Below are 142,851 nucleotides of genomic sequence, written 5' to 3'. Positions count from 1 at the left end.
AACGGATCTGTGCTGCGGGGGAGGTGTTTGTAAAAATGGTCTTTGTTCTCTGCCGTCCTGTGTCTGTGCTTCTCACAGTGTGTTTGCTGCCTTGTATAAAGAGGGGGAGTCTATAGCCTTACGTGTGGGCCGTTCCTACCACGGGAGATGGTGAGCAGTGAGGCCCGGGCACCTGCTGCCCCACGGAGGGTGCTGAGTGCGGGGAGCCTCCCCACACGGCCTCCCACAGTATGGTTCCCTTTGTGTGACGCATCTGGAGTAAGTAAATCCCCAGAGACAGAAAGGACATGAGCGGTCGCCCAGGGGATAGCAAGTGAAGGGGTTGAGGCAGAGAGGGGGACGCGTTTCTCCGGGGAGTAACGCGGCCGTGCTAGAACGGATAGCCGTGACATCAGTGTAAGAACAGATACCCTAGAAGCCACGGACGCGTGCACTCTAATGAGCGAATCGGACGGCATCTGAATGACAGCTTCGCAGGGCCCCTAAAAGGGAGGCTGTGGGTTCGATTCAGGGCTAATTTCATAATTGAAGGAGCAGAGATGAGGCCCTCTCAGGTCCAAGTCCAAGGCCTCCAGGAGCCTCACACATGTCGGGTGCCTCGTGCTGAAGCACTGCCCCGCACCACGGGAGACGGGCACGGTCCGGTCACCCCCTCGCCCAGCGGACAGCAAGGCAGCCAGCAGACGGGTGAGTGAGGCCAGCTGGGTCCGCAGCCCTGAGCCACCTTTCCGGCCAACCGCAGACCCCCAGCTGAGATCAGCCGAACCTCCCGCCGGGCACGCACTCAGAATCCGTGACGAGCAGTTGCCACGCGGCCTCTTCCCGGGCAGCGTATAGCTCCACAGTAACGCGCGGCCACCGTCCTAATTTTCCTGTGATGAGCTTCATCGGGCCACAGTGCACTTGCACGGCCACTCACCCTTTTTAAGGTGTACAACTCAGTGGCACTGGGTACGTTCACAGACTCGTGCGTCCGTTGGCACCGTTGAGGTTAGGACATTTCGTCATCGAAGAATGAAACTGGGCATCGCTAGCAGGGACCCTGCCGCTCAGCCCGTCTCCCCTCCCCGTCCGCTGGCACCCACCGGTCTGCTTCTGTCTCTGTCGCTCTGCCTCTCTGGGACATTTCATATCAATGGAATCATTCAGGATGTGGCCTCTTGCCACGGGCTTCTTTGAGTTGGCGTAACGTTTCCACGTTCTCCCAGCATCATGACCCTTTATTAAAAATCCTCCTAGTTTGCCTCCTTATCAGCGATCGGTCTTCTCCGGTCGACGGTAAGCCCTGCGAGTGCGGGGAGGCAGCTGTCTGGTTAGCTGCTGGCCCTTCACTGCCTGGCACCGAGCTTTGCGCGCAGGGCACCCCTTGAACGAATGAGGGGGTTAGCGGGAGATTCAGAGACACGGCGGGTGGATATTTAACAACCCTGAACAGGCCCTGGGTTACAAGCCTGCCTGTGCCAGGGTGCGTCTCAGGAGGCCACGGTCACACGGCGACCCCCGCCACGTGTGCCACCAAACTAAGGTGCCAGCTCCTCCCTCCTCAAGCCGCGGACATTTCGGTTCCAGTCCTTTGCCAAACAGCCCTCTTCCCATGGTTGAGTAACAACCACAGAACCTTTCTCCCTTTGCTTCTGGCAACATCCACAAACTGGCAGTGGAGGATGAGGGAAATCTTACCTGGTAACGGGACTAGTGTAGCCTCGGATGCAAAACATTCCCAGGCTGCCCTCGCCTCCGGCCGTGCAGTAGGACTCTCACTGAGCACCGGGCACCGGGCTCCTCATGGTCTTGTGTGTGCATTTGCCGTAATGCCAGGGCCCCGGGTGGGAAGGAGTTACAAGGTTATTTAGACCTGCTTTGCCATAAACCTTGACAAAGTCTTCTGTTTAAAGAAAAAAAATGTCCTTCATTTTGGAAACTCGCTATCGGCGGTGGTGGGGCCAAGCCCTCGAACGGTTTCCGCTGCTACCTCGTCTGTTCTCCCCGCCGTGTGATTGGGCACGTCTTTATTGGCGTTGCTTTATCAAGCTGGGGAAGACAGATCCAGCTGCAAATTACCTGGATAAAACCCTCGTTGCAGGATGTAATCACGTCTGAACCAACATCGGGGCCCCGGGGTTGGTGTCAGCTGGCGGAACATTCCGGACTCTTCCCAGCTCTAAGGGAACCTGTGAAGGTCGGAGCCTGTCTGCTAGGAGTGTGTGTCTGTTGAAGGGCAGACACGTGGAGGAGAGTAATAATTTTCAGGCCTCTGGAGAACCATCCTCATGCCTATAAAAGCCTGTTAGGACCTAGGGCGAAAAGGACATGTCACAAAGAAGAAAGGTGTGGTATTTGGGTGAAGAGAGTCGCACCCAGGACCGACCCTCTGGGGAGGTGGGGAGGGGGTAGTAGGAGACGGGCTGGCCCCTCAGGTGTGTGACTTCCTTTGAACCTCACAGTCGCTGGGCAAGGGGGCTCGGAGGCGGGCGACAAGAGCTGGCCTCCTCCCTCCGACCTCTTACTGGTGGCCGACCAGTACTAGCTCTACTTACTGGTGAGAAGTGGCTCTTGAATGAGTCCGTACATAGCACCTCGGTCACAGTGGACTGTGTTCCACAGATAATCAATGGCACCCTAAAAGCCTGGGTCCCCCTTAGGGAGCGTATCTGTTCCTCATTGCTGCTGCCACAAATCAGCCCAAATGTAAGTGGTTCAAAACAACACACATTCATTATTTTCGAGTTCTGTGGGTCTAAGTCTGAAATGAGATTCCCCGGCTGGAAATCAAGGTGTCAGCCTGGCTGTGTTCTTTTAGGAGGCCCCTGGGTGGGATCTTCTTCTTGTCTTTCCCAGCCTCCCCAGGCTGCTGGCTGTCCTTGGCCCACAAGGTCAACCAGGATGATATCTTCATCAGCGGGTCCTCGATCACATCTGCAAGGTTCCCTTTTGTCATGAACGTTAATATATTTGCCAGTTCCCGAGTCTGGGACAAGGATGTTGTTACTCTGCTCATCTCAGGGGAATTCTCCCATTGTGGGCCTCGTTTTCCAGTTTTAGGAGGCAGAGCCCAAGTCCCCAAGCTTTCCACCTCCCGTTTTGCTGCCAGGATGCTGCTGCTCAGGGAGGAAGGGCAGTCTCCTAGAAGGGTGGGGAGAACCGAGACTCAGGCGGACGATGAAGGAGGCAAGCTGCTCGCGTTGCTACACTTGTAGGATTGCTAAAGTAGACAGCCAGACCCGAGGGGCCAGAGCCCAGCATTTACCTCTCATGACCCAGGAAACGATGTCGGTGTCTGCATCAGCGTGCCCATTCTCCTGCCCCAGGTCCCATGAGGCTGGCAGCCATGCACACGCGCATATGCACGCACACACACACACACAGACACACACGCACACACCACAGTCAGGAAACACAGGCCAAGACCCACAGCCATTGGCAGAATGTGTGGGGAGCCAGCAGGGAGCGAACAGAGAGAGAGCGTTCTTGGGGAGTGAGTACGCAAGTTCCCTCCACGGGCACCTTGACCTTCTCCATTGCCGATATGATTAGCTCCTGAGAGTATTGGGATGGTGAACTTGCAGCAAGGACACACAGAGGTGCTCCAGGACCAGGGCAGCGCCTCTCCCAGCACAGGCCTGGGCTCCACCTGATCCAGGGAGAGCCACCTGGATACGACTTGAGTCCCAAAGCGAGCCACGGGGAGTAGCTCAGCCCCTCGGCTGCCATCTTCGTCGGCCCTGGTGGCTGGAGTGCGGGTCAGCTGTTGGTGGCGGGGTGGCCCCGCTCCGTGATGCAGGGCAAGTTCCTGGGGCGGACGTGGAATCACTGAGGGGAGCGGACGTTTGCACCTGCGAGGGGGCCCTCCTCCGGGGCTCAGAGGGTCAGTGACAACACTGCCGGTCTCTCCAGCCGGCTGGCTCTGCTGCGGGGTGTTAGGCGAGCTTCCCGGAAAGTTAGCTTCTGTGTCGGTTCTCCAGCCCTGCAAGGGTTTTACGAGTTCCCAACAGCCTTGAAAGAAACTTTTTTTGAGCTCGGTGGTTAGAGTCGGCTTCTGATAATTTGCCTAAGAAACTTGATCTTCATGAAACATATTCTTTTTTTTTTTTTATAATTTTATTTCTTATAAACATATATATATATATATTTTTCCCCCAGGGGTACAGGTCTGTGAATCTCCACGTTTACACACTTCACAGCACTCACCATAGCACATACCCTACCCAATGTCCATAACCTCCCCCTCTCTCCCAACCCCCCTCTGCCCAGCAGCCCTCAGTTTGTTTTGTGAGATTAAGAGTCACTTATGGTTTGTCTCCCTCCCAATCCCAACTTGTTTCATTTACTCTTCTCCTACCACATTAACCCCCCATGTTGCATCTCCTCTCCCTCATATCAGGGAGATCATATGATAGTTGTCTTTCTCTGATCATGAAACATATTCTTAAAATACAACGATTTCTCTTGTCTGTTACTGTGCGGCACTCTAGAGGCTGAGCTCTCTGGGACCCTGGGACTGACACGTGTGCGTGCATGCGTGTGTGTGTGCTTGCCGTGCGTGTGTAAACTTAGGGAGGGAGTATCCTCAGAAGTTAGCCAAGTTGTCTACCATCTTGATCCCCGCAAACGCAGTGTAAAATGTGTCTCAACGTCCTGCTGATTCAGTAAATGAAAATATCTTTCCGAATACACTCGTCTCCCTGGGGTGGATGGACTCTTCTCCCAAAAGCACCATTTCCTCTGCGAACTCTTCCAAACCCATGACTCCAGAGACGCCAAAGGGAATCAGAGAGGAGAACATTATTAACATTTTCTGCCTCTGAACCGGGAAAATCCAGCCGTCAACCGCTATTGATTTACTATCTGTTTGGAGAAGTTGTTATTTGCTCTGATGAAGGCTGAACACAGCTGTATAAGCGATGTCCGCACTGCCGGGCTGAACACACACAAATTCCTCTTGACCAGCCTGACAGCGTCCCAGAGCTGTCCACCTCAGAACCCCATATATTTATATAATGTCCGGAATCTTGTTATCTTTCCCAAGCACCTGGGCTGGCTTAGGGGTGGGGGTGAGAGAAAGGAAGTAGAAAGAGAGATTTGCTGTTTTCTTAAAGACAAGATGTCAAAACCACAAAAATAGGAGCTAGGGCAGGAGGCAAGGGCAAAGCTTGGGCTCCATTGTGTTCGGCAGCCCCTGGGTCCTTTCTAAGGATGCACCGCATTTGGCTAGAGCCCATGCTTGGCGTCTAGCGTCTGAAATCGTTTCTGCCCTCTCCATGGCTGCGTGGGCAGAGGAATGGAACAGATCGGGGTCATGCATGAACCCCCGGGCTCGCGGGGGAGCGCTGTCCCCGCCTCGGAAAGGCTGATTCTCTGCGTGCTGGCTTGTTTGGTAAGTCACGCCGTTTTCAGCTCTTCTCTGCTCAGGCCTGCATTCATGCTCCCTTCTTCTGGTGACAAAACTGTGTAACGTGGGGGGGAGAGGGCACCTGCTTTTGGTCTCTGCATTTTCATTGGCTCTGGTGGGAGGCCTTGGACGAGGCAACCAGGACATCGAATGCCTGGAGACTGGCCGCTTGATCAGTAGACATGTCGTGCAATGGTCTAGAGAGACCCGATTCTGAGAATTTTGTTTGAATGGTTAGCGAAATGAACAGTTCTTTTCCCTGGAGGCACTGGAGGCCTGACTGACGCTCCTGATGGCCACCTTTCTGCCTGCCTGGCCACGGGGTTAACACAGATGAAGGGCAGAACAGAGAGCCCAAGAGAATCACAACAATCCTCTGAGGACCTCATAAGAGCACCTGGATCCAGCTCTGCCTGAAGCTTCCTGGACTTTTAATGTCAGCCAGGCACCCCTATCCCTTTCTTCCTTAAACAATTTTGAGTTAGATTTCTTACTTCTTGGAACCCAGCATCCTGCCTTCTCCAGAAACCATGTAACATTTCTCATTCTTTCTTTCCCCTCCATTGTCTCCCTTTCTGCCTTGTGTTGCCCTCCCATCTTCACATTCTGTTGTTCTTTCCTGTTTCTCTTTCCATCTTGTTTTCCAGCCATCTGCTAGGAGATTCCTAGTGTGGCCTTTGGGGCCATGGCAAATGCGTCAGGTGTTGGTGCCATATCCCAGGTGTTCTCGGAGCTGACCCCGCACACACAGCTGTCCCCGGTCCCAAGTCAGGGTTCACTTTCCAAGCTCAGACATCTCTTTCAAACGCTGATTTCCCACATATGGGGGGATGGACTGAGGGAACTCTGTAAGGGTTGGGGAATTGTTAACTTTCCAAATTCCCCCAAATTTAATATTTGTCCTCGAGTTCATACTTCCAAGGGACAGGGCATAGTTTCCACTCTCTCCGTTTCCAGGATTCTTACAAAACTGAATTATCGGTATAGGGTCTCGAAGCCTGAACTTAGGAGTGAACAGATTCTATGACTGTTCCTGGCGTCTGTACGATAAATATCCCACTGCAACAGAAATGTTTAGTTGGTCATGTCTCCTCCTTTCCGCAGAAGAAAACCCCTACGGAAGCCCGCAGAAGCTGGCCTTATTCCAGGCACCCGCTGGACAACACCCAGCTCCTCTTCTTATTCCCAGAAGAAGAGGAAAGAGAGGAATTCGGACCTTCTGTTCTGGGTCCATGCCTATGAACATGGCCATGAACTGTTCCCAAGCAAGGCCCAGTTTCGCTTTGAACTAGAAGGGCTGAGGGATGTGCCTTTTTATGGGGACATCAATGATGGAGGGAGCAGCTTCGGAATCATTAGAACACATTACAATTTTTATAAAATAAAAACCTGGACACCGTGGATGACAAGAACCTGAGTACGGGCCCGCACAGCCTGAAAGGGGTTTCCATGGTAACCCCGCCCGGCTGCGGCTAACCGCAGACAACCGCAGACTGGAGGCCAGATCTTTACGACTAGACCCACCAGCCTGGCCGTCCAGCCGCTTTTGTGCAGTGCTCCACTGGGCCCGACTCACATTTTTTTCCAAGCACGCCTTCAGCAAGTACCATTCAGCAAGAACCGGGTGTGTTTGGCTGACGTTTCTATTAAAGTGGCTAGAAAAGGCAGCCTGAGAGGGTCCACAGACCGTATCCCCGCCCCGCTCCCCATCAGGATGGGAAAGATGAAAGGCGGCCACCCGAGGGCCCGCGTCGGTCAGCTGCTGTTGGCCTCATCCCCAGCACGTGTGGTGTCCCAGCACAGAAGCATTAATGGAGGCCCACGTGCTGTGTGCAAAGGCACAAACGTTACTAATCAGGCTGACTATGAAACGAAATGTCTCCCATCCCTTGCCTGGACACTCTGTCTTCATGACAGACCAGATGGCCAGGCTTGACTTGCAAGTCCTTTGGCTCTTTTCGAGTTGCATGCAGAAAATTCTGGAACAGGGAAAGCAGCCTCTGATGCTTGGCCCCTTGTCCTCCAAACTCTTCTCCCTTCCCATGCCTTTCTCCCACTCTTGCACACATGGGGACACCTGTCTTGCAGAGGCAGGCCCTGTAAACAGCTGTCCCCGGGCGCCTCTCTGAGTCAGAGCTGGGCACACAGGCTTCAGGTCCTCCCTCAGGAGGCTGGCCTCATGGGAGAGGTCCTTGCTGGCCTGGAAGTGGGCCTGGGGCTGGTGTGCCGGTGATCCTGGGATCCAGGTACCAGGAGCATGGTCAGAAAGGAGGCCCTGAGCTCCCAGCGGGCACATCCCATGGGCCTCAGTATTAATTTCCAGCCCAAGGTCAAGGTGTCTGCAGGCGTTTCTTCTGAGGCCCCTGTTCCTGGCTTGCAGAGGGCCGCCCTCTCCCTGTGTCCTCATCTGGTCATCCCTCTGTGGGTGTGCACCCCCAGTGTCCCTGTGTGTCCACATTTCTTCTTGTAAGGGCATCAGGATGCAGACACATGGCTGACTTGTCAGTCTGGCCAGCCAGGAGCCCTTGTCTAATAGATCCCTCAGGAGTCCCGACCCTCCGGTCTTACCTCCCAAGAACAAAGAGAAAACGATGGGATCTGCTGAACGTGGGTCCTCAAAGACAATCCCTCAAAGACATGGATCCTCAGAGACAGTCCCCAGCCTGCGTGTCCAAGGCCGACCTTGGAGGTTTCCGACCCACTCTCAACACAGTCACAAAGAGCCAGGGAGTGTTTCCTCACTGTAGCAATTCGGAGACCGACTGGTGTGACCACCCTCTGTTGAGCACTTCCCAAGAGCAGGCACTGGGCTTTCTCACCGACTATAAAAATGAGAGCATCTCCCCAGGGATGCGGGAGGTGGACATTATCCTCATTTTGCAGCAGAGCAAACTTGAGGAGGAAAGTCACCAGGTCATTTGCGGAAGGCCGTTCAGTTCGTGAATGCCCGAGGGAGCGAGGCTTGTTGAAGCGTTAGGATTCAGTGGTTTCCAGCATCTGTCTGGGGTCGTGCACCCATCAGCAACATCCTAAAGCTTCCTCCCACCCCGTTCCCACGACGACGACCGCTGCTGCTGCTCATGGCAAAAACACTGAAGATGTACTTGCTTAGAGAATTTTATTTTCAATGCTGTATTGTTGGCCACAGGTGTGATACTGTGTGGTAGATCTCCAAAACCTTATCCTGCTTTGCTGAAGCTTTGTACCGCTTCGACTATCACCCCCATTTCCTGTGAGCCCCAGCCCCCCGCCATCACCCTTCTCTGCTTCGGTCAGTTTTGACTATTTTAGATTGCGTGCAGGAGGGAGATCACTACGGGATTTGTCTTTCTGGGTCTGGCTTATTTCCCTTAGTAGAATGCCCTCCGGGTCCATCCATGCGGTTGCAAACGATCAGGTTGCCTCCTTTTTAAAAAGCGGAATCCTACTGTCTTGAAGGCACAGACCACATTTTCTTTATTCATTTATCTGTCAATGGACATTGAGGTCATCTCCGTGTCTTGCCTGTTGTGACTGAGACGGTAACAAACATGGGGACACAGATAGCTCTTCACGTAGTGATTTCACGGTCTTTGAATACATACCCAGAAGTGGGATTGCCGGGTCACAGGGTAGCTTGCTGTGTTAACTTGCTGGGGAGCCTCCGTACTGTCTTCCACAGTGGCCGCACCAGTTTGCACACCCACCAATGGTGGAAGAGGCCTCCCCTCTCTCCACATCCTCTCTAGCACTTGTTTCTCGTCTTGATGAGAGCCATCCTAACAGGTGTGAGACGATAGCTCAGTTTTTGTTTTTGTTTTTTTAAATGTGCCATTCCTTGATGCTTAGTGATGTTGAACACCTTTTCTTATACCTGGTGGCCATTTGTCTGTCTTCTTTGGAGAAACGTCTCTGTGGGTCTTCTGCATGTGATTGTCCAGTTCTCCCAACATTGTTAATTGGAGACCATCCTTCCCCCATTTCTTCATCGTGGTGCACTTGTCAAAGATTAGCTGGCTCTTTTCGTGTGCGGTGAGACCACCTGTGCTCTGTTCTCTTGGGTGTACACCCAGGAGCGGACTCTGAGCCAGGGTTTGAGCAGCTCTGTCTATCTGGATGCCTGCTGAGTCTGTGTTTCCAACCAACGACCCTGCTGATACATCGGCAACTGACCATCAATCCATGATCCACGGGTCCAAACCCGCAGAACTATTAACGAAAAGCACTGTTGGTTCGTACCCACCCCAACCATTGTTTGGTCTTCCTCCCCAAGGTGCTGACTTCTACCCATTCCCAATGTGAGCTGTCGGTGAGGATCCCCGTGGTCCCCCATTGTACCCCGTGATTTCTTGTTTTCCCAACTTCAGACATTCCCTAGACGCTCCCGGCGATTTGAGATCCCCCTTTCCTTATTGCATACCACCCTTCCCACCTTCCCGCTCAGGTTGTTGATGGCTCTGTAGTATTTTTCATTCTTGAGTTGGTTCTCTTTGTAACATGAATAATATACAGCCATCTCTACCTCTTGATACAGCCACGTCAAATTTTATATTGTTGTGTCTCCATGATGGGATGGGATGCCCGGGTCAGCTCTGCAACTTTGCAGGGCCCCCAGCCTCCTTACGGTTCCCATCACTGTCCCCACCACAGGTCACATCTTCAGAAATGGGTGCGGCTTGCGGGGGGGGCGCTTTCCGCATGAGGAAATGGCTTCATTTTTCACTCATCCGTGCATGGCTGTTTGCCTCAGCTTGAATGTCAACATCCAAAAAAATTTCCACGTAGACCTTTGAAATAATTATTCCACATTTTTGTGGCATTGAGCATTGCTAATGAGCCATTTGCTGCAAACCTGATTCTTAATTCATTTACAGACTTTTTTTTTTCTCTTTTGGAGCTTCAAGGATTTTCTTTTTGTCTGTCAAGTTCTTTAAATTTCCAAGCATGTCCTACATGTGGGCGTCTTAAAAATGTGCTGTGTCTGCTTGAGGTGAACTCTTTTGTTCTAAAGATTCCTATCTCTCTACTGGGCTGGCAACTTTTCTTTTATTATTTCTCTGATATTTTTCTTCCCTCCATTGTCTGGAGTGTCTCTCGAGTGTCTCTTGAGTTCTCTGTAGCTGTTGACTCGCTCTGTAGCCTACAAAAATCCCTGTGGCGCGTCTTCGAGCCATTAAACTTAATTTGTAACTTCAGCAAGGCTACTTTTAAATCTCCAAGAGCACTTTTTTCGGGGCAGGGGTGGTCATTATTGGTTTCTGATGGTTTCTTCACCTTATTCTTGTGCTCCGGGTATGGCTGGTCTGAAAATGTTCCGGCGGGATTCTGGATTTGATCTTCTGTTCCCTGAAATACTTGTTTCCCACACGGCCAGGTGCCTGCTTGCTAGCGGAGCTCGCTTCTCTTGGGCAATCCATTCCCATTTTGAAACAGGTTATCCACGTTTGCAAAATTCGCCAGTTGCTCTGCAGATGGTTCTAACATTTCAACCCCCGTCAGCCTGTGGGGTTTTGCTGATCTGGTCCACGCCCCTCCAGCCCCCGGCTTGGAGCCGCTTCCGTGAGACAATTCAGCAAAAATCGTTGCCGCTCCAGAGGAGCGGCCAGATGATGGACTGTTCTCATTTGCAATCATGTGGCCATTTTTTAGATGCTCATCGATTCTTTGTGTTTCTTCTTTTGCCAGTTAGGAACCGGTCAATACACGAAAATGACATCCACATAGGGAAGAGGTCACTGAGAAGCTGAGAAGAGAAGAAATTCCCCCAACACCTCTGAGTCCGCATTAAATACCGTCCTCTCTCCGCACCCCCAAGCCTGAACGGGCTGTGGCCCCCTTTTCTCCCTTCCTTCCCCGATAAGTAGCCGTCCACGGTGGGGAGTAACTGTTCATCCGGGGAGGGAGACACATTAGACCAGCCCAACTGTGACTTCCGCGGAGTTGCAAAACATGCTCGGCTAACGGGAAAGGAGACCTTGCGGTGGCTCTTCTCATTCGTGTTCTCTGCTCCATCCGGCCGTTGCTTCAGGAATTTCTACCTTTTCCATTAAAGTGCTCCAAATGAAGGCAATTCACCAAGCCACGGAGTGCCTCTTTGGAAGCCACAAAGCACGCAGGCACAGGCTGAATCAGACGAAAAGCCCCCATTACCTGGGCGTGCTTAAGACGGTCAGACCCGAGTGCGTGGATTGCGGTCAGCAGCAAACGCGGCGTGTCTGCAGACGCCCCATCCGGGGGCCCCGCAACTCCGCAGGGGGAAGGCAGATTAATGAGAGAAAAACAACCGAAGTTTATTAACACGTGCGTCCTCCCGATGCACGGGAGAACTCAGTGATGAATAACTCAACGGGGCGGTTAGAACTTGACCATAAAGTGTCTTAACAGAAAGATGACAGTTTTGTGCAAAAGGGACAAGACAAAGAGCGGGGACTGTGAGCTTCTGGGGGGCCTGTTGTGGGAAGGCAACTAAGTAAAGGAAAGTGAGGGGGGAGATGAGAGTATCTGGGGGACGTGTGCTGGCTCCCCTCGGTGCCATTGCTCGGCTGGCGAGAGTCCAAAGCTGTGTCCCATGAGGAAGATCGCCCGGCCTCCCACTGGAGGAGATGGCAGAGTTGTTCTTGCGATGGCTTCTTTCCATGTGCCTTCAGCTCAGAGTAATCAGGGGTGCCGTACTCTGAGCCCCTTTGCATGCAACTGAGCGCTTGGAATGTGGCGAGTGCAAACCCAGGTGTGCTCTCAGTACTTTCTATGGATTTACTGTATTTCTACAGTATTTACTGGATTTTGAAGACTCGGTATAAAAACAGAAAATCTCCATTAGTAGATGTTTTTACTGATTGCATTCTAACAGGATACCATTTTAGGTAAACTCGGTTAAATAAAACATACCACAACTAAGTTTTTTTTTTTTTTTTTTTTTTTTTAAATAAGATGTGGCTCCTAGAAAACTGAACATTGCTCGTACAAACTGCATTATGTTTTCATTGGGCAGTGCTGGTCTAAGATCGACATGGAGTATCTTCTCTGTTCACACATTGGACACATTATCGAGACGCTACTGTGTGCAAAGCACAGGAGACCCAAGAGGCAATAAGAGCAGAGAGAATGACCCTCTCGCCGGCGAGGACCGTCTAGGGAGCACGCCGGAGCAGGAAGCCGGCGCGGGCCGGTCTGTGTTTCCGTGCGCTCCAGGGCGGCGTGCCCACGTGTGTTCCGTCCAACCCCAAACGTGAGGAAGGAGCAGCCTGGAACCCAGAGCCATCAGCCTCCCCAGCCCTCTCCCAGCTCAGGCCGCAGCAGCCCGGGGCCCCTCACGACGCTGCGGGCAGGCACGGTTGTCTGACTGTCTCGTCAGTCAGTCCAGGAGAAGCTGAGCTCTCCTGAAAGTCCACCTGTCTTTAAGTAACCAGAGAAAACAGGGGCCCAGCCAGGGCACGGCTGTCTGTGCACAGTGGAATGGGACGCAGGAGAGAGGCCAGCAGCAGGGGCGTACCAGGTGCCAGAGATGGGCACCATCGTCGGGTTCAGCCCCCACTCTTGGCTCTGGGGTTTTCTCAGCGGCAAAGCGGGGCTGTTCCCTGCAGCACTGGAGCAGGAGCCCACCCTGAAGGACCTGCCAGGCCGGGAGAGTGCAGGAAGGCACGGCCCACCAGGGTGGACAGCACCTTCCCCCGAGAGATGCACTTGTGCTCCACGGGGAGGAGAAGTCCGTGACCGGCTGCCTCCTGTCTCTCCCTGATTCAGGAGATCAGAGCAAACGCACAGGGAGCCCACACTTCTGGAACATTCGTCAGGCACCCGGAGCTCAGGACGTAACTTGGAGACTGTTTCTGCGTGAGGGGCAGGGAGTGCTGTGGCCAGGACGGACGCCAGCTCGGGGCACAGAGGGGTGACCATCCCTAATCGGCATGGCCCCTCCGGACTCGTTCTCCTCCCTTGCGAAACTGCGTCTGCAGTCACACTGGGACGTTTTGGCCTCTGCTCCCATCATCACATCTTCTCCTGTGTCCCTCGTTCCCTTACCGGGACCCTTGTGAGGCCAGGAACGGTGAGATATTCACAGAGTCTGGGAATGAAATGCAGACCCCCCTGGGAAGGTGTTACCACAGACGATCAGAGGTATACAGTGTCACTCCAGTTACCCCGGGCCGTCCTTCTGTCTTCCTTAACCGTCCCCGGGAAGGCTTGTGTGGCCCGCAGCCCACCGAGGGGACTGCCCGCGGTCCGACACAGCCGTGCTGCTGCAGAGTTGGTTCAGAGTGGTCCTTCCTTCCAGGACGGGGATGTATATCCTAACCCATTCGAGTGGCTGAATCGCGGTTTTTACCAGGTCTGTCTGGTTCCTGAATCCACGCCTTCACCCCCATTCAGGTGGAGAAGGGGTTTTTAGGGTCACATGAATGCGAACCAAAAAATTAACCGAGGGCCAGTGACTCACCTGGACTCATTCTCATTTTCTTTTGAAGATTTTGTTTATTTATTTGACAGACAGAGATCACAAGTAGGCAGAGAGGCAGGCAGAGAGAGAGGAGGAAGCAGGCTCCCCGCTGAGCAGAGAGCCCGATGCGGGGCTCAATCCCAGGACCCTGAGATCATGACCTGAGTCGAAGGCAGAGGCTTAACCCACTGAGCCACCCAGCGCCCCATTGCCATGTGCTCATTTTTTAAAAATAAAAAAAATTTTAAATGTTGTTCCCTGGAGGCATTTTAGGTACCGAGTGTCGTGCTGAGAGTATAAATGCCACATTCGTTGGTAGAATCTGTCTTGTCCTTCTACCCATCCCCTCTAACCCTGAGTATTTTGCTCTATAAACAAATGTGCTCCGGTATCTTGCGTGCCCAGTAAATCACATTTCAAACACAGCCTCTGTGCCCTTACTTTTTACAGACTCTTCTCGTGGGTCCTTTTGCAAGGCAAAGCTCTGGGGAAGGTGACCAGCCCTGTGCCTTGTTAAAAAATTAAACGGAGCAAATACAAATTTTCATACTTACACTGGAGCCTGTGCGACACATGTCTTAGTTTGTATTCGATAAGTTTGATTTCTGCTGGGGTGGACGTCCCTACAAGCCTACATCGGCGAGTCCCCTTACGCTTGAAGTGGTTTGGTCCTAATGGGTGATGCATGCAGAAGTAGCATGGGGGTGGGGAGCGGTTTTAAGCAGCCTCCAGAGGTCTCCTCCAGGCCCCACAGGGGTTGGGAACCCTAGAATGCTCCTGTGAATTCTAGAGCAGCCTGGGAGCAAGTCCTGAGGGTGTTGTGCTGGGTTTAGGAATGGCCCAGCAAGTGCCTGTGTGGATAGACAGGGAGCCTCCCAGATAGGCCCTCCCCTCACATCCTCAGCCCGTTAGACCTTAGGTGCATCCCTGGGGAGCAAGGAAGAAGATATGAATTGTCGAAATTCTTGTTCCTAAAGGTAAAAGACTTCATAAGAAAAATTAATTTCAGTTCTAGCAAAAAAAAAGAAAAAAAAGAAAAAGGAAATTTATTTTTTTTACATACCTGAATTTGTGGCTGGAAATAAGTTTTCCTATCTTGAGGTCGTTGAAATTGGAGGCCCGTTTTCTTTTGCTATATTAAGTCATTTATATATCGTGTTGGTTATTTGTTAAAAATCAGAGGATTCTGGGGCGCCTGGGTGGCTCCGTGGGTTAAGCCTCTGCCTCCGGCTCAGGTCACGATCTCAGGGTCCTGGGATCGAGCCCCGCATCGGGCTCTCTGCTCAGCAGGGAGCCTGCTTCCTCCTCTCTCTCTGCCTGCCGCTCTGCCTACTTGTGATCTCTGTCTGTCGAATAAATAAATAAAAATTTAAAAAGAAAATCAGAGGACCCTGGAGCCTTCCACGTCTGCCTGAGGCCGTGAGCATCCTTCATGCCAACAGCGGGCCGTCCTCAGAGCAGGGGTGAGGAACACTCTCTTAGGTGCTACTTCCGAACTTGACTCTGGGTCATTATAGCTTTTCTCGCTCGTGGAATCGATCACCTTCGTTGGAAAGAGCCCGACACGTGTTCGGACACCCCTGTGCATCTCAGTCCTGTCTGTCTCGAAATGTTTTTGCCCCTGGGGGGTCTGCCGCGATTGCATCTCTTCTCCTGGGTGGGAACCTGCTAGCGGGATCCCCTGGAATAAGGACTTCGTCTGCCCCCAGTCGACAAGGTCACAGGGAGAGCGCAGAGAGGAGAGTCGTTCTTAGGCAAAACCAGACAAAGCTCCCAACGCAAACACGGCCGCGCTGCTGGATGGAGGCTGCTTACCCTGCTCCCACACGGGACTGGCGTCCTGCTACGGTCTGGGCGAGGGCCCTTCCCAGAGGCGTTTCTGCAGATGTCACTTGTTGGGGTTGCACTCATTTTCATCATTCTGTCATGATCTTAGTGCATGGATGGACCGCCTGCCCGTCGGCCCACGTCAAAATCCCAGGCTCTTTGCTTTCTCTTGGCCCTAAGTGTGATGTGTTAGCAAGTCCCGACGGTCTTCTGTCGTAGGATCAGTGCCCGTGGGAGCAGCGCGTGGGACAGAGCTGGCCTCGGATGACGAAGTTTGTATGTTCTGGGTTGAATTGTGTCCCTCCGAACTCCAGATGGGGTCTCACGCGGAAAATGGGTCTTTGCAGATGTGACTGACTAAGAAGAAACCAGACTGGTTGAGGACGGGTGCTGGGTCCAAGGACTGGGTCCCGTATCATAAGAAGAGCAGACACGCATACAGGGGCATGCAGAGAGCAGACAACGTGAAGACAGAGTTAGAGACTGGGATGATGCCACAGTCAGGGAAAGCCTGGAGCCTTCCAGAAGCCAGAAGAGGCAAGAGAGGACCTTACCTGGAACCTCCAGAATGATTTTGGTCCTGCTGACACCTTGATATCCCATTTCTGGCTCTCTGACCCATTGATATCCCGTTTCTGGCTCTCTGACCCATAAGACTGTAAATTTCTGGGATTTTCTCCCTCGTGTAGTTAACATATGGTGTTATCTTGGTTTCAGGTGTACAATATAGTGAGTCAACAAATTCTATGTTGCTCATGGCAAGTGCATTCCTTAATCCACATCATCTAGTTCTCGCTTCCTCCCACACCATCCACTGGTGACCATCAGTGCAGCTAACATAGTTAACCATAGTTAACTATACAGAATGCTTTCGGTTTGTCTCTTTTCCTTTGTTCCTTTGTTTCGTTTCTTTAAATTCCACAGATGAGTGAGATCATACGGTGTTTGTCTTTCTTTGACTGACTTATTTCACTTACCATTATACTCTCTACTTCCATACCTGTCATTGCAAATGGTGATTTCATTCTTTTTCATGGCTGAGTAGTATTCCATTGTATAGATACACAACATCTTCTTTATCCATTCATCCATCAATGGATATCTGGGCTCTTTCCACAGTCTGGCTATTGTGAACATTGCTACTATGAACATTGGGATGCATGTCTCCCTTTAATTTAGTGTTTTCATATTTTCAGGGTGAATCCCAGTAGTGTGATTACTGGATCGTGGGGTAGCTCTATTTTTAACTTCCTGAGGAACCTCCATACTGTTTTCCAGATTGGCTGCACCAGCTTGCATTCCCACCAACAGTGTGGAAGGGTTTCCCTTTCTCCACACCCTCCCCGACACCTGTCATTTCCTGACTTGTTCATTCTAGCCACTCTGACTGGTGTGAGGTGGTATCTCACTGTGGTTTTGATTTGCATTTCCCTGAGTGATGTGTATTTCCCAACTGATGTTGGGCACCTTCTCATGTGTCTGTTCTCATGATGTCATCTTTGGAGAAATGTCTGTTCACGTCTTCTGCCCATTTCTTAACAGGATTATTTCCTGTTGAGTTGTGTGTGTTGAGTTGTGTCAGTTCTTTATATATCTTGGGTACTAATCCTTACCAGATATGGATAGGTTCCTTGCAGACATCTTCTCCCTTTCCCTAGGTTCTCTTTGTGAGAGAGTATGTTTCTGTTGTTTTAAGCCACCCAGTTCATTACAGAACCCCAGGACTCTGACACATGCCGTGTTTCCCCATCTTCATGACATAAACATTGCTGTGATGGCTGATTTCCAGGTACCAACAAGATATCCCCAAATGAGGACTTGGGACGAGAATCCCACAATCAGATTTTGTGAGCTGGTGAAAGTTGGCTGCAGGGCATCCCCAGATGGTGCTCAAAATGCCTCAGAGTCATCCTACCCCAAGCACACAGGTGCAACGTTTGGTTATCTCTGGCTGCATGATAGATCACCCTAGCACTCAGTGGCTTACATGGCAGACATGGTCTTACTGGTCCTATGGGTGAAAGATCCATGAGCAGTAGAGCCGGGTGTCTCTGGCTTGGGGTCGGGTTGTGCAAGAAGCACTGACAAGGTCTGCAGTGTCCACACTGCAAAATGCATGCCTTTTCCTCCACCTCCCCTGCCACTGCCTCAGGCTAACACCCCACAGTCTTTCCCCAGGACAGGGGCAAAAAGCCTCTGGATCCACTGCCTTCCTGATGCTCTCTCACAGGGGCATCCCCTGACCTTTTGGACGATTCAGAGACTATCACCTCCTGCCCCAAGCCTCTGGGGACCTCCCACTCGTGCCCCCCTTACCACACTCTGTGCTTTCACCCTTGCCATCTCCCGTAGGGCTCATGGTTTTCCAGCCACACTGGCAATTTCTCCAAGGCAACATCAGCTCGTTCCTGCTACAGGGCCTTTGTACCTACCCTTCTCTGTCTTGAACCTATTATCCAGTTTAACCCTGTCCTGTGACTACAGCATGTGAAGCAGTCCCTTCTGTGAGTGGTGTCCAGTTATCCTTCACCACATCTGCTTGTGTCCTCCATGGTGCTATTTTTTTCACAAGCCGATAAAATTGTTGGTTTTGTTAATGCTTGTGTTATGTTCCCCCCATGAGAATCCAAGTTCCAAGTGCAACTTACGGAGTTGCGTTTGGGAGCACAGAGATGCTAGTGCTCCTGTCTCCGGTCATATCCTGGGACAGAGGCTGGCGTCTCCTCCATGGACCGGTCTCTGCACGTGTTTGTTGATGGGTCAGGTCAATGTACTTTCTCCTGTGTCTGGGGCCCCTTTCTCTGTCCTGTCCCAGTCTAACCCCGTACCGTCCCACCGAACATGACGACGCTCTCTCTCCAGGGCTGATGCCGTGGTCTGAAGGCCAAGCGCTCAGACAGTCCTCCCAGATCACGACAGCCTGGCCTCCCCACCATGCCCTCATGCAGAGGACAGAGAAAATCAGAGAAAATGTAAATCTTGACCCTGAACTTAACCTGCATTTTTAAGATCAATGAAATTTCACAGTCTGGTAATTTCTTTCCACCCAAATGCCCTTTCTGACAGGAAAAAAAGGTTTTCGGACATTCTAGTCGGCGGAATATAAATTGAGAAAAAATGTCCTGATTTGCTTCATTCTTTGAAACATTATCTAATGTTCTCCCTGAAAGAGAAACGGTAATAAGATAACCCGACTTTCTCCTTCTTCTCAGTTCTACTTTATAAACTGGCTCAATCCAAATTTTCAAATGCGTCTCAAAGAACTCTGACATCAGAGCCCCCTGGGGTTTCCTTTAGTTTGTCTGTGGCGCAAAGGAGTGCATGAGCCTGTCCCAAAAGGCAGACTCGTAGGAAACCCACCCGGGGCCGCCTTTTCCAGCCGCAAATGTCCAGAAAAGCAATGCAAAACCTCAGTATTTGGTCAAAGGTTCGACTGCCTTGGGCTGCTCTGAAGGCCGTGGCTCAGATGCGCATTTGGGACGCTGCTGTGTCTTGTGCACGTGGCCTGTGGTCCCAGCAGCGCCTTGTGGGAGGAGACTGGCTTTTACCGGTGTGAGCCGGGCCCCGTGCTGGTCATGCCTGGCTCTTTCCTGCCCTGTGGCTCCTGGGACTTTGTCCACGTGAGCCAGCACCTCGAACGCACGTCGTGTCCCCAGAGCGGCTTCACTGAGCTCCGTGGCCACCAGAGTGCCCCTGTCAGAGGTTGTCTGGCACCTGCCTCTGTGGACAGGTGTCCCAGGGAATGGTCGGTGTTGGTGATGGATGGCTGGCACGCCCGCCCAACTCCAGAGCTCTGGGTCTCACCCAGGGGCATCCCTCCTCCCCCACCCACCACTCTCTGCTCCCCGGTCCCTGCTCTGTCTTAGGGGAACCCCTGCTGCCTACCTGCGTGGAGGCCAAACAGTGTCTGGGGATGTCCATCCTCCCGGGCAGCCCACCACCAGAAACGTGACTTGTCGCTGAGACTTCCACTCTTCTGTGTCTTCAGTTTTGCTTAATTTCTTAGTCATCACTGCGTGCATCTCCAGCACAAGGACCTGCAAAGGTCTTAGGACATGTTACATGCTGCATCGAGGGCTCATGTCTCCGTAAGCCCCTTTTCTAGGGCATCTGGGGCCACAGGTACTTGCTGCCTTCCTAGTCCTGGACGTCACATTCGTCTGTGCCGCCTGGGTACCCTGCTCCGAGTTCTGGCTTTGCCTTTTGGTTCAGTCTCTGAGCTCTGCAAGGTGAACCACTAAGGCCCCAAGCAGAAGTGTAGTTGGAGACAGGGACTCAGTACACGCCCCACCTGCCTGGGGTCTTTGCCCTTCAGGGCTGACCCCTGCGTGGCTCTCCGTCACCACGAAAACAGCTGCTTCTCAGCCTTCGTGCAACTCACGCTGTTATTCTCTATGGAGCTGTCAGTCCGATGGAGCGAACCTTTCCTGGGCCACAGAAGCTGAGTCTGGCTGTCACGGTGATCCCTTTCACGTTGCCCCCCAGCACCTGTTCTGCCTCTGGGCGCAGAGTGTGGCCCATAGCCTCCTCTGGGCAGGTGCAGACCACATGCCACACTTGGCAAGCAGATGGTGCTCTTGCCCAAATTAGTGCCATCGGCCTCTCCTCCGGGAAGTTGCTCACTGACCAGCAAAGAGGGGGGCTGGATTTCCATCCCCAGGTCCCCCCCTCCCCGGTGAAGCCCCGCGTTCACCTCCTGGCCTGTGCCACCACCCATGACTTACGTGACCATCCATTTTCCTCGGAAGGCTGCAGAACTTTCCATGTTCATTATGCTTAAAAAATCAATATTTGCACTTTGATCTCCACTAGGGAAGAAAAGAGAAATCCGAGAGCAAAAACCTGTAAAGCCATATCCAAAGCGCCAACACAGGCGAATGCAATCATTTTTATAAATATTTTACTACGCTCGTGGGCTACTAAAATTGAGAAAACAATTTAGAAGTCTGCAATAGTACACTTTCAAATTATAAAGCCAACCATGCACAATTGTATGTGCTGTAAAAAAAAAAAAAAAAACAACAAAAAACCCCCAAAACCCCAAAAAACCAAGGAAGGGTACAGAAGGCAAGTTGCTAATTTTTATTTCTGGGGGAAATGAGGCTAGAGGGCTTTTCCCCCTTTATTTCTTTTGCTTTTCTTTGTTTTCCAGATTTTGTATAATGAGCCCAAATTGCTTCTTAGACAGTTTTATTACATTTTTGATGCCAGAAAATATACATCAAGCTCGTTGGAGTATAATAATTAGGACCACGGTCTTTGGGGATCCGAGCGTGGGTTTGAGGCCCAGCTCAGCTATGCCCCAGCTGTGACCTTGGGAAGGACACACTGAGCCTGTTCCCCCCACCCCGTGACATGGAGGTCACGCACCGGTCTCAGAGGGTGGCTTCGAGGGGACAGACCAGGCCTGACTTGTTTGAGGGAGCGTGTCACCTTTATGATCATAGTTAGGGTTAATATTTAAAAAGCATTAATGTTAGTAAAAATAGTATCCATCCAGGATTGCCGATATTAATAAAGATGAATGCTAATACACTCTGATATTCAAGATGTGTCCACACGTGAGCTGGAATAGTTTTGTGTTCTGAGAGGCCGCGTGGGGCGGCTGGGGCACGCAGCAGGGAATGGAAGAGCAGGGGTGGGGAGCCCCGGCCCAGCACGCACCAAATGGGTCACTGCACCTATCCCCCCGTGCCGTGTATGTCCATGTCTCTGCCCTCGGACTGCGAGCGCTTGGAGGTCCCCTTAATCACTCCGTCCTTTGCACGCTGCCCCAGGCCAGGCACAGAGCAGGTGTCCAACAGGTGTGTGCTACGTGAATAATGGGACCAGCACCTGAGAGACGAGCTACTCTTGTTCTCGCTGATCATTTGGGCAGGAAGCATTATGGCTTGGTTGGCTAAACGGCCTCCCTGCAGCCGCCAGCGGCTCTCCAGGCTCTGACGCAGGGCACTGTAAGGAGACGGTGCCTTCCAGGAGACCGTCCTCGCACATCTCGCTGGTGACCTTATTTGCAGGAGGAGCTGACACACAGTCTTGGGGGTACATCAGAGGCCGTGTGTCTACCGACTCGGTCAGTGGGGACGCGGGCTCAACTGTCAGGGGGCGGGTGGGTGGCTTGCAGGGTGGGTGGAGAGCACGGCGCTCAGGAAGCACGGTGGGGAATCCTGGGAATCCTGATGACTGATCCAGTGTGTTTTAGGGTCGGACAGATGGTTTTAAATTACATTTATTTAGCACAGGGACACGTAAAGGAAAAATCGCCCTCTGACCCCGCTCAGCACAAACCTGAGGTCTGTGCACTGGGAAGGGGCTCTGGCTCCAAGGGAGGGGCTGGGATGGTGCGGTCCTGTGTCACCGCCATTCCGGGGGAGGGCAGGACTTATGTCGTGGCTGGTGGCGGCCCCTGCTGACGACACAGAGTTTACACGGGAGTTGGTGTTGCTCCCACAGACCAGGCCGGCCAGCCAGCCCAGCCTCCCCAGAAAGGCTTCATGGGACATGGGTCTTCTGGTTTATTTTTTTAATTAATTAATTTTTTAATTGAAATGTATTTGACATAGAACACTGTAAACTTACGGTGTACAGGATGTTGACTTGGAAAATAAAAAAGGCTCTCCGCTTTTAAAACCAGGCCAGCTCCAGCGGACACGGGAGCAGGCTGCCACCCCAGCCTGGCCCTTTAGAAGCCTACCACCAAGGGCAGGTGTTCCTTGAGCCCCTTGCCTGGGGAAGAAGCCTTCCACTGCCTTCGCTGTCTCAGGAGCCCAGAGCCGGTGCAGCCCAGGGGACTGGAGTGGACCAGGGGGCTGTCTGCCTGGGGCAGGTGGCCACGGGGGGTGGGGGTGGGGGTGGCTGGGATGTGGCTGTTTCTGATCCGTTTGTAATTTTGGGGCAGAGATTAAGCACCCAGCACTGGAGCCAGCCACAACCCTCTTTCCCGTTCTCTGGAGCCTCCGTCTTTTAAAGAAATGTATGAGCTAGCAAGGTCACTAGATTCAGGAGTGGACACAGAAGGTCTTGAAGACTGTGCCGTCTCTCCCCCCACACCTGTCCAGCTGTGTTGAGGCGTGCAGAGATGCCCTGGTGCCTTGATTAGGAAAATGTCACCACGCATGAAACCATCAGCCCCCCACAAGAGCAGCTGTCCCTTGATGATGTTCTGGGGATGACGATCCCATGTGGGGAGTGTTCAGGAGTCTTCCAGGGGGATGAGACAGCAGCACATCTGGGCAAATCCCACGGAGATGGAGAGGAGACTGGTGGCTGCCTGGAGCTGGGGGTTTCCAAGGACTGGGGAGTGATTCTAATGGGTATGGAGTTTCTTCTTGGAACCATGAGAATGTCCTACAATCAGTATTGTGCCCTTGAAATGGGTAAATGTTACAGCCTGTGAACTGTGTCTTGAGTAAAGCTGTTACTTAAAAAACAAAAAACAAACAAAAAAAACCCCAACCCACCACCTTACTTTGTACCTCAAAATGCTCTACCCCCAGCTAACCATCAGCAGCAACAATCCCATGAAAACCTCAAATGACAAGCACAAAGACAATCAAAATCAAAGAAGACCTTTTCCCTGGCTTTCCACCCTCCCCCTCTGGCAGGATCTCAGACCGGTGGCCTCCGTGTGGTCCTGGAACTTGGCAGAAAGGCACACTTTTGGCCCCACGTCAGCAATCTGTGTTTCATTGGCCCTCCTGGCAGTTCTGGGCACGTACAGGTTCGGGAGCTGCGGGTGCCCAGGATGGCGGCCGAGAGATCCCAGGAATTGGGGCGGCTCCATCACGGAACCGAGAGGAAGAGAGAGAGGTCGGCCGCTCGAGCCCAGCAGACAGGAGGTTTCTCCAGCAGGTTGTCCGTTTGGCAGGGGAAGAAGAAATGGGCATCAAGGGAGAAAAGAAACACCCCACGAAATATTTGTCAAGCCATGGAAAAGCATTTTAATGACAATCGGCATCACAGGTATAAATAAATATCTTCTTTTTTCCGTCTATAACATGTGCTAGAAATATCTCTTTAAAAGGTCCAGCTAAGGTTATGAGGCTTTCAAGGACCCTTTCTTAGCTACTGATTTTAGTAATTAAAAAAATAAAAACAATGAGTGTCCTGGTAGCCGCAAGTGCGGCCTGCCGAGAGCAGGACGAGCGGCCGCGACCCGAGCCTGGCCGTCCCCCGAGGGCCCGACTCACATCACTGCTTTCTTCTCCGCCGCGCACAGTCGACTTTGGATGAACGCGTTTTGCAATGTGCTGCTACACAATTAGGCTGTTAAAAACCACCGTCGATTGACAATCTAACATAGATTTTAATCTCTCCGGTTCATGCTGGTAGGCTCCGCCCAACAAAGTCAGAGAAACAACTCGAAAACCCTCCAGCAGTTTTCATCTGGGTTCCTCGCTCTGTGGTCAGGATGTCCCGTGACAGCTCTACCGTGGGAGGCTGAGCAGATTATTCTGGGGTACGGCCTCTCCCCCATGGAGGGGACCCGACCTTCCCTCATGTGGGGTCTCCTTGCATCCCCACTGATGGTGGCACTGGGGGCCAGGCCAGCTGTGTCCCCTTGGAACAGCCCTGGGCAGCGTCCCGCCCACTGGCTGTGGCCCTGGGGCCCGGCTGGTGGGGGTAGTCGGGGGTGGGGGGGTCAAGGCAGCATCCTCTCCCCCTCTGGTGTTTAGACCCCCGCAAACATCAAGGCTGGAGGGCTACAGAAAAGCATTGAAACTACTACTTCAAGGATGGATTCATTGAGACTGTTGCTAAGAATTCATCTAACATATAGGAATATAATGTACGTTTAATTTAGGAAAAATATACCATTTGACCCTCGGAAATGAACATTAAGTACAAATCAAGTGGACTTGCAGGACACAGAAAGAAATCATGGTGGGGGGTGGGGGAGACAATGTGGGAGCACAGAAGAGTTATGTGAAGATCGAAAACCCTCAGGTTCACCCCGAGAGGTGCTGGGGCTCTGACCCCTCTCCTCCTGTGTCCCCTCCCCCCGGGGCTGACGGATCGAGGCTGTCCTCCCAAGGGGGCATGGAACCAACACGGAAACTGTGCCTCCGCAGGCCCTCGCTGTGCATTTTGCTCCTTTATTAGAAATATAAAGAGATGATTGCTTCTGTCTTTTTATTTTGTGTTTTTGCATTTTTTAACAAATAATTTTTGGTAGCTTGTCTGTGTTCTGTTCTGACTCATAAAATCGCCTTCCCTCGGTGGCCTTGTGCGCAGGCTGGCGTCTCGGTCAGCCACCTGCCCAGAGTTCCTCCGCTGACTCCCGGAGCTCTGCTGTCACCCGCCGCTGAAAACCCTCGCTGTCGGGGACCCAGGGCCCTTCCCGGCTCCGGGACCTCCGCGGTCTGTGGCCCCAGCGCGGCCTGCTCTGGGTCAGGCGTCCCCAGGCCCACTCTGGGACCCAGCGAGGCGCCGGGCGGACGCGGGCACCTACGCCTGGTCTGTGAGCTTCTCTAGGTAGTCTCTGAGGTCCTCGCTGCCGCCCAGGATGGCGTTCACGGCGGGGCAGCCGTCGTCCGGCGGGACAGTGGTGAAGGTGGAGAACTTCACCTTCTTCCTTTTGGAGGTGGGCGAGTGCAGGGGCTCGAGCCTCGGGTCCCTGGCCGGCCTGGCCGCCGCGTCCGGCCGGTGAACCTGCCCTTGCACGTGCTGCTGGACGCCGCCGTTGAGAAGCAGACAGCTGCTCTCCTCGCTGCCGCCCGGCGCGCGGCCCAGGACCGTCGTGTGCTCGTCCTGCGGCGGCGACCCCCCGCCCGTGTGCTCCAGCAGCTCCGCCTCGTTGCCCAGCCACACCCAGTCGTGCGCGTGCGTCACCGAGGCCTGGCCTTCCGGGGGCACCTGCTTGTGCCGGTACCTGAGGGCGAAGGTGGTACAGTTGACGAGGAAGACGAGGATGGCCAAGCAGAAGACTCCCAGCAGCGCGTACATGCCGATCTCCAGGTCGCTCAGGCCCCGTGGCGTCTGCACCAGGTCGCTGGCCCCCAGCCCGCCCCCCGCCCGGGGCAGGTCCACCTGGGCCGGGAAGTTGGTGAAGTCCAGGGGGATGGTCTGCGGCTGGCCCTCCCCCGACGGCCTGCCCGCGTCCGGCCGGCCGCTCTTCACCACCCTGTTGTCCAGCAGCGGCCTGGCCGTGGTGCCGCCTCTCCGGGGGGCCCCTTCCTCGCGCTCCCCGGAGGAGCCGCCGTGGACGGGCCCCTCGGGCTCCTGGCCCTTTGGCCGGCGGTCGCTGGCGTGGTTCTTGATCTCGCCCTCGTCGCTGTCCGCGCCGCCACCTCCGGGGCTGGAGTCAGCGTCGTTCTGGCCAAACTTGACCCGGACGCTGCCCACGCCCACGGCCAGGACGCTCTTGCGTTTGGACTTTTGGCAGGCCTCCGCGATGGTCATGTCCACTCGGACCAGGGGCCCCTGGCCTTCCCCTTCGGCCATCACCACTGGCCACCTGGGAGAGCGGGCCTGGGGGATGGACACGACGGCCTCGTCCAGGGAGGTGGCGGTCAGGGTGAAGTCCCTGGTATCGTAGATGTCCAGCGGCGTCACCGAGCCGTCGCTGAGCTGGAGCCAAGTGCTGAGCACAGCTTCCTGCGGGGACAGAGGCTGTTAGGAGGACACAGCGTGGGGGCCCGAAAGGCCTCTCCAGAACCTGCCTGCTCTCCCAGAACACAACCCAAGGAATCAGGGGCTGGACTCCGGTCCAGACCTGGCGGCTGATGAATCCAGAGAGAAGACATGCAGGTCTTACATCAAGATCAGAGAATCGCTGTAATTTTATAAGAACAAAAGGAGACGTGCTGTGAATGGCCTGCGTCATCCTCACCGGGGACACCCACAGGGTCGCCTGGCCGAGACCCTTCCCAGGCTTTGTTCGCCCAGACGCTCCTGCCTCCTTGTGTCAGGGCTCAGCCCGTTACCATGCCTGGATCATCCGCGATAACCTCCCTAACTCGGGACGTCGCTCCCATCTGCAAAACCCCGTCCCCTGAGCACGGTTGCACACGCCCAGGGTCTGGGAGCTGGGACGCGGCCGCTCGGTGCAAGGCTAGCCGTGCCTCCTGGGAACCCAGCATGGTTCTCAGTGTCGTCTGTGCACGGGCTCCCTTGACCCTCACGGCCACCCCCGAGGCAGATGTTGTGAACATCACCGCTTCCCATTCTGCCGGCGAGGAGACCGGATCACGGGGAGGGGGGGAGCCCGGCCGAGCTCACCCAGGCAGGTGGCAGAGCTGAGGTTTGAGCCCAGCGCTCTGGCCTTGAGTCCGGATGACAGCGGCTGCCCTGTCTCCTGCCAGTGGGGGCTCTGAGGTCACTGCGCGGGCCTGGGGCTGAAGGAGATGATGTCGGTGGGTCTGGAATTCTCCCCTGTTGTCTAAAACCAGGATTTAGTGACGTGTGTTAGAAGCCCGTGCCAGACACCCAGGGGCCTTGGAAAGGCTGCCAGGGCCTGCCGGGGAGAAGGGGCACCCGCAGGTGTGGGCCTTGGCGGGCCGGCAGCCAAGTCTGCGCGGGTCTGAGTGTGCTCACTTGTGCGTGTGATGCGTGGTCGGGGAGCCTTGGCAGGGGAGGAGGGAGGGTGATGGGAGGCCTGGAGGGGCGGTGGCGGGGGGGCACTGGCCATGACAGGGACCCAGGCTGACCTCCGTGGGACAGTCCGCTGGGGGCAACGGGGGAAGATACAAGGAGCAGAGTGGGGAAGGGAACGGGTGAGGTTTGCCAGGCTGGGAAGAGCATATGGAGCCCCAGGGGTCTGTTCTGAGAAAGGATCCAGGGTCTCCTCTGGTCCTGGCTTCTGGGCATGACAATGAAGGGCAGCGGATTCAACTCAAGTTTTGAAATTGATACACAGACCCACTGCTTCTCCTGGTCCAGTTTTTTTTTAAAAACGAGATTTCTGGGCCCACTTCCCTGCCTGAAAGTGGGAATGTGAACACTTTGACCCAGGGTCTGAGATGGACATCTCTGGGGCTTGGCCACTGTCGATCCCTCCTTCCTGGAAGGGACTAGAACACCAGCTTGGGAGAACCCAGTCTTCCCCACTCAGGGCATGTGCTTGTGATGCAGTGGGGTTGGACCGGCCCCTCCAGGCCCGGAGCTGGGCATGTGACCGAGGTCTGGCCCATCGCAACATTCCACCACCCCGTCCGTGGTGACTGCCCTGGGCAGGGGTGGAACCAGCCACCCCTGGTTGGATGGAAACCAGCCAATGGGACGGGATCCCTGGGCTTTGGCTGGAACCACAGAGGAGAAGCTTGCATTCCCTGGGCTGCCGAGTTGGGGTGCAAGCCAGCGGTGCTCGTGGCCTGAGACTTAGGGGTGGGATCTGCTGGAACCGAGGGTCAGCACAGGGAAAGGAAGAGTTATGAGATGGAGAGAGAGAGGGAGGGAGGGAGACTGTCTTAAGAACACGTTCCAACAACAAAGACTGAGGATCAACTATTTAAAAAACTAGGTAAAAATACACAAAAAAAGCAATGCTAATTCCCGAGACTCAGAAACAAAGAGGGAACGCATACCAGAGGGGGGCCTGCAGACCAGTGCTACTGAGGGGGCCTGGCGGCAGGTGTCAGAGCGGCTCAGAAGGCTCGCCAGCCAGTGGAGGGGGGCTGCTGATGGTCACCCAGGGACTGTCAGATGGGGATGCCTAAGGCCAGGACTGCGGAGAGGGGGCCATGAGAGAATTCTACCCCTGGGCCAGAAACAACAACGAAGCTCATCTGTGCTCTGAGCATGGCTGGGGAAATGTGTCCCCTGGAAACCCAAACCCCACTGCTTCCCCACATCTGGGTGTGGGGTCTGGGGTTATGTGACCTGTGTGTGGCATGGGCTCCAGCAAAGAGCGGCCCGTGCAAATGCAGGCCTGCAAAGAATTCCTACCGGGAGAAAAGCAAAGCAGCCACCAGCTCAAAAGGCACTCTGATTAAAAAAGAAAGAAAGAAAGAAAATTATACTCCCTGAGAGGGAGGGCTTTGCCATGAGAGGGGACCACAAACAACTCATGTCGATCAGCACACCAAGGATTTTGGACACTAGAACAACTGAAAAAGATGACAAAGTAAGATAAACCAGCAACAAGAACAAAATGGCCCGTGAAATAAAACCGTTCACGGGACATGGACGGAGAGGAGGGCGGAGCAGAGAAAGAACAGGATGGTGCGGAAAGAACAGCCTAGACCTTCTAAAAACAAAGAAGGGCTCCACTGGAAATTAATTACCCGACGGCTGGTTTGCAAAGTAGAGTGGAGTAGACACATCTGGAGAGAGAGTCAGTGCCCGGCAGACAGAGCCAGGGAACTGACCCAAAACACAATCTCAGGATGAAATATACAAAAGACAACTTGGAAGAAATGAGGGACAGGACGAGAACGGCCAAGAGTTTTCGGTGACAAGTTCCAGAAGAGAACCAATGGGGGAAGTCAGGAGTCCACGAAATAGTGGCTGGACATCTTCCAAACTTGAGAACAATTGTGGGTAAGAAATATGAAGCTTTTGGGGGGCACTGAGCAGCTGGATCCAGCTTGACCTGAAGGTACCAATCCCCGGGCACGAACTGATCAATGCTGATGTCTTGGGCCAGCCTCGGTTGGGTCTCTGTCGCTGGTACCTGAAAGCCCAGACCAATGCCGATGCCGGCGTCCTGAGAGGGGCAAGTGAGACCACACCTGGAATCTGGGGAGGGCGTGGTGCTCAATGTTGGCACCTGCCCACTCCCCCATGGCCGCTGCCTGCTCAGCTTTCAAGGGTCAGCTCTGCAAGATGGTTTTGCCTGAGGACATTCTCTGGCCTCTGGAACCCAGAAGCGGTCATGCCCGTAGCCAGAAGTGCCAAGGAATTAACACCCTGCAAAGGCAGCCGTCGGCCAGCTCCCTTGCCCCTGGTCAACACTGGCTGGCGGTTTCCCCAGCAGCTGCAGGCTCCGGGAGCCACAGTGGTGGCCAAGCGGGAGACACACTCTACTGACTGTCCTCCATCCCCGGGAGCAGTTTCCGATTCCCTCTGGGGGCTCCCTTCACCACTAGAATTGAGTATTTGAGTATGAGTCTTCGTGCCAGGCTCTGCTTCTGGGGGAATCGAAGGTGAGACAGGCAATACGGCTCAGTAATTTTGCTTCCCACCCTCGTCCCCTCTGTCCATGTCTATCGGCAAGACCCCCTTCTAATGCCCAGGACGGATGCATGAGTGCCCAGGGATTCCTCACTCCACTTCTCTGTCCTGGCTTTTCTGTAACAGATGAGGCACAGGGGAGGCATAGGCTGCTGCCCTCATGCTTACGGGTGTAAAAATCTTTCAGCTTTTGTATCTCAGAGTTGAAATGCCAAGAACAAGGTGCCAGCCTTTTGCACCCCAAAGGCTGACATAAAACACGGTTCACATGGTCTGTGGGTTCATCTTGGTGGACTTTCCATCCTGAATTAATTTTTCTTCACAAACTCTAGATAGAGAAAGAACTTCACACAGAGCAAGCCCCCGAAAGGCAGACGATCCAAGTTAAGGCCCCCGAACCCTGCAGGCTTGCGAGCTCTGTCTCCACCAACCCTGCCGTGTGGCTGAGAGTAAGGCCCTCCGTTAGCTCATTACAGTGAAGCCGGGACACGGGAAAGCCAACGCATTTCCCCAAAGATGAGAAGTTCTGAATGACTTAAAATAACGCTTGCCCAGAAATGATTTAGAGCTCCATCCTTTTGAGAATCACGTCTGCAAGTCGAATGAACTACATCCATAAACCCCCCCTCCCCGAGGCCGCGCTGGGACCTCCAATTACCATGAGCCGATGAAGACGGATGGGAGACATTGCCTGGGGACTGGGGCCTGCCCCACGCCAGCGAGGTTGCCGTGCCGCTCCAACCCTAATGAATTACCCCTGCTTTGTCTCCCCACTCTTCTCCGCTCCCCTTACTTTGCTCTTTAGGAAGCAGAAAACACCACGCCCCCAGGAGAGAGGAGAGGGAGGCCAGCCCCAGAGGAGAGGGGGCCGACGTGGATGGAAATGTGTTCCAGGTCCCCTGCTGATGTTCGGGAGCAAAGTCAGCAAGCGGCTGCGTGATTTCTAGAATGACCCTGCTGCCATCTTTGGAGCCTGGGGCTGTAGGCAGATCTCCTACATGATGCTCTGTTACGCGGCACAGTTGACCGAAAGATAGGGACCTCTGCCTGGATGGTCCGGGTGAGCCCAGGGGAGTCCTGTGAGCCTTTAAAAGCAGGAGATTTCTCTGCTGGCAGCAGAGAGGAGGTCAGAGATGAGAAGCATGAAAGGCCTCCGTGCACACTGCCGGCTTTGAAGATAATGTGCGTGTGGGAAGAGAGAGGGAACATGGGTGGCCTTAGGAAGCTCAGCGAGGGCCCCAGGGACAGCCGGCCAAGAAAGAGACACCTGTCACAGAACTGCAGAGAGAAGAACAAGCAGGGAGGCCGATGAGTCCCCAGAACACCCCAAGAAGAAACCCGCTGGCCAACATTGTCCCGCGGACTTCCGCAGCCCCCATCGCTGTGTTCTGGAACATGGTTCGGCTCCTCTGACCCACTCCTCCCTCCTCCCGCCCTCCTTGCCGAGTCCAGCCCAGCAACTTCCCTGCTCCTCTGCACCTCTGGCCTCGAGGACCCTACCTGTTTGGGGGTCCGCAATAGCTCCTCAGCTGTGGCCACAGCGGTGATGGCTTTGCTCTTCTCCGTGCTGGGGTGGAGGGTGACCGACAGCCCGGCCACAAGCTGGATGGCCAAATCCGTCACTGACACCTTGTCATCTAGCACGGTTACCGTCTTCTCTGCCAGGATAGAGTCGGACAGTGGGGACAACACCTGTGGGATTAACAGGACAGAATATTCCTAGATGTGGGAATCTCCCCCAGCAATACTTCCACCTTGCCCTGGGCCTGGGTCCAGGATACAGGGCGAAGGGATCACACACCTTCTTCACTATAGATGCACCAGCCCATGCCATGCCTCTTTGCAAGAATCAGATAAAGCCACCCTTCCCCAAGACACTTTATCTCTGTCTGTTGGAAAATTGCAATAAATATTAAAATCCATTCCGCTTTAAAAGAAGATGTCCCCTCCCATTGAGATGCCGTGCTCTTGTACACTGCACAACTTGGTTAACTGCACATGGCCATCCTGCTGACTGGGCTCATGAGGAGTCACACACAAATTGACTTTGTGCAACCTGAATCACATTCTAAATGAACTGTGGAACTAACTGGTGAGAGCTGAATTATAAATAATCTACTCCCCCCTCCCCAGACCCCCCGCACAATGTATCCTCTGCTGAAACCTTACTTTTGGCTGCGTCTCATAAACCAAATGTCACCCTGGAGATCTCTAGGTGAAATGATGGAAACGCCCCATTGTTCCCACATATGGCTGTGGTCTCAGGATCCAGAATGATATCCCCAGAAGGTGCAGTCAGGGGGGCACAACTTGAGGGCTTTCGGGAAAAACCATCTGACATGATCTGCCATCTGATCCAAGATCCCACCGTACTATGCATTTCCTTGAACAGAAGGTTAGTAGACTCTGAAGAGAGTTTGCTGGATGAGTCCACGACAGAAAGACTAGAAGCTTTAGGGGAAGAGGGATGCAGCTTCCCAGGGCCCCGAGCAGGAGCAGGACAGAGGGAAGAGGGAGGTGGCTTCTGGGACATGTAGGAGGTAGAAATGTGGGTGGCGGGATGAAGTGAGGGGAGTCGGAGGCAGGACGGGGAGTGCTGGAAGGTGTCGGGAGTGGAGGATGCAGGAGGTGGGAGAGGGGACATGCAGGGTGCTAAGGTTGTATGGCCACCTCCTTCTCCATTTGGTTTGCAAGAAGATTGGGACTCCCAGAGCTGACCCAGGCTCACATTCTGGTGTCCCGAGGATGCCACTCTGGGGGCCAGGAATTGGGCACAGTGACCTGCCCTTCCTGCGAGCCTCCCCCAGTGCCTGGCACGGTGTTTGCGGCTGAGCACGCAGAAATCCCGGGCTCCCTACCTGGATGGTGGTCATCCCGACCTCCTGCCCGACCAGGACCCTGCTGTCCTGGAGGGTGGCCACGTGGGGTTCCTCCAGCTTCATGAAGTCTGCCACCAGGTGGGTGACGTCGACCTGCCAGTCAGGGCCCAGCATGTAGCTCAGCTGGCCCCACGGGCCGGCACCCTCGGCCACGAACTGGGTGAGGACGCCCACGGTGGCGTGCTGGTACTGCAGGGCACAGCCGCGGCCCCGCCGCTCCTCCTCGTCTTCATCCTCGCTCTCCCGCGTGGGCCTGCGGGGAGCCAGAAGAAGCTCTCAGGCCCCGGGAATGGATTCAGAGACGCGCCAGAATCCCAAGCCAGACAGGCAGGTGCCTGCCTCCGCCCCAGGGGACAGCACCCCGGGCGGGAGACTCGGGACCCCACCGGAGTGCCAGGTCCATCACAGGCAGCGCGGAGGGTCGGACATCTCTTTCTTGGACATAGTCATTGACGAAAGACTTAAGAGCCAACATTGACGAAGTCTATGCTGTCCAGTGAAGAAGTGGCAAACAGCCATGTGTGCCTGTTTCCAACTTAATTTAAGTGAGTAAGAACAAAATCGGGAAAGTTGAAATTTCCTTGTCACAGAAGCTCTATGGCAAGTGGTTCACAACCACACGTGCTAGTGGCAGCTGACAACGTGGTTCTAGAACATTCCACCACCGCAGCAAGGTCTGGTGAGCAGAGCTGTGCCATGCTCTTGAGATGAGCCCGTCTAGGCTCCCCAGCTATGGGCTCTTCATCTCATAACCCTGTGAGGCAGAACTAGCTGTTGTTATGTTTTGGGGGGTGTGAGGGGGCTTGGGGACCGTGGACAAGCTCACAGAGCTAGGAAGTCTCGGGTCTGCCGTCCCCGGGGACACAGCACCCTCGTTCTCTTGCTCCCTCATGACCACCTATCAGTCTGAAGGACTGCCCCTCCACAGTTGGGTCAGATTCTTTCAAGCTCTCCTTGGGGAGAGGGGGGCAGCTTCTTCCCAAATGCATGTTGGCTTGCCCCTTAAAATGAAGACCTCGCATCTGGGAGACTCCAGGAAACAGCCCCGAGAGTTCAGGACAGAAGATCCCAGGCAAGAGAGACAAGGGATGTGACATCAACTCATTTGCTGACCGGGGACGGGGGGCGGGGCATGGGGCCGAGGAGACCAGACCCCAGATCCTACATGTGGCAATCCAGAGTCACACGGAATAAATTAGAGCCTTGTTTTGTTTGTTTTGGTTTAAGAACAAATAGTAAGACCATGGTCCAGTATAAATGCCATCACATTTTATGCAGGAATCTCTATGCACAGAACTGATCAAGCTTACGGATATTTGTAAAGCACCAAGAAGGAAATCACTGCTTCACTTTGAGAAAAGAACCCCAAACTCAAATCTCCCTGGGGGCTGAGGGGCTAGAAAAATGTATCACTTCTGTCGCTTCCTTCTGGGGGAGTCCTGGTCTACCAGACACCCAAGTGCAGTGTGCAAATGGTCTGGGGTTGATGAAATCATACCCTGTTTAGACTCTTGCCTGGTTACTCTGGGCCTTGGTGAGGCTAGAAAAATGTAGTCTCACGATCATACCAGCGTCTACTATGTGCTGGGCCCTGTCCTGGCTCTGGCACGGGGTCAGTAAACAAAACCATTGAGATCATGGCCCTGGTGCATCTCCCCATCCCAGGCTTACCTCTTACTGGCCACAATGGGGACCCTCCAGCCTTTGATCTGGCTCAGCTCTGTGTCAGAGACCTCAATCTGCAGGGGCAGCCGGGGCACCCACACGGTGATGTGCAGGGAGGCACTCAGATGCTGGTAGGTGAAGTTCACCACCGCATCCACCTTGCCCTTCATCTCCTTGCCATTGACAAAGATGTAATCGCAGCGGTCAGACACCTGTAAAGACAGAAAGGGGGGTGGAGAAGTCCCCGGGCCCTGCAGACCACTCTTCTTCCATTTGTCTTTTTCTCCAGCAAAGCACACATGCTTAATTTAGGGTCCTCCCAAGGCAGAGCCTGAGACAAGGATTCTGTGCACTTGGTCTACTTGGGAGATGGCCCCAAGGAAGAGGGGCTGAGGAGCAGACTGAGAGAGACAGAAAAAGAAGATAAGTCGATATAAAATAGATAAGTCAATAGAAAACTACATCTTTATTTTCTTTTACTTTTATTTTTGTCTTTTTGCTATGGATCAGTTTCTCTGGAACCTCTTGAAAGCCTACAAAATTGTCCCCCTGAAGGATAAGAGGCAGAAACATTATCTACCAGCTCCCATCTCTCAGCACCCCCATGTGTTAACCCCCTGGCACTTCCAGGCTGACACCCGAGCCCATGGCATCTGAGAAGACCCTGGGATAGAAAACTGTAGTAGCTTGAGCTGGAGTGTGGTCCAGTCACAAAGGGAGCTGCAGCCAAGTCTGCCGTCTCAGGGGGCTCCAGAGGTGTCTGTTCCCCAGGCTGATGTCTGCTCATGAAATGAGCCACACCCCAAGCAACCTCCTAGGACCTGAAGGGCTTGTGCTACCTTCTTCTTCTGCAGCATGACCACTGATCTCCTCTGATCATGCACACTCCTGACAGTCTGAGACATCCAGGCCTCTGCATCTGGGGCTCCCTTTGCCTAAGAACACCCTTTCTTCCCTACTGGCCTGGCCAGGAACCTCCCCAGTCTCCAGGATCCTTTATATATTTGTATTATAACTGTTTAGCCTGTGAATAGCCACAGTGCATTAGTGACTACCAACCTAGGTCCCCTCCTCCTGCAGTCCTCCCTTTGCTTTTCCCATTCCTACCACATCATTGCCTCAGGAAAGGGCTGAGACAGAGCACAAAGCAGGATAAACACATAGAAAATAAAATAAAAGTCTGCAAGCATTAAGATTTTGTGTTCCAAAGTCTAAACCTTTAGGGAGATGAATCTGTACACAGCCCCACGGACATTCTCATGTGGGAAAAAAACCACCAACAACAGGAAGACGCCTGTGTCCCCTAGGAGTGGGCTGGAAGAGGCACCACGGACAGGGGTGGGACCATATGTGAGGTAACTCTGGTAACAGATGCCCGTAGGGACTGTAAGCAGAACATCTGGAGACAGGAAGCATCCCCCCCGTCCCAGGGCCTTGGCAATATTTACATCTTTTGAAAATTGGACTGGGATTATGTTCTGTAGCCCTAATGAATTGAAAACTGAGACTAGAAATCAACTAGTGTTTTCAGGAAATGACATGACTGTCTTGCATATTCAAGTTGATAAAATGTGATTTATACTGGCCCCATGTGACCAGATCGACCACCAAACTATGAAATACTTGAAGGAAAGAAGTACATCTTTTTAAATCCTTGATCTCTTGGTTCCACACAGCAGATGCTCATGAAACAGGAGCTTAGCAGAGAGGCTACTGAATGGACAGATGAATGAATGTATGTATGCACAGATGGATGGGTGGGTAGATGGACGGAAGGATGGATGGATGGATAGATGAATCGGTGAAGTATGTATGTTTGGGTGTGTGGATGGGTGGGTGGTGGATAGATGGGTTCATGGATGGATGGATGAGTGGATGGATGGATGGGTGAGTGGGTGGATATATGGATGGGTATATGGATGGATGGATGGATAGATGGGTAGTTGGGTGGGTGGGTGGGTATATGTATGTATGTATGGATGGATGGATGGATGGATGAGTGGATGGGTGGGCTGATGGTTGAGTGGACAGGTAGGTGGATGACCAACAGGACCCCTTCTTCACGGAGATGCCTGCTTTAGGACAACCAAACAAGGATCTTGGGGTGAGGGGAGATGTGGTTAGAAACTGAGATATGACAGAGCCAAGAGCAATGGAAATGCAAGACATTTACTTGAAAGCTTCCAGAAAGTTCTCAAGCAGTGTTTCCTAACCTTTTTGGGGCCACTGACTCCTTCAAGAACACATGTCAAGCTAATTCTTGCTATGGGCATACATATACATACAGTTTTGCATAACATTTTGGAGTTAATAAAGTCACATGTGGAGTCCTCATATAGCACTTACCATACTAAGCTATAATTGCCAACTTGTTCAACTGTCTCTTGTCAGGACTGTGTACTCTAGAAGGAGCAGTGTCTCCTTCCGAGGGTCTGCAGACCCTGTTAAATCACATCAATGCTAAGCAGTGAACTCGTGTGATCACCCTTTCTTTCCTCAGCTTCTGGGAGCCATGGATGGCTACTCTGGGCCCAATTTTCATCTCCCACTCTTGCTTCTGTTTGGAAGGGCAGCTGGTGAGGGCTGGGCTGAGAGAATTTCCCCCATCTGCTGGGGACAGTGGCAGGGGCAGCTGGGAGGGGAACACAGGGATGGATCTTCTCACTCATGGTCAAGAGTGGTTTAAAAATGTTTACCTACTGATTAAGGGCGGAAACCAATTTTAGTTGCTGTCCCAGACTTGCCATTAGCATGTAAACACTGTCCTGGATCTGGGCAGACATTAGCATAATAGCCGAGCAAGAGTTATATCAGTAATCACTTCTTTAATCAATGTTGTAATTTACAGACCATTGACTTCGCTCATTTATTACCTTTCTGAGCTCCGGTGGGAGGGAACCTGACCGCTCCAGAATATATAAATAATTAAGACGAACGCCAAGGGTATGACGTTGTGGTGCATGATAGAGCCATTGTCACTGCTATTCCTGCAGGTGTCATAAGTGTCTGGGGGAAGTCTCGGGGTGCATTAATCATCTCCTAAGTGGCTAGAAGTGAGAACCACAATATCACAAAATGAGTTGGCTTATCTGCAAAATAGGAACCGAAAAACCCCACAGGAATCTCTTCAGTCCCTTGGCTTCGTTTCTCGGACGCTTTCTCATCTTTCGTGGTGGGCGGGCCGCCCACTGGGAAAGCTGCCCGCTGGCCTCTGCCCACTCGGACATTTAAATGCTCCTGTCCAAATGCATGGTGACCACTGACCCCGCCACCAAGTCTGCTCTTAGGACCTGGAGGGGCCAGGGTGGGTCTGGTTGAGTGGCACGTGGTCAGTGGACATCTTCTGTTGTCACTTGGGCCTTGGCGACTTCCTTATGACATAGCCCGCCTCTTGTCCATGGGGAACCGCTTGGGGAGCATTGTCCGCGGGGAGGGCAAAGCCACCTGCTGGCCAACCATTGACATCCAGTACGACTTCTGCCTAAAACAGCAGCCAAGCAGGTTCCAAACTCAACATCCGAGAGGGCAGGTCAATACACAGACGGTTGGACACACCCCCAGCGTCTGCGACCGATAAGGTCTGAGGAGGGGGACCCACGACTGCATTTCTAACGAGGTCCCAGGTGACGCGGATGCTCTAGGTCTGGGGACCGCATGTGGAGACTGGCTCCTTGAAATAATGCAATCCTCCCTCCTCCGTGTCCACGGAATCTTCCGTTTCCAGTCTTAGTGCATTCGGGCTGCTGGAATGGAGTGTGGCAGACTGGGTGCTTCCGGGATGGATGGCGGTTTCTCACACGTCTAGAGGCTGGAAGTCCCAGCAGAGGACACCAACGGATCCCTCATCTGGTGAGGACCCGTCCCACCTCACAGATGCCACCTCCTCGCTCCGTCCTCCCGCAGCGGAAGGGGTGAGCGAGCTCTCTGTGGACTCTGTTCTAAGGTCACTGATCCCACCCCACCCACGAGGGCCCCCACCCTCACGACCCGGTCACCTCCCCAGAGCCCCACCTCCTCACACCATCACATTGCAAGTTAGGGTCTCAACCCAGGAATCGGGGGAGGGCACGGAGACATCCAGTCCATAACACTCTCCTTCCATGACTACAATCGTTCCTTTACAACGCTTCCAACCACCTCTGTGCCAATGACTCCCAGAAGCCGACCTCCAGAACCCAGTGACCCAATGCCTTATTCAGCACCTCCCCCCGGATCTCTAATTAGCATCTCAAACTTGTTATGTTTGGAAATCAAACTCCTAGCATAGTTGTTTTGGTTTTGGTTTTGTTTTTTTGTGGGTTGGTTTTTTGGTTTGTTTCTTTGTTTTTTGCCACTTGGGAGCCTGAGGCTGGAAATAGAAATTAAATTCAGACACAAAAAAGTCAGATTTACATTTCTCGTACTCCTGAGTTTGTGGCCTAGCTCTATTCACACAAAATACCGCTCGATCTTGTGCGGCGGCGATGCCTTCTTCCAGAAGAACGTCGGCAAGGTGCTTTCCTCATTTCAGTCCTTTTCCGGAGCTGCAGGCGGCCATCATTTTCCCATTCTGGAGAAGAGGAAGCTGGGGAGCTGCGCCTCGTGGACGGGGGGCTGGCCAGCCGTGGTGAGACGGTGGAGGCCAGCACCTGCTGATGGCGGCTGCAGATGGCGGATTTGCTGGACGGCTTTGACGGTGTTGTCTTCACAGGCAACAGCCTGAGACTGGGGCCTTGGAAGTCACCCTTGTGCCGCAGGGGGTGTTGGGGTCATCTCCGTTCCTGCCGGCAAGTGAGCGGGGAGAGGAAGGAGCTGAGAGAGGCCGCTGGCCGGCGAGTCTGGGAGGGATCACATCTGCTTCCTCTCCATAGGCTGCCCTTGCCGTCCGACCCTTAGCGCATCCCAAACGAGCCCACTTGGACAGGCTGGATCGGTCCAAATCTGGGCCGGAAACAGACGCTACATGCGACCCGGAGGAGAGGGTGACAGAGGCACTCTGGACAAAGCTGTGGTGCCGACTCTGGGAAATTAGCAGGAGACAGCACCGCACGCCAGGCAGACGGGGGAGGGGGTTCAAGAGCAGCCTCCAAAATCCACGTGCCCCAGAACCTCAGACAGGGAGCTGGTGTGGAAATAGGGTCTTTGCAGGTGTCATCGGCTGAAACGAGGTCATACCAGCTCGGAGGGGGCCAAAAAGGGCTGGTGTCTGCACAGGAAGAGAGGAGGATGTGGAGGCAAGCACCCGGGGGGTGATGTGGGGACACCGGTGGAGACGGAGAGGTGCTGCCATGCACCAGGGAACGGTGAGGACTGCGGCCGCCCGGAGCTGGCAGACCCAAGGCAGAGATCCTCCCCCAGCCCCCTGGAGGCTTCAGAGGGAGCAGGGCCCTGCGCACAGCCTGATTTCAGACGGCTGGCCTCCAGCCCTGGGGGAGAAGAGCATCGCTTTAAGCGTGACCTTGGCGGAGGGTGCAGCTGCTGTCAACCACAGACTTGCGGGAGGGGCCCAGAGGGATGAAAATGTTGACGTCTCTCCCCCTCCCCGAGTCGGCCGGAGCCTCCCACGGCCTCAGCACGCAGGGAAACCAGGGACGGCTGCACCGGGCAAAGTGACCACAAAGGTCAGCCTCCCGGAGCAGGAGGAGGTGGTACAGGGATCCGAAAGGGTGTATAGGAATTTCCAGCACAGAGCCCGCTTCTCCACATTTTCCCATCTTCTTAATCAGGGGCTTTGTGTGAATCACAGAACTCTTTTCAACTCTGACAAAATCACTCGAGGAGTACGAGCTCTTCCCTGAAGCACGCCTAGGATCTCTCTCGAGCATCCTCCATGTACCCCCTCTCGTGCCCTGTGTCCTCGCTGGGCCTCCCGCTGCAGGACCTTTGCATGTGCTGTTCCTGCTCCCTGAAGGCTCCTCCCCCACTTGCCTGAGCGATTTGTTCCTTGCCTCCTTTAGGTCTTCCACAGAGTGGCTCCCAATCAGGGGCCATTGTGTCCCCTAGGAGACATTTGACAATCCTTGGAGATCTGGGTTGTCACCACTAGGGCAGGGGTTGTCATGGCTGGAAGACAGGTGACTGGAATCTAATGGTTGAGGTCAGGGCTTCTGTTCAACATCCTGCACCGTACAGGACAGTTCCCAGCAAAGGTCAGCAGATCCCAAATGTCAGTGTGGCTGAGGCTGAGAAGTGCTGCCTTACCCTCACGTCCACTCCCCAGAGGCCCTGTCTCCAATATCTGCATGCGGATGGCAACTCCAGACCCCTCCCTAGCTTTATTCTTCTAGTTTTTCCTGTATTACTCTCTTATATGCTACGCATTTCAGCCATTTATTGTGGTTATTATTTGTGCTCTATTTCTAGAACATAAACTCTAGGATGACAAAGCTTTTTGATTCCTCTGTTCAATATTTGTGTTTTTTCAGTGCCTAAAATAGTACCTGGTGCTCAGGTATGGGGCTTACCACACCCTTCCTACTGGAGGGGACACTCGGGGCTACCTACACCCCCCACTGTGCACAGGTGCACACACACGCAGGTGCATGCATATACAGGTGCGCACACACACAGGTGCACGCACAGGTGTACACACACAGGTGCAGACAGGTGCACAAACATGTATGCACATGGGACACGCAGGTGCATGCATTATAGGTACACACAGGCACATACACACATGTATGCACATAGGTGTACACACACACACAGGTGCACAGCACAGGTGCACACACAAATGCATACAGGCACAGGTGCACATACAGGCGCCCACACGCACAGGTGCTCACACACACAGGTGCACACACAGGTGCCGGCACCGGTGCCTGCATGCACAGGTGCCCACAAGGAGGCGGGCTTTCACGGGTGATTGCACACTCTGTAACAGCAACAGCAAACATTTGCTGACTGTTTACACTAAGCCAGGAGCCACTCTGACAGGTTCCCATGGATGATGTCACTGAACTCTCGCCATGAACACATGCGACAGAGCTGCCGTATCTTTCGAATCCTATCCATATTTCAAGTGAGGAATCGAAGGCACAGAGAGGTGATGTAACTCGCCCAACATCACACAGCAGGTAGTCAGTGAGCCACACAGGGAGTCGAACCCACACCTCGGCTCTCCATCCTGATGTCCACCAGCTCTGTGACGGTGGACCTGTTCGGTTTTGATCCTCCCCTCTTTCCTACTGTGGGCGGACTCTGTTTCCCTTCCTGCTGATGTGGACCTGGCCCTGTGACGAGCTGGGCCAGGAGAATGTGAACGGAAGGGACAGCGGGCCGGTCCCAGCCAGGCTTTCGGGCGCCGTGAGTGTTTGGGCAGGCCTTGTGCGCTCTGCCACGAGCGGCTTTCCCTGACGTCGCTGTTGTCTCTCTGCCACCCCAGAACGAGACCCGTGGAGCCTGTCCTAGCCCCGCTGCACTGAGGGGTCCACTTGGCTGAGCCCGCAGACTGCTGGACGCCTTCTGTCTCTCCTCGGGAAGCAGAGAGGCTGCTGGAGGGTTGGGAGGAAGAGAAGACGGGGCGCCCTGCTCCCAGGTTTAGGAAGGACACAGTGGATTAGGGAAAACCCCACGGAATGCTTCTCATTCTAGAGCGGTGGCGTTCGTCTGGATCCAGCTTTGGGATTGGACCCCAGTCCTTTCTCAGCGGCCCGTTCCCCACGGCCCTTCTGGTCCGTGGTCTTCTCCCACGGTGCTCATGGGGAAGTGTCATGTTTCCGGGAGGCCGGGTTCCCTTGTCACCGAAGGTGTCCCATGAGCTGTTCCAACTTTTCAAGGAGACAAGGACAGGGGACCGGCAGGGCCTGGGGCCAGCCAGCATTTCCAAGGCGAGGTCTGGGGGCCTCCCTCTTTTCCCTTCCTGTCCCTCACAGTGGAGGCCTAACGGGATTCCCACCGCCGCGGAAATCTGATCACCGATAACCTGCACTGTATCCCGCTGACCTTGAGGAATGCTGCTGAGACCGGGACACACCACGCAGTCTCGGCTCGGGAATCCTGTCCTCTTGGAGGTAGCTGTGCTGGGCCAGGCCTGGCTGGGGGAGGAGGCAGCATTTACACAGTGTCTGCTGTATACTAGATTCCGTGTTGAGTGCGCACAAACACTTTCCAGGCGAGGACACTGGGGCACAGAGAGGTTGAACAACCCGTCCAAGGTGCCACAGCTAGGTGCCCTCGGCGTTGGATGTGGCAACCGTGGTTTTGCCCCAGAAAGTCTCTCTCTCTCTCTCTCTTCTTTTTTAATGGTCTTTCCCAGTGCAATTGGTGAAAAGTTATCTCTGTTCTTTCACTTTGGAATTAAAAAGGACAATGGATTTAAAGACATTGCTTGCAGCCTGTGATAACACGGTCTTCCTTCCCTGACGTCTCGGAGTCAAGGCGCTCGTGGACTAGAGTCTTAGTAAACCCAGTTTCTTCCCTTCTCTTTTCAGAAGTCGGTCTCATGCCATCATGTACAGTAACTCACGTAACTTTGAGAGCAGAGTCACAGCTCCGTTCCCTGAGCATGTGGCCCACCATGGACGTTTAGGAGCAATGTAGTTTTCTGAAGGAAAAGAAAGGCTTCTGTGGTATTCTCTGAGACTTAACAGAGATATTTTTGATGTGTCTCAGTTGTAAGTGTTTAAGACGTCCGCCTCGATGCTTTGTGTATGTCCACAGCGTGAGAAGATCGCCGTGGTCCAGCTACGCAGTGTGCACGGGCCGCTGACACGGTGACACGTCCCATCGCAGGTGTGGACGTGTGTGTGCAGAGAAGGTGGAATTCAGTGTCTATCCTGGAGCAAACGCCCAGAGCTCAGCACGGCCCCTTCTGCTGTGCACAGGCCCCGAGGCGGGGACCGGCCTGTTGCAGAGGAACAGGGCAGCTGGGGGATCTGTGTCCGGGAGCCGGCTGGGGTGTGTGGTACAGGGAGACTACGGCAGCTCAGATCTGCCAGGAAGGTCAAATGAGAAATCCTGCAAATGCAGGAATTAGCCCAGTGCCTGGTACACAGCGGGCGGGCAGGTCACGCCGGGCCGGGGACGAGGCATCTGCGGAGGGTCGGGCAGACGGACCACCTTAGCCCCAGAAGTGTCTTTACAGGGGCTCTGGTTCCTGCCTGGAGGAGGGGCGTGGAAAGAAGTTTCCAGAGTGACAGCTTTGAACAGATCGGGCCTATCTCTCTAGGAGTTCATGCCCAGTCACCGACACCTCGTCCTGGGGAGCCGTCTGCCTCATTTTCCTCCGGTGATGTCACCTGAGATCCCAAAGTGCTGGGAACCAGGACAGAAGGCCCGGAGCAGTCCGGTGATGATGCGGCTGGGTGCCCCATGGCTTCTCTCTGAACTCCAGGCCTGGCAGAGCTACCCAGGGTGGGGGGTAGCCGCTCCCTGAACATGGGGCTGTCTCTCTGTCACTGGGGGTGAGGAGCAGAGGGTGTAATCGCAGGGGTGTCCAGGCAGCGAGCACGGAAACAGTCCAGCCACATGTTGGATGGGGGCATATCGGGAGGGGTGTCCTGGGGCCCGGGACCAGGCCCTCTGGCTGAGACACCCTTGTCTCCCCTCTGGGAGCTCAGGGGCCAGAGGAAGCTGGGTCTCAGTCTCAGGCAAGCCTGCTGTATTTATCTGCGTGTTTTCCTCTTATGATTCAGGATCGCCCCACTCAAGCTGTCCATGCGCCGGGCGTCTGCTTCCTTAGCGATTACCCGCTGGCTTCAACAGCCAAACGCAGGGCCATGTCCTCCTGGGACAACCAGGGACACAGGCTTGCCGGGAGACTCGCAGAGAAGTCAGACTCCTCTGCTTCCTCCTGGCCAGTGGCTCCTCTGGGGCACGTCACTGCTCTGACTAATGTCACCAAGAAAAACCAAGGAAGGAAAGTGATTCACGGACTGGGCTGGAGTGGTGCTTTCTCCCTACCCAGGCCACATTAAGAAATGGGAGGAAGGTCCTGGGACAGGCAAAGGCCAGGTGGCAAGGAGTAAGGGTCTGGGAGGGGAGGAGTCCCATTCCAGGCACCTGTTCTCTCTCCTGGGCCCAGCCCTTTTCAGGGGAGGACCTCGTGTCCGCCCATCAGTGGGAGGAGTGCACGAAGCCCCGCCTCTGGCCTCAAGAATAGGGTCACGTGACCACAACCCGGGCTGCGCATTGCCCTGGCGGCAGTGGCTGACTCGGGGTGACCCCATGGGCTATGCTGGTGCAGAGGGAATCTCGGGAGCTTTCCGGGCTGCACTAAAGGCATTTGTACATTTTTTCTGGGATATTCTACATGTAAAAATAAGGTTTTGTAGCCACTTGCAGCCATCCTGGGACGGGACAACTGGTCTCAGAATTCAATCAGCACAAAAGAGACAGAAAGTCAAACATGAAATACTGATTAGTTCACGTGAGCCCCTGGGTCCAGCCATTGCTCTCGTGCGGGGAGCGTCCTCACTGGGCAGCGGAGACGTCGCCGGAAAGGACCCGGCTGGTGCCCGGCCCCCGGCACCCTGCGGTCCAGGAAGGCTCTGCGCTCCTGGGTCTGCTTTCACTCCGTGGCTCTTGGGGAGGAAGGTGCTTCTCCCAGCGCCCTCGGGCGTGAGTGCGGGGGCTGCTCTTCCCTCCCAGGGAAAGCCTGCCTCCTCTGCCCTGGGGCCCAGGGGCACCACCCACAGCGCCCCGGCCTCACAGGCAGACCCCGGGGGCTGCTGCCCAGAACCCAGCTTCCCAAGGACTCCGAGCTTGTGGATCCAAAGCGCCTCCAGCAGAGAGGAAGTTTCAGGCCCACAGGGGCAGCGCCCAGAGGAAACTGAGGCCCCTCCCCAAGAGAGGGGACAATGCCCCATCGTTGGCTACAGGACACGTCTTTTTTCCAGCGACGCTGGGGTGTGGACAGATGGGGACAGCCAGCACTCCATGGGGGGCACCAGGGCCCTGGGGCTGCTCACTCACGTTCCACATCCCCTTCCTGTTCCTGTTCCTGGAGACTTTGTCCTTGGGAAGCCACTCTTCGTCCTGCTGGACAGACATCCACGCAGATGCTCCCGGAGCGCTCAGCCCGCCCCCCACTCACACTCGATGCCTGCAAACCCACACTCGGGGTGCTGAGCGCAACCCAGACCAGACTCTCGGCACCGGTGGCTTCCCTTCCCCAGACGCCCACCGCTCAAGGGCACACCAGGGGGTGCTGCAGGCGGATGAGGGAACAGGCAGAACCGTGTACATGCCGGGGCCCATCTCGGCACAGGGGGACGGACCGTGCTTCTCTGTGTGCCTGAGCATCCACGGGGAAAAAGGGACAGAAGGAGGGCGGGTAGGTCCACACTGACCCCCGGGGGCTGATGGATACGCAGGGGTGTGTGTGTGTGTGTGTAGATTTGACAGTTACAAAAATTGTGGTGAGGGAAGTTTGTGTTTCGTGATCTCATGTTTCAAAAATTATTTTTCTATATATGGATACGCATCGATGTGTCAAGAGAGATGTGTAAGAAACGCTCTCCGAGCTGCTTTAATAAGAGACCACATACTGTATGATTCCATTTCTATGAAATGTCCAAAAAAGGCAAATCTATAGAGATGGAAAGTAGATTAGTGGTTGCCCAGGGCTAGGGGTGGGGATGGGGATTAACGGCAAATTGGGTGACAAAAGTATTCTAAAACTGGGTCATGACAATGGTTACCCAGCCCAGGAAGCGATACTAAGGTATCGCTGAACTATACCCACGAAGCGAGTTGCAATTCTAATTATTTTAGCAACATTGTGTGTAGCACATGGGCCCACAGCCCTCAGTGTCCCTCCCGGGGCTGTCGAGAAGGTGCCTGAGCAAACCGGGCTCAGAGCTAAGCCCTTTCCATGTGTGGGCTACTAAGTCAAGTCCTTTTTGTGATTGATGAAACTTGATAATCGTCACAGTGGCCTTCTGGACTAGGGACTGTGACGGTCCCCACTTTCCGAAGGAGACCAGGCAGGGGAGAGGATGTACGAATTGCTCAAGACTACAGAGCTCAGGACGGCGAGGTTGTGAAGGCTTTGGAAGATTTCTCCATGGTTCTCTTGCACATCCTACAAGCAAAGCCTCTATTGCCTTTGTCTGAATGCTGTTTTTCAAGGATGTCCAACTAACGAGCAGCCTTGGAAGGCAGAGACAGGATCCCCTTAAAGAGCACAGGGCAGGCATGCTTGTGGCCAAGCAGGACGGAGACACACTCTTTCTCTCTCTCTGGGGTGAAGGACAGGTGGGCTTCTTGCCTCAGTCCATGGGCTGCTCTGACCGGGTGTCTTGGATGTTTCTGGCTCCCACTCTTCTGGAAGGTGGATGTCTTAGATCAAGGGGCCAGCCTGGTCCGGTCTGCAGCCCCCAAAGCCCAGGGCTCTTCTCTCACAACCGAGCCTGCATGCACAGGTGTCCCTGGCGTGGCCCCTGGCATGATCCCGTGGGGAGAAGAACTCAGGCATCTAGGGCAGGAGACACAGAAACACTGGCCGCACTCCGTCCCCGACCAGGGGTCACTTCTTCCAGCAGCAAACTGGGGCAGCTTGTTTTGCCCACTTGTGCCCAGGGAGGATGTCAGAGCCTTTGGCATCGTCTATAGAACTCAGCTCTGTCCAAATCCAGACCCTCCTGCACCTGCCACAGGTTCCCTCCCTGCCTCCTCCCCATGGCACTCTGAGCTGTGTCCCACTACCTCGGTAAGTATGGCTGACATCATCAGACCCCGAGCCACGGGCTGAGTCTGCGTCCTGGGGACGGAGTCCGAGTCCGCCCAGCCCGCTCCCACATCCCCACCCGGCTTCTGCTGACCTGGGATGACCCGCTGCTTAGTCACCCGCGGGGGGGGCAGCGACTCCAAAGTCGTTCCAGGTGGCAATTTTTAGTTTGGATACATTTGTTTCTCTAAAGATACTGATCCCATTCCTGGAAACGCTAGTATATTCCTGGAAATACCAGGAATACTAGCTTTCTCTTTTCCTTCTCTCTAAAAACGGTCGTAAGTAATGACTCCACGACAAACTCATTGAAGACGAGCTAAAGGTAGTTACGCCAACAACTACAGTGAAACTTGTTTCTGGGGATTTTGTCGGCTCACGGACAGACTTTTTAACCCCTGTAGAGAAGTTGTCAGTGTGAACGTGTCCTTTCAAAGGGTCACACTTCCTTACCAGGAGTCCTGACTCTTAGGGGAATTGCAGATCGTTCGTAAAGACAGAGGGTTGCCAAGGATGGGGTGTGTGACTGTGGCTGGGGCAGGGCAGGCTCCGGATTGAACCAACGGGCTCCTCCCCACCTTGGCCTCGCCAGGAATGTGGGGTGATTTGGCCACAAGTGGGGTGACGGTCCAGCCAGAAAGAGAGCAGGCTTTCCTCAGAGCACTGGTTCTCTAACACACAGACAGACCCCCAGCAAAGAATTACCAGGCACAAAATACCAGCAGAGCTGACATTATGAAATCCTGCCCCCGTGTTGAGATCTTTGTGTCCAGTGGAGGAGCCACTGGCCACGGTGGCCGGGGGGCCCTGGAGTAGGGTCGGGTCAGACACGTGCCCTACGTGCGCATACGCGGTGGATTCGAAAGACTGGGTGCCAAAAAGTAACGAAATGTCGCATTCATCATTTTTATATCGATTGCATGGGAAATGATCATGGTTTTCATATGACGGGTTAAATACATGCACTTAGAACAATTAGCTTCACCGTCCTTCCTTTTCTGAGTGGGACCACTGGAGACACTGAAAGCACGTGTGTGCCCCACGTGGCTTCTCTTGGACAGTGTGGCTCAGCACTTCATCCCCTCCCCCTCCTCCCGCAGGCCTCTCAGGTCTTCTGTAAGGCACTGTGGGTTTGGGACTGCCATTACTCATCAGTCACTCTCGGGGGAATTAGGAAAAAGCATCTCTTCCTTGAGATGCTGCCTACAATAGTCAGGAAGCGGTGAGAACATCCTGGTGTTGCTGGGGTCCCTTGCCGCCACCGGGAGGTTGTCACGACCCAGACAGCTTGCATGCCACCCTCTGCCCAATGCTCTGAGAGTGATGGGCGGTCGGAGCCGAGTGGGGTTGCGGTCTGCAGGGAAGGGTCTTTCCACCCTAACCCCCGCACTCAGTGATTTGTTCTCCTTGACGACACGTGCCGCTTTTAACCCCAGAGAAAAGACTCTGATGCTATGTGTCAGACCCCACTTGAGGGAAAAAACCCATTATCCACTTGCTTGCCTTGGATCTTTTATGTTTTCTTCTGGGTGTGTTTCCAGGACTACAAAACACATGGAGAAAGACCAAATGGTTCATTTCGGGCTTGGAACAGCCCTCGTGCTCTCTTATTCCTTGAACAAGCATTGTGGGCACATCACAGCGAATATTGGCGGGAAAGACCAAGAATTAGGGTCATTCCACCAAGAAACTTAGTCTCTAGAGCAGGGCTTTTCTAGGGAAACTCTTCCCTGGAAAGGCGAACGAATAGATGTGTTAGTTTTGTAGGTCATCACGGGACCTTCCTGCAGTCATGCAAAAGCCATCACAGACAATACAGAAATAGGTTTGAACGGCCACATTCCAATAAAACTTTATTTACATAACAGAAGAGGGGGGCCGGATTCGACTCACCGTTCATGATCTGCCCTGTCAGTGGTTCCAACAGCTGCCCATGGGCCGGACTCACATTGCAGATGTATTTTTTGCCCATGAATAAAAATTATAATTGGTTGTCCACGGGGGAACACAAGTGATCTTTACATAAAATCCAAATCTGTAGTTTCTTTTGAGAAGACAGCAATACTGACTCCCGGGTACTCCCAGCCACGACTAGCAGTAGCCAAGGACGGGGCGTCCTTCTAGCCCAGGGCGCGTCTGGCTTACACTGCCCCCAGGGCCGTCACCTGCTTGCTTCCTCTGCGTTTTCAGAGTCTGAACCGCAGCCCAAAGCATACTCGATGAATACCGGGTTGGGAGTGATGCTGATACGGATCATCGAAACGGAAACATTTAGTGGAGCGACTGAAAGTGTGGTGTACGTAAACCCACCAGCTGAACTGCTCATTTCTGGGCAGGGGGCAAACCTTCCCAGCGAATGAGGTGCTCAGCGGAAGTTCCCATCCGTCCAAGCAGGTGATCAGTGGGGCGCTTACCTTGATGACGTTCTCGTCTGTGGACTTGCACTCCACCGACTCCGAGATATCCGTCACGGCACTGTTCTCCTCCACGGAGACCACCCTGATGGGCAGGGATACCATCTTCCCCGTGAGTATGGCGGTGTTCAGGATTTCCGTGTCCTGGCGGAGGAAGCAGACGTACCTGGGTCAAGGGGGCTAGTCAGTGCTCTGGGACACTACCGGGAACCTTCCAAAGTGTTTGCCAGGGGGTCCTTGTCGAGAACGTGATGCCGTAGCCCTCCCCTTGGGCAAAGAAAGGCCGTTCTTGGGGATCATTTTCCAAGAACATTTAACAGTTTGGTTTTACTTGGGATCATCTTCTTAGTGACCCACTGCAGCGGTTATCAGGTATTTTTTTCTTCCTTCGCCGAGACCGACGGGAAGTGACGTTATCAGTCGGGTTTGGGTTGTAGGCAACAGAAAGGAACTCCGTCTAGTCTGAGCAAGGTGTGGCGGTCGTTTGAGTAACGCGCCTCCCCACCCCAAAGCCCGAGCTCTAATCTCTGGAACTGGAGAGTCTGTTCTGTTACGTGATCTAAGGGTCTTTGCAGTTGTGATGAAGGGACGGGTCTTGAGACGGGCAGACTGTCCTGGGCAGCCTGAGGCAGACCCAGTGGAATCATGAGAGTCCTTCATAGGAGGTGACCATGAGGGTCAGAGGAAGAGGGGACAAGGCGGGTAACGAGGCAGGGGTCAGGGGATAAGATCATGACCTGGGAGATGTGGGGGGGGCCCCAGGGTCTAGAAAAGGACCAATCCTTGCCTACGGCCTCCAGAGGGAATCCAGCCCTTCTGACTCCGTGATTTTAGCTTTGTAAGACTCACTTCTGATTTCTGATGCCCAGAACTGTACTATAATAGCTTGGGATTCATCTGGTATGGAAGTAGGGAACTAACACCGGTTCTCATCAGCTGGGTCCTGGGCAGCTCCCAGGGTCACAGGAAAGGCTGCAGCAGGCCTCGGAAAAGCAGGCCCCTGACGTGATTCCAGGACATCGAAAACCGGCAAGTCGGGGCGCGGAGTGAACGGCTTCACCAATTCTCGGAGTCCCTCTGCTGAGGAGCTACATTCTGGGGGTGGGTGGGGGGAGGGCAGTCTGGTTGGTCTCGTGGGGGCTCAGTGCCCATCCCTCGTCCAGGGAAGGATGGCCTCCCTGTGACTCACACTGACCCAGGAGAAAGGCCACTCTGGGAAGAAGAGGGAGTGAAGAGAGTCGTGGCCAGCAAACCAGAGCCGATGTCTGCTCCAAGATCAGTGAGTCGGTCACTTTTATCCCCCGATGCCCAGGATCGCTAGACCTTGGTGACGGACGCTGGACCGCCGGCTGCCGTCTTTCATGCAGACTTTTATGCAAACCAAAGGCTCTCTCTCCACTGCCGGTGGGAGCCCTTTCCATCCCAGCTCTGGGGACTTGAGCTCATTCCGTTCACACCAAGATCGTGCAATACAATTAGCATCGCGTCTCCCACCCAGGCAGGGATGTTCAAAGTGATAAGAGAGTCTCTTTTCTGTCTGGAAGCCCTTTGGTCATTATTCCCTTTAGGGCCAAATGAAGACTAAAAAAAAAAAAAGAAGAAAAGAAAAGTCTGTGGCTTTGGGACGTCTGTCCGCGCCTTTTACCTCTGGGTCGATTCATCCCAAAATCTGGCTCCAGAAACTCCACTCCTCTTTGAAGCCGGAGTTGTAAGGAGAGAGATTTCCTCACTTCTTTCTCCAGGGAGGCAACGGACCCAGAAATGACCCTTTGCATTAAGCAGGTGCACATCTGAAGGAGTCCTCAGTTAGGAGCAGAGTCCCAGCCTCTCTCTGAGGCTGCTGCCCACCCGCCGGTGGTGACACAGCCCTCTGCCGGGGCTTCTCCTGGGTCCGCAGGATTCCCAGCGCCAGGGCTGCAGCCTGGCGGCTCGCACACTGGCCATTCCCGATGCTAAGAATACCGCGGAAATTCCCCAGTCCATTTTCAGGTTCATTACAGGTAATGCGCTCGGAGCTCAGTCTTTACATTTTCTGTCTCAGAATGGTCTTTGGCTAATGGCTTCATTAAGCCAGCAAGCTCCCTCGTGGGTTAATTGTGATTAGGTTCCTAATGGTCATTGCAGGTACACACAAGCACACACACTCCCCGCCCCCACCCGATAACACTTCCTGGCCCTAAACGGAATCGCGTCCAGATTCAGACTGGGTGGACATAGTAGCGGTCTCCCTGGCCACCCCAAATTCCAGGAGCAGAGAATTAACTGTCACGGAGATTCCAAATGGGTAGAGGAAGTGTTGGGGGGTCAGTGGCTCAGACTGAGTTGAGCGTCTCTGTTGGAACTGCGGATGGGGGGCCATAGGCCCGTGGGCTCGGCTGGAGAGGTGCTGGGGACGAGTCACATGCTGAGTGTCCTCTGTGGGTCCCTCCAGATCCACTCTGCTCTGTGCTGTGTCCCACAAGGCTGACCCATGTGGACAAAGCTACAGGCCCCCTGCCTTCTGGATTCTGGCCACCTTTGGAAGGTATATTTCACGCACAGAGTCTGTGCGGCTGGCGGGAGCTGCATGACTAATTCTGGCTGACACGGCGTGGGTCACTGCTGGACAAGGACAGTTACCCACATTCCTCTAGGGACTTTTCCCGAGGCAGAGTGACCCGAAGTATTCCAGACGGCAGCTGCTGCCACAGCCTGGGGCTCTGAGCTATGATCAGGGACCAGCCCTGGGTCTAGAGTCTGAGCAAGAAATAAGAACAGGGCACCTGGGTGGCTCAGTCGGTTGAGTGTCTGACTCTTGGTTTTGGCTCAGGCTGCGATCTCAGGGTCGCTGGGCTCTGTGCTCAGAAGGAAGTCTGTTGGAGGTTCTCTCCCTCTGCTCCTCCCTACTCTACGTGCTCTCTCTGCCTCTCAAATAAATAAATTACACCCCCCCTTTTATTAAAAAAGTAAGAGTAAATCTGGAGAACTTGGGCAAGTTTGTCACTGTCACACATCCTCCTTCCTCCCGACACGAAGGGAGACCATCTGATGAAACAGGAGGCACAGCCGGCGGGAGTAAATTCAGTTGTGAACGTTTTTACGTCAGGCGTCTGGTTACTGCACCTATAACCACATAGCCAGCATGCAAGGGCACGTTTTGATACTGGTTTTTGCCACCCATGCCCCCCACCCTTGATGAGCTGGATGCTTGTTTTAGCAGTCTAGGTTAGACGTGGGATTTCTGGAGGTTGGGATCTGTGTGTGCTGCGGACTGAATCGTGCCTCTGATCCCAAATCCGTATACTGAAGCCCTAATCCTCAGTGTGACTGTATTTAAAAGTAGAAGGTATCTTGAAAGGGGTAATTCAGGTGCTGTGGGGCTGTAGGGTGACCCCAAGCCAGCAGGACTCATGTTCTTATAAGAATAAGAAGTGACACCAGGGACGCAGTTGTCTGCAAGTCAAGGAGAGACCTCGGGAGAAACCAAGCCTGCCAACACCTAGACCTTGGACTTCCAGCCTCCGGAACCATGAACCCTGTTGATGAAGCCCCAGCCTGGGGTCGTGTGTAGCCCTAGAAGCCGGTCCTGTGCCTTAGCACAGCCCTGGACATTGAGTTACAAAGCGGGGCCTAGACTTGTCCTCTCTCGGGACCTTGAGAAGCAGTCTGTGCTATGATGAAGAAAGGGTAGAAATCGTGGGATTACAGAAGGCAACAGCAAACGCTGCGGAAGCAGGGAGAACAGAGAGAAACACAGGCTTGGGCTGGACACATCAGCCAGGTCTGGCAGGAGACGACGTGTGTCTGGCCCCAGCGACCCAGGAGAGGGGGCGTGGGGACGGAGGGAAGCTTTCCTGGAACCAAAGTGTGTGGTATGTGTGTGCATGTGCCTGTGCGCATGTAGGTGTGGTGTGGGTGTGCATGTGTGTGTGCGTGTGCAGTAAGCATATGCACGCCTATACATGAACTGACAGCAGGCACAGAGGGACACATGATGGGTTGTCCTCCCAAGTCCCTTTTCAGTCAAGGCTAATTCAGTGTTTAGATGAGATGCCAAGGACACTATTGAAATGCATATGACTGTCCCATTTTCAGAACCTACCCAAGCCCCCGACCTGGGACTCAGGGGAGTGTCTCCCTGCAGAGCTGGTGTCCCCTGCTTGCTGGCCCTGGCTGCCCTGAAAGCAGGTCCATCGCCCCGTTTCCCAACCACCCCAGGATGACAGAGGCAAGACTCTGGGAAACATTTCCTCTCTCCAGCTCTGGGGTTTCCCCGCCCTCCATCTCCCTCTATCACAGTCCTGTTCTACTGAAAAGAATCAATAAAGTTGGGGACCTTAAATCACTGTCATTTCAAATTTGAAGAAAGCCCGAGGCTTCGGAGAAAACATGCTTTGTTATGTGAGGTGCCCTCATAAATGTTAACTGCTTTGGCTGTTTCCTGTATTTTTACAAATCGTATTTTAAATTTTTAAATAAAGACAGATTCTGGAGTGCGAAACAGATGGAGGGGTGTGCACTGATCACGGTGACGCTCTCGGGAAGGACAAGAGGGAACACATGGATACACCCAGCGGTGGCCAGCAATGGCCCACAGACCCATACCAACCATGTGAGGGGACTGAGTACAAGGAGAGACATGGAAGGCCACACGGTGCTGGGTCCCATCCATGCGAGATGTCCAGGACAGCAAACCTGTGCAGATGGAAGGTTGCCAGCAGCAGTGGGGGAGGGGAAGGCGCAGCAACGGTTCAAAGGGCAGGAGTCCAGTCTGTAGACGATGGAAACCTTCTGGGACTGGGTAGTGGTTGTGGCATCGTTTTGTGAATGTCCTGGGAACCACGCAATCCCGGACCTGCAGATGGCGACTTTGATGGCATGTGATCCGTCTCTCAGCACAGAAGGAGGAAGGAAAGCAGAACCACGGGAAGGCCATGGCCAGGGTCATATCTAGCTTGGCTCCAGGTGAGCCACCAGGCCTCCGAGGAGCACCCGGTCCCAGTCACCCACAGGTCACGCACCCAGAAGTGGGATCTGCAGCTCTGAGGCAGGACGCCTGGCGTTGAAGCCAACAGTGAGGGTTCAGGACCACGGACAGAACCCGCTGATTGGTGAGAACTTTCCAGATGGAGCAGAAACAAGGCCTCTCAAGGCAGATGTCCCTGCAAGCCATGGAGAAGCCTCATTAGTAAAAACCCCAGGTCACTTTTGGGGAGCTCTTGCTATGAGCCAGGGGTTGCTCAACACTGTCATCTCTCCCCGCAACGCACGAAGCCGGTAGTCTCACTAGCCCCGGTCTGCAGATGGGGAAACCGAGACCCAGAGCTGATCGCGCGGCTAGTTTGGGGTGTGCAGCACGAAGGGGACCTCAGCACGTTTGAACCACCTGTTCTAATGGCGTAAGAATCCCAGGAAGGAACGGCCATGGGTCCTGGCTCTGCCCCCTTCCTTACGATCATTTAAATTCTCCAAGCATCTGCTTCTGGGCTGTGAACCTGGGAATAATTAGTATCGTTGTGAAGATTACCTCTGATAATGTTTACGAGCTGCCTGTCCGGGCTCAGAACAGAGTCCGCGTCGACGGGGAGGGGTGCGGGGCAATCAGCCCACAGAGGCGAGCCCAGCCTCTGCGCCGTGTGTGCGCGCTGTGCGCATGTGTGTAAGGATAGAAGATTACAAATAGGACACGTGTGTCGCATGCATCGAACTCACAAAAACATTACCGCGTTTTGTGTTCACTTTGTATTTTTCCTTTTGTAAAAGAGAGAAAACAGGGCTTATGACTTTGAAAGCTCTCATTTCCTCCAATCCGGTTTCCAAATATGCTCCCCAGAGGCACCTGCCATCGGGAACCTGACGTCCATCTTTGATGTCTGTGATTTTGAGCTTTTATCAGATTCCCACATACGTAAAGAAACTACAGCATCTTTCCCTCCATTCACGTTTTTCGCAAACACGTCTTCTATGCCGTTCACGCCAGCGTCTCATATTGGACTTCCCTCTGCTCATTTCTTCATCTCGCTCTTGGCTACGTTTTCCCCATCGACCCGTGTCCACCTGGCCGGACCATAGCTCTAGTCTGAGAGCCACATCTACACGCTGATCTAATTCTGTCTCAGAGAGCAGCTGGATGTCCATCATATGCCTTCTCTCTGTTCTACTTTTCCATCCGCCCACCGATGGGAGTTCAGGAAGTTTCACACTCTGCCATGACAACGAGCTCTCTCTCCTCTACGCACGTGTTTGAGATTCCCCAGCACCTCTTTGTACCCGTGGAATTGCTGGGCTGAGCGGCACACACGCTTCCCCTTTCCCCTGCCATACCGCCGCTCATAGTCCTGTTCTCCGCTAAACTCTGAGCAACAGCACGTGAGAGTGCCTTCTGAAATTCTTGCCGGAACGTGGGTGGTTATGTGTCAACATCACCAGGTGACAGTCCCCAGTATTTCATCAGACACTAGTCTAGGTGCGACTGTGCTGGTAACTTAGCAGACGTGATTCATGCCTGTAATCAGTTGACTATCTGGAAAGCAGATTATGTTAGACAATCTGGGTAGGCCTGGTTTAATCAGTTGAAGACCATTAAATGTAAAGTTGAGCCTCCCGGAGGGAGAAATTCTGCCTGAGGGTTATGGCTTCAGTCTGTGTGCCGGAGAGACATCCTGTGGGTCTATGGATCTCCCTCTCTCCAGATAGAAAGATCTACGTATCGTACATGCCACATGTGTGGTTCCTTCCCTCCGTACTGCACTGATGGTCTAGAAAATGAGTCAGTGGTGGGTTAGCATGGGTGTGATGGACAGGTGGCCGATCTTGCCTTGGACTCCAGAGGACACACTGGATGGGGGCATGAAGATACTTCCCATTTCTACCCAAACCCTGTGCTAGCTTCCAGTAACTCAAACCTAGGCTTCCCTCTTTCTGCCTGTGGCCAGAGAAGCTGTCCACTCCCGTGAAGGGTGGAAGAGGAGCCAGCTGGTCTGAAAGCCACATGTCCCCCTCCTGGCTTTGAGGGAGAAGCCGTGGAGGGGAACCTTCCAGCAACACAGATGCCGACAGACCCAGCATGTCTTGCTGGGATCTCCTCCAACTGCGGACTGGGAGTTTCACCTCTTCCCCAAGGAAGGCGGCTCAGAGGGATCCGGATTAACGGGAAGTCTGCTGTTTACTGATTCATCATCGACGCTGGGGTAGAGATGGCAACCATGTGCTGCTTCTTAGAATGGATTTTTTTTTAATTTATGTAATTAATTTAAACATTTGCAGGAAGGGAAAGTTGCAAATACAACCTCGCACATACATTTCCTAGGATGTTAGATTTTGCAGACCAGTCGACAAGATCAGGGGCCAAACCTCGCCCTCTGTCTGCTTTTATATAGAGTCAAGTGCCAAGAATGGTTATTGAGTTTGTTGAAGCGTTAAGAAAATGTAACAGACACTATATGTGTCCCTATACAGCTTCAACTGCTCGCTGTCTAGCCCTTCCTGGGAAAAAATGATGCCTATCCCTGAACAAAAAGGTCATTTTCCTAAAATGATGAGGCTCTCAATGCATCTCCTGGGGGCCTCTCCGGTTCCCGTCCAGTTCCTCTGGAGGTCAAGTCCTTCTGCTTCACTGGACCGATGGGGCCGGCATCCCTGTGGATGGGAACTCCCGTCATCCTGATGGCTTTACTCTGCCTCAGTTGTAACCTGCTGTCCTGCACTGGGTCCCCAGCCGGACGTCGATAGCCATCCCACAGCTTTACCTGCTCTGGACTTGGTAGGTATGCCGTGCAATTACCAGCACTGGTGCAGGAGTCCTGGGTGCTCTGGACGCAGGAAAGCATTGCACCCAGGGAAGAGCAAGGACTTGTGCTGGGCCCGAAGGACGTTTGAATGACAGCTGTTTTTACAGGTGGATCATAATTCGCGGTAGTGGTTATTTTTGTGATATTTGCTTCCCTGCATGGTTTTGGCTCTTGGGGGGGGTGATATGTTTACCCAAATAATAGGAAGATCCTTCATCTGGCCCTTCCAGACATCAGCATGGAAGACAACATTACAAATGACCGCTCCCAGAGGAAAGATGGAGAAAGAAAGTCAACAATGTCTTTCTCCAGGTCAAATGAAGCGTGGTCCGTTGGCAAAGCATGCCAGGGGGTTACCAGAGGCACCCTCCTGGCAGCCGGATGGCACGCTGGCTCAGGCAGCAGACTCTCGGGAGATCAAAGGTCCAAGTCTGGAAATCAAGAAGAAAGTCCAGCTGCCAGCATTCGGGGGCCGAGACCCTCACTGCTTCCATGAACACAAACTCAGAGCACCCATCTTGCCGTTCACACACTTGCTGTGTGGCGTTCCAGGTCCTGCCTTCTCTGTGCTTTGTCTCCCTCATCTGTGAAATGGAATAATCCCATTTTCCTCCGGGGACCTCTGAGAACTTGAGAAGAAGGTACGCAACCCCTGTGGTTCAGTGCTCGGTACAAAGATGGCCCCTCCATGAACATTAGCTCCATCCGGGAAACAAAGTCCAGGAGCCGTGACTCTGGATTTCAATGTTCTATGTCGCCAGATCAGCCCCGAGCTCTCAGCTGTAAGACAGCATGCATTCAGCTGTGACTGAATTGGGAACTAATTTAGCATTGCTTGCAAGTTGATGGAGGACTCGTTTAACTAAGCTTTCAGTTCGATCCAGACAGATCATCAGCAGGAACCCCAGGAGTGGTGGGAATGGGCTTTGCTTACAGGCTGCAGACCCTTGAAGTTGAACCCCAGGGTGCGAGCAAGGGGGAACCTGCGGGTGCTGATCCCTCAGTGTATTTGGGGTCTAGGACTGACCTTCCAGGGAGTGATAAAGCTCCCCCTTCCTGAAGTAAAGAAAAAGATCTCCCCCCGCCCCGGCCACCCTGCAATCCATCAGCCTAGCAATGGTGAGGCCAGTCGGCAGGATAATATATTGAGAGATTCAAATAGTTGAGACATTTGAGCAGGCAACACGGACTCCCCAGATTCCCAAGACAGCAGAGCGTTCGCAAATATTGACAAAGCATCTTGGCCAAAATCAGAAGAGAAAGGGGGTTCCCCCTTGCCCCATCCCTCTGAAGCAGAATGTTCTCTCTTCTGGTGTTTGGATTGTGGGAGAGGGAGCAAGCACCCGGTCCTGGATGGTCCTTCTGGGACGTGGCAAGATGCTGTCTAGTGTGTCTATGCAGCAACACACACACACACACACACACACACACACACACACACACGCACACACACCACCCTCTGAATCCCAGAAGTGGCCCAGAAAAGACAACAGAGACAATAGAGAAATGAATTGATTTGGTTTGGAGGAAATAAACGCGAATGACATTGTAGCACAAAGGGGCTATTTGCCACTCAGCACCCATTCTCCTCTTTTTCTTTACTAGCGGAGCTACAATGTTTTGGCGAGTGGGGTGGGGGAACAGGACCCCGCTAACACACTGAACTGCTCAGTCTCCCTTGCAGCAAGGGGTGATCTGGTGACCCAGTCTTAGCACAGACCTTCTCAAAGTGTGCTGCCCAGACCAGCAGCGGCAGCATCACCTGGGAACTTTAGAAATGCAGAATCTTGGGTCTCATGCTGCACATACTTAAGTCAAAACTCTTGGGGGCGAAGCCCATTAGCCTGTGTTTTAGCCATCTCTCCAGGTGCTGCTCAAAGCCTGAGAAGACTTTTAGTGTAAACGTAAGTGGAAATATTACATGGCACTATAGGAATCTGCTTTGTGGGAGCTGGACTCCATTCTTTTTGTCCCTTTTCCAGCTACCTGGAATACAGATACAATGGCCGGCACATGAGCAGCCCTTTTGGACCATGAGGCAAACCTGGAAACGACAACCACTCCCTGGGCATGATCGGGTAGAGAGATAGAAGAAGACTCAATGTGCAATAACTAAGGAGTGGCCCTGGTTTAGGTATGTGAGATAAACTTCCTTTTTGTTGTAGCTATTGCTTTTCAGAGTCCGTAAACTCAGGCAAACCTAAGGCCGCCTCGGGTGGATGTTTTTTGCGCGCTTGAGCCAATGCACAAAGACTGCTGTTTGCCATACTGGCAGTGGCATTTCTAGTGGGGGAACCATGAGAAGGCCAGGGTGCTAGCTGATGGCGTGCACTGGGAAAGGCAGAGGATGGCGCTATTGTCATTCCTGTCAGCCAAGCGAGGCTAAAAGCAGGGCGTTCTGAGAGCCGGCCTCTGGCAGAGACCAACAATTCACCCGCATTTGCAATAGCGATAAATAAATAAATAAATAAATAAAAATAAAAGACTCCAAAAGGGTCCTCATTTTCCCAAATCAAGGCATCCTAGTTAAAATGATGCCCCGACCACCTAGGAACCAATTGGTATGCTGATTAGTGAGGGTGCTTGAAAGAAGGTTCTGGATTCAGGGCAGAGGAGTCCAGAGAAGAGCCATCCAATGAACAAACTGACTTTGTTAGGGGCGAGCAGCGATTTACATAATCCTGTGGTTAAGGATATCTTATGTACACACAAGGGCGTTGCGGGCGGGGCGGGGGGGTCTCTCAAATGTGATTTTCCCCTCTCACCAGGCGAGACAGACACTCAGCTCTGCTGCATGGCCGGGTCTCACGAGCTTTCTCATCAGGAAGGGAAGGGGAACTTTATCCCCGGTGGCTTGTAGGCGGCAGGCCTGATGGCACAGGCCCAGCTGGGACCCGCCGCCTCCTCCCTGCCCATTTCCTAACGAACCGCTCCCCGAGTTCCACATGAAGTTCTGGTAAAATGGATTTTAAGAATCCTCTGGGAGACCCCGGTGGGGAGTGCACAGCTGATGGGGACGTGGACGCTAACACGCTTGCAGCCACTCTGAATCCTCTGGGAGCAGCCAGGGCCCGGAGGTGGAGGGGCCTAGAGGGGACCTGGGAGTGTCTCCCCCGGACACAGCAGGACCTCTGCCCCCTGCAACGTGTCAGCCCTTCACGTGCAGTTGTGTTCAGCTACACTTCCTCCTCTGCCTGGCTTCCACCGCGGTTCCTTCCAGAAATCCTAACATGCTGCCATGGGGCCCCAAGGAGGGTCTGCGCCCGAGGGCAGGAAGCCTCCCAGCCACCCGCACCCCCTCCCTGGGCAGAGCGCAGAGAGCATGCTGGGGCTGAGCAGGAAGACCCCGTAAGGCCGCGGATCCTGTCGGACTATTTATGGGGTGCCTGAGAGGTCGGGGGCACACATTCAGCATCCTGAGAGATTGGGTATAGTCTGGGAGGTTTTAGGGCTGCTGTTTCAAGTGCCACACACGGGGCGCCCGGACCGCAGGAAGGTGCTCTCTGACCCCTCCGAGCAGGGGATCCTGCCTCCCCTCCCACGGCTTTTGGTGCCTCCTGCCGTGTAGACGCCCAGCTTCCGACTCTGCCTCCATGGCCACTTGGGCCCTCCCAGTGCGTGTCTGTGACCAGGTTTCCCTTCCACCCTGCGGACATGGGTCATCGTGGACAAGGGTCTCCCAGTGACTTCATCTGGAACTGATGACATCGGCACAGACCCCATTCCAAGGAAGGGCACATTCCAGGGCATCGAGGGTGAGGACCTCCACCATCTCCTTCTGGGGGTATGAATCCCTGGGACACCGCTCCATCCTCTTCGGAGAACATCTGTGTGGATCTTTGCAACATTTGATCTTCATATGGCAGAGTAGAACACATTACTGTTGCCATGGTGGAGGAAACTGAGGCCCAGAGGACTTACACTCAAACTGTCCCGCCTCCTGACAGCCAAGCCCCCTTCTGTGAGCTACTTCCTTTATGCAAACAGCCTCTCTGGACCCACACTGAGCCTGGATGTTAGTACCGTCATCAGTGGTGAAAACACCCCCCGCCCCACGGCCACGTCGTGGCTCGGAGTCTTTCCAGGCTGCTCCTAGCACCTCTGCATGTCCTACTCTAGTCACTCCTCCTGACAACCTGGGGAGGCAAGTACTCCGACGCCCCCGACCTCGGAAGTGGGGCTCCCCGGGGCTGTGGGAAGGGGGGTCTGCTGTCCAAGGCATAGCGGGCAGGTGTGCCTTTGGGGGAGAGGCGGTCCCTACCCCCGCCGACACCTGCTCCCTACAAACACTGCGACGTGACTTCGAGAAAGCAAATGCATACATTAAACCTTTCAGGAAAGTATCTTAGAAAACTCTATGACTCATAATAGTATAAAAAAATAAATATAAATTATACATGGAGATATGATTCAGGCACCTGACACCTCTCAGGCCACAGACAGACCACCAGCTGCATCTAGTTCCCGAACATTTCCCTCCTCCCAGAAGAAACCCTGGGTCCCTTCGACGTCCCTCCCCAGTGCGGGTGGGGTCGTCTGTGACCAGCTACTCTCACTGGCCACCACGTTTTCGAGTGGCATCTGTGTTGTAACGCGTGTCAGCACAACACTCCCTTTCACGCCCATAGTCTCCCAGGGCGCGGACAGAACATGGTTCGTGAATCCCTTTGCCCCCCGACGGACATCAGAGCGGTCACGAGAGGCCACTGCTGGGGACGACTGAAGCACACGGTTTCTGTGGGACGGAGGTTTGCATTTGCACCTGGGGTGGGGGGTGCAAAGCTCCTTCTTAGGACCAGGTGACGGGCCACACTCTTCCCTGGGACTAAGAATCTTTAACTCTTCTGCCCTCAAGGAGCCAGCAGGAGCCGGAGGACTTGTGGCTCCCCGTTCCCCTCAGAACCCTTTCCTGAACGCCATGCGACCCACTTCTCTGGCATCTGAGCAGAGGAAGGTCATTTCAGGGGGTCCCTTGGTCAAGCAGCCGAGGCTGTGGATGGGCCATGCTCTGGGGCCACGGCTGGGAGGGCAGATGCTGACCAGCCGGTGGGGGCTCACCCCGGGGCGCCCCGTCCCCACCCCGACAGGCACGCGGGCGGCAGCTCCCTCTTTCTTCCGTGAATGCAGCTTCTTGTGACTCAGAACGCCGTGTCCCCAGCCCGCACGTTCCTAGACGGTGTGTCATTAATTATAGCCCCCGCCTGGGGCTGCCTTTCCAGCTGCATCTTAACGAGCGACCCCTCCTCGCTGACCCTTTGTCAGCACAGGCGTTCTTTGTTGGCGCCCGCGTCCCTTCCGAGTCTTGAAGCGCGGATCAATGGGGTGTTGTGAAGCGAGCTTGTCTCACTTCCCATCTCGGGGGAACAGGAAAGGGTCCTTGTATGTGATGTGCACAGTCTGCTCCTGGCACAGACCCTACCCCATGGCCAACAAGGGCCCCCTTTGATGTGTGGGGAGGATGGCGCTGGCTTCAAGCATTAGCTAACCTATGTGGCTGGGCCATATTTCAAGACAGCCTAGTCTCCGCACAGCACACGGGGGGAGGCCCTTAAAGCTGAATGAGATCATGTCCGTGCTCTGCTCCAACCTCCCCCTGCTTCCCACCTTCTTCAGAACCAAAGCCAAAGTCCCCGGGACAGATGTGGACCCCTGGCACCTCCTTGCCTCCCTCTTCGTCTTCTCTCCCACCCATGTGCCTTCCAGCCACCACGGCCTCCGCTGTGCCTTGAATGTGACCCAGTCCTCCCATGGGCTGTTCCTTCTGCCCGGCACGCCTTTCCCCCCAGATGTTTGCATGGCTCCATCCTTGCCCTCGCAGGGGTCTTTGTTCAAATGCAACCTCCCCACCCTCCCCCATTCCCTGCTGGGCTCCCCAGGGCTCTGACCAGGAGGGAGTCTGTCTCCCTGAGTCGGCCTCCCAGGGCCCAGGCGTGTGGCTTTTCAACGAGGACAGCTGTGCTAAGCACATCAGTCGCTAAAGCTAACAAGGCTCGTTCCCGAGCTACCGCAGGCCCGTGTCCCCGCCAGCACTTTCCCCGGGGGAGAAACAGACTCACAATAGTAAACCATTTAGCAGATCAATCCTGGGGAGTAGCAACTTGTCTCCAACAGCAGCAGAGAGCAAATTTCCCTCCCTCCCCGAGGATGCACGCTAACAGCTCCATAGGCTGGCGGAAACAGACCAATAATTCTGGGCTCTGTCTCTACAGGGAAGCCCACCTCCCACCTCATTTACTTCCAATTCATTCACGGGGCACCCGGGGATGCTGGCGTCCAACTTCACTTATCCATCAATTTACTTCCAACACGAGATGGAGATTCCATTCCAGAACGCTCATTCAAAACAAGAAAACAATTCAATTTAAGAAGGCACGCGTCTCCGGAAGGTCCAGCTCTGTAACCAAGTTATTAAATGGGACTGTCCTTTGGGATGGCACGTGGACTCTGCGGCATCCACCTCCCTGAGAAAGGTCACATTTTTACAACGTAGTCGAGAATGGAGGCAGTCGAGAAACATGGACTATTTCTCCAAAGCTGGAGCGTCTGTTCTCCGTATGCTTGCATCAGGTCAGCATGTAGAAATGTTACTGCCGTGGGGGGCGAGGGTGTTCTGCCCCAGCAACATGATGGAGGAGGTGGATGTGGCCGGCAGTCCCTGGGCTCCTTCTGCTCCTACGATCCCCTCTCCTACCAGGAGCCCACACACACCCTGTGTACATCCTTCCCTCCAGCCTCTCCCTTTCCTGAGCTCCTGGGAAGAACGTGTGTCCCAGACCCCTTGCAGCCAACACAACGTGAGGGCAAGTGAGGCGTGTGCCTTCTGGGTTGAGCTGGGTAAGAGCGTGCCACTCTTTGCTTTCTCTCTCTCCCTGGTTGGGGTGAGGTAGTGTGGCGGGCAGTGTGGGTGGTGTGGGTCAGATCCCTGAGTCACCAGATAGAGGAGAGCACAGGACGGCCGCAGTGGGATTTAGGGGGCTGTGATCGTCAAACTCAGCCCTGTTGACTTGCTGATGCCAGTGCTGTCTGCTGTGGGAGGTAGTGGGACACACACCGACAGGTCATCCCGAGAAGCCAGGTACGGTGTGCACATGGGGACGAGAGAGCTCGCCAGTGGACCCCCCTACATTCAAGCACAGTGAACAAAGCTAAAGGGTCATCCCCTACCAGCGGTTCTGGGTTTTCAGAAGGAACCACAGACGCAGAAATTTCCTGCATCCCTGTGCCCCGTTCATTCCACCGAAGCTGTTGGCACAGGGGACCGCTTTCCCCTCGAACACGGCCTGGCCACACCCATCACAAACCCACGAGCCCCACGTGGCCATCGTTACGAATCAACCACGGAGCATCTACAAGGAAATTGTGGAGGAAACCACGCCTAGTGGCAGGTTCCGGTGACACACAGTGGCCCAGCATGTGCCGGCGGCTCACGTGGGCACACCGGCCACGGCACACACCGGGCTCCGAGCAGAATGGCGTTTAGTCCCTGGGAAATGTTGATTGCTCCAGGGCCCTGCTGAGATGAAATGCGCCTACTGTAAAATTTAACCATTTTTACCTGTGCAGTTTGAGGACTTTCAGAGACTTTACCTAGTGAAGAGCCATGGCCACAACAAGCATTACCCATTTCCACCCCCCGAAGGTTCCGTGTGACATTTACAACTACCCTCTGTGCCGACATCAGGCCCCAGGCAAACTGCCTTTTTTAGAAAAGCACACAGCTCCTGTCACACGTCGCATTTTGATGCTCATGCCCCCAGTTTGCGGGCGCACTGCTACTTTCCCACTTTTCTGGTGCCCGGCTCTCCCCCCCTGCTCAGTCGTGCTTGGCCCAGCTGAGGGAGGTTTTCATCGACTCCGGTGTCTGGCAGTCACGGATGCCTCTGCATCAGGACACCTGCCTACCGGTCTCCTCGTGGGCATGTGCTTTCCCGTCTGCGGACACCCGGCGTAGAACTGCGGGCTTGTGAGCGTACGAGGGAACTGCCAAGCCGCCCTCCAACAGCCGCTTGTCGTTTCACACCCACATCTCATGCACGCACGCTGCCTCAGTTTCCCCGCATCCATGCCAGCACGGGGCATCCCCCTCGTCTCTGTTTTGGCCGTTTCCCTGAGCGCAAGGCACAATTTCGTCGTGCTTTATATCCCATTTCCCCGTACTGGTAACACCGAGTACTGGAACTCTCCTAAGACTTCAGATTAAAATGAACGACTGCGGTTAAGCCTCAGCTCAAATTCATCGGACCGTTGCTCGCTCCGACATTATTAGATGTAATCTTTAGGATGTGGGAAGAAAACAGGTAACAGGACCACAAGGAGGCATGTTGGCCCATCACACACACACATACAAAAGACAGGAAGGAAGGAAGGAAGGAAGGAAGGAAGAAAGGAAATGAAAATAGTAACTGGGAGCTCGGTGATGCACACCTAAAAACCCCATTTTATGTGGCCAACCATTTCAATTCATTACCGACATATAGATAATTGGAAGTATCCCACAATGTACTATCTCACGTTTTCTTGTAAAACTGGGATTTCACAAAGATACATGACCCTCGTCTACACCCGCGGAGTCAGGGTCTGAATAATGAGATTTTTAGGGCACCGCGGGCGGCGGGCGGGCGGGTGGGCATGGGCATCACCGCGGCGGCTGGGTGGGCTCTCTGCCCCGTGTGAGCGGGCTCCACACTGAGGCTTCATTACCTCCTCCTTAATTGCTCACGAGGGTGTCTGTTCCGGCGTCTGGGGGAGTCCCCGGGAACGTGAGGTCCTCATCAAAAGGGCACACCGAGAGGCTCCCTCGATGCCCCGGGCGGATCTCTCAGACAAATGCAAACCTTTTGCAAATGAGTGGAGGAATTTTCCAGTTTCCTCGGCCTTGGCCCAGCTTTGCAGATGTAATTGCGAGCACACACGCAGTAATCTGGTGGTCAGATCCCTCATCCCACGCCGTGCTCCTGACGCAGCGGACAGATAGGAGGCTGGGGGAAAAAAGAGCATCTTGCCTCTCTTTATGGTGATTAAGGAAAGGAGAAGTAGGTTGTCTCCTGCATGGCTTTTCTGGCAAATTCCAACAAGGAGCCTTCTCCGGGGGTCCGGGAGAGACGATCCCAATACGAAGGACCCTTGGGAGATGGGGGAGCGTGCCGCTCCCTGTTTGTAAAGTGCTCTCCAGGACGCAGGTGGGGCTGTAGGGAGGATCACAGCACAGACCCCCGAGTCAAACCCACCCCTGCCACATACTAGCTGTGTGTCCTTGGCAAATTACTAAACCTCTCTGTGCCTTAGCTTCCTTCTCTTTACACAGGGGAGACACTAGTGTCCGTTGGTTTTCATGTCTGGGTTTCCTGTGGCTGCGGTCACAGAGCCTCACGCCCTGGGGGACAGGAAAGTCCTTGCTCACAGCTCCAGGGGCTGGAAGTCTGACATCAAGGGGTCCGCAGGGCCATGCCCCCTCTAAAGGCCCTCGGGTGGGACCCTTCCTTTCTCTTCCACCTCCAGTGCCAGGTGGTAGCCGCGTGCCTGGAGCTTCTTGGTCTGCGATGGCCTCACGGAATCTCTTCCCGTCTTCACAAGGGTTTCTTCTCTCTGTGCCTCTGCGCCTTCTCCCTTTCGGTCTCTGATGAGGACATCCTCATGGGTTTAGGGCCCTCCGTGCCCACCATGAGCTCATCTTGCCCCTCTTCCCTTAACCCTATGGGCAAAGACCCGAGCCTCACAGGGATGCTCAGAGAATATGTCGGCCATTGTTGGCTGACCATTCCTGAAGGAGCTGCTGGTTTGGATCAGCGAGCACATGATGGGCGGCATGTCTGTGAGGGGACGACGGCTCAAGCAAAGGTCTGGAGGTTGGGGCAGGTCATGTGGGGGCCACCCAGCCCGTCAGCCGGGCTGCTGCCAGAATGTGGGAGTGAGCACACAGGGGCCAGTGTGGTCTGCGTGTGCCGGGGTCAGGACAGGTCTCTACAGCCTGCATTCCCACCAGGGAGTGTTTCAAGCCTCCCCCAGAGAGCCCTCTGGGTGTTTCTTGTCACCTCTTCACTCTTATCTCAGAGAGATGTGATATTTGCAGTATTTGAACTAGGCTTTAACACTCTTTTCAAAACCCCGGCTTTTTTGAGATACAATTCACGTGTCATACCTCTCGTCCACTTAAAATGCATAATCTAGTGATGGCTAGTAGGTCCACAGGGTGGTGCCTCCATGCTCACAATCAATTTTAGACCATTTCCACCACCCCGAAGGAAATCTGGCATCCCCTGGCGGACACCTCCTTATCCTTGCAGCCTCAGGCAGCCACAGCGTCACTTTCTGTCTCTGCCTTCTCCAGTAAATAATCGTTGCTCAGAAATCAACAAAACAGTCTTAAAATAACTGCAGTAGATGACACACACCCTGTTTGTAACCCCAAAGTCAATTTGGGAAGGGAAGTGACCAACTCCTCCTGGTTTACCAGACTACCCCACTTTTAAGACCGAAATTTCTATGTCCTGGGAACGGCCTCCCTCCTAGGCGAACTGGAATGCTTGGCCACCATATTGGACAGCCACAGTCTGTGTTTACGAGGTGCCCGTGTCTGAAATATTGGGGCTTCTCACCCTTGGGAACTACTCTGAGTGGATTTATGGGCACAAGGAAGGAAAGAAATCAATCTCTGTAATTTACTCACACAACTATTTTCTCTTTCCCCAACTTCCTCATTCAGCACATGTGACTTTCAGCTGTTTTCAAAGATGATCTCGTCACTATTACCATGACCATCACCACCACTATAACATGACCACTACCACAATGGCCATCATCACCACCATCATCATCACCACCATGACCATCATCCCAACGACCATTGCCATCATCATCCCCATCCCCATCATCATCATCACCATCATTACCACCAATACCATCATCATGACCACCATGACCATCAACAACATCCTCATCCCCATCACCATCATCACCATAATTATTACCACCATCATCACCACTATCACTATCACCATCAGCAGTAGCACCATCGCCATCATCATCAACATTAATGTCATCTCCATCATCATCATCATCGTCATCGTCAACATCACGGTCATCACCATCACCACCACCATGACCATCATCAGCATCTTCTTCATTGTGAGTGGCCATGATACCCATGTCCCCAGGCCTCAGCCCCTCCCCCATAAAATACAGACATTATCAGTGCAGCCCCTGCCAGAATAGCCAGTGTGAGGATTCAGTGAAATGGTCAATGCAAAGCACTTAGCCCAGAGCCTATCGATGCTAATTATTATCATCATGAAGATGAACCTCAAAGTGATTCAGCAGATTTTGAGGTTCTACATTTGCCGAACCAGGGCAGCTCTGATTTCTGGTGGTTCTTGCTAGTTTTTGCCTCTGACTCTCACCGACTAGGCTCCCCAGGGTGACACAACCACATTTTCAGGCAGGTCCTGATGATGACTGCCTCTAAGGAGGGCGGACGCTGAAAACATAAAACAAGACCAAATACAGGAGAGCATGATAAACTGTCAAGTGCTGAGCGGATGTTGGGGAAGGGGAGTGAGACTCATTGTTTAGGCTCCTGCCACTCCCACAACCAGGAGTGCTGGCCAGTGCCTTGCCCCAACCTCTATGCAGAACTGAGTGCAAAACACCCACAGTCGGGCCTCCCACATGGAACTAGAAGCTTCTAGAGGTTCTGCAGAAAATGAAGGCACTCTCAGGTTTTCCACGGTGTCCCCCTATAGGAAATCCATTTTATAAATAATCTCAATTAAAAGCGTTCCCAACGCTGTAGGTGATATTTTCGCTTGCTGGCTCGGAAGGTCCCAGAGTCCCCACCTAGACACTGAAGCCAGAAGATAAATCAGGTCACAGAGAAGCAAGTAGTCACATTCAACTCGGCTCAGCTCTGTTTCTGGAATTTCCACTGCACCGGGGGTGGGATCCACCGGGGATGTCTGCCTCAGGGGAGGCCCTGTTCTGTTTGCTGCGTTTCCCAGAAGCCGGTGGGGAGAGGTGCCGGGGGTGGGGGGGCAGACGCCCTTTGAAAACGAGGCAGCAAGAATGATGGAGGAAAGGTTGCAGTAAAATAAATATATGTGTGGTTCCACTCCAGCTCGTCTCACAGCCTCCCACGGGTCACTGGGAAGACGAAGGATGTCAAATAGACCGAGCTTCACATCCCACGGCTGTAATTCATAAGCTGCGTGATTTTGGGCAAGTGGCCTCTCCCCTCTGAGCCTCAACTTTGTCATCTGTGAAGTGGGAGCACTGACTCCTACCTTATGGGGTTCTGAAGGGCCTCTCGGAGATCCCACACAGAACAAGCTGAGCGTGTGGGAAACACCCCACAACATCATTTCTACCTGCTGCGGGCGAATGCAGAGCATGTGAGGGCTTTTTTTTTTTTTTTTTTTAAGATTTTATTTATTTATTTGACAGACGGAGATCACAGGTAGGCAGAGAGGAAGGCAGAAAAAGAGGGGGGAGGCAGGGTCCCTGCTGAGCAGAGAGCCTGATGTGGGGCTCGATCCCAGGACCCTGAGACCATGACCTGAGCTGAAGGCAGAGGCTTTAACCCACTGAGCCACCCAAGCACCCCACGTATGAGGGTTTTCTAATGACTCTTTGGCAAGAGCAACCAAGGGAGGGTGACAAGACCTCAAAAAATCAAAAAAATTAAAAAATAAACAGAATTTCTGTAGGGTCCAGTGATCCCAGCTCTAGGTATAGATACAAAATAATTGGAAGTCAGGATTTTGGAGCGGTATCTGCACCCCCCATGTTCACAGCAGCATCGCTCACCACGGCCAAGTTCATGCAAATCCCCAAGTCCATCAACAGATAATGGGTAAGGACATGTGTGCGTGTACAGTGGAACCATATTCTGCCTTAAAAAGGAAGGAAATCCTGCCATTTGCAACAACATGGATGATCTTGGAGGACATGACATGATGCTTGGGCACGTGAGCCGGTCACACTTCTCTGCAAAGTCTGAAATGGTCACCCTTGCTGGAGCCGAGAGTAGGACGGGGGTTGCCAGGGGCTGGGGGAGGAGGAGGGGCAGGTGCAGGTCATGGGCCAGGAAGCTGAAGCCACGGGGGACAAATTCCGTTCAGAGATGTTCTGGATGCTTCAGTGCCTGTGGTTAACTGTAGGCTTTACACTTTGTTAGGAGGGCTGAGCTCATGTTAAGTATTCTTAGGACCAAGGAAACCCAAACCCAAAACTCAGAGACCAGGAAACTTCAGGAGGTGATGGAGATGGTCCTTACCTCAATTGGGGAGGTGGTTTCCCCAGTATATGCCTGTGTTCCAACTCGTGAAATCTTATACATTCAACAGGTCCTGGCTTTTTTTTTTTTTTTCTTTGTGCGTCAATTATATCTCAATAAAGCTGTTATTTTTTTTTAAAGTCCGCTGAAAGGGATCTTGAGTATCCCAAGGGCTTGAATCCCCTGGATGAGTGGGAGGACAGGGCTGAGAGGGGAGGTCAGAGAAGGGTGGGGTGTGCGGGGGCACAGGGTGGCGGCTGGACCACCTGCTGGGGCTCCGTGGATGCACAAAGTGCAGAACTTGGTGTCTTATCCTTGGCGTTGACCCTCGCTACCATGCATGGGGAAAGGGAAAAGAAACTCCCACTCGGGGCAGGATTTGGGGCCAGATGGGGAAGGGGGGGATTGTGTGCTGTGTCAACGGCCCTTGCTTGGTCAGCCATGGCTGCTGGGAAGTTCTTTCTAGATTCAGAAACGGAGCTGTGAGTTGCCAAGGGCTCTCAGCATGTTCAGCTCCAGCAGAGGAAAGATGCTCCCTCCACTGTAGGTCACCTGTAGTTAACGGTGGGTCTGTTTCAGGCATCCGTGTAGCCTGGTGGCAGGTGGCCCCTCAAAGGGAGAGTGAGAATGTTCCTGTATGTGCGTCCAGAAGGCAAAAGAAACATTGCTCCAAAAAATAAATGAATGTGCTGATTTTGACCTTTTTCGACTCCATGGCAAAATCCAGATGGAGGCAAAAAACAAAACAAAACAAACCAAAAAAACCTCATTTCATCTAGCTGTTCTTATATTAATTTATAAAGCAAAATACCCAGATTAATTCTCATTCAAATCTGCACCCACCTAAGGTTCTTGAAAATGAAATCCCATTAACAATTCTCTTTCATTTTTACTTCCAAGAGTTTTCAGTGTGCAGGGACCCGGGCTCTGGTGAATTCCACACAGGCGCTCAGCAGGGATTCTGTAAGTGCTCTGAAAACTTATTTTTCTTCTCTTCCCATTACAGGACACAATGCAGTCTCTTACAAAGTGTGTTTTTTAGACTCTCTTAACATTATGCAATTGTGTATCTGAGATAATATTCTGAGATTAATTTGTAAATGAGTTTTAAATCTGATTCTAGGGAGTGGTTCAAAGTACTTGCCCAGAGTAACTGGGTCGCTGACCATGTTTGTGGGCAACATGCACACTCACAAAGAGCATTTGGCGGCAAGCTGAAGACGTGACTATGACCCCCCGACAGTAGTATTTGGAAGAGGAATTATACACGGCTCATGTACTAGTTTTCTAATAAATCCTGCCTTTTTGAGGCTCCTTCAGAAGGAAAGGAAGCAAAAGGGACACCACAAATCTCAAGCCACTAATGATAGTCACTTAGGACTCTGGCAAAACAAGCAAACAAACAAAAACAAGAACAAGAACAAAAACAAAAACAAAAAAGCAGAAATAATGTCCTTGGTTTGGTGCTGAAATCTAAGACGAGAGGATGGGAAAATAACAAAGAAATGAATATTAGGGAGATGGCATCTCTTCCCCTGCAACTAAGGAAAACAGGTTTTACTTGGTCTGCTGGTAAGTGAAGGCACGACTGTCAAGTACAGTCGGGCAGGCTTTGCACTGCATGAGGGCTCCACACTCAGACTGCAGATAGAGTGAATTTCTGATAGAGGGAAGTCAAGTGCCTTATGGAAGGGCCCCTCTTTCTAATATGCATCGAGACACTGCTTGGGCCAGTGATCCGGACCTTCCCTTGGGACATCATGAAATACAACGAAGCAGCACACAGATATTTCCCGAGCTGTCTTCTAAGACAGAGAAGAACAGTTTCTCAATCTAGCCTTGCCTCTTTACTTTCCAATTTCATTACTGAAGGGCATGTTGATTCATGTAGTGTGTAAGTAGAAACCTTGATTATTTTGTTCATGCCTTAAACTCCAAGACCAGAACGCTCACCTGACACCCTGTGGACACCCAGTAAATGTTTGCTCAGTGAACAAATGAACTGGTAGGTCATCCTCTACCTAAAGCCACTTCTACAGTCAGCTTGACATTCTGCCCTTCACTGTTTTCCCATCACCTTGGGAATACAAGTCATTAATCGCGAATTTTGGGGACAGGGAAGGTAATACGGAGGAGAGAATGATGGGTCCAGCTGGAAGAGGATTCTAGGTGGAAAGCGTTGGTAAAGAACTGTCCGGTTGGGGGACTAGGTTTCTGGGTGAGAATCTGAGACGCAGCACCACCCCCTCTCCCGGACACCTGTTCAGGCCTCCTCCCTAGCCTGGGAGTTCTCAAACATGTTGTCTCAGAGCTGGTCCTCAATTCCTGCCCTTTATTGCTATTGGAAGCCACCACATCCTGGGGTAAATTGTCAAACATCACTAGCTAGCTCCTGTGGTATGATTATGAAAAGGCTCTCAGGGCCCCCCAGGGGTTTCCATATCCCCTCTGAGAACTACGGCCCAAGGGCATGCGGAATTTAAGGAGATGCATTCCATATATGCCTGAGGGCAGGGGGAGCACTGGACTGGAAGACAGGCATGGCTGGACACCAAGGCTGCCCTTGTCCCTTCCAGCTGCTCGGCTGTGCACATGCACCTGAGGAGCAAATGTGCTGGCCACTTCCCTTGGGCTCTCTCGGAGCCCAGCGAGTTCTTCCTACTCTCTTGTCTGCTCATTTTCACAGTCTTGGGTCTTGCGCTCCCCTAGTAATGAAGGACGCAGTTCCAGCAGATGTGTTGGGGCAGAATTTGACATAATATTCATGAACTTGGAGTAGGTACTTAAAAAGAACATTAATAAAGTCTGTATGGATCAACAAACAGCAGGAATTTGCTCCTGTGTAGCAAACAAGGCATTGTCCTGTGAACGTGGAGCAGAAGCTAATTAATTAATGTTACTGTTGCTACTGCTATCATAAATAATAATGACCAGTATTGATGTAGCATTTACTATGCAACAGGCACTCTCCATAGGGCTGTGTATATATTTGCTGTTTTTTTTTTTTTTTTTTCAAGTAGGCTCCACGCCGAGTACTTTCGCTATGCGCCCACCAATTCTTTGATTCCTTTTGGAGCTGGCCTCCTTCTGGGGCACACATGCCATGTCTGGCCAGTCATAGTCAGTGCGGTCAGGAATAGAATGTCAACACAAGCCAGACCCAGGATAAAGCTGGAGACTTTTGCTGCAACTCCTGAAGAAAAGGCAGACTTTCTCTTAAAAATGCTAAATTGCTTGGGTGTGAACCGGGATCTACCTTTGGGAAACCGTGCCTGAAGCCATGTGGACAATCTAATTACTCTCCCTTTGGAGTTAAGCTGGTTGAGTTTGGTTCGTGCCCCCTGCTGGAAAATTGTGCTGATAAGATACAAGGAATTAAAAGACGCTTCATTATGCCCCCCCCTTTTATTTACTGGAACATATCAGATCATAGACAATATGGAAAAAAAGGTAGACATGCCATTGGCAGATCCCACAGGATCCCACAGGAATGACACTGAAGGGTGGACACATGAATAATGATGAGACGAGACTGACTCACAGCAGAGCTGGGGCAGAACCTGGACTGACACTGACATTTCCCACTTAGCCACCTCATTACCGTCACTCTGTTACCATCCCGTCCACGAATGTGGCACTTGGCCATGGATGGCTATTTCCAACAATTAATTAAAATTAGGTGAAGTTAAAAATTAAATTCCTCTGTCGCTCTAGCCAATTTTAAGTGCTAGATGACCTCATGTAGCTAGTGACATACTGAACAGTGGAACATTGTTAGAGAAAGTATAATATAAAGTGTAACAATTGGGTTAGAAGCCTCGAATAGGAATGCTTCCTTCCCAGACCATAATTGAAACTATGTAACACTTAGGAACACATAGAAGCTATACACATTATTTTAACTCAGTGGTTCAATGTGGATATCTGTTGACCATCCGCCAGGTGCCGAGCCCCATTCTAGAAGCTGGGGACACAGCAAGAGGAGCCAGAGCGGTGATGGATGGTGGACAGGTCAACAGAACCACACTTAACATCACGTCTGGTGGCGATGGGGCCGCAAGAGGAAAACCATGCAGGGAAAAGGGGATGATCTGCAGGAGGGCCTCATGGAGGAGGTGGCTTTAAGCAGAGACCTGCATGGAGCAAGGGCACAGCTCAGGAGAAATCCAAGGGTGCCTGCTCTTGATCCTGGATAGGCACCTGAATCACCTGCGGAGTGTTGAAACACAGGGGCCTGACTCTCAAGACCTGGGGGTGGGGGTGGCCAGAAGCCTCCCCCTCCCCCACCGCACCCCCAGCCCAGGGGATTCTAATGGGTGATCCAGGCACCACACCCCTGATCCAGGGAAGGGGTCTCCAAGTGCGCCGACTGCCTCTGTGTCACCTGAACTGGTTAAGGGTTGGTGCAGATTCTTGGCCCAACACACTGAGTAGGGGACCCCGAGTTTGCACTAGCTCTCCAGGGGTCCTGACCTTGCTCAGGTTTGAGAGCCCCGCAAAGAGCCAATTCACTGTCCTCTCTTAGCCACAACTGGCTTTTGAGTTTGCAAGATGATTAATAAAAGAGGAACAAAGGACCCTGTGCGGCCCGTGAACTCTGTTGTCGTCTGAGAAGTGAACGGGTAATGCTGTCAAACGGGGCCAAACACACATAATATTTGTAAGGGAGATCAGGACGACGCCACAGAACCCATTACGTCCACACAGACACACGGTCTCTGTTCCTTCCCCCCAAATATTTCCTTTTCCCTCCTGTTGGACAATTACCTACAGTGAGTTACAAATTCATTCCCAGATCAACACGCTCACATGTTTCCCTCATGGGTGTAGGCAGTCATGTTGGCCTCAGCATCACGAATCACGCACCAGACAGCAAGAATAATGCACCTGGCCTTCGGCTGGATACATGGGAGCAACAGGTGTTTACGGGCAGCTTTTGTGACCAAGTAATGGAGAAGACAACAGTCCTTTGCCTTAAGGGGCTTATACTGCTGGACGGGGAAGACAGACCCGGGTATACATTCACTCACTATCAGCCCCTTATTAAGCGCCTACTGTGTACCAGGCACAGGCATAGATGGTACTGATGGAGTGGCCCCTGTTCTCAAGGCACTGACATCCCCATGGGGAAACTCAGACCAAGTACTTATAAATAAATATACACACGATTTTCATCACGTTGTGAAGGAAAATCAAGAGGGTCGAGGCAGAGAGTGACTGAGTTGTGACTTTAGGTGAGTCAGCCAGAGAAGATTTAAGCGGGGACATGCCTAGTGCAAGGAAGACTGCAGTATGGAATCTGGGGAGAGGCTCCAGGCACAGGAAACAGCGAGTGCAAAGGCCCTGGGGCTGAGGTGCTCAAGAAAGGGAGGCAGAAATCACTAGCTCAGAGAGTAGCCATGGGCCAGACATTGAGGACCATTGAGGCCCTGGTGAGGCCCACGGCACAGAGCAGGACCCCGCATTCCCTGGATGTGGAGGCCTGACTCCCCGGTGGCTGGGCACCAGGACTCAGATATCAGCCCAGCCCCGCAGTGGGAACATGTCCAAACCATCTGGGGTTAGAGGCATAGGAACAGGAGAACCCGGCACACAGGGGACTTCCAAAGGGAACGTCCAGGATGATGTCCAGCAGGCCAGCACACAGGGACGGTGTTTTACACGTGTTCTGTTCTTTCTTTTTCCCCAGCGGGGTGCTCAGCCGGCCTGCAGTGAATAGAGGGCAGAAGGTGGTCGAAGGTAGGGGGGCTCAGGCCACAGAGAAGTGAATTTGAATCCTAGCGGCCACATGGCCCATGTTCTGGGAGGCAGGAGGGCGGTGGAGGCAAGCGGTAAGGAAGAACCAGGGAAGGAGAGTCAGGTAAGGATAAAACTAATTTTGTCAGATGTGATGGACCGGAGACAAGGAGCCTCCACAGATGGGATCCCGGTGGGCAGCTGTGAATATCGTCAGGATCTGGAGGGGCTGAGGAGACCCTCATGCAGTGAGTGAGCTTTGAGCTGAGTGTGGAGTGGTGAGAAGGAGCCTTTCGGGGGGGGTTGTCCAGCAAGGACAAAGATGCCCCGTGGGGCAGGCACAGCAGCCCCCAAAACACTGCCTATACGCGGTGGGTGCTGGGGAAGAAGAGGTTTGTGCTGGTGCCTCCCTTCTGCCCCCGGGCTGGGTGATGTGGGGGCTGAGGCTTCCCCCAACCCCGGGCTGCATGGAAATAGTTGAGGGTCCTGGCAGGTGGGGTGACAGAGGCACTGGGGTGAAGTTACTTCTCCATGGCCCCAACTTTTAGCCCATTTTGGGTCACGGGCTCCTCTCACTGGCCGGTGAGGTCGAAGAAGCCCTTCACAGAATGAAGATTTTCAATGGATACAGTAACAGATAGGCTTACAGAAGGAGCTAATTTCAGATGTAGTAATCCATGTCCTTCTGCGTTACTGCAAGAAGTAATAAGATCTAGGGTCGAGTGTAAAAATGAGCATAATTTCAAATTAGTGGAGAGTATGAATGGGACTTGAAGATATCTTTGTCAGCCGTCCTTTGATGAAAGCCCGGAGAGCTCACTCGGTGGCGGCTGCCGCAGCAGGGTGTTGGAGCGGGGACCGTGTTCCGTGTTCCCTGGGAGGGAGAACTGGGTTTGGGGCCCAGGTTTGGGACAGAAGGTCCAGCTGTCCCCAGGCAGTTTTCTCAGCCTGTCTGAAGTTCTCTGTGGGTCCCTAGGGGACTGAGGTCCCTATGGGGATCCTGGGTCTTCTCTGTAGGGTCCCTCCCACCCCAGACCCGACTTTCTCACCCTCCAGGCGGAGGGCTGGGGTTCAGCCCTCAGGGGAGAGCATCTGGTGGGCGGGTGGCTGCATCTCCTGGGTGTGGGGTCTGGTTCACAGTGGGGGGGGGCAGCAGACCTGCTTCTCCAAGTGTGTACCCTCTGCCCCTGCCTCTAGCCGAGATGATTCTAACTGGTGGGCCTGTGAACATTTCTGTAATAACCGCCATGGGTTTCTTGTAAAGTGAACAGAGGGACAGACAGATTGAGTTCCTCATCCAGGGTCACAGCCACTCAGAGGAGGAGCTAGGATTCACATCTGTCTAGTTGGCTCCCGATCCTGATTCTATTCTGAACTCAGAGACAATACTGAAGGAATGACGGATTCTGGGGTGCTGGGCATGGTGCAAAGGGAGAGTCTGGTGGGCAGAGGGTGTGCAGTCAGCCAACACCGTGGGGCTGGACTCCTGGCCTGGGATCTTCTTTCCACATGTGGGCTCCTGGCGACTGCCCGTGGTCTTCTGCTCATGTTCCTGGGGGGAAGTTGGATGATTTTTCCTTTTTTTTTTTTTTCCTCATTTCTTTGTTGCTTCTTTGTTCCCCAACTCTATGTCTTCTCCCCAGTGAAGTTATAAAATCTTTTTTTAAAGTACTTATTTATTCATTTTAGAGAGTGGGGGTGAGTGCGAGCAGAGGAAGGAGTAGAGGGAGGAGAGAATCTCAAGCAGACTCCCCACTGCATGGGGAGCCCGACTGAGGCTCGATCTCTTGACCCCAGGATCATGAGCTGAGCTGAAATCAACAGCCGGATGCTTACCTGACTGAGCCACCCAGGCACCCCTGAAGTTACAGAATCTTTAACATTAGAATACACATTTTACTTTCTAAGTAAAGTAAGTAAAATAATGCGAGGGGCGCCTGCGGGGCTTAGTCGTTAAGCATCTGCCTCAGGTAATGACCTCAGGGTCCTGGGATCAAGCCCCGCATCGGGCTCTCTGCTCAGCAGGGAGCCTGCTTGTCTCCCTCCCCTTGCTTGTGTGCTCTCTCTCAGTGTCAAATAAATCAATAAAATCTTTAAAAACAAAAGTGAAATAACAGGAGGTCTCAACTTGGACGCGGTCCCAGCATCCCTGCACTCTGCCCCGGGCTTTCCTGCTGGGGAAACCCAGCCGAGCTACTGGCTGTGGCGGCGTGAACACCAACGCCGACCACTCCCTTCGTCTGGGAGTGTCCTTTGTGGTGGATAAGGGATCATTTGTCGGACAATTAGCTGGGAATCCCGAAAACATTCCTCCCAAGTCAGAAGCAGCTTCAGATGCATCACCAACTTGCTTTTTAGACAGAGACTCATACTCAGCTGGAGGGAGGGGTATTTCTAAATTGAATTCCACAGTAAATCTCCAGCTGTGACAAGAAAATACTTCTTCTGCCCGTATAGTTATTTTTCAACGCAGCAAACATTTTTCAATTGCCTGAGAGCATTGAAGCCATCCTTAAAACACTCTCGGGGGAGTCAGGATATATAATTTCCAAGTAGGAAAAGGAACATGAATATCAGGGTAGATGTTTCTGGGAAACAATAAAACATTATTTTTCCATTGTCTCTTTAAAAATAATATTCTCCAATCCCCATCAAAAGAGATGTCTCTCAGTTCTTTGAAATGCCTGCTATTGCCTTCTCGAACCTGGACGATATTGCCAACACTCTTCCCCACGGACCCCCAAGCTGAGCGAAGCCATTCATCACTTGCAGATTGACAAGCGGGTCCAAGAGCATCTCGGCAATGCCCCCTGCCTGCTAATGCCTGTTCTGTCCCCACAGTGGGTTCTGCGAACTTAGCAGGGAAAGAATGTCAAAGAAGAGTTGCCCTGGAATGCTGTCAGGTAGAACAATCCAACCACAGGGTTCAGAGAGCCCAGGAGATCCCATAACCTGCACCTTCAGTGTTAAGTCTCTATGAAGAGAGGATGAACGTGGTCAGGGCCCCTTCCTGACCATGTCTGCTTCTGAAGACCACAGTGCTGGGCTCCCTGGGAAGAACTAGAAGGGAGCATGGAGTCTGCATTCCTTGGGGTCCTGGCTGGAGACAGGAGGCCCCCTCAAAGGGCTGGGTCAGAGGATGGGGAATGAAGGGCTCCTGACAGAGCCATGGGCAGGAGCGAAGGAAGTGGCCAGGGATGATGCAGCTGGGAGCTCCTAGGAGCCCCAGATCCAGGGGCAGGTGGAGGCAGCCAGTTCCTGGAGCCCAGAGGGAGAAGAATCGCGGAAAACAGGGATCACCCCCGCCCCTGTAGGATAGGAGCTATAGGCAGAGAAGACCATGCTTCTGGCAGACTTGCACAAGACAGGGAGGGACGAGGACACCAACATAGCTTTTTGGGGTCATAATTCAACCCACAACAGGAGGGAGGCTCTGTCTCTCTCTGCTGTCTAGTCACCTCTGGCGCCTCCTGCTGTCTGGACCCCACCAGAAGCCAGAGGGCCAGGGAGGCTGGAGGCTGTGGTCCCCAGAGGCCAGCCCTCCCAGGGCCAGGAGCTGGGCAGAGCAGGAGGGCGAAATGCTGCCATCTCCCCCCCCGCCCCCCTCCCACTGCCGGCCATCCTCTCCTGCTGCACAGACTTGGCCCCGGGGCTCCCGGCATTTCTCAAACCTTAATGAATCTTGGGGACGCCCCGGAGAGGTGGGGATTAAGACCATCATTCTGCAGATGTGAGAACAAGTAGCAATCTCTCCTTTAAACAGCCCTGGCGACAGCCACTTCATTTTAAATTTGATTTTATGCGGAGAGATATGGACACGTTCTAGGAATTTTGAAAGCTTTATATAAGGAAAAAAGAAAAAAAAGAACCAAGTTCCCACCATGTTTCAGGGGTCAAGGCAAATGATTTCATCTTAAAGTCTGCAAAGACAAAAAAGGGCCATTGTTCGAAACTCTTCAAAATTCGGGGTCAATCTCACCACCTCGCAGGAAACTCAATCTGGGACTTCGTCAGTCCTGGAGCAAAGGGCCTCTTCCTACACCTGCCTGAATGAGGGATTCCTGCTTACTCCAGAGACTATGCATTAAATTTAGTTTTTTTTTTTTTTAATAAATGCTAGGGAAAAGCACAAAGGCACTAACAGAACGGGAAACACTTACGCTCCACTCCCTTGCCCCACGTTACTTTTCTTCCCAGCAGCACCTTACCAGGTCCTGTCCTGTGAGCTATCTACCAGTCTGCTGTCTGCTGGGATCCCCAGAGTGTCGGCTCCCTAGACCTTCAGCCTCTCCTAGAGTGAGAGCCCCCCAAAGCATCAGCATCCCCAGAGGGTAGGTAATCCCAGACTGTCGGCATCCCCAGAGTATGCATGCAGAGTGGGCAGGAGCCGGGTGGGGACTGGAGGGACGGGTGTTTGAGGCCACAGAGCTGAGATCTGGGTCTTTCCTGCCTCCAAGCAAAGAAAGGGCCCTTTGCCAAGAGAACAGAAAAAGAGGTCAGCAAATGTCAGCTTTGTGGGTCAGGGCTCACCACACAAAGCCATGCAAGGGACCATGTGCCTCAGATACTCCTGCCTCAATGGCTTACTTTACAGGACAGCTGAATCCCTCCCCCTTTCCCATCTCATCTGCTCCCCAGAAGCTGGAGCCTGCAGCTGAGTGGGACCCAAGGCCACTGATGAGTCGCTGGATCCCCTCCTTTCTCACCTGGATTGAGGAAGGCTTTGGAGAAGGCCTGATTTGAAAGTGAGAACCTTCCCAGTGAGGCATATTTCCCAACAAGCAATCCTCTATTTAACCTTTCTGACATTTGTATTTCTATAGAATGAGTGACCATTGTGGGGACTTGACTTAATTTTTCCCAAGACTTGACCACTTGACTCACCAGCCACTAACAGTAACATATGCGTCTACTTTACCTTTTTTTTTTTTTTAATCTTCTCTTCTCCTAGTCAAGCTTCAGATATATTTGCTAGTTGCTTCCAATAAAACTTTACATTATGGCTGCTTAAAACTGTACTAAAGTTCATTCTAGGGGGAAAAAACCCTTTGAAAATACTAAAACTGAGACTAGAAGTTGCTCCAAACTGCCTCACTTACTGGCTGCCTGTCATCAAAGTTCCAAACGTCCCACACCGCTTTGCACAGCTGAGGTCAAACCGTACCTTGCAGGGGACAGAACCTGAGGACACCCCCGGGCCTCAGGCAGCCATGTGAGCCCGTCAGAGGTCGTTCCAAGGAAGCCAGTGCGAATTCACACAGTTACTTGCAAACAATTGGATTCTGGGTACTACCTAAGGAGTTACTCCATTTTACTTTAAAAGCATTACAAAAACACAACAACCGCAATAATCACATCTTGTTTGGAAGACGGCTTTCTTGTGGCCCCTTGAAAAGTACGGCAAGATACTATCTCCTATCCTCACCATGATTTCTCTTTTCATGGTATCTGAAAGCCTTCCCTTTTTATAAACTAAGTAGGACAGGAGCTAAGCACTTCCACCCCAGAAGTGATGTTGATGTTCTGGGTCACAGGCCTGCTAACCTTCTTCCTAAAGGGCCAGATGGAAAGTACAGCCAAGAGGCAACACTGAGCCTACGAAGAAGCTCCTTATGTAACCACTTCCAATGTAGCGGCTCGGAAACATAGAAACCATTCCCGGCTTGCACGGTGGACGAAAACAGACAGACTGAGCCTGCCCCATGGGCTGCAGATTGTTGACGCCTCTTCCTGGGCCTGTAAAGTCAAGAGGAGTCATTGTCCAACCTCAACGCATTAGCAGCTCCCGTTGGTAGGTGATGCCTTCTGCAGTGAGGCTGCGCTGCCTGTGCCCGTCCGGGGAGTTTCCCATCATGCACCACGCCCCCCAGCTCCCAGACTCTGCACCTGCGACAGCGGGGGTGGGGGTGGAGTGGGGAGGCTGGGGGGGCGGGGAGGGGACAAGCTTCCCAGGCTCCGCCAATTAGAGCATCATCACGGTCTTTGACTTCCGGGATTGGCCTCAGGCTGGCCACGTGACACGAGCTGAGCCAATCAGCTTCCATGGTGACATCATCGGGTCCACGCTGCACCTGCAGCCCCGCAGCCCCACGGCATCACTCAGGACTTTAAAAACCTGCTGCTCACACCTCCAGAGTGAGACTCTGCGTGCAAGGAGAATCTCCGGGAGGCTAGCTTGAGAACACTATTCTAGACGTCCCAGTCCCGTGAACCGCTGGAAGTCGGGCTGGGGGTCCGTGGGACCGGGGAGCCCCGATGGGCGCGCTTCGTGGAACCGTCCTGTGATGCCGCCCGCGCTCGGTTAAGGCGCTAACAGCGCTCGGGGACCAGCGGCCTTTGAAGACCCAACCCAAGCTTTCCGCTTCTCCGTGTCCAGCTCTGGCTGCCTCGTGGGACCACCTACGGCTGCCTGCTCCCCACGCCCAGGGATCCTCACCGGATTTGTCCGGGTGCGGCCCCGGCAATCATTTCTAAAGCCTCCCAGGCGATTCACAGGGGCTGGCCAGGCGGGGACAGCACTCTTCCAGGTCTTCTCCAGGAGGACTGGTGTGCTTTCCCCAGAAGGAGCCCTCAGCGCATGCTTCAGCCGCGGTGGACCGTCTGGCACCTGCCACGGCTGCTCCTTCTCTCTGTGGCCAGCGGAAGTGGCTACGGACCACTCAGAGCTGGACGGGAGTGGCTGCGGCCCCAAAAACTTGATTCAGGGAGATAAGCAGAGGCTGGGTGTGGTCCCGAAGCTGTTCGCTTCAGAGACCCGTTTGCAGACGGACCTCGTTATTTGGATAAAAGACATTTCCACTCCTTGCATCCCAGGTATTGGGAGGAGCCCTGTGTCCATTTGCCGCCCGGTGTCTGTTCTCATGTTTTCTGGCGAAACGAGCCCAAGAGCTCTCTGCTCTCAAACTCATGTGGTTTGTGCGGCTGACCTGTGCCTCGGTTTGGGTTTTCCCGGAAGGATTCCATCACAAGTGGTTTATTGTGAGGTGCAGGCCCCATCGGTCAGGGACCACAACAGGTATTACCCCGAAAGCAACCATGGGCTGTGACTGCAGCCTGATGGCTCTGGGGAGGGCGGAGGTGCTGATGTGGAGCTCCCGCCTCAGAGTCAACGCTCAGGTGGGCCTGGGGAGCCGGACTCAGTGTCTGCCCACTCCTGGGAGCCGCGGTGCAGAAAGCGTCCTGGATGGGGGTGTGCTAATCCCTCGGGGCTCGTGTCCTGGACGTGAGACAGAACTCTCAGGTGAAGATGAGCGAGTGCTGGAGGTGGGAGGCAGAAGGCGAGGCGAGGGTATGGAGGGAGGTCCACGGCGTCTGTTGCCACCGGTGCAGACTCTGGGGGTGTAACACCCCCGCCACAGGGACTGCTCAGGGGAGACAGCATGACTGCCAGAGGAGTCCTCGCGGCAGTGAAACCTTTGTTGGGGTTTTGGGAAATGAGCCAAGTACCCTTCCTGGGCTCGAGGCTTGACCTGTTTGGCAGGAACAATGGCTGCGATCATGAGTTGACACGGACGGAAGCCAAGAGGCAGGAAAAAAAACAGTTCTGGAGACGGAGCTGAGTCCCGATCAGGCGGATGGGAGGCCAGGATGGATACTGGACTTGGAGTCACACAAGCGAGCAGATTCTCACTGGGCTTAAGCCAACGGGGTGGTGTTTTGTCACACGAAACCCAAAGAATCCTAATGATATATTTCCCAGCTTGGTATCAATGAAGTCTGCTTATGCCAGAGCTGAGCAGAAATTGGTTTTACAATTTCCATGCCAGGCTCCACGTGAGGGCCGGCGGATTCTGGCAAGGACACTTGTAGCTGAACATCAAAGGACTCTCCATGTGCCTCTGCCATGCATGCCATTCCCTCGGACCTCCTGGCAGGGTGTCTCTGTGGAGCCAGGCAGGTGCAGGTGAGCGACCACAGAGCAGAACTGCCGTGTGGCTTCCCACCATTCTCTCTTCCTTGCTTGTTCTCAAGTGGCCACGGCGTCGAGCCAGAAGTCCTGGCTGGGTTTGTGCGTACCGTATCTGTGTCGTGGTCCATGTGGATCAAGGCCATGGTGACGCACCACAGAATGAGGCACAGACCATGGTGTCCACCCAGCCCTCCCCTTGCACCCTCTGGAGATCTGACGGGGCCACAGGACTCCTTAGGACCAACAGCGTGTGTGTGTGTGTGTGTGAGAGAGAGAGAGAGAGTCACATGTCCCTTCCAGGCCATTGCTTAAGAAAGCACACGACTCTCCAGCTGCTTCTTCCTCTATCACGGAGACCATGAAGGCCACATGTTCCTGACATTGGGGCTACAAGACGGCAAAGGATCCATCCATCAAGGCCCCCGAGACCCTGCGTGGAGCAGAGCCCCCACCACTTCAGCCGTGCAACGTTCAGCCAGAATCACTGAGGTTGTGCGGAGCACCTGAGCCTCTCGGGTGGTTTGCTGTGGCCGCCCTGCCTAGCTTCTTGGACGAATATACAAAGTGGCCTCCAGTCTCCTAAAAAGGGAACAGGAGGTCAAACAGGACTGGCGTAACTAGAGGAGAGGGAGGTCCGTAACAAACTGGGATACAGTTAGAGCGAGTGTTGGGGGGAAGCAGGAAGGTAACCCAGCTTGACAAATGATACGGCGATGCCCTAAGGTTGGGGAGGTGTCGGCGCCCCCTAGGCCCTGGCGGCTGACGTCCTGGGACAGAAGGAAGGCCCCAGGGGCGCCGTTGGGCCCACGCGGGTCTTACCGTGGCTAGGGGAACGATGGCGGCCAGGTCCTTCTGGCTGATGAAGATCTCGGACACGGCGGTGTCGGTGGTCCTCTTCCGCGGGTATTCCACCTGCCAGGCGATGGGCTGCGTCCCCGAGAGGCTGCTGAAGCTGGCTATTTCAAAGTTCATCTGCACGACCTCGCTGAACAAGCTGCTGCTTCTGGAAAAGGAGTGAAGGAGAATCGCGTTGAGCTGACTTTGCCCCGTGGAAAGGCCCTTCTCTCCCCCTCCTGCCACCCCTGCCACAGCGGCACCTAGAGTCCAAGGTAAAGGTCAACACCTTTCCAGGGCAGCACCTGGACAGGGAGTCACCTCCACATGAGGGACGAAGATGCCTGGGACGGAGCAGCACCCACGGGGGAGGAACAGGGCAGAGACTGAGCACCAGGTGTGGAGCGGTGAGACCAATGGGGACCCATCGGCCGCACCCCTGCAGGATGAGCCTGGAGAACTAAATGGACTCTTTGTCAGCTCCGTTCCACGGCTGTGCCTGACGCTGCAGGCCTAGCGTTTCCTCCGGTTCTCGAGAGGCAGAGAGGCACAGCCGGGCCCTGGGCACTCCCCTGCAGCTACAAGCAGCCCCGAAGCAGGTCAGGCCCCATCCTCAGGGACGCACACTGGGAAGCCGGGGAGGACGCGGCTGCCGCAGGGGGCTTCCGGGCAGGTGTGTGCTCCTGGCTCTTGTGGGGCAGCTGTGGGGGTGGTTTGTGCTCATGGGCCCTTGGGCACTGGGGCCAGGTGGACGGGTCGGCTGTTTCCTTGCAGGAACCTGGCCAGAGCCTGCAGGTGTCTTGCCTCTTCCATCCCCGGCTGCCTCGTCCCGGCCCATGCCGGCGGCTCTCCTGGAGACAGTGTAAACCACCTCACATCCTCTAACACACCCCCTTCTGCTTCGAGGGAGGGGCTTGTTAGCTAAGGGGGCTCTCTGGTCCCCAACAGAGGCTTCCAATCAATACCCTAAATCTGGGGGACCCCCCAGAGCCGTACTTGGGGCAAGCTTGCCCCAGCGATTGTGATGCTTTGGGAACTAACGAAGGTCCAAGCTTCTCATTTTTCAGACAATGAAATTCAGGCCCAGAAGGGGTTTGAAAAAAAAAGATCTGCTCACCACCACACAGAACCAGACGGAAGGCAGCATCTCAGGACCCCTTGTCCCCATCCCATGTTCTCTGCCATGGCAGCTGAAGGTCAAGTGAGGAATCACAGGCAGGACCCCAAGCGAGTGTCTCCTGTCCAGTGGGCAGCAAACTGTGGCCTGGGAGCCGAACGAGCCTGCTGCTCGTTCCCATAAATCATTTCATTGGAACACGGCCCCGGGCATGTTTACCTTGGTCTCTGGGGTTTTCGTGCAGCAAGAGTGCGGCTGGGCAACAGCATTAAGTAATGGATGGCCAGCGGAGCCCTGAGTCTTTGTTATCTATACCTTTGTGGACAGAGTTTGCCAGCCCTCATTTAGGAAGTCAGGAAAGGGGAACTTGGAGAGGTTCTGGGACCTGCTGAACGGATGAGATCATTACTGGTGGAAAGGAGAAGGAAAGCCTTTCTGGGCACACATTGGGGTCTGTGGGATGGACAGGATTCTGGGGAGCTGGGTACTGCTGCATGGACGGGGGGCAGGTCGCAGCATCTCCTGCTCCATCCGCTGGGAAGGCTACATGGCTTCAGGTGAACTGTAGGGAATTTTCTACAGCACGTCAAGAAGGAAACAAATATGCTTCAGAATGCCATCCCCGCCGGGTGCGGGTCCCACTCTGCAGGGTGCTGGGGAAGCCCTTCTCTTTGCTGAGGCCATAAGGACACACATGTACCCAGTCTCTGGGGCGCTTGCTCAAGAGCCAGAATGCTAATTCTCCACCTCATCACCCTCAGCTCCGCTCGGGGACTGGGGCAGGAGGCGACAGGGAGGTCGCCACACTTCCCAAAGCCCTGGGACTCCTGAATCTGCCTCATGCTTTCTGGGCCAGAAGCGGGGCCCAGACAATCACGACTTATGAGATGCTGGCTAGGACTCTGGGAGGGAACATCAATCCAGCATCTGGTGCATCCATCCATGAGCTGTGCGAGCTCAAGAGTGAGCGACTTGCCTTGGAAAATGAGGGAGAAGTGTCTGGAGTCTGGAACATTTCCAAACTAAGAGCCTTGTACTTGGTCTGGCAGCCGAGGCCTGCGGGGATCTGAGCCTCCACAGATCCTTCCCACTAGCTCTGGCCCAGTCTCCCTCTTCCCTGGGTGACAGACATGCTTTTATTTGGGGGGGGGGGCACTGTTAACCTTGCTTTCTAAGCAAGAACACTCGCCTTGGCATCTCCATATCTACAGCAGAGCTGGGCACAGGTTGAAACATTAATGGTTGTTTGACGGCCTCTGCTCAGCAAACTCACTTAGTGATGGGTGAGGCGTGAGTCCAGCCATCTCAAGACTCACTGTGGCCCCACTGGGACACCCAGGAGCTGGCAACACGCCTCAGCCTACACACATCTTCATTTCGTTATAAAACTCTTTTTTGACCACTGTACCTGCTGACGCCACCTTCTGAGGCTCAGTTTTGTCATCTGGACAACCGAGATGATGGGATTCTCATTGTCCAGGGAGGAAACGGGCAGGCAGAAGGGGCCAGCATGACTTACATCCTGGCCGTGTCCTCCTCCATTGCGGTTACGGGAAGGGAGGCAGTCGTGTTGGCAGGAAGAAAGAGAAGCCATGTTTGCCATTCTGACTTAGAAAGATGCTATGTTATATGATTTTTGTGAGAAACAGGGTTGCCTTCCTGGGGTATTCTGCTCAAGGTAATGTAAGAATAAGGACATCAAGTCTTTGTGTAGGAAATGTTGTTTGTGCACCAGGCACTGGACCCGGTTCTGTGCATCCATTATTTTAAATCCCAATAAAAACCATTTTGGAGATACTTATGGTTTCTATTTTGCACAAGTGTGAGAGCAGAGACTGTCTCGTGTTCCCACCCCCCAGGGAGGGTGTTCACACTACTTGGCTCTCAACCACGGATGGAAGGCGGTGACTGGGGAGGTGTCTGTTGGAAAATTACCACAGCCCCTATTCCCCTTCCTACCATGTGTGAGTCAACTAAACTGACTCATGGTTTCAAGACAGAAAAATTTTCAAAAGCCACAATTTGGGGGAAACTCCAGAATCCTGGGTCAGAGGGACATCAGGATGGTGCTGGGGGCAGAAGTCTGACCCACTCTTGCAGGAGGCTGCCGACCTCAGGCCAGGAGAAGAAGAAGCTGTTCTGTGTCCACAGTGACCTCAGGAGTGTGCACGAGTCAGAGGCCAGGTGGGAACCGCCCAACAGTGCCACGAACCGTGGGGAGGCCCCTGATGAAACGTTCTGACTCAAGACAAGGAATTCCTTTGGGAAGAAAGAATCAGCTTCCTCGCTGGTTCATTTCCATCAGTCCTGGCTCTTCCTACTCCCCCTCCCCCCACATGGCTTCCAACGGTCTCATCTCCGAACACCGCATAATGGAATATATCCAAATTAAAATGAACCGAGCCATATTTTGAAAGAGAAGACTTCAGCAGCGCTAAGGGGAGAAGGGGAAATGGCTGCTGTGGTCTATGGCTGCTGTGTGGATTGTGACAGATTTTTTTTTTCCCCTGGAGTTTCTGTATATAAAATCTCTGAATTTTAAAATATAAGAACCTTAACCTTGTAGCCACGATGTGGCTCAAGCAGCTGGCTGTCAGTCTGCTCTCTCTGGCTTTGGAAAGGGGGGGGGTCCTGCACTCTGAGGCAGCATTTCATAGAAGAGCTGCACGTGGACGTGGCAGGTGCTGGCCCCAAAGACAATGCAGAGGGTTGATGACTTTCAAACTGTGATCCCAGGACCCTTAGCACACTGAGGCGGTGATGGGGGCAGCCGTGGGACTGGAGGTGGTCCTTAATGCCATCCCCTTGTGCCTTTTACTCCTGCAGCATGAAAAGCAAGCCCCGAGCTGAGCTGTTGTAATCCTGGGCCTCCAACAAGTACTGGGTTAGGAGAAGAAGGAAGAAAGAGGAGGAGGGAAAAGGTGGGAAGGAGGAGGGAACTAGGGGGTTGGAACCAAGACTATAATGTGGGACTCTGCGAAGGAAACATGGCACATGGTATGATCACACTGTGGGCTTCCAAAAAGACTTTCTGAGTTCAAATCCTGGTTTCGCTAGCTGGGTATTGATGCACAACTCAGCCTCCTTTTGTCTATTTGCAAACTGGGGATGCGGCTCCTTCCCATTTCATGGAGTTGACATGAAGGATAAGCAAATGAGTGAAAAAGTACCATGCACTTAGGACAGTTTCACACTAGCAAATGCCAATAAATGTGAGCTGTTCTCATTTTCGGCGGGACTTGAAACTATGCTTGTTCTCAGGGACTCGATGTCTGACTGTGTGAAGTCACCTTTAAAACATGTCCCCTAGGGCTGGTCCGGGAGCTCTCTGAGAACAAGCCACAGTAGAGAAGCTGTTGTCTGCCACTCATTGCAAACTGGGATTCATTCCGATTTGCATTTTCTCAGTAGCCGTCCCTGTCAGACCCAGTACTGTGCTATGACACATTTCTCTGGAAGATGGAGACCAAGAAAGGAAGAATTTTTCTGCAGTTCCCTCTGTGGTCAGTGCTCTCCTGCTGTCTCTGAGCTGATGGAAACCTTTGCTAAGCTTCTGTCTTAAAGGGACTAAGAGCCCTTGATGCCCGCCCATCTGGGGCTTGTGATACCATTGGAGTAATAAAGAGAAGAATTTAAACACTTAAGTGACTCCAGAGAGCGCCCATGAACCACCATTTGCTAAATCAATAGTGTAGATTTATTGCAGTAACTCTTGAAAGAAATTTTCAAAATTGGCTTAAAAAAAAGCTCTTTCTCAAAAACAAATAAATTCCCCCAATAGTCATAATAAAGTTTGGGCCACTGGAAACACAATTTACCAAACCTTTTAGCTATTGAACTCTATCTTGTAAGAAAATGGAGTCTGTGAGTGTGTGTGTGTGTGTGTGTGTGTGTGTGTGTGTGTAGAAGCTAGTAGGGTTTTACCTCCCTGCTATGGGGTGTACGAGACTTTATCAACCCCTGTTGACAGCATAATGCCTATAGAGAGAAATGAGGCTAACAAAATGAAGAAATCAACCTTGTAACAGGGAAGCCAGTCCAGGAGAATAGAAATTCAGCCTGGGCTTTTATTTTATTCATTCTAGTTCATGTGAATTTCATGAAGGGAAAGGACACAAACTTCCCCACCAAGAAGACTTTATTAGGTCATCCCGTTGACCCCAAGGTCAGTACCGATGCCCTGCTGCTAACTGGGGGCTCTCTCCATGGTGCTGAAGGATAGCAGTTCAGGATGCGATTTGCAAGCAACAGAGAGCACCCTGGGCCGAGTGACAAAGAAAAGGGAATTTAACAAATGCCTCAAAAGGACTAGAAAGTGTGGGAAAAAAGACACGGAGAGGAGGTGGGAGCAGAGGAAAATTACAAAAACCTGGACAAAACCAGTTTTGTCATCAGAACAGATGGTGCCAAAACTAACTGTCCACTGTCTTCGATTCTTGGAATCATACATTCTAGGGTGGTGTGGAGATACCTGACTGGCTGGGGTCACACCCTCTAAAATATGCCAAGACAGTGGGGAAAGATCTGGCCCGCTCTTGAGGGAGTCCCCTTTTTCAATCCTGCTCTTTGCAATTAGTGTGGAGGACAGAGTTCAGGATTCAGGTTCGCGGTGAAGGGCAGACAGGAGAGAAAAAGCCTTGAAGGTGGCCCCCTTTCTAAGCACCCTTGGACTGGATTATGAGCTTGGACTTAAAAAAGATTTTACCTTCTCTCTATCTCAGTCCCCAAAACGTAAAATGTTACAGAAGCAGGTAAGTGTATGAAGGAATGAGGAAAAAGAGTGTTCTCCTGCAATCACATGGAAACCAATGACATTGCTTCAAAGGAGAATCACAGCCCTCATGGAAATCATCTGAGCCTTCTCGTCCTATAAAGCAGGGCTCTCAGACTTGGCCGAATATTATAATTATCGATAGCTGGGTCTACCCTGGGCCAACGGATCAGAATGATAAGAAGTGGCTCTCAGACATTAGTGTTTTCTAGAACTCAGGTGATTTTAAGGTGTGGCCCTGGTCAACGATTACTGCCATACACAAAAAGTTTCTCTCTCTGTGACTACCAAGCAATTCACTCCTAAATGATCATTACTTTTTTGCTTCCTAATGTTTATCCAGCAGTTGTGCTGGGGATACGTTTCAACCATGGGCTCTGAAATCAGACACACAGGTTTGAATCTCGACTTCATCCTTTCATGGGGTTGGGAGGGATCCTGGATAAGCTACGCGACCCATTAGTTCCCAGCCTTGGTAGCAATCTCGAATTATTTGGTGGAGGAGCTTTAAAGAGCTGGTGTCTGGGGCTCACCTCTGGAATTTTACTTTCATTCATCTGGAGTGACACCTGGTATTCTTAAGGACTCCCTCAGTGACCCTGATATGCTGCAAGGTTTGAGAACCACTAACTTCACCTCTATAAGCACAGTTTCTTGATCTGTGCTACATCGACCTCCTGAGACCACTGCAAGGATCAATGGCATGGCACGTGTGTAGAGCTTAGAACATACAAAGCAAGTATCGGCCAAGTGCAAGTTGTTACTATGATAATATTTCTGCTGCTCAGTAACCTGGCAGGACCTGCAAACCTTGGTCCTTCTGAGATCACAAGTCCTGGGATTTGCCGAATGCAGCACGTGGGGGAAATACAGGACCTTACCCAAGCCTCTCAGGTCCTGACCTAACCTTCCCTCCGGGTCAAATTCACAGCCAGCTGTGCCCCTGAATTCGGCTGGGCCAGATCCTGTCACTTATTTTCCTTGCCGCAGCATGACAGATGGATGGGAACCCAGGCTTTGCAGACAAAGCCCTGGGTATGAATTGCACACCTTGCTTCAGATCATTGTTCCTATTACTCATGTCCCCAAACCTCAGTCTCCTCATCTCTGAAATGAGGATCTATATACCCTAGGAGCTTGGCGCATAGCTGTGTAAATGTCGACAACTAATCCAATTAGTAAAAGAAACCAGGGTACGTAAGAGAGACACAGGTCAGCTGAACAGAACCATGGAGAAAGCAGAGTCCTTCATAAGTGTGGAGAAGAGCATGGAGGCATCCAGTTCTGCTAGACCCTTCCTGGTGGAAAATTTCCCCACCTGGCCTCCACGACTCCAGGGATCCCTGGGCCACAAAGTGGCTCCACTGTGGTCATGCATTCCTGCTAGCTTTTATTTTCCATGCAGCCTACAGTTTCCTAAACCTAATACACCTGAACCTAATATAATTCATTCTCAAGCAGCTAAAATTTTAGCTAAATTAGGTCACACTTCAAGAAGTGCAGTTGCCAAGAGGACATCAGGGGTCTGGGTAGAAGAGACATGAATCCATACCATTTCCTGAAGTTCTTGGGGTTCTTTAGCAACCATGGGGGGTGGTTCCTGGTGCTGCCACGGTGATCTCTACACCCAGGGAAAAGCACTGAGTCCATCCCATCAGATCCTGTTGGGCCATGAGGATTCCCAGACGCAAGACCGTATGGAGGGAGAGAAGACCAGCCATCCTAGCTCCAAGCTCCATAAGAGAGCTTCAGGAAAGCCAACAAAGGGATTGCACATAGAAGTCCTATTGATTGTGAGAAAACATAGTTGTTTGAAGACAGTGAACTTGGGACAGTTTGTTACACAGCAACAGAGAAGGGAATCGGTCCCTGACTGATACAGCTCTTTCATGACCTCAGTTTAACCTCTGTGCCTTCCCAGCAGAATATGGCAGAGGTTGAGCAAAATCAGCTTGGGTGCTGTGGCAGGGAGGACCTGAGAAGCGCACCCCACTGCCTGGTTTCCCAAGGCCCTGAGCGGTGCAGGGGAGCCATAGGATTTTCAGCTAATTCTAGGGAAAGTCACTGAAGTCCGCTGCCAGAGAGAATGGAAGCCGACCCAGACCTGGCCTCCATCTCCTGCAGAGGGGCACCTGGGGTGCACTCAGAGATCAGGTGGAAACATGGAAATGTCATGAATTTCAGCCCCAAACAATGACCACACCCAGCACAGGATGGCATCCCTGCGGACGAAGCCAGAAGACAGAATATCTATCTGAAGACCTAACCCCACAGTCCCAAGTCACCTGACTCTTCCCACCTGGGCCAGTCTTGACAGAAACCAGGCAGAGCTCAATAGCCTGATGGGCAGAGTTTAAACACAAAATGTCTTAGCAACCTTGGAATCAACCAGATTAACTTTTCTGCTACCGAGCAGAAGGGGGGTTTAAGGCAGGCGTCAAGTGCAATGACAGAGGAAGGAACAGGGCATATATGCTGTTTTGACATCCCAGAGTTTGCAGACTGGAAACCCACCCAGTACTGTTTATAGCAGACGTTGAATAAGGCATAACAACTGAGTGACTGTCCTGAGCCTTGTGTTGGGATTAGCAACTGGGAAATTGCTTCCATCCCCCACATCTTGATAATGCAATGTCTCCCCTCCCAACCCCCCCAATGCTCCTTGTCTTCCATTTTTGTCAGTTTTTTTTCTGTTCTGGCCTCTGTAGGATGAGTCAAAGACTCCAAGCTCCTTTCTACCTTGGTTCCTTTGCACTTGCTTTCCCCAGACACCACAATGCTCACCCATCACTGCCCTCACCCTATTATCCACGGCTCACTCGGCCATTTTATCTGTATCACCACACAACACATTGGACATTTATATGCATCTGGTCATTCACCATCTGCCTCCCCTCTCTCCAGCACCAGCCCGGTGACAACAAGGACACCGTGCTGCTCACTGTTATAGCCTCCCGATACACCACAGCACTGACCAGAGGAGGTGGTCTGTAAATATTTGTTGAATGAATAATGAATGAGCGATTGCTCGGGGAGCCAAGTTCGCTGATATTCACTTTTCTTTCCTTCCACTGGTCAGGTTAATATTAATTTCCACTCAAGGAAGGAGGCGGAGTCCCTGCTTAGTGGAGAGAGGGGGGTTCAGAAGCATCCTTTGAAGCTATCAGCCTTCCCAGAAGGGTTGAACTCCTTCCAAGACAGAAGCCAAAAGCAGAGCCCACTGGAGACCTTCCAGAAAAGACACGCTCCAAGGTCCACTCCTAAAACTTTGCGTCTCCCAAATATCACAGAAGACAGAAACTGGATCTGCTCCAAAGCACGCTATTGAATTTTATGCCTGCTGAGCTCCACTAAATACATAATGAGAGCCCGAATTAACTATGCAAAAGTATAATTTACAGTTAATGTTTGTAATTGATGAGCTGAGGGTCTCGGTGGCAGCAAGAACTGCTCAAACCTGAGGAACCAGAGGGGCTGGGGCAATTTCACTTTTAAAATGGAATGCGTGCTCTGCCCAGCACCAAGCCGCTCATCCATCCAATGTTTACTGAACACCCGCCTTGCGCCAGGCAGGGTCCTTCAAGATGCTAGAGACACGGAGGGAAGGCACGGCGGTCCTCAGCGGGTCACAAGCTTCCACGGGGAGCTCCCCCAAACCTGCTGTCAGTTCCCACGCATTTGGCTAAAGGCTCAGCAAGGACACTGACCAGAGTGAGCACAGATGCTGCCGCACATCATGGGGCTGCTCTGCTCCCGTCCCCAGGCCCCTCCTGCCGCTTCAGCTGCCGTGGGATTTTCTGAGCGCTCAGGGTCACAGTGGAATGGAGAAAGGAGTCTAATTGTTGCTCTACTATGTCTCTTTGCATTGAGGGATCCGCATTTTCCTCGGGAGAAAGCTACACTACCCATCTCTGCCCTCCTATTGCATATCCTCAGACCCAGCTGCATGATAGAATTACTGGTGAGCTTTTAAAAAAAGCAATGCCTTTTAAAAATACCTCTTCCCCTGTCCCCCTCAGATTCAATGAATCTGCAGCAGCTACAATAGCTCAGACTGACAGCTCCAGAGGGGATAGAACTGTTTCCTTCGCATAAGTCTTCCTAGGGTATCCCTATGTGCAGCCAGGGTGAAAAAGAAATGTTTATTGGCTTATTTTTTGTTGTTGTTTTAAGGGAATAGCTTCAGATATAGAGACCTGGTTCCCACAGGAAACTCAGCTGCAGCGAGACAATGGTCTCATCCAGAGCAGAGACTCAGGGGCTGGCCCAGGTGTCCCGGTGCCCCATCTCTGCCTTGGGCTCCCCAGGGCCACGGGAAACCCCCACCTAGCCCTGCAAAGGCTCATTGCCAGATGGATGCTGCTTACGCTGTGGTCATCGGTCTGAAAATCGAGCCCCCGCCGGGGAGATCTGCGAGGGACTTTAACCGTAGTGATAAAGTGATATAGGCTGTGATAAAGTGATAAAGGCTCTGCGAGGGCAGAAAGGACTATCGGGCTGCCAAAGGCCTGGGAGATTATCAATGGGAAGAAGATATTTCTACAAGGGGCCCGGGGGAAAGGTGGAGCCCGCAGGAGCCAGGGCACCGGGGAGAGCTGCAGCCCAGAGCGTCCCCACAGGAACTGGAGCGACAGGGAGGGACCCAGAGCCCAAGACCCCCAAGGGAGCACGGAAGGCACGAGATACCCTGACTCCTTCCCTCCATCCGGTGTCTCTCCAGGGCCTCCCACTGGCTAACCACAGCCAGACCCGGTTGGCGTGGGATCCTGGAAACCGTTGAGTGTGGCGGGGTCACAGATCGAGGGAAGGGCAGGGAACGGACCGGAGACAGGCAGACAGCTGGCACACATTCCCTCCAAGGCCGCGCCCAAACACCACCCGCTCGGCAGGATGTGCCACCGCATTCCCCGGGAAACCTGCAGACCGCTCGGCTCTGCGGCTCGCGACAGCGGAGATCGTCTTCCAGCAGACATTCCGCCCGCTCCTCTGGAGAGCCTGGTGCTGTGCTGGCCGAGGCTGAGCGAGGAAGGCCAGGCTCTTGCCCTGACCCTGGTTTGACCGTAGGACCGGAGAGGCGGGCCATCAGAGGGCCGCCCGAGAGGCTTGGAAAAGGCGTCCCCGAAACAGTGATGTGTGAGCTGAGGCTGGGTGGGGGGGGGGATGCCAGGGGAACTGGCAAGGGGTATGTGAGGACGTGGAGATCCTTCCTGGAACCAGGGAAGACCAGCAGGCTGGAGCCAACGAGCACAGGTATAGACACAGTTCCAACACCGGGGGAAGCAAGCTTGAGGCGAGGTCAGCACCCTGTCGCTGCCAGGGGTGCAGGTGGTTGTGGGGGGTCACTCGCACCCATTCCCCCAACATTTTAAAATCCACGGTGTTAGTAAGAGCTAGATCCACATTTTATGTTAAAAAAAGGGCGGGGGGAAACGTGGAGAAGGCATCACCCTGGGTATGTGCGCTCAGGGAATGGGCTGTTCTCCTCAGCCAGCCCCCAGCTGGTGTCTAGGAGGGGCAAGAGAGAGTGTGGAGTTTGAGACGGGAGGACAGGCAGGACAAGACCCAGGGGGACGGTGCAGCCTTAAGGGAAGGATGTGCTGGGGCTACTGCTGGGCTCACGCACGAGGTCGATACCCACGAGCAGAGTGGGCAGCTCGGAGGACAGTGATGGCAGCCGGCACGCAGAGGGGCGAGAGCTCTGCTAGTGCTGGTGATGGACGTGTGGGCATGGCTCAACACGAGGAGCTCTTTCTTTACCATTTATTTGCACACTCGTGTGTAAGTTTAAAAGAGGAACACTCTGCCCGATAGGAAGGGCTCCTGGTTCCTCATTTAGGCTTTGGCTCAAATTCCCATCCTCACTCCCCAGTCTTCCCCAGCACAGGAAGCGACAGTGTACCCCCACCCCCACAAACGTCATCCCTTCCAACACGCCCTGCATCTGTCCACGGCTCTGTGTCCTCCCTGCGACAGCTCTCATCCAGGCCGCCGTCCTCCCTCTCCTGGACCACTGTGGTTGTCCGGGCTCCCAGACTCCAGTCTTGTCTCTCCACAGTCTCTGCTCAGCTCAGGAATCGGAGGCGTCTCACAAGGCCATGCCCATACTTGAAAGTCTCTCTGGTTTCCCACCCTGGGGAGATACAAGCTAGAGCCCCCTCCTGGACACGTCCTCTCCCGCCGATCTCGTCTCCTGCCTTCTCTGCCTCAGTTGCTGCACTCTGGCCTCTCCGGGACGCTTGCAGCTCCATGGACATGGTGAGCTCATTCCCACTTTTGTGTCTGCTGTTCCCTCCAGCTGCTCTTGGCATGGCTGGGTCCGTCTTGTCACTCAGCCTAGAAGCCAAGACCTTCCAATGCCTGCACGCCCAGCTCAAGGACGCGCTCCGGGACCTGCACTCTAGGACCGATCCCGTGGCTAGGTTTTCATTTCTGCGATGGTTCCTGCTGGACACACTGGTGTTCCTTTGTCCCTTTTCCACCTTCCCCGCCACAATGTGAGCTTTTCGAGATGAGAAACTTCATCTGTCTTGGTCTCTGCTGTACCCCCGGGGCCCAGAGTGGCACCTGGTGAGGCAGGAGGAGATGCCTACATCTTTAGCAAGTGAATGAATGAATGGGCTGCTCGGCCGTATCCCCGGCTCCATCATTCCTGGCTCAAGTCACCCTTCCCGTCAGCCAACCCTCCTGGAAACTCCCCATTCTTTCCTGACAACATGTCCCGGGAACGCTGCAGAAGGGCACATCTGACCGGCTGAGCTGATTCAGGGAAGCTAGAGGGAGCGGAAGCCATGGTGGGGGGCGGGGAAGGAAACCCACTTCTGGATGCGGACTGTGGGGAGGAAGTGCTAACTCCGCACGAACCCACAGTCTGCCTCTGCCCACCGTGGAGATCACATGAGGCCTAGGACCCGAGGGGCGACTCAGCTTCCCTTGTAGACTTCCCATGGGGCTTCCAGAGGCCTGTCCGCATCCCAAAGACAGGCACGGGGCCAAGCCTCCTAACTCAACTAAGTGTGTTTGCACCATGCGGCATGTCCGGCTTCGGAAAAACATTTATGGAGCGTCCCTCAGAGAAACTGATGAGCTGAGAAGAAGTACACCCTCACAGAGAGGGAGGTCTTCAGTTACGCCAGGGGCTGGTCCTCCGGGAGGACGAAGCCTTTCACTCTGTCAGCGTTACAGACGGCTTCAGCAGGAAGAGCCGGCGAGTGGGGAGGGAAGTCGGGCGGGGCTGTCCTGCTTGGTGTGGGGGGAGCACGGGTCCCTCAGGGCTGTGGCTCCCATCACCCCAGGACCCACATAGAAGCAGCCCAGGGTGACAGGACACTGGTCAGGAATCGGGACGTGGCCGTGACCCTGGGGTAGTGGACAGTTCTGTGTCAGAGCTTCTCAGTGTCCATCCGGTTTATACGATTTGATAGCACGGTGTTCCCTTTTGGAGAAGTCCTCCCTCCACGTATACTAAGCTGTGATGGGAGGGTCCCCCACAACCCTTGAAAGATGAAGTGGCTGAGTCCTCCTTTGTCCTCTTCTCTATGGCTGGCCTGGCCTCACCAGCAGGATGCGTCCCACGGGGACCTTGCCAACAGGTGTGGCAACAAAGGGACAGCTGAGTGAGCTCATGATTCCAGCCGCTGCCGGCTGATCTGCCTCGAAGGCCCTGTTCTCATCACTGTCACTTGGCTTCGGTCTCCCCTTTAGTAAAAGGAGGACGTGGGAAAATGGCCCGCTATCCCTGGGCCGTGCTTGCATGCTCAGGGCACTGTGGGGCTCACCCCACGACTGACGTCTGCGCTTCCAGGAGCCAGAGCCACTGCGTCCCCCCAGCTACCTGCGAGCCGCGTCTCCCTTTCATCTCGAAAGGGTTCCTTGTGTTCCAGCACTGGGGCAGGTGGCGTGACAGGCAGGCAGATGCCAAGAACAAATGCCTCCCCTGTGAGCCTTCGTCAGACACAGCAGGAGAACCAGATAACGGGGAAAACGCAGTGGATGGAGAAAGTAACAGAGGATCAAAACCGTGTTTCCCCACCACGTTCTCGGGGGAGCCGTGTTTGTCTTGGGCTTGACGGGGTGCACGGACCCACCGTAAGGAAGGAATGCGAGCGTGCTGGCGAGTGGCTCTCTCCCTCCTCGGATGAGAGGGAAGCAGTCCTGGAGAATCTGAGCATCTGGTCTCCCTCGAGCAGCTGCTACCGGGAGCCGGGGAGGGGCTTTTGGGGGACGGTTTTCAAATCAAAGGCACTGAAGCCGGGACCGTTTAGCTGAGGTGATCCAGGAGGACTTGCAATTTAGAAAAAGCCATTCTTAGGTGTCGGCAAGCTGCCCGAAGAGAGAGTAAAGATGCTGAAATGAACCGCGTCCTTTGAGAAATCAGTTTAAAGGCTGCAATTTCGTCTTAGAATAAGCTCCTCGGAGCTGGACTCCCCGGACAGACGGCTGTGGGGAATTGCAGGGAACTGAATAATACTGTGTTCACACTGGCAATGGAAACATCATCCTCGCTGAAAAATAATTTCAATCCCAGGGCCCTCGTGTGCTCACGCATCAGGAAGCCCCCACGACAGCTGTTTTGCTCACTCGCTGCAGATCTCTGCCTGGCCCAGGGGGGCAGGCGGCTTGGAGCCCTCAAGATGCAGGCGGGAGGTCTCCGGGCCTCTGCCCACCTGTCCCTGCAAAGCACCATGTGCACCATTCACCAGAGAGCTACCGCATGACCATTTTACAGGAACTGAACCAGGAACAGAGCACAGCCCCTATTTCTGCAGGAGCTTTCCTTCCCAGGCAGGTGCTCCGGGGGCCGTCTGGGGTCCGGGAGGAGGCTGACAGCACACACACCCACAACAGGAGTGCCTGCCTCTGGGGCCGGACAGGGGGGAGTCCAAGTGACCAAAGCTGCCCAGGTAGGTCAGCACTAAAAAGAAGCGCCGTGAGTCCAAGCACCTGCTGCTTGGGTGGGAGACTGGCATGCGGGCTCGGCGGACAGCCATGACAGTAATGATGGACAATCGGCACCCATGCACCCACGCAGACCTTGCCGCATGTCAGACACTGTTCTGGGCATTTTACAGGACTGCTTGGTATTCATCAAAGCCCTTTGAGGCAAGTACTGGATGTTATCCCTACTTTCCAGATGGGGAAATGGAGGCATGAGACGTTCAGGTATGTCACCTGAGGCTCCACTGGTACCAGGGGGGTGGGACTTGGACCCAGGCTGTCATGTGTTCCCGTGTCAGATAGCTACTTGGAGCTCCGGGGAGTCGGTGTGGGGGAACACCGCTGCTCCCTCCATGTTGGAAGCTGATTCCGCATTTCTGCACAGCCCGACCAGTCTTCTGTGCTGTGCAAAGTGCCCGGGAAGCTGGAGGCAATGGACAGACTGTTCCCTGGCCAGGAAAATGAAGACAGTGTCGTGCTGCATGGTAAGGTCTGGACAGGTGTGTCAGCAGCCCCTGTAAGTGTCAGGGTGTCCTTATAAACTCTGTATTTCTCAGAGACTCCCCCGTGTGCCCTGTTCCTCCCAGGACCGCTCTGCATCACCAGCCCCATAGACCGGCGGCTTCTCAGTAACAGGAATGCATTTCCCACAGTCCCGGAGGCTGGAAGTCCAACACCAAGGCACCTGCAGATTCAACGGTGAGGACCTTCCTCCTGGGTCATGAGGCAGCCCCCGGGGTCTCCAATTCCATGGCGGGTCTCCACCCCCATGACCTGACTCCTCCCCAAGCTCCCACCTCCTCACACCATTAGGATTACACATTAGGGGTTAGGTTTCAACATCTGAATTTGGGGGGATACAACATTCAGTCCACACACCCAGCCACCCCAGCCTGGGATCCAGAGGCGGGACGGGGACACTATTGAGAGTGGGAAGCTCCGGCTGCACTATGAGTAATACATTGTCGCAGTCTGTTTGCATCCATTGTTTCCTTACCAGTTGATTTGGCCGCAGCGTGGCAAGCAAGCCTTAGGTGTTGCTTTCCCATTGCACATTCAGACTCCTGGACTGATGGCAAAAATGGGCAATGAATAACAATGCAAATCTATGACGATAAGCTGGGACGAAAGGCTAGAACGTGGAGGTACACAGGGAGCTTGTCATAATGGGGTGGGAGATGTGGGGAAGAGCAGTGAAGATCAAGAAAATCCAAAGTGCAATCTGGGGAACGAACAGAGGCTTGCTAAAGCACAGCTAGAAGCAGGGACAGCATGTGCAAAGGCCCTGAGGTGGGCGGGACAGACGAGAGTGAGGGTGCTTGTGGATGAGGTCTAGACAGAGGGATGCATGCTGTAGAAACATCCGGCCTCGATCCTGGGGCAAGGGAGGCCATCTCGGGGTTGGGAGCAGGGGAATTGCCAGGAGACGGTTACTAGGGGAGTCCTAACTCTGTGCTAACTCCCGCTTTCTTTCTTGTGTCTCTTGCCTTTGCGCTTTGCATCAGGAGAGCTGCCCATGTTTTCTATTCAGCTGGGGAGTCTGTTGACCCCTCTGCATGTAAGGAACCAGCACCCAGGACCCCTTGAGGAGCACGAGACCTGTTGACATCCTGTCGGCCATCCAGCACCAGCGGAAGCCCAGTGGGTTACACAGACTGGCTCCCATTATTCATCCATAACTTGGTAACTAGATCGAGAAGACACACATACATGTCTGTTTGGAGGGGGATCTTAAGCCATCCATTGCTGGAGCTTTATTTCTCGATCCTCTAGACTCTGGTTCGTTTCTTTATCTTGAAGACGGGACACAATACAGTGTCCACCACACGGGGTCTGAACCTGGATGAAACGAGTCGACATACATCATACGCCTTGGATAGACTCTGGCCCAGAGCAATCGCTCTCCCGGCGCGAGAGAGCCAGCCGGCTCCACACTGGGGTCCTTCTGTGCTGGTCCCCAAGCTTCAGATTCAGAACACACACCACGGGCATGCCCTTTGGCCAAATCTAGGTACCCTGTGTTCTACTCTTTACTTTGTTTTCTTCCTATAAATGGTCTTGTCTTTTTCTTAAACTTACATTCATGTATTGAACGCCAGCATCAACAGGGAACGTTCAGGAAGGAGGACACATGGAGAAACCGACGCCATTCTCCTTCCTTCTCTGTGGCCTAAAGGATCTGTGAGTCATGCCCTAAGTGAAGAGCAATGAGCGCAGACTCAGAATCAGGCTCCCTAGGTCCCTAGCGCTGGATGTCCTGTCCCTCCTACTTCCCCTTCCTCCCATGCTGTGATCTCTGCACCCAGAGGCCATGAGCACCTGCCAGGAAAACTCAATCTGTCTCGGAACCCCAGGAGGCTGGTGCCGCAGACAGGTCCCCGGGATGGAAGCTCAACGCAGCGGGGGAGATGCATTCAGGAGGAAGAGAAGCGGGGGCAAAACCAAGAAGCCCATCAGCCCAGCCTGCTTGCCGCATGGTGCTTTCCCTACAAGGTGGGATCAAGTGCCTTCAAACCCACCATACCCGAGAAACACCCTCCTTCCTGCTTCACTTCGCTTCCTGTGTAACCCTGGCCTCAAGTTTCCTTCCACAAAAGACATGATTGTTTCTCTTAAAAAGAAAGAAAACAAAACAAAAAAATAAATAAAAAGAGGAAGCTGTGGGGGAAACATCTCCCCCATCATTAAGGAATTCTGACGTCAGGAGACGGTTTGGCGGGTTTATCCGCTTATGTAATAGTGGGAAAATGTGAGTCGGATCCCAGTTCACCCTGGAGCTGATCATCCTTTCTACCCACAGCAGAGCAGAATCCTGGCCTGGCAAACTAGGTCAGAGATTGCTAAATATATACCGCTAAGTATATCTTCATAACGTACATGCTGTATTTCTATAAACACAGTATATCCACATAAATACATAATATAAAGTACATATCAGCATGCCTTATGTATTTATAACATACTTGTGAGGGTATATTTGGCTACTGTAATTATTTACCCTTTTTTGACACCTCGGAAAGATACTGTTAAAGGCAGCAGGTGCACGCGGCAACAAAACATCAAACACCGGCAAACAGAAGATGTTGAAAGGGAGTTTCGCTCCCATCCCCGACTCATCATTTCTCAGCCCCCTTCACATTGGCGGATATACATTTATCTCATTTCCATCTTTTAAATGTTTCATTGCAGTTAAATACATGTAACACACCATGTGCCATCTTGCCCACGTTTCGAGCAAAGAACATTTGCGGCCACCACCACCTTCGTCCCCAGGACCCATTTCATCTTGGCAAAGGTAGAGTGTCCCCGTGAAACACTACCTCCCCACCCGCACCCCGGCCCCTGCTGCCCCCTGTAGAGCTTTCCGTCTCCGTGACGCCTCATGGACGCGGGGCCACACAGTCTGTCCTACAGCGACTGGTTTCCTTCACTCCGCATCTCGTCCTCTAGGTTCATCCACTAAAACGGATGCTGAAGCAACCTTCACTTTGTTCACCTGCAGTGTTCACACGCCACACCTACGGTGCGGTGCCTTGCTTGTTTCACTTAGCAACATTCCCTAGAGAGCTTTCCCAGTCAGGGGATATCCACGTAACTCATTTTAAATGGCTGTGTAATATTCCTGTTAACGGAGGTGCCAGAATTTATCTGATGGGTCGTTTCCAGCCCATTTCAGAGCACGCCACAAGGAGTGTCTGTGAGTACATGCAAACCTATGCATTCCTACAAGGGGACCTACTGGGTTGTAGGTTTGGGGCCTTTAACATTTCGTACTATGGGACTGCTGTCCAAAGAGACTGTGCCAAGTTATGATTGCAATAGCGATATCTGAGACCATGCATTTCCCATATCCGTGGTTCCTTGCTTACAGGAACTCAGGCTTCAGACAAGTGACCAGCCTAACTCACGGTGACAAACAAGAAGGCAGTCATGAGCCCTGCCTCCTAGATGCAAGCCTGGTTAGCTAGGTACCCCCGAACCTGGGATGGATTTTCCCAAAGAAGACATGGCGTGCACGCGCGCACACACACACACACATACATAGTCATGGTAAGAATAATAGTGAGGGAGAAAACTTTGGGAGGTGATGGGTCTGTCTGTCATCTTGGCAGTGGCCATGGTTTCACGAGTGTAAATACTTCAAACTTATCCAGTCGTACACATCATGTGTGTACAGCTTTTCCTGTGTCAGCCAAACCTCAATAAAGTGGCTTAGAAATGAAGGGAGACATTGTAGCTCCTGCTTTGTGCTCTGGGGAAAGCCAACCCCTGACTCCCCAGGGACCGCAGGGGGGAACCGCCCACTGAGCCACAGGGAGCCTCACAGAGACCTGAGGCCCCTCACCGCTCTCGCCCCAGCAAGCTCCTGGCTCACAACAGCCAGCCCATATCAGCCAGCCGCGTGCGGCATGGGCTTGTCTTGGATGCTACAGGTGCTGGGGAGAAAACTGTGCCAATGCCAAAGGGACAGCGTCAGCGGTAACCCCCCAAGTCTCCCCCAAATTACAGAAAAAAACAGGGTCTGGAAATGAAAAGTGGGGCTTCCTGTTGGGTAGCAGTAATTCATAAATCATTCAGAACAGAGTGGAATATGTATCAAAGGCAGAAAAGGGACTCTGACCCCCCGTGGCACCAGCGAACCGGGACACGCTCTCCACGCTTTTTGCCCTTAGCACGTTCTCGCCTCAAGTACTTTTTCAGGGTCTCTGCTCGCCTGACCGATGGCACTACCATTGCTCAAAAGCGATTCGTAATTAGAGACACAAAGTCAAACGTGTTTGGAAGTCAGTAGTATATACTGGTTTAATTAGCTGTTTCCCTGTTGAGGAACATTTGGGTTGTTTGCCGTGTTTTATAAATAAATCCTCAGGGAGTCAAGTCTTGACATCTCCTCCGAATTGCCCAGTGTGACCGCTGGAGAGTAGAATGGTGGCTGCCTACGAGCCGGACACTTACTTCGACACTGGACAGAAAACTCCAAGTTGCTTTCCATGGAGTCTGAACCCACTTCTAGGCCCACGTGGGGGTGCTGGGAGTCTGTTTTTCCCACACTTCCAAGGGGAGAGATCATTAAAGGCTTGAACTGAACCGACCAGCCTGGTGAGAAATAGGACCCTGTGGTTTTGATGTACATGTGCCTGGTTCCCAGAGAAGCTGAGCACGTCCTCTGAACTTTATTGTCCATTTCGATTTCCTTTTCCGGCAAATATCCTGTTCCCACTCTGTCCCTGTTTTCCATGGGGTTGTTTCCCTTTTTCTTATTCTTGATACTACCTCACGTCTGTTACCTGGGTTGCAAATACCTTTGACCTCTTCTTTACACTCCTGGGTCCCCAGCGAAGCCCTGTGGTCCCTGCGGCCTGGGGTTGGGCCGCTCTAATCCTTGCCCCTTGGAGATCTGGGTCCCTGTGGGCCACATGTCTTCGTGGTCAATGAGCAAGTGCAGGGAGGAGGTGTGTGCTTGGGTCCACTCAGCTCCCAGCGCCACGTCTGTACCTTTCCTCCGCGCGTACAAGCCGTTCTACATCATCCCCCATTCATCTCTTCGGGGAATGTGAATAAAACATCTGGTTTCTCCACTTCCTCCTGACTGTGTCCTTTATGACTCGGCACCACGCGGATTGTCCTGAAGCAGAGCCCCCTCGGACGATCGCAGTAAAAAGAGAAGATGAGAAGTCGGGGAAATTGACATCAGCTGCCTTGCTCTGAAATGCACCCCAGCTGGGTCTCAAATGCGTCTAATATCCTGGCTGGCCCCTAGAACGGCCAACTTTGCATTTTTGAAGACCGGGGAAGAGGCTCAGATCCGAGGAGCCTGGGATTTCTTTTTTCCTAACTGCCCTGGTGAGGGTCACCCCTCTTCAAAAGCAAAGTGAGCTAGGCACCATCCCACAAGCCACTGATGCAAAGTGCCCTTTGCAAACACACTGAAGAGAGACTCCTCTCTCATGGCTGGAAGCAGCAGAAGGCTTCAAGGGGCCCCATCACCCACACAGGCTGCACAGTTTCTCCAGGACTGGCTGTGTTTTGGAGCACGCTGTGATTTGCAATTTAAACGTTTCTTTTGTTCCAGAGCAGTTTAAAAAGAAAGAAAACAAACTTCAAGAATGGGGACCCCTACTGCACTGTGACAGAGTCTGCAAGACCCACCCACTGGCCCTGTCCACACTGCTCACTTGCAATGCTTTTTTTTTTTTTTAAAGATTTATTTATCTGACAGACAGAGATCACAAGTAGTCAGAGAGGCAGGTGGTGGTGGGGGGGAGCAGGCTCCCCACTGAGCAGAGCAATGCTTTTTATCTGCCCATCTCCCCACCCCCCACCCCTGCCCCATCCCTGACGCGCCAGAGCCCTGATGGTTTCTCCTATTAACTTGACTTCCCTTTACTTCTCAAGAGCACCCTCAGCTTCTGGAGAGTAGAAGGGTGTTTGCTGCAAACTACTGGTTCTCAACCAGGGGTTAGTTTGCCCTCACACCCAGGAAACCACTTGGCGATCTCCGGAGATATTTTGCGGGGTCGCAACTGGGGTGGGGAAGTGCTTTCCGCACTCAGTGGTTAGAGGCCAGAGATGCCTCCCCAAAGCCTACAAGACACGTGAAAGCTCCTCATGGCAAAAGAGTATCCTTCCCAAGGTGTCAGGAGAGCCAGAGTCCAGAAACGCTGCCATTGCGGGTGAATCCCGTAACCAAGCGTGTGCAAGGTTGGTGGGCGAGGGGCGACCCTCCTGTTGGGAAGGGGGGGCACTCTCAGCCCCTGCCTCCAGCCCAGTGCATCGCTGTCATGTGGGATGCTTCTCTGTTCTTTCCAACAGACTCCAGAAATCTAGAATTTTTTAAGGCAGAATGTGTTGATTTAAAAACCTTTGGGTGGAATTAATCAAATGCCTGATTCCCCAATCTGGACTGAGAGCTTGGGCTGCTTCTCTCCAGGCTCCGGGGAAGTCAGACGAATCTGGGCCAGGACCTTCACATAGGTGACATCCTTCCCCCAGGTCTCCCCAGTGTTACTCTCTTCTGCAGATGAGAGAGCCGAGGCCTGTGGAGGTCAGTCTTCTGCACATGCCTGCCGGCATCTTTCCTCAGTGCTTGGAAGGCAGTGCTTGGTGGTCTCTGCCTGAGCTGTGGCCTTCTGCTGGCCTTCTCCTTCCTCTTCACCGAAATCTAAGCTGCACATCCAGCCCCGAAGTAGTTACACTTCCTCCAGGAAGCCTTCCCTGACTGCACCCAGGCTGTCCTCATCTCCCCTTGGATTCGTGCAGCCCTGTGGATTGGGACAGGCATCCTGGTTGATTTTGGTCAGTACCATGCCACCTCACCTCCCCATTGACTAAGCCCTTTAAGGCAGGTGCTTGTCTCCTCATCCTTCTCTCCCGCCTGCCCTGCATGGAGCGTGGCACAAATAGGGAATGCATCATTTCTCTGAGTGGGCTCTCTGGGTGTCACTTTGGGCCAGTGATTCTGTCACCCAACACATTTGGGAAGCAAGAAGCTTCCTTGCTACAGGACTTATCAGAGACTTGCAGTGTACTGTGCCCCGGGATGCTCCAAGAAAGGGGGTAAGAACTGCATGATTTTCCAAACTTCTGTGACTAGCGAACCAGGGGTCAAGGTGTTTGCTTGGAGGAGTGGGTCAGGCAAGAGGATTGTTCACGTCCTCTGTGCCCCAGCATTTTTGCATAAAGTGGCAGTTTTCCAACACATTTTGGAGCAACAGGATGATCGATACATACTGAATGGAAGACATTTGGAATGTTTAACAATGTAGAAATGTTTTATTAATAAGATGAGCCAGGGTGTTTGCAGTGTGGGCAGAGCTGGGGCGGTAGGTGGAGAGGTGCAGGGAGGGAGGGGGTCCCTTCCTTGGCACTTGCTCTCCAGCCCACCAGCGGGCAGACCCACTCCGGGGGCTGAGGGAACCGCCCACTGCACCCACCCCCGGTCTTACAAGACGGTACCACTTACCACCTCCACGCAGGGAATGCTTTTCCCTTTGGTAGTGTTTCTCTCCTTGCTTGTTTGTTTGCTTGGAGCACCAGCATTCTACTGAAGAGACTCTGGGAAATTGATGTAATTTTTGGAAGGTGGGGTGATACGGGTAATCCCCTAAACATAAACATCCCCAGTACCTTCCGTTTGGAGTAAAGCTTTTAGTATTTTGTTTTTGCCTTTTGCTTTCCTAATTATAACTGTCTTCATTAGTTGTGTTTGTTTGTTTTTTTAGTAGGCTCCAGGCCCAGCGTGGGGCTCAAACTCATGACCCTGAGATCAAGAATCACATGTTCTACCAACCAAGCCAGCCGGGTGTCCCTGTCTTTATTACTTATTTTTTTAAAAAAACACCTTACAGTTTCCCATCCAGAGGTAAGCTTAATAGGAGGAAAGTATATACTTGGGAAAGATATACTTGCATCTGATAAAAGAATCAGATAAGAGGTAGGCTTAGAAGGGAGCAATGACTTTGGGTAGTGGGGAACAGAAAGGAGAGGGTGTTCTTGGTGGGGAAGCAGGATGAGCCAGGTTGTGAGTGGGTACCCAAGAAGCCTGATCGGGTCGGGGACAGGCTAAGGGGAGGGTAAGTATTCATGTTCACTTGTTGGCTGTGGCCGTCTGATGGGGGCCTGGGAGGTCGGGGCAAGACACCGCCATCAGATCACCCAACACTTCCCACAGTGGGCTGTGCATACTGTACTGAGATGATAGCAAGTGGGACTGTCTAAGGTTGGGAGGTGGGAGGAATGCAGCTTGTCTGGCTTCGAGGCATGACCTACATTCTAATTTCAAATGCATCCTTCTGTTCATACAAAAGAGAAGGATTAAGACGAAAGCTCTCTTGGGGCATCAGCGAGGAGGAGGGAAAGCTTTTAGGATCGCAGGGTTCCACTGGAGTGGGGAGAAGTGGGCTTCAGACCAAGCGTTTAATTGCATTTACTTGTATGTTTCCCTTCTATTTATGGGGAACGGTACCGGGCTTTTCATATCCAGTAATGGCAAAGTTTCCCCTTGAAACAAATTTATTTAAGTAGCAAAAAAGATGAGTTGACTTTAATATAAAACACTAAATAGTCATAGTACTTCTAATCTGTGGATCCGGCAAAAATTGTGAACGGTATTTAGGGAACTCGGCCTCCCGTACCTGGAGGGCCACCCCTGCCCCCTACCCCTGGACCTGTGTGAGGTCAGCCGGGAGGGAGGCGGGGCTCTGAGGCTTCCAACAAGGCTGTGAGGATTGGCCCCCAGTGCAGAGAGCTGCTCTGCTGGAGGAGGGAGGGCTCATCGCATACCCTAGGGGAAGTCAAGGCAACATCTCTCTTTGTAACCCCGAGATGAGATCATAAAACTTTTAAAAGATCAATCACCGCTTCAGGGGGGAAAGGCCTGGGTGGAGATCTGAGTTAGTAAGAACAGAGTGCAAGGTTCCCGGAGGCGTGGTCCAATCCCTTTATGGGCCAATTACTTTACAAGAGGCATGTTTCCAGGGCTTGGGAACCCATGTTCATCTAAGAGCTCAGTGCATCATTTCACGGAAACACGGCTTTGGTTCCAACAGACGCCTGGGAGAAACAACCCTGCTGGGGGGCGGGCATGTCCCCTGGGGTCTCCCATTCCACAGGGGGCCAAGGGCCACAACCTCTGGATAAACATGGCGGTGTACCCCATCTTCATCTGCCGGGTTTTTCTCTCCAAAGTGAAAAGAAGCTATAAAGAATGGGCTTAGGAGCCCAGGTCTGTGTGGCTGATGGATACAGATGTGACGGTCTGTCTACACTATGGGACATTCCTCGGCTGTGAGAAAGGGGGAAATCCTGCCATTTATGACAACACCAGGACCCGAGGGCCTTACACTAAGGGGCGTAAGTCAGACAGAGGAAGACAAATACTGTATAATACCACTTAGATGTGAAATGTGAGAAAAACAAACAAAAACCTAGAAACAGAGTAGCATGGTGGTTGCCGGGGGCTGGGCAGGGATGGTGAGACATGTGTCCCAGGGTACAGACTTCCAGTTCTCAGAAGAATTCATCCTGAGGGCGTGACGTACAGTGTGGTGGGTATGGTTACAAATACCGTGGTGGCAGGTGACTGTCCTCTGTGTCATCCCACATCACGGCTGCCCAGCCCACTGTTTACCCGCTGACCCCCTCGGAAAGGGGCTGTAGGCACAGGCGTCTCCACACTGCAAATGGCTGGGCTTAAAATAATACACAGTGGTAAGGACCACTGGGGAATGCGTCCTCTGCCTGAGCTGGCCAGACCTGGTGTCAGAGGGACACACGCGGTCCGGTTTTGGTAGTGTGGTCTGATTTCTGTTCATGCATCTGCTGAGGCATCCACAAGGGTCACACACGCCCAGGAAGAGAAGGTGACACAGATGGGACTCTGGAAGGAGGTCTCACCCGAGCCCCATTCATCGGGCGGCTCTTCCCCAACACACATGTCCAAACAAGAAGTGTGGTCCGTGAAGGTGCTCCCGCGGTGTTATTTGCAAAGGGGACAGACAACAGAAGCACATCGTGAATGGCTGAGCTCCCGCGTGACCCTGGTGTGCGTGGGTGTGCACCTGTGTGCTCACTCCCGTGTGTCCCCGTCCTGCACCTTCCTTCTTGGACCTGTCCAGTCCTTGTTGGTGCAAAGGGACCTCACAACGAGAAAATGACCCCAGCTGGATTCACTCCGGCTTGGGGGCTTTTTCCTAGTTTTGCCTAAGATGGCCAGGATCTCCCATCCCCGCCTTCGCGCGCATGGGCACGGCCTGAAAACGAGCATGAGCGCTGGTCAACAGGGAATGTGGTGGACGAGGGGCTCCGACGGGCGGCAGCGACGTCACTGTGTCTGAAGTTAGCCTTTGCTTTTACTCAACTTCTTTTTTCCCCCCGGTCTTTCACGATTTTGGCAAAAGACGGCACGCTATCAAGGTTCTGTGTGAGGCAGCTGTGTAAGCGATCCTCGTTTAACGGGAGACAATGAAAAATTAATCCGAGCCCGACGAGAGTAAGTTTTCATGGAAACGATGAGACCCCTTGAATATTATCACCCTCCACAGAAGGTTGCGGACTGTCCTGATTCACCGGATCGCCTGTCAGGTTTTACTACTGTCTGCTCGAGCCGCGCGGGGAGTGGGCTCTGTCCGGGTGTCACCCAGCTAACAGAAAACGGGTGGCGTAAATGGAAACTGTAACTCGTGCTTCTGTTTTCCTTCCATCCGCCGCCCCCCCACCCCCACTCTTCCCTTTGCTCCTTGGGTGGAAAACCCTCCATCCTGTTCTTTTCCTGTGTGCGTTCTTGGGAAACAGACATCCATGCCCTCGGGCACCTTTGTTAAGGAAGGTGGCAGCACTTTCTCTTTTCCTCCCCATTTAGGAGGTCATGAGTGTTTCCTAGCACCCGTCGTTGTGAGACAGGGGCGTAAACGTCATGCTTGAACTGAGTTTTGCGGAGGCGGGGAGGCTGTAAAGGCACCGGGCCCCCAACCCCATGACAGGCTTGTCCTGACTGATGGCATCACGCATGGTCCCTACTCACCCCTGTGACCTTGACACCCTCCTCCTGACTGTCCCTCTGCTGGGAACGCTCTTCCCCCACGGGGCCAGGAGGCTCATTCCGGATTCTTTCGGGGGTCAGATGTGACCTTCTCCAAGGGGACCCGCCTTACCGGCCCGGCCATGCTCTGCCTCAGTATCCCTCATCGTGCCTACCTCCTCCTGGCACAGCTCACACTGACGGTCCTCTCTGCCCTTCCTAGTCCAGAGTCTCACACTCTGGAGAGAAAGGTCTCAGTCTCCCTGGTGCACTCCAGCCCGGGGGAGGGAGTGTCTGGTGCAGAGAAGCGTCTGGAAGCATAGGTGAGAAAGGGGTTCATGAAATTACCCGCTGCGGCAGTGTGCACGGAGTCACGCCCCGAAGCAATTCCTTCCAGCTCTCCCCTTGACTGTGTTTTCTCAGGCAGACCGTCTCCGTGTCCCAGAGAGACTGCGCCTTCGCGTCTCGCAGCTGGGAGACGTGCTGGCCATCTGGGGCTGCAGGAAGCCTGAACGGCCCATTGGGCCACTCCCAGCAGAGGTCCCGAGTTATAAAGCATCTGTTTCATGTACTACTCAGTCTCTGGCCTTGACCCCACTTTCTTGCCATCATCGTGCCCCTGTGAGTGTCACCAGTAGGCAAGCACCAGACTGCGGGCTGGGCTGCCTGGGGCTGAAGTCTCCACTCGGGGCTCACCACCTGTGCAAACCGGGCAGTTTCTTCATCTCTGTGTGCTCTGGGGTCCCGTCTGTGGACCACACACGATCATCACAGCAGCTACCTGGTGGGGACATGGACATTCAAGGATGGTGATAAAGGACTTGGAGAAACGCCTGATGTCTGGCGAGCTCCGTCAAAGAGTGTGCTAGCCTTATTTGTTAGAGAGATTTGCCTTGGTTTCCTATAATATTCTACACCACTAAAACCCCTTTGTAGAAGAGGGCATGAGTGTGAATAATGGAGCTGCTGGGGAGAAGCCAGAAGCCACACCCTGGATGGTTTGTTTTTCTTCCCTTTCATACACTGGGACACGGGAACCACCGCCTTCCACGAACGGTTACACTAAAGGTCTTCGTCGTGACCTGAGAGGCATTTGGTCTGCCACTGCGAAGTCTCACTGTTCTCCAGGCTGCAAGATGGCGTTAGTAAGGGATGTGTCTGGAAGGACACGAAGCACCCGCACTGCTTAGCAAAGACGTCCCCAGCATCACTTTCCCCTAAATCCGACCCCTCCTGAAACGTCCGTGCCTGTGGTCTCAGCCTGGGACTGGTTGTGCGATCGACGGTGATGCCTGCTTCTTTTACCTCGGGGTTCTTCCCATCCCTGCTGCCCTATGCACACAATGTAGACGCAGTCCAGAGGTGCAGGGTGTGCGTGATACCGGGGTGGCCCGTCCAAGCGGGACACATCCACCAGGTGCCAAGTTTGGGTCACACACAGGGGCTGAGCCTGGGACCAAAAGAGACCTCAGAGCTTTGGCCTGGCCACTTGAATACAGCTTCTCTCTGCTGCTGGACTGGCCCCTGGGAAGTCATAAGGCTGAAGGTGACGTGGCCGTCGTGTGACAGCATGGAAGCGAGAACGACTCCAGCAGAGGGGAGCGGTAATAAACCCAACACCTTCAAACAGAGGACAGTGTTTTCAGTTGACGTTGGCCAACTCTCTTGTGTGGATGTGAGTTGACGCCTAGCGTTCTACTTCTCTTTTGCTTTTCTCTTTTTTCTCAATTCAGTTTGGGGTGGCTCTTCTTTCTTGAATACAAAGAACACTTTTGGTAAAGCCAGCTCTGGGCGGGCCATTCCCCAAAGGAGTCGTTACATGGTTCTGACATGGGGAGGGGTCTCAGAACACGAGTCCCACTTGAGTCTCCCTGAGAAGATCTGGAACCGGGACCGGATGTCCTCTGCAGGGTCAGGGAACCGAATTTGCTCTTCCAATGATGCACCCATCTGCTACATGCCCAGTCCCAAACAGCGTCTCATTGTTCTCCTTGAAGCCCCCAAATAGCAGGAACCCCAATAATAAATACTTTTACTTAATGCATGTTGGGCAATGGTATATAAACTCTTTCATTGAATTCTCAAAATGACTGTAGGAAGGGGTGTCTGGGGGGCTCAGTTGGTGAAGTGTCTTCCTTCTGGGGCTCCGGTTGTGATGCTGGGGTCCTGGGATCGAGCCCCGCATTGGGCTCCCTGCTCAGCAGGGAGCCTGCTTCCTCCTCTCCCTGACGGTCCCCTTGCTCGTGCTCGTGCACTCTCTCTCTCTTACAAAAATAAACAAGAATCTTTAAAAAAACAACTGTAGGAAGGAGATGCACTCATTGTCATCCCTGTTTTGCAGATGAGAAAACCAAGACACAGAGAAGTTCAGAAACTTGCCCAAGTCCCATCAGTAAGTCAAAGGTGTTGGAAACCGCTGGAAGTCTTATTTCTGGGTCCCCACTCAGAAGCATCCCACCGTATCACTGACAGGACCCAGCAGCCCAGCTGGTGGTGTGGCTGTTTATGTCTCCCTACTCTGCTAGTGGAGGGTCCAGGCACAGACATCACCGTCGTGCGGAAACAGCAGTCTATTTCCGTTCATCCTCAGAAATCATTTTCTAGTTTTTGTTTGTTTGTGTTTGTTTTGTTTTTGTGGGAACCTGATATGCCGTAGCCCAGGGAAAGCAAAGGTGAGCACCAGCTTTCCAGATCGGTCCCCAGATCAGTGGGTTGCAATCAAGGTTGCAGGTTGCAAGGTACAGGTTGACCCAACCCAACACAGTTAAAGAAAACGAGGAATGAGACAATGTGTTCAGGTCCAAAAAGTCAGGAAGTTCCTTAGGAAAAACTGCCCCAAGCAATACGGTTGTCGGAAATACGCGTCAGTCATCGTTCTGGGCGCTAGACCCCTGTTCTTACGCAACCTCGTCTCGCAGCCTTTTTTAAACTGAACGCCGACAATGCAGGGTGTCCGAAAGATTAGAGGTGGCTGTCGATTTCTTTAAAACTTTTATCTACTCAAGTTATGCTTCATCATTGACCTTCACGCGGTTCATAGGCGTCAGTCAAATCATGGCCAAAGTTTTGCGCTCAGTTTCACAAAGAGGAATCCCCAAAGAGGAGATGTGTTTCTTGGAAAGAACAGAGGATTCCGAGGCAGAATATAATTTGCTGCTCTTACCCTGCTGGGTGCTGCTGGACCGATTCCTTCAAATACCTTTGAATCTCAGTTTCTTCCCCTGTAACAAGAAGACGATAGCCAGGACCCTATTCGACCCTCAACGGTTTGCCGTCACGATCAGATTCAATTTATCCGTCGGGATGTTGTTGCAAACGATCAGGCTCCAGGAAGTCACGGGAACTTCTAGGTCTTACAATTTACATACTCTTATCCAGTGTCATTTTTAATCTTAGCAGTTTGTACGGATAATCCTGGAGTGGATAAAAGAACTCCATGTGAGGGATCTACCACCAGGCAAGAAATTAACTCCAAACTCGGTGGCTTACACAGACCTGGGCAGACAGCAGCTGCCTCAGAACCTCAAACAGGAGACGGAGGAGAAAACTTCCGTCCTGCTCAGTCAGGGATCGGGGAGGGTCTCTGCCCCAGGCGCAGACCCTTCGATCCACACCTGCGTGGTGACCACCGTCTGTGCAGAAATGTGAGAATACTCAGGTGACTTGGCTTCTGTCTTTAACGTGAGCCTCGGTGCTTCCTTGCAAGGTGGAGAATTAAAGGCATGATGGATAAGGTGTCTGTGCCATTTAGCCTAGTTCGTACACCGCTGGCAAGGAAACACTGTACCCGAGATGGAACGAGTAGGGAATAATAAGGACCACTTAGGAGGAATTAATGTGACGTGGGAAACGGAAAGGAAAAACGTATTAGGTTGCCCCGGAAAGGCCGGCAGAACAGCCCACAGAAGAGCCTGTCACCGGGTCTTTGGGAAGAGAACCCAGGCAGGGCTCTGAAGGACTCATTTGGAGCGATTAGGATAACCTCTCGGGGCTAAGAGACTGCCTCTCTTCCACACTCTTGTTTTGTTTTGTTTTTTTTTCTCCAAGAACTGTTGCTTAATTTCCTCCTGAGCAAAGACCTCAAGTGTCCGGCCGACTGGGGGAGCTGGGCTGCCATTTCTGAAAGCGTGGTGCTCGTGGCGTGGTGGCAGAGGAGAGGGGAGAGGGGTCTGGACATGCGGAGAAGCGTGCTGGAAGCCGTTGCTGGCTAATGCATTCCTCTCCCCTCACCTTGACCTTCTATACTAGCTGCTTGTGTCCTCCCAGACCGCCCCACATGGGTTTTCTATATATTCACTGACAATATTGCTTACAGAGATGCACTGAAGAGTTTAAAGCCTTCCCGTTATTCTTCAGATACAGAAGGAAATCTCCATTGGCGGACATCCCCTGGCCTCCGTCGTCTCCACCTCCCGTGGGCTGGGCTGCTGTGTGCTGGGGCCCATCTTGCATCCTGCCAGGGAGGGCATCCCCAGTGGTACCGGCACTGGAGACAAGGGTCCTGGGCTTTTGAAGGCCATGCAGAGCAGAGGCACCCAACCTTCCCAGACCCCTCCATGACTGAAAAATACCCTTTAACGTCTGCGGCCTTAAACAAGGTTCCTTATCAAAGCAACTGACCCACAGCCCAAGCGAAACATGGTCCGATTATGAGTTCTCTCATACCACACGCCTCTCCACGGTGTCTGCCAGGGTTGCGATGAGGTATTTCCTGGCATACTTATGGTTGACTTCCTTCTTCAACTTTTCAAGCAGACGGTGAGTCCCTTGAGGTCAGGGTCCATAGTTGTCTGCTGAGCCCTAATATTCTCGGTGCCTGCAGGACCGTCCATAATTATTTGATTGCTGAGTACAAATAGATAAAAATTCGGGTTAACACTCGGAGACCCTCCGGTCAGGCTTGGGTAGTCAGAAGCCTCCTTTCCGTGAGAGCTGAACAGGGATTCGGAAGGCAACAGCAGAGGACTCCCTACTTCCCATGCTTTGGGGGAACAGCTGGAGCCCTCCTGCTCCCCGCAGGTCTCTGAGCTAGAAGACGAAGCCGAACTGTATTTCCTCCTGACCAGCAAGTGTCAGGCTCGGGCAAAGCTATGAAGTTCTTGTCAACTGGAAAGCCATCGCACGAAGATGTCTGTTTGTCCGGCAGTGCTTAGCTCAACACTGGCATGTACAAACAGCTTCATGAATCCCTCACTGGGTGAAAGCTATGTCCCCTGTCTTTATTCCAGCCCTGGAGAGGATGAGAACCAGAGAGGACGGCAGGCATGGGGGAAGGAGCATTGGAGCATGATAGTGGCTGGGTCTCTGCTGCGCGCAGCTCCCAAAGCCTGGAACACCCCCCACGCCCCCTCGCCACTGGCTCCCAGGATGCTGTCCTTCCAGCACATGCAAGCTCCTTGAACACATGTTTTTGTCTGCTCAATGGGGCAACATACTCGAACTCAACGTAGCATAACAAGCATCGTTCAATTACCCGGACGTTCAGCGAGTAACCTTCACATTCTTAACACAGGACCTTGTGATCGTGACTGTTCATCAAACCACAGACAAGACAAGACCACCCCAGTCGACATACAGCTGCAAAGGCCATTCATGTGTTTGGTCACTCCGTATTTCAGACCTTTGTCTGTGCCAGGAACTGATCTAGAAAAGAATACAGAGGTGAAGACTATGGGCAGGTCCCTCACGCTGTCTACATTCTTGTGCAGAGGGACAGATGGTAAACGAACAAGGACATTTCAAGGCTGGTGAGTTACAGGAGGAAAAGTCACTCAGGTGATCGGTGTGCAAGGTCACAGATTGCCACTCTGAGAATACGACATCTCAGCCAAGACCTAAAGATTAGAATGATCAACTCACACAAAGAGTCCAGTCAGAGGAAATGGCAGGTGCAAAGGCCCTGTGGCAGGACAAGTTTGGCTCATAAGGGACAGGCTTCCCAGGCCAGGGTAAAGGGAGATGGGTGACTGATGAGAGAAGCATGGGGGTAAGATCAGGGGGTCACGTTCAAGAGCTGGGGTTTTATTCCTGGTGTGGTGGGAAGCCCTGAAGGTTGAGACCAAGAGAGAGCTGCGTGATCTGATTATGCTTTAAAAGGAATACAGTACTCGGGCCATTTTGAGAAGAATGGATGGCAAGAGTACCAACAGTGAGCTCAGCTTAGGGGAGAATTTCCAGTGGACCTAACCAGGGTCCTTGCAAGGCCTGGGTTTACAAACGGCTGGTGTTCATGGGCGGAGGCACTGCATGCTCCAGAAACACAGCAGGTCCCACGGCCACAGATGCCACTCCAGAGCTTCCCAGGAGGGACCGGGGGGACTGGGACCAACCCCCTAAAAGTCCGCAGCATGACTCCCATGTTAAGGGCTGCTTTCGGGCGACTTGCTATCTATGTCACCTGCGAGCAAACAAAATCAGAGCATCAAGAGGTCCAATGCTTGTCAGCAATGTGTGGGCAAGGGGGATGGCGGCGGGAGTCGGTGCAGGCTAACACGTCAGTGTCCTCATTTACCCGCGCCCACGCCATTCTGCTCAGCACATTTCCAGAATTTATCCCACAGACAGAGTCACAAAAGTGCAAGACGGTGTTTGCACACAGTAGATCAAAGTAGCGTCTCCAGGCAGACGACAGAATCCGCTCAAGGCCAGTGAACGGGGGCTGCTTTAGACAATCGATGCTTTATGCCATCATAAGCAAATGCTTTTAAGAGGATGGTGACGGACTGATGTGGAGAAATTACAAGATGTGTGGGTGGCTGGAAGAAAGAAGCAATGCTGTTTAATGTTGAAGGGGGGAAGAAATTGTGTGTGTGTGCGCGCGCACGTGTGCATTTGTGTGTGTATGTGTGCGCGTGTGCATGAGTGTGTGCACATGTGGGTGTGTGTACGTGTGTGTGCACGCGTGTGTGCGTGCATGAGTGTGTGAGTGTGTGCTTTCACATGCCAAGAATGTCTTTGGAAAGGGGATGATAAAGGGCCGATGCTGGTGGGCTGCGGGAAGGGAGCTGGGTAAGTAGAGGGCAGGAGTAGACTTCTGCACGTGGGCTTGTTCACATTTTGAGTTTGGAACTCTGTGAATACATCACCTTCTTCCCCCCACTTCTCCAGAAGAAAATAAATTAAGAGCCAAAAAAATAAAAGCAGAAGGGGAAAATGTGCCTCAGTAAAATGACAAATTACAAGGAGCCTTCGACCTTTGGGTTGGCGTATACATAGTCAAAGTCAGGAACATTTGCCTCCCACCCCCAGGGGCCTGGAGGTTACCTCTGTCCCTCCAGCATCCATCTCCACCATCCCTTACATGCTCGGGCTGCACTGAGGACGGGAGCAAAGCACAGAGCCAACCAGCTGCCCAAACTCCAGGGAGCAAGTGAGCCCAGAGGACTGGCAGGGGGGCAAGGAGGAAGGGGAGCAGGACCGCTGGAGCAATGTTGGGGACAAAGTCTCGGCCAGCAGGACAGTGTGACTCCATGACTGACCCGTGCCACCACGGGAAAGAGTGCTGTGCCTTGTCACAATTACAACGCCAGGGAGTCAGAGCCACATGAGAATGTCAGTGAAGCTTCACTCCATGGGGAACAGGAGAACGAACAGTCTTTCTGGACGTTGGCTACAGACCGACATCTTCAATACCCATGAGCTCAACACCCTAATAAATATTGTTATTTTTCCTCCCATTTGCACATGAGACCCAAAGAAACAGACTCATTTGCACAAACCCACACAGGTCCCAAGGAGAAGAGCTGAGACTAGGACCATGTTGCCTGGTGGGCTCCCGAGGCCATGCTATTGCTCCTGGAACCATTTTCCTTCATGGGATGCTTGGACAAAATGTCTCATCTTGCACAAATTGACTCATTTGCACAAAATGTCCAACACTGCGAAGCCTCTTCCAGGTGCCATTGTTTTAGCTCCCAATGTCTCCTCTTTTTCTATAGAAGCTGGTTTCCTCTGGGGGGGCTGGCTCCCTCCACTGTAGGCAGGCTTGATGGGATGAAAATCCACAGATGCCGGACTCCCCAGCTTTTCACCATGGGACGGAGGAACCCAACGGCCACTGCAGACGTCAGATCAATGTTCAAGGCCAAAGCCAGCCCTTGGGTCTCCAGGAACATCTCCTCTTCTCTCCAGCTTCTCAAAGCTTCTTCTCTTCCTGCTCACCCACCCCCAGGGGCTTCCAGCACATTCTCTTGGGAGAGTTCAGTTTCTATAAATGCCAGAACACACCAAGAACCTCAACCACGTTGGGCTTTAGCCTTCGGCGCAGGCTGAGTGCGGGAGAGAAGGGATCATTCTAAGGAGAGCACACACAGCGTTCACATCAAGAAGTTCTCCTGCCACGGTGCTGACGGGAGTCTGTCGGGCCTGTAGAGTGGGCTGTGTGGGGACACGTCTCACATCTTCCTCTGGGGACCCAGAGCGCACGCCTATGTCACCGACTGGGATATTTTCATTTGTGGCAATCTGTCTGGTGTATTTTCTGTGGTATCTTCAAATCTCTCTTCAAGGGAAGGCTCGGTCTGGGCAATTTCCTTCAGAGAAAAGCAGATTATCTTGGTGTTCCATTCCCCTAAGCTCGCTGGGACTGTTGACACAAAGCAGAGATGAGAACACTCCTGTTCCAGGACTCTCCAAAAACAAACACCTGAACCTGGTTACAAATACGAGGTCTGCAATCGAGAGTGCGTAGACGAACACCGAGGGGCATTCTAGTCACTGTTTTCTGTGACTTTTGCTTTTTGAAACGCTTCCGTCCTTTTATGACCTGCCTGATTGACTTGTGTCCCCTGGGGCTGAGCCGAAGCCCAACGGGCTTGGGGGGTGCTCAGGGGCTGCTGTTCCGGGGTGGGGGCGTCAGCTGGTGGTCCAGGGATGTGCACGGACCCAGAGAACGCCGCCAGTGTAGACTAGCTAGAGAACGCCGCTGACCTGCCTCCCGGCAGAACAGAAGCTAGGCGAGGAGGGGAGCAGGGATGAGGGACACCTGGCGCACGGACAGGTATCCTGCAGGGCTGCCGCCTAAGAGAGCTGGTGGTGAACAAGAATAAGGAACCAGAGGACGGACGTGTGTCTACAACACCTGCTGGAAACACGGAGTCTGTGTTCAGGTGGGATCCCGTGGGGAAAATGGGGGAAGCTGAATGTCACAAAGGGTGGGCCTCACTTCCACGTCTTTCTAAAAGAAGCAGACCGTCTGGGCCGGGAGGGCTATTTTGCTGCAGGCTTGACCCGAGGACTATAGAGCCGACCAGCCCCCTAACGCGCGCAGGTGTGCTTGCCTCCAACACGGAGTGCGCGGCAGGCTCAGACGGGCCCCTCCTGAGCACGACTAGCTTGCTGGTGAGCGACTCTCCTCTATGAGGTTCCTCTTCCAGGATCCGCATGGTGATTTTACGAATTGGAGCCAATGTTTGCAAACTGGGAGATGTCACATGGCAGTCTGGAGTTTCAGCTTTGCTAGAGGTTTCTATAAACCTGGAGACTGGGCAACGCGGGGACTGCCTTTCCCCCCAGAAAGGCTCCAGAGGGAGGAGTGGGCACTCTCAGCAGGCAGGTGCTCTCCATCCTACTCTCCATTCAGGTCTCCCCTCACGCAGGGCCATCGCCTCCCTTCACCTGGCTGGCTCCTTCCGGTCTGCAGCCCATGCAGACGCCCCTGACTTTGCTTCGCCATGTGGCCAGCCTCACAGCCTGCAGCGGCTGGACTGAGCACCCAGATCTGCCTATGTTTGCAAGTCTCTAGAGGACCCTGCCGTCTCCCAGAAAGTGGGGGGCCCAGGGAGGGGCCGTAGAGACCTAAAGATGGGCACTACTGGTTTATTTCTATGAAAAAGTTAGCAACCACAATGCCCTGTGGCAGCAAACTAAGTCAATTAAGATTCTTGCACTTAATAACTTGCTAGTTAGCCACGTAAATAACCAAGCTTGGGGCAGGAGCTTTGGCAGCGTTACTTTACAGGAGACACACCACAGTCTGGTCTCAGCTGTATACAAATTCTTACACGCACAATAATGGTGACCGTGAGCATAGGGTGTGGAATCCGGGTTTACAGAAGCGTTTTTGAACATGTTTTTCCAAGGCTGAAAGGGACATATGGGCATGGAAGAAAGTAAGCCTAATCAAAAGAGAAAGAAGCAACATAACGTCTCAGTTTGGAGCTAGTGAGTCCTTAACACCGGCAGAACGTTTACTCGCCCTTCCCAGAGATATGGCCGACGCCGACAACACAGTTTGCGTGTTGGAACTGTGGCTGTCCATGCTCACTTTAATTCGTGCAACAGACACGAGCATTTTCCATTTACGTATAGACATGCAAATTATTTCAAAACTTTTTTCTCATTTGCACAAATATTCAGTCGGACGCTTCCTCCCTCTGCCTTCATTTCTTTGCTTCACCTGCCCAGTGGCGTGCTGACTCGGTTCAAGAAATCACCAGAAAGATGTACTGAAATACACAGTGTGTACAAAGCATTCTGTGAAACAGAAGTACACAGAGTGTAGTTTTTATGCTCTCAAGCCTGACGAAGGATACAGAGTATTATGGCTACTTACAGTTTCATTTTTAAGATACTATGTTTGCTTCCTGGGAGACATTAGAACAGCAATATTTCAATAATAAAGCCCAACAGGAAAATTTTTAAATGTCCAAGCGAAGCAATTTGAGTGAAGGTGTGCTGTACACACCAGCACGGGGTATGACACCCCGTGGAGAGTCGCTTAGGTGGGCTTGGGGACCCTCCCCCAGGGAGTCAGCCTCTGGGCCACGGAGGCTCCATCCCCAATGGGAGCTCCCTGCTCACTTAAAAGCATGTCCACAGTTCAAAGACACACGGACTCTCTGGCATTAGCTGGACCGCAGAGAGGGAGGCTCGGATAAGGCGTCAGGTAAATTGTATCTCAGAAAAAAAGTGCAGCTTGGGGTTGGGGGGAGTCATGGTCAGCTGCGCCTCCCTCCAGGCAGGGGTCACCTCCCAGCCTGACGAGGCTCTTGCTGGGTCAGCCCCAGCTGCTCATGCCAGCCCCGCTATCCAGGTTTAAAGAAAGATTCAGGATGGGGAAGGAGACAGAAAGCCAAGCCAGAGATGCTCCCTCTGGAACATTCACCGAAAGTGCCTTGGAGGGCACCCCCGGGGGGCAGCGGCTGGCCACAGCCTTCACACTCGTCCCGCGGACAGGACACAGAGGCATTTGCTTCCTGCTTAGTTCACTCAGACTCGCGGCCCTGGTGTGGGGGGCTCTGGACAGAACGCGAATGGCTCTGTTGGCCTCACACCCTGTGAGTATGAAGTACGGCCTCGGGGGCCATTAGCTGAGTTTGCATGATTGCGGAGATGCTCAGGCTGTTGAAATGCTAATCTCGGGGTTAGAACGAAATGCAACACAATTAGGTGTGCGTGTGGACAGCTGCCAGCTCTCTTCCTGGATCTGAGGGTTTACGGACAGATGGCGGCAGGACCCCAAGCCCAGAGCTTCTGGGCTCCAGGGAAAAAGCCCTCCATCGACGTAAAGGCTTGGTGGGCGGCTTTCCTAACAAATTCTTCCTCCAAGTTGTACACGGAAGAGGCCATTCGACCAGGGAAGGAAGCGGGGGCCCTTATGTTTCTGACAATCCCAGACCCTGAGATGTGGCTCCATGTCTAAGTGATTTTTCAGATAAGGGACGGGGAAGACGGAAACCCTCACGTAAGGGAAGGTATATGGTTAGAGAAAGCACCCGCCTGCCCAGATCCCTGGGGAGCTCCGCGGCATCTATCACAGCTGAGAACCGTCCGTGCCAAAGCAGAGGGGGGTAGATTTTATGCTCCGCAACCATCCATCATGTGCAAGGATTGCCTCCCGAAGATGAAAACTCTCTGGCTTTCCCAAGCATGAACAAAGCGCCCTGGGGCCCAGGACTGTGCTCTGAAGGACACAGGTGCAGGGCGTCAGAGCAAAGCCTGCTGCTGGGGACTGACTCTGTCCCCCCATCCGGAATTCATCTCTGGTAGCCCAAACCCTTCACATGATTGTACTCGGAGAGGGGACCGCTAGGGAGATAATGAAGGTTGACTGAGGTCATAAGGGTGGGGTCTGAACCTGATAGGACTGGGGTCCTTGTAAGAAGGGACAGCAGAGCTCTCTTGCTGTCCCTCTCTCCTTTTCTTTCTCTCCCCCCACCCCAGGGCATGCAAAGGAAAGTCTACATGTGGACACAGCTGGAAAGCCAGGAAAAGAAGTCTCCACCAAAGCCAGCCCTGAAAACAGCTCCATCTTGGGCGTCCAGCCCCCAGAACTAGGAGAGAATAAATGTCTGTCTTTTAAGCCCCCATCTGTGTGTGGCATTTCTTTAGGGCTGCCCAGCTGTCCACCAGCCCACTCAGGTGCACAGAGGCCGACAGGGGGCTTGAAGGGGGAACCGGGGGGGGGGGGGAGTGGGCACACAACACACTGGCCCAATTCATTGCCTTTATCCTACTACAACAGGAACATGCACCAGTTATACCACTGTTCTAATCACCGAGGATTATCATTTAAAATAAACCTTACAGTTTAATACTTACTGCAATGCACATTAGGAACAAGCAGACAATACATTGAAGGATATTATCACTAAAAATAAAGGTGAATTTAAAAAACCCAGAGCAATTTAAAGTTGATTCAAAGGAAAACTGACTCGAGCCCTGATCTGAGCATCCACGAGGAGGTGTGATCCTGGCAGGCACCCGCCGTGGCTGACAGTCCTGTGGGGCTTTCCATTTTCCAAGCTGATTCTGCGGCGTCCCCCACAACATCCCTTGGATGCACTACTCTCCTGAGCCAATGAACCAGGATCCTCAATTTTTAGTGCAACAAGGCTCGCTAATTGAGGCAGGAACCGTAAACTTCCTTCTGAATCAACTGGATTGAGTCAAATGGAGAGGGCAAGTCAGCTGAAGGAGGACGGTTGATACTCAGCTAAGGGAAGGCAGGTTTAAGCCACTGGCCTGGGATCCACATCCCTCTGTTTCGTGGCCCAGCTACTTTCTAGGCATAATTTCTGCAAATCTTTTCTATGTCACCTGCAGCCAGACCACACCCCTCCACCCGGCCTTACCCCCGTCCTTTGAGGAGAGCTCACAGGCACCACTGCAGAAAGCTCTCGGGGGGCCCGGAAGAGCTGTCAGCCTGACACTCCCAGGCAGCACCACCTCCTGGCACCCACCCTCCCACGCATGCCCCTCTCCGGAGTGCGGCCCAGACTTGATTCCAATGAACAGAATACAGTAGCAGTGTGCGATGCCACTTGTGAGATTAGGTTATGAAATACTCCAATTCCCATTTGCTGGCATTTGCCTTCTCCCAGGACCTTCTCAAAGGCTTAACTTGGTGGAGGAGGGCACCCACCAAAGAATAAGAAACTGAGGCCCACGGCCCTCCAGCCCTCGAGGACCTGAATCCTGCCTGTGACCATGTGAGCCTGGGAGAGGGTCGGCTCTGCCGAGCCTTCCGATAAGACCGTGGTTCCCGGAGGAGGAGATGCCAACTGCCCCTTAGTGACAGGCCCTGGGGAAGGGGTCCTGGTTAGGATGGCCCAAATCCCTGACCCATGGAGACCACGAGATAGATAATAAATGTGTTCCCTTCTGAACTTGTAAGCTTGGGGGTGATCGGTCACACAGCAGTAGATAACAAGTGGGCTTGGCCTTTGCTCTACAGGGAGAGGGGAAGAAGCCCTCCTTCCCCACCGGGGGACTTGCACCTTCCATGACAACAAACACCCTTATTTGAGTTGGGGTCTTTCGGGTCCCAGGTCTCCACACAGAGTTCAGCTTCCTTGATGGTGGGGGGTGGTCAGGAGCTGACTCAGTGTTTGGTGGACATTTGTGCACAGCTCCTCCTCCAAGGGGACCAACCAAGATTTTCCTTGGAGCTCAGTGAGGAAGGCATAGGAGGACCCCCATCAGCTGTGTGCTGGGAAACAGGCTTTCCAACAGCAAAAAAGAAGCTCCCCTCTCTGCAAACACACGTGGGCCCACAGCAGACTTCCCAGAGACTCAGCGCGAACAGGGTCACCTCTGGGACTCCTGAGAAGGTGCGACCATAGGGCTCCCCTCCCTCGATCCGAGACGCCTCCCGACTGGGTCATGAAGAACGACGTACATGCGTACCTTCACCGTTAATGAACACCTTCACTTTTATTTGCCTAATCAACACCAATCTTATGGGTTTGTTAGACTTTATGTGTGTTGGATTCAGGAGACTTAATTTTGCCTCTGATCTCCTGCTAATACCAGGGGGACGCTGGCACACATTTTTCTGGTCCCTTTTTTCACGAGCTGAAACATTTGGACACACAACCCTCACCCCATGTGATGTACTGACATTCCTTCTTCGGGGGAGGATTGGGGGAAAGGTTGGTGTTTGAATCAGGAAGCTGCTGGGACACCAGATGTCTCACTGGCTACACATTAAAGGAAGGACCGCGGGGAGAGGGCTTATGATCAAAGAACTGGGTGTTTCTAAACCAAGTGGAGAATTCGCAGAATTATTTTCTTGGCAGCCGTGCAGCATTCAGTTAAGAAAACGTGTCCGATGATGGGATACGTTTTTCTTTAGTGTTACTCCCTTCAAGAAAATACACGAACAGAATGTATCGAGAGCCCTAAAAGTGATCAGAATTTTTGATTGTAAAGAAACCACCTTAAGCGCAAAGAGAAGTGGATAAACCTTTATGAGAAAGACGGTTTACTGCTGCAGTGTTTATAAAAATAAAAAGAACCACCACAACGTCCGAGGACATGGGCAGGGTTATTCACGCAACGTTAAATCTGCGTGACGGAACACCGCAGGGCCGCTAAGCCATTTCTGAGGACAATTTAATGTCAGGAGGAAATGTGTTCGACAGGAGCGAAAGTGTCTTAAAATCTGTATAGATTACGATACCGGGTTTGTGAGATAAATACGCCGACTGCACGTTTACTGTGTGTATAAAACACGGGAGGGGAATGGACCAACTTGTCAGCCGGGGGTTATCCTTTGCGGACAGAATACTGATGCATTCTTCGACGTTTCTCCCCTCGCTTAACTACGATTCACAAATACTTTAAAGTGAGACTGTGTTATTTTTACATGCAGTAAATAGTTATTTTAGATAATAATCCAGGTGTCTGCATAGAATCTCACATAGCGTGTCCTTGTGTCCTATCATCACTGATGGTCACCCCAGGTTTAAATGTCTCCTCACTGCTATTGGGGTCTAATCCTTCACGATTCGGACACCAGCTCCGACGTGGGCATTTCCCCCCATCACCAAGCGGCGCTGCCACACCAGCTGGGGTCCTCCAGTTCAGCGCCATCCTGAGCCGGTCCACCTGGAGAGGGCATGGGATCCCCCAGGGGAGAGGCGGGATCCCCCAGGACTGCCCCCCCACCCACAGGTGACAGTGGCAGTTGCAGGCTGTCCCCTGGGCTAATCACGAGATTAACATAGTATGAATTAATACTGTAGATCCCAGGACTCAGAGAAACCCTTACTGACCAGGGTAAAGGACCTAACTCAGGAGCAGGCAGATGGAGCAGATGCAGAGGGCAGGGCGTGGGGAAGGGCACAGGGCTTCATGTCCTCTCTGGGTGCCACATGCCCCAAATCTCCATGGGCTCACCACCTGCAAGCTCTCTGAGACCCATTCTTTGGGGTTTTTCTGGAGGCCTCATGACAGAGGTAAGATGGATGACATCCTTGGCCATTGATAACTGAAGTCAAAATCCAGACCCTCTGCCCCTGGGAGATGTTGGGGGTGGGGTTCGGGCAGCCCAGGTGCTTTCCAAAAGTCACCTCATTAACGTAAGAAAAGTCACCTTTGCTGCTCTCATCCATAAGGAAACTCTCAGGGTTTTAGGAGCCCCATGAGGGGAACAGGGATGAAGCCCAAATACATATTTCTTATTATAAAGCACGATGTCACACCCTCTGTGCAAAGAGTGAGCACTTGGAAGAAAGCAGCAGCTGCTAGTCCAGCGGGGGCAAGGGGAGGTGACACAGCCCAGGGACCTGAGCCCAGGTGGAGCGCATGCCTGAGGCTGGGAGGCAGAGCCAACCACGCTAACAAGCCTCTGCTCCAAGCCCAAACAGCAGACTCAGAACCAGAGCCGAGCCTGCCCCGCCAGGAGCCACCAGAGGGTCCTGCCAGTGACAGAGGTGCCTCCAGATTTCCAGGCCGAGGGGTTCACAGCTCCGCTAAGCAGCCGGTAAATGTGGGCATCAAGCAAGCCTTCGAGGCGGGGACCCGGTCCCCGGAGCCCGCGTCATCAGGCCTTACCTGTTGCGCGCCCCGGACCCCAGGCGCTGGCACAGCACGGTGGTCGTGGCGTGCTTCCCGCCATTGCCCAGCTCCTGCTTCACGTCCCACTGCCGGGGCTCACTGGTCCGGGTGCCCAAGATGATCACCCCCTTCTTCACCTTGGCTCTGCGGGCAGGAAGACAGGCGAGAGAGAGCCACGGCGTTAAAGACCGGCTTAGCTGAGGGGCCCACGCTCCACGACCCCGCCACCCACCCCTGCTTGTTCTGTCGTCTGTGTTTCCGTGGCTCGTGCGGAGGCGGGTGGAGGGCAGCAGGGGGAAAGGGTCCCTGGGCACCCCCACACCGAGAAGCAGCCTCGTGAGGCATTCAGGGGGAGCGTCCGCCTGCCCGGGACAGTCATTCTCATTCGGGAGGCACGTGGCCATGTCAGGACACGTTTCTGGTTGTCGCTACCTGGTGGGGGCTGCTGTTTGGTGGGGAGAAACCAAAGACACAGCTAACCCTCCTGCCATGTCCAGCCCGGCCCCCGTGACACAGGCCCGTTGGTTGGAGGGGGGGGTGTCAAATCTCCCGCCGAGGCTTACACTCTGGTTTGCCCACTCTGTTGCTGTGTGGTCTCAGGACAACTAATAACCTCTCTGGGCCCCGAGTCCCCCTCTGTAAGGGGTCTGCTCCCAGGGCTGAACGAAGGTATGCATGCACCCACAGAAAGAGATTAAAGCAGTGTGAGGTATACAACAAGCACTTAATAAACGTGAGTTAGGGCTCCGTTCCCGCATCCTGCTGCGCGTGACCACCGGGCCTCCTCCGGGAAGGCACGGACCCAAATGCACACAAGTCAGAATGTGGGGGAAAAAAAGCTCTCCTCCAGAACCGACGTTCTGGTCGTGGCTCAGCCCCTGTGACCCTCACCGCTCTTGTCAGCAGACCCATGGGACGAACTGTAGGCGGGACACAGATGGCCACCTGTCCTCCCCCCCTTACACCTCCCCCCCGAGTCTTGCTCCCGGGAGGACACGAGTGCTGTTTGGAAAGACAATGTAGGGAGAGGACTTGCATGGCTGCTGCAGATTCTGGAACCTGGGAGAAGATGCAGGAGCAGGACTCCCACATGCAGCTGCCCATGGTCAGCAAGAAGAGGGAGAGCGCATAGGGCTGATGCCACAGTTGCCCGTCCCCAGGATCGGTGGTCCCAGCCCCAACGTGGGAGGAGTAGATGAGGCTAGAACAAGGAGAATTTGCAGAGTCTGCTGATGAAGCAGCTGGATGCAAGGGTTCTCCCCCTTCCCACCCAGCGTGGTAAGTGCAGAACTCTGCCTCAGGGCTGGGGCACCCCTGGGGTGGGGAGCGTGGGGTTGCTGTGGTGCAAAGAGACAGGCGACGTGATCCTCTATCAACTGATCACTGCAATTCCAAGCCTCTGTCTCCAATGCTGGATCCTCTCCCTCCAGGAAAAAAGCAAGGTTCGGTGTGGACACTGGCATCAGCTCAGGACTCAGGAGTGACTCTGTCCTGGGGGGGTGCTCCCTTCCAGTCTGGCTGTCCCCGAGCTGCCCCATGCCACCTGCACATGCCTTTATACCTGATGTCCCCGTGCTTTCTCAGCATTTGAAACCCAAACGTGTCCCTCCCTCTTTTCAAAAGGTGCTGGACTCAGGTGTAACACAGGGATGATGACGAGTTCCATAAAGAAAATCAATGAGGAGGGCAAACTCGGAACACAGAAAGCCTAACTTTTTTTTTTTAATATTTTATTTATTTATTTGACAGATAGAGATCACAAGTAGGCAGAGAGAGAGAGAGAGAGAGAGGGAGGGAGGGAGGGTGGGAGGAGGAAGCAGGCTCCCTGCTGAGCAGAGAGCCTGATGTGGGGTTTGATCCCAGGACTCTGGGATCATGACCTGAGCCGAAAGCAGAGGCTTTAACCCACTGAGCCACCCAGGCGCCAGAAAGCCTAACTTCTGTCCTCCGGTGCATCTGTCTCACAGTGAGCTAGAGCCTGCACGTAACATGCTCTCCCTAGAAGCTTCTAGAAGCCACTGGCACGGCTGCTGCTGGAATGAGCATCTATCTGTGCAGTGTGAGGAGGGGACGTGTGGGGCGGGGGCCGGGTACCACCTGATCTCTGGCCCTGCAAGGCTGAGTCGGCCAAATCCGATCCGCAGAGTATGTAATAAAGGAAAACGTATAATTAGTTGCTATTACGGGCCGGACGTGTACTTCCGTCTAAACCCACATGCCGAACCCCCACCCCCAGGACTGGAGAACATGACCTCACATGCACACAGAGGCAGTCCAGCTCACGGGCAGCTACGGGGTGGTCCTGTGCAAGGACCGGTGACCTTGTGTGCCCCAAAGAAGGAGCAGCTGCTAGACGGACGGCATACTGGGACAACGCCATGGAAGGATGAAGCAGCCATCCGTGCACCCTGGAGAGGAGGCTGGGGCCAGGTGCTCCCTTAGAGCCCTCAGATGGGACCTTGATTCTGAACTTCTGGCCTCAAATCCATGAGATGACCCACCTGTCCTTTAAGCCACCACCTGGTACCTTGTTATGGAAGCTGTCTCAAATGGACACAGTTGACAATGTGAAAATAAAATCAAAGTTGGGGGGGGGTGCCTGGATGGCTCGGTGGGTAGAACGGGGGACTCCTGATCTTGGGATTGTAGGTTCGAGCCCCACGTTGGGTGTAGAGGTGACTTAAAAATAAAATGAAATTAAAAGCTCCCATATAAAATTCTGGATTTCTGCTTTTTAAGCTGCTGGGGTATTTAGTCGTTCAGCAAACACTGAGTGTAGTACATGGTGCCACGTGTCCTGTGCTGGGTTTGGAAGATGCCCCATGATTCCTACCTCGGATCCCATGGAAGCAAAGCTAGGGGCTGCTCCCAGAGCCTCGTGGACGTCAATTAAAGACCCAGATCAGCCGGCCTCACACTAGGCAGCATGAGGCCTCCTCGCCTCAGCCCTGCGTTAACAAACTTTTCTCTGGCTGGTGGCATGGGGGACTCCCAGAGAGGGTCCAGGTGTGACGAGATGCGGCCTGCTGTCACTGCCTTTGAGGGGGAGTGGCCTGCATGAGCCCAGGGATGCATGGCAGTCATTTGAGCGGAATGTGCGCCCCTCCCCTGACAACCCGCAGGGATGCAGGCTCCCCCCCAGTCCTGCCACCACTGGAAGTGAGTTCAGCCAACAACAGCCTAAGGGATCTTGGAGGAAGAGTCACCCCTACAGCCCCCAGGTAAGAACCCAGCCCTGCCAATGCCCAATTTCAGCTTCGGGAGACCCCAGCCCAGAATTCGGTTCACAGCACCTTGAGCTCATACATGGCTGCTCTTTTAACTTGCAAGTCTGTTGCACATCCTGGAAAAGAGCCCAGTGTTGCGGGAGCAGCAATGCACCCAGGAAGGTGGGGGCAGAAAACATGAGAACAGAACCTGCGGGCTAGGAGACGAGGCAGCGTCCCCCGTGGAAATAGGATGTGTGGGTGAGCGTGACCGCTCCATTCAGCCTGCTTGCAATGCTGTTCATGAGCGTGTCCGCCGGTTTCCTTTATTCACTGACATCAGGGTTTCTCAACTCAAGCTCAACTGCTATGTGGGGACAGACATCACTTTGCCACAGGAAGCCGTGCATTGTAGGATGTCTAGCTGCTTCTTCCCAGAAGATGCCAGTAGCACCCTTCCCCGGGTGTGACAACTAGACATGTCTCCAGACACTCCCGAGTGTCTTTGATTGGGGTGGGGTGGGGGCAGTCAAACCATCCTTGACTGAGAGCCAGTGATTTCCTGACCCTTCTTGGCCCAGAGTGGACCATCCTTATCCCAAGGCATAAACTAAGTGACCGTCAACGAAGAGGCAAACTTAGGGGCTCGCCCCTCTCTGCCTCAGAGTGGACGACTCCTACCTCTGACAGCTTCCAGTCCACTGGTACGTCCTCTTGAATCATTCCTGAGTTTTCTGTTATCAGGGCAGCCCTCTGCCTGCCTGTGGGAGTGAAGTCCCCAGAAATGAGGCACAGACGGTTCCAAGGAGGTGGAGAATGTTCCAGAGGTCATCACTGCAACTTCCTAGAAGGACTTGTGTGTGTGTGTGTGTGTGTTTGTGTGCACGCACCATGTGGGTCTGTGTGCACGTGCATGTAGGTGTGTGTGTGTACCTGTCCTTGCATGTGTGTGCACACACAAGTGTGTGCATGCCGTGTACATATGCACCGTGTATACCTCTGCATGTGTGCACATGTGTGTATATGAGCACACATGTGTGATGACCACTGAAAACCAGCTCCTCCTCCTCACCCCTAAATGACAAAGACCAGTGCTATGTGGGTCGATGCATATGGTAAATGTTCCCAGCATCCCGCATGCCAACACCCACCTGGTCTCATCGAACCACTCTAGGTGGGGCCTGCCTCTGGACACGCGTGCTAAGGACTCTCCAGATGCACAGCCCCAGGTCTGGCCCTGCCCCTCACTCTACTCTGTGCTCCAGGTGGCTGACTCTAGGGACCGTCTACCCTCACTCCAGGGGTGTCTGGCCACTGGGGACACGATACCAGATTGCAGGGCAGCGGAGGGACAAGTGGGGCGTCGACGGGTCTCCGTGCAGCAGCAGGTGCAACCCTGCGTCAGGACAGTCTGCCCCCAAGGCTCCAGGTCTCACCAGGCTCCAACAACAGTGCTTTCCCCACCCCTTCAGGCCTGGGGGTAAAAGCTAGTCCCCCCATGCCTCAACCTGCCTGCACCTCTATGAACAGTCCTTCCCGTTGCAAACTATTTTCCATTAACCTTGCAGTGTGCTTTTTGTCTGCCGTTGCCCCCCGGTGGGGAGGCTTGGATGCCTTCCGTCCGTGGCCCATCGCTTCTCTGGTTCTCTGTTACTCCTTCCCTCATGGCGGTGATGTTGACTCTGTTGTCCACGATGACAAAGAACTTCTACCTATCCCTCAACGACAGCAGATCTCATCATGTCTCCCCCGTTGCTTGGGGCTGGCCTTCGTGTCACCATAGAATCTGCATTGTAACAGATCATACACTGTTCCTTGGCATTTTAGGAACACACTTAGGGCCATCTCTTGACTAAGTTTAGTGAACCATTACAGATAAATATAATTCACTAGAACCCAAACAGAAGGAAATACCATGACACGTGTCTCTCAGGCTAAAGAAAGAGTTTGGTGCATGCACTTTCTTTGGTAGGTGGTCACACAGCCCTCACTTTACCGTGAGAAAAATTTGCATCGTCCCCACCATTTAGTAGCAACGATTTCAAGCGAATAGTGACAATGTAACACGTATCCCTCAGTCACTTTCAACCGCCGTCCACGCACAGCTAACCTCGCTCAGTCTATCCCCTTCAATGATTTCATGCTGAAATATTTCAAACCAAAACCCAGATCCTGCACTGTTTCACTTGTGAATACCTCAAGATTTTTTTTAAAGCATGATCATGTTCCCATTATCATATCTAATGAAATTAATAAGTTCCTAATGTAAAAATTTTCCTAATTATCTCAAAGATATTACTCGATGTAATTGGTTTGTTCCCATCAGAATCCACACAAGGCCAACTCACGGCTTTGGCTGTTACATTCTTTTTTTTTGAAATACCAAGTCATTTGTCTTATTAGATTCACGTGCTGGCTTATCAGGTTGTGTCTTCGCATGGTCGGCCGATCAGTCCCTCCGGCCCCGTATCTCCTTCCAGTCAGTTGTTGGAAGTAGAAGGGGGCTTGCAGATGGATTGGGTGGTTTGGACACGAGCATCAGAAGAGCCCTGCTCTGGGTTTCCTATTATATCACGTGCCAAGCCCAGATGGGGTCAGCGTGCACTGAACGGTCTTACGTAAGGATTTCTGGGAGGAGTACTGCGGTCATACATCCGTGTTCCCCATGGGAGTCGGGAGGGCAAGATGAGATATTCTTGTTACAAATGCCGGCTGGCCACCAATTTGCCATGGCTCTGAGAAGAGGTATGCTTCTGGAAAAGGGCAGACATGTGGCTTTTAAACGAGGAGCCGTGCAGGATCCCGGCAGTGGAAGGCAATTCTTCCTGAGATGGGGAATCCATCCTTACTGCCCCACAGGCAAAGGTCTTCCATGCTGTGTATCATGAGGGGTCCCAGCAGCCACCTGCTAGAAACTCTGGGTGCTCCCAGCGTCACTCGGAGCGAGGCTCCCAGGAAGAGGGAGGGTCTCATTCCGGGGAGAAAGTGGCATCTGCCAGGGAGAATGTTGCTGGCCGTCTCCAAGAGGAGATGGTGCAGCTGATGTCTGGGGGGTGGGGGTCAAGAAGGTGCTAAGCATCCCACCATGCGCAGAAGAGTCCCCACAACAAAGGAGGCTCTGGCCCTGGCTCTCCGAAGTGACAGATGGAGAAACCCTGTCCTCAGGCCAAGCCCCCAGCCAGCCGTGTGGATCCGGCACCCGGAAGACATCAGAATTGCCCAGAAAAACTTGCGTGTGCTCCCCTAAGACACTCTATGTGCATCTGCTGCTCTGAGATTACCGCGCTGTGATCCCACGTGTGTGACCGTAGAGAATGTTTATGGTCTCACCTTATCAACTTCCGAGAGGATGCCGGCACAAAGCCAATCTAATTATGGGGGAATCAACCAACGGGAGGGTAGTTCCTGTCCCAGGCCAGGCGAGATGTGATGCAGGGGGGTCGTGGGGGGCCGTGGAGGGCGAGGACACGAGATCCCAGAGACGGGACTCACCAGGCTCTGTGGCTATGCTGCCAACACAAAACCCAACCACGTTCCTTCTGCTGCCTTAACACACTAGAGTCCGTGGGAGCAGGGACCCAGCCTGGCGCTCAGAGCTCTGCTGTGTTTGCGAGAACACCCAACAGCGGACAGCTGACGCTTACTACTGAAATTCCCAGTATCAGCGAGGCCGTCTGCAAAGTGTTTTTTCCATGCACCATTTAAAAAAACAAACAAAAGTCCCTTCCCAGGTCACCAGGGAAAGTGCACATTGAAAGAGCATTGCACGGTCACTATCTACCTATCAAAATGGCCAAAATCCAAAACACAGATGCCACCAGATGCTGGAAAGGGTGTGGAGTAGTGGGAACCCTCACTCGCCGCTGGTGGCAATGCAGAACGGCACAACCACTCTGCCAGACGGCTTGGCAGCGTCCCACAAGACTAAACATTCTCTCACTGTACGATCCAGCCACCACCCTCCTCGGTATTTCCCCGAAGAAGCTGAAGCTCACGTCTGCGTAAAAACCTGAGCACAGATGTTGATAGCAGCTTTCTTTCTAACTGCTCAAAGTTGGAAGCCACCAAGATGTCCTTCAGTAGGTGGATAGAGAAACTGAGACGGATCCAGACCAGGGACCATGACTCATCGCTAAAAAGAAACGAGGAATGCAGCCACGAAAAGACACGGAGGAACCTTAAATGCACATCACTAAGTGAAGGAAGCCAGTCTGGAGAGACTGTGTACGTGTGATTCCAACTCCGTGACATTCTGGAAAAGGCACAGCTGTGGAGACTGTAGGACGATCAGTGGTTGCCAGGAGTGAGGAAGAGGGAGGAAGGCAGAGGCAGAGCTCAGAGGATCTTTAGGAAACAGCATGATACCATAAGGATGGATACATGTCATGATACGCTTGTCTGGACCCACAGAATGTGCGTCACCAAGAGCTACCCATCCTGTCACCCGTGGACTGTGGGGGGTAATGAGTCAGAGCAGTTTCATCAGTTGGAACAAGCGTCCCAGCTGGTGGGGATGCTGGTCCTGGTGGACCCTGTGCAGCGCGGGGCGGGGGTGGGGTGGGGGAGGTGGTAATTTACACACCTTCCTTTCAATTCTTTTGTAAACCTAAAAGCGCTCTCAGACATTATCATCTTAAAACACAATAAAGGCTTTGTAACCATTTGGTTGAGTGGGGTCCAGGACTATACTCCCTTTTAAACAGGTGAGAAAAAAGAGATACAGAGCCGCAGAGAAACGAGCTCGGGATCACGCAGGGATCAAAGCCGCGGAGGGAGCGCGTCTGATCCCAGCGGGCGGGCTCCAGGGTGAGAACCACCAGATTGTCCTGCCCCTTGGGGAAGGGGCTGGTGATCCATTGAGGAAGTGTTGGCTTGGAAGCATAGTCCCTGATGCCATACTTTTCCCCTGGTGGTAGGCAAAACTGTCTGGGGATCACACGCACACACGCACACGTGCACACACACACCGCTTTGAACTAGACTGCGCGTCTGTCAAGACCCAGTGTGGAAGGATGTATTAATAATAAAATCCAAGAAGGGCAAAAGAGCCCATCCAGCAAGTGTGTCAGGACTCCTTAAGTAACTCCTTGCAAATGTCTGAAGTTTCCTTGAACCTCGCTGGCGGGGCACGGAGGCGCTCGGGCAGGGGCAAGGCGGCGGTGCAGCAGGTCCATCAATATTTCATGAGGCTGACCTACTAACTCGCCCCCGTGGGAGTCCACATCTCCCCACAGCTTCGCCTTCCCCAGCAACGCGGTGAAGCCTCCTTCCTACTGGCCGGCCCAGGATGACCCAGAACGCTAAGCCTCCCATGCCCAGGCAGCATCGCCTCCTGGCCACTGTCTTGACCGCCCCCCTCCAGCACCCTGGGGATTCATCTTCCTTTGGCTCTTCTGTAGGGTGCAATGTGGGACACGGCGCTCTTGAATCCCCGCACATGCTCGTCCACATTCCCTTCTGCGCCGCAGAAGAGGCTCTCCTCTGAGCAGGAGGGCCTCCAAGAGGGGGTACGGGCTGCGATCTCTCTAGCTTGCCAGGAGGTCAGGCATGTAGAGGGGGCGTTGAAAGCATGTGTTTTGGGCTCAGCAGCCTGGGTTTGAATCCTGTCTCTGGCCCTTCCTAGATGCTCTCTACCCTTATTTATTCAAGCCCTGCACGGTCCGTTTGCCCACGAGCTCCCATTCACCTATTTCTTGACCTCATTTGCCAACTGTCACTCGCCACAACCCAGCTCTGCCAGGCTCTGGATACTTCTGCCTCTGAGCCTTGTTCTTACTGTTCCCTCCTACTGCATGCCTTTCCTTCCGATGTCCTCATGGCTGCTGTCCCATCCCTTTTTGCTCCATGTCACATCCCTACAGCACGGGACCTGCCATATCTTTTCTATCTCCGAATCCCACTCGATTTTCCCCTGTAGTCTTTATCCCTGCCTGACCTATCTAGTTGTTTACATTTTGTGGTGCGTCTCTCCGACCAGAACGAATGCCTCTTCAGAGCAAGGACTTTGCTCCTTTGTCCCCTGCAGTATTTCCAGGGTCTAGAATAGTGCCCGGGACATGGCAGGTACTCAAAAATATTTACTGAGCAATTTTAATAAATATTTACTTCTCTAGTGATTGCCCGAAGGCTGACGTTGCACTTGGTTTCTGAAATACACAGATAAGACCCTAACTAAGCCTCCCCGGCAGGCAGCTCTTTCCGGGACATTCCACATTTCGGGTGAGCATCTGTTTTCTGCTCTCAGCGAAGTCACCTGCAGATGCTGGTGTGAGGAACTTGTCATCCTGGATCGTGAGCTCTTAAAAGGGAGCACCGTATTTTGTGGTTCCTCCATGATGTCCAACACAGGCCTTGCTGATGCCAATGGAGCCCTACGTGCCGTGGGCAGCCAGGGACCCCGCTGCACTGAGGACATCCCAGCAGCCCCATCTGTTATCACGGGAGGCTTTCCCAGGTCCCAGGGGCTAGCTGTGCTGTTCATCGAGCCCAGGTTCTGCCTTGTGCCCCCAAGGCACTGGGAAGTTGAAGCATTTGCAGCTGACAACGGGCAAGACCCGTGGGGGTCCAGAATCTAGGTCTTAATTCCTGCACTGCAAGGAATGACACGTCTCTTGAGAGGACGTGGACAGAAGTCAAAGCCTACATTGACTGTCCTTGACAGAAAACACAGTTTTGGTGTTAGTGATGAGGAAGGCTTTGTGCTGCAAAAAATTAGTGTATGGCATACCTAAGAAAGAAAGAGCTTTCACCATCTCAAAGCACAGGGTGTATGGAGGTCAGCTCCTACGTGGTTGACGTCTCCATGATGCTCTTGGGTTTTGTCTCCTTGTTCCAGGATAACTGCCCCAGGTGCTGGGGTCATATGCTTCAACTACCAGCACAAGCAGGACACAGAAGGACCAAGGCATATGAAGGATGGCTTCGGAAGTCCTTGTCTTGGAGATGCCATAGAAGACTTCTCTTTGTATTCATGGGCCAGAAGACCATCCCAACTGGAACTGGAACTGGAACTGGGAGAAGGACTAGCTGGGAAAAGAAAGTGGGCTCAGACGACCATGATTCCTCCCTAGAGTCAGCATATCTTCCTGAGATCAGTGCGTGTCCTCCTACAAGCTAAGCACGAGCAGACTCCCAGTCGCGGTGAAGGAAGGGAGATCACTCCTGGGCTCTGGGGAGTCCGCCTCATCAGTACCCAGATGGGCTCCTCCCCTTCAAGCTACAACAACTGCCACCGTGGACAGAAGGGAAGGACCATCTTACGCCCCACTCCTCAAGCAAGGGCGTTCTCATGTTCATGGGGTGCTTTGGGCTCGGGTCTCATGAGCAGTGGTGACCACCAGCATTTGTCGTCTGGACAAGTGGGCAGTTTCATTTACAGCCTAAGCCCAGATATGCATAGAGACCCGGCATGTCACCTACAGGGAACTCTGCTGCTGCCACATGGGCCCATTCTGTAAGAAACAAAAGAAAAGGAGAGCAAGGAAACCCAGCTTCCCCAAAGCCTGCTTCAGAAGGAAGCATCAGCCTGACACCCCACCGTGCCTTTCTTACTGCAAGATTGCAACAAGTAGGCTTGTTTCCTCCCAGCTGACAAATTACTGTTTGTAGCCTCCTTTCGGATGAATTCTGCCCTGCAGTTTGTCCTCCAGCACTGGAGGGATGATCTTGGCGGAAAAGAAGGTGAACCAGAAAAGAAAGGAAGGCTATCTGGGGCCATAACTGACACTGTGTCCATGAGCTATGTACGTCGCAGCAGCAGTGGAAGGGCTCTCTGCAGAAAAGCCACGTTGGACGAGGGACAGCTCCTGTGGCCCACACATGTCACGCGGCAGCACTGAAGTCCTGGGGAGAAGGCTGTGCCACCCCAGAGACCTTGAGCATTATAAAGGCGTACTGGGATAGTACAGTGCCCCACATAGTCCCCCATTATTTCCAAAAGGTCCCTGATACCAAGGATACAGCTGACCTTGACTAACATGCCTCTTCCATCCTAACTACAGAACACCACCGTTAACTACCATGTGCCCTGGCCACGGCAGTGAGTCATAACCCAAACTTGGCCAATCAGAGTTTTTCATAGATTTTTCTGAAAGGGTAACAAGAAAGAAGTTCCCTTTCCAAGGCTCATCAAATTGGGGGTTGTGGGTCTGACACCGTTGGGGGCATCTGGTCTACCTGGTGGAAATCTTCCAAGAAACAGTGAAAGACGCAGAATTCTGATGACACCATTCGAACCCCTTCGTCCAGCTCCATTCGAATCTGGCATCACCTCCAGATTCCTTGGCTAGGAGAGTGAATCAGTTTCCTTCTTTAAAAAATGGTGGCAAAATGCACATCACAACATTTGCCAGCAGAAGCATTTAAAGCGCACATTTCAGCTGCACTGAGCCCATTCACGGGGCTGTGCAGTCGACGCCACCTTCATCTCCAGCACTTTCTGGTCTTCAGGAACTGAGACTCTGTCCCCATTCAAAAACAACTCCATCCTCCCCCTCCCCCAGCCTCTGGCACCCACCATTCCACTTCCGACCTCAATGAACGTGACTCCTCTGGGTGCTTCGCCTAAGGGGAATCACACAGTATTTGTCCTTCTGCCCCTGGCTTCTTTCACTTTGTAGGATGTCCTCAAGGTCATCCATGCTTATAGCAGGTGTCGGGTTCCCCTTCCCTTTCAAGGCTGAATAATATTCCGGTGTTTGGCTCTATTACATTTTGTTCATTCACACTGATGGGCAGGCTTTCGTGGTCTCCACCTTCTCACTACCGTGAATGATGCTTCTGAGAATATCGGTGCACAGATATTTCTTTGAATCCCAGCTTTCAATTATTTTGTCTATATCACAGGAGCAGGATTTCCTTTTGTTTTTGTTTGAACAGCTCGGGTTGGGTCCTGCTGCCTGAGACCAAGAATGCCCTGTGGAGTAATACCAACGGTGCCCTGGCATCAGCAGCAGGGAGGGTAACAGCAGCAACCCAACCAGAGATGCGGCCCGGCTTGCCTTTAACAGAGCTCAGGAATCACTTTAGATCGACATCAGATACGTCAGACCTCCGCCGATTTCTCCTAAGCAGAAGCGTGTTTCCAAAACCGCAGGAACTGTTCTGACATTTCTGTTTGCCAATGAAACGAGCAACAAGGTATCACCACGTAGATGTATGAGTGCACAAGAGAATAGAGGAAGGTTCGTTATCCAAACATCGGACACACAAAGGATTCAAACTTCAGGGCCTCTGCATGTGCTGGTCCTCTTTTCTAGAATGCTTCCTCACTCCGATCTTTCTGGGATCGGCTTATTCTGGTCATCTGAGTCTCCCAGCGGTCACCCCTGATGACCCTTGTTAGCTTCCTCCCAGCACGGGTTACTAACGTTAGACGCCTTATTCATGTCTTTGTTTCTTTTTTAGAGTGTGTCTTCCCAGTCGAATATAAGCAATGAGAACAGGGACCTCATTTGTCTCCTTCATGACTCTATTTTCCCAGTTAAAATGGGCATTCGATCAGGACTCGCAGAAGGTGTGAAGGGGCATTCAGCGTGGGAGTAGACACTGTGCTAAGCATTGTTAAGTATCACACATGAACTGTTGAATTCCCCATGACCAGGATACATTGCAGCTCCCAGCCCAGGGAAGGTGGCAGAGACGGCCCTGCAGACATTAAGGGTTTGGGGGACAGAAGGGTGAAACAGCGTGGGTGTCAATGTGTAGGAGACCACAGAGCGGTCAGTGGTCCTTGAAGGCTGCTCTGAGGTGCTCTAAGGCTCCCTAAACCCTCTTGGCAATGTCCATGAGGTCACTCCTCCCCCGGCTACGTTCCTCTGTGAGGTCAGAGGTTCAGCCCCAAAACATCCCATCAGCTTGAATGCAGAAGTGGGTGGGAGGAACGAGGTGCCTTTGAACATAGCAGCTTTGCAAACATGGAAGGCCGTGAAACTTCTCACTGAATTCGCTGTAATACTGTGAAATAGTTACTTCTCACAAGATATGTTATTTTGTTAACACGCAACAGGCATATATGGATATGTTGAATAACAAATTATTTTTACTGGTTATTATAAAGTCCATTTAAAAAAAAAAAACTCCAGGTTTTATTTTGAATGCTGTGAGTATTGATGTATGGGACCCACATAAGAAACTGCTTTTTGGGGGGTTCTGAATGATTTTTAAGAGTGTAAGGTGGGTGCCTGGGTGGCTCAGTCGTTTGGCAACTGCCTCCAGCTTAGGTCATGATCTCTGGGTCCTGGATCGAGCCCCGCATTGGCCTCCCTGCTATGCAGGGAGTCTACTCCTCCTTCTCCCTCTGTCCCTCCCCACTGTTCATGTTCTCTCTCTCTCTCCCTCTCTTTCTTTATATAAAATCTTAAAAAAAAAAAAAGAGTATAAAGGGGTCCTGACACCCAGGAGGTCGAGAACAGGGGTGTGAGCCTCTAGTAACAACAGAGGTGTCCTGCGGTCTTAGTGCCACATGCAAGGAAGCAGGACAAATGAATGGATGAAGCAAGGGAGAGGCACTCAGAGACCACAGACGAAGATGGTCTGCGGATGAAACCTAACTGCGGCACGTTTCTGCACCTGAGGTCCAACAGAAAATGGGCACGAAGATATAGATAAATGGAAAAACGACACAAGCAGGCAGCATTAACCAGGGGCTCCAACAGAAAGGAACTGGCCACAGAGCACTGCACGGCAGCAAGAAGACAGCTCTGCCCCGGGGATGGTGAGCAATCTGGAAAGTTCTCATGGAGGAAGGCCACGTTTGGGGCTGATCTTGTGCCGGTCAGATCTAGAAACTGATTGCTCTTCCCAAAGCCGAGCTGCGGGGCTCCTGCAAGACCTGCCGACATCCAGGGGTGGAACCTGAGCTTGTCGGATGGGCTCCCCACTTGCCGGGTGCATCGCTAATTGCTGTGACAAGCTGTTACAAGAACGGGCATGAAACCGCTACTGGGAGCGTGCACCCTGGCGTTCTTGAGAGCGCGTGGGGCTCAGAGCCCCTCCCTCATTGTCTGACCATGTGTCAAATCCGTGCGTCCCCGCAGTGTGGGTCTGGAAACAGTCTCCACAGTGCACACAGCACACAGCTCCTATATGATCGGGAAACCACTGATCTGTGTCCTAGCTATAGGTCAGAGCAAGGACTCAGTCCTCCGTGAATTATTGATGCCGCTGCCCTTACCTTTCTGGGGAGCCTCAGGCAGGTACGATCCTGGGCTCTAGCCTATAAGGGATTGGGATTTAAAGCTGGCTTTGCCGCTCATCAGCTGTGCAACCTTGGGCAGGTGGCTCAGCCTCTCCGAGTGTGTGTGTCCGACTCTGGCTGCCTCACAGAAGGAACACAGGGACCGATGGAAGCAGCTGGCTGGCAGGCTGGATGGTGTCAAGTAACTGGGAGCTCCTGCCTTTGCTGTCCATACAAGGATCACAATAGCAGGGGCCCCCTACATAAAGACTCAGTTTAGAGGTCACCCCAATTCCTGCCTTCAGGGTCCAACCCCTGCGCATCAAGAACCGAGTTCCACTTATGATGAAGACCCAGGGCGTACTTCAATGGGACTACACCTGAGGAGCGTATTTCCTTTAGCAGGAGAATGACCTCCCTCTGCAGAGAGGGGGGCAAGTGTGGAACCAGATCGCCTGGGCTCAAACCCTGGCTGTACTCCCTGAGACCTTTCTGCAGACAGGAGCTGGAGCAGGGGTGAGGGCACAGGGTGCTGGGGGTTGGGGCGGGGGGGACAGGACAGGAGCCAAGCAGCCAGCCACGCCTGCCTCTGAGTGCTCAGTGGGTCCACCCAAAGCTATTCCAAGTCACCCTGCCCAGTGGGAGGGGTCTTTGAGGACATGGTCAGGCATTACTGCAGGTGACAATGACATGCTAACTCTCCCCCCATCACCACCAGGTAGTGGGCGGTGGTCCTTCCTCCGGGGAAACAGAATCGTGGGCTCTAATCGGACAGAGCTGTGCCTCTGGGCCCGGAAACCAAATGGATCCTGTCATTGGACGGAACAGGTGTCAGTCATCTTAGCTGCACCAATGAGCAACAAGCGGGAGGTGATGGGGGCAGGCACCCGCAGGAACTCGGGGGAAGGGGGAGACCACCGAGGTAGGGCCAGGCCTGCCGGGGGCAGGAAAGTTCCAGAGGCCACAGCGGACGCTCAACGTG

General features: G+C 53.1%; 1 protein-coding gene across 1 annotated transcript; it reads right to left on the bottom strand.

Moving 5' to 3' along the window:
- Positions 1–25,061: 25,061 nt before the first annotated feature.
- On the bottom strand, positions 25,062–127,627 carry LOC116860711 (transmembrane protein 132C-like). Its single transcript, XM_032846891.1, has 7 exons — positions 127,485–127,627; positions 84,852–85,035; positions 49,352–49,495; positions 34,295–34,500; positions 32,603–32,876; positions 31,245–31,436; positions 25,062–26,228 (listed from the first exon to the last, which is right to left on the bottom strand). Exons 2-7 carry the CDS (start codon positions 85,002–85,004, stop codon positions 25,080–25,082), a joined length of 2,118 nt encoding a protein of 705 aa, XP_032702782.1. The 5' UTR covers positions 85,005–85,035; positions 127,485–127,627; the 3' UTR covers positions 25,062–25,079.
- Positions 127,628–142,851: the final 15,224 nt, after the last annotated feature.

Source organism: Lontra canadensis, unplaced genomic scaffold (genome assembly GCF_010015895.1).
Source record: "Lontra canadensis isolate GAN:19392208 unplaced genomic scaffold, GSC_riverotter_1.0 scaffold182, whole genome shotgun sequence".
Taxonomy (NCBI): domain Eukaryota; kingdom Metazoa; phylum Chordata; class Mammalia; order Carnivora; family Mustelidae; genus Lontra; species Lontra canadensis.
The sequence above is the reverse complement of the archived record's forward strand: the minus strand, read 5'-3'. Positions and strand labels throughout refer to the sequence as shown.

Bases quoted from the DNA above. Each gene is read 5' to 3' on its own strand.
- LOC116860711 (XM_032846891.1), bottom strand. From the start codon at position 85,004: ATGAACTTTGAAATAGCCAGCTTCAGCAGCCTCTCGGGGACGCAGCCC. The intron at 49,496-84,851 runs GTAAGACCCGCG...TTCCTCCGCCAG, and splicing joins CCATCGTTCCCCTAGCCACG to GACACGGAAATCCTGAACAC. The intron at 31,437-32,602 runs GTAGGGAGCCCG...TTAATCCCACAG, and splicing joins TCGGGATGACCACCATCCAG to GTGTTGTCCCCACTGTCCGA.